Genomic DNA, 144179 nt, shown 5'->3' on the forward strand with positions numbered 1-144179 from the left:
TACGCCCGGGAATGGTATAATGTGGCCAAAGAGTTTGGTGATATGTTAAGTTTGTCCGAAGATTTCCACATAAAAGGCTTGCTAAATAATCTCGATAACCTCGTCAAACAAGAACAAACAATAGCCAGCGTGGTTAGCTATTTATTTGCAATACTGACAACACTTTGTCTGCCACTCGGGTGTGAAGCTACCAAGGAATTCGAGTTGAACGATAAAGAATTTGAGACGCCCAATAAAAGTTCAACAAACGATGAAATTGACGGTTTGAAAATTGAAAAGAGTGCTGTGCGGATTGAATCCCAAAGTTTGAAAAACGCAAGAATGTTCTTGTACCATCTCAGTCGGATGTTCAAACGTGTCGACTTTAATCTCATTCGGTTACTTATAGAATATTTAAATGAAATAAGTCAAGAAAAGTTCAATGATAGGTGGGAACATTTTCATCATGTCCCGTTTAATTTTGATTACTTGTAGTGAAATATTTCAATTTATATGAATTCAAATTTACAATTTTATCTATTTACTATTTGTACGTCATAAATACATTTTCCTAAAATAAACGATCAATTTAAATATAATTTTTATTAATAATTGTATTTTGTTATAAACAACCCATATGGTATGTATCAAAACAATAATCACTAGTATGCGAATAAACCTTTTTCAATTACTGTTTTGATGAAATTCTGTATGTAAGGAAAACGTTTAATTTCATGTAATATTAATTTTATGTGCAAGGTATGTTATTTATAATCGTGTTATCAGTTTGTGCTGAGAAAACTGTGAATTATTAAGCTGTAATTAGGCTGTGAATTATACATTACTGGTAAGTGAGACTATGAGGTGTAACGTTACCGAACCTAAACTTGCCTAAGAAAAGTGCAAATTCCTGGATGGCGTTTGTGAGTTTGGCAACTCAAGTAAAATGGTACTATTTTGATTATACTCTAGTATAGTATAATCGAATTTAACTAATCACTAACAGGTGACTTCTTTATTAAATGTACCTATCACAAGTTTTGTGTTATATTATCCAGTGATGCCATTGAAACTACGGGACCTTCGAGTACATTAAGCGAAAGAATGGTATATTTATGTGAAACAGTTTGGTTTAATTTTTTAGGCTTGTCATCTTCTCGTGTATACCCAAACGTGAGGAACTTAAACAATTTTGGGGTCTTTATTCTTAAAGTGGGGATGCTATGCACATCCCAGTCCCTCTAAAGTTGAGTCAATGGTTATGACAAAATGTTTATCATGCCAAAAATAAATTAAAATACCATTTGTTGAATTGCCAAGCTATCGTATAAATATAGGAAAACATTATCATTATATATAAAAAAAAAATGACTAATGACGACACTGGAACAGACGGTTATAATGTATCTAAACAAATATAACGGAAAATACATTTTTTTTTTCACCAAAAAATGCCATGTATATACTAGAGTCTAGACAACATTGTCAGTCGCATTATTTCGTTACCTCAAGCAAACCAAACATATTTTTTCCAACCTACTTGAATGCACTTTTCAATAGCAATATGCTGTGCTATGAAACACTAACGATAACGGCATTGGGCTTGGTGTTGTTCGTATGCCGATCAACACATTCATTGGAAACTGGATGCAAATATCCCAGTGACGTTAGTGTTGGCAAAGATGTCCTCTATCATGATTTAAAATGCACGTACACGTTCAACGGACTAACGCACATGCTGGTAACAAAGCATTTAATTGGCCCGCCATTTTTTTGGAGTTTATCAATGGTGATCGGTAAAATAAATCGCTACAACAATTTCGCAAAAAGCCAAATCCATTCGCTGTACCGCTTAAATGTAAGCATGGACGCCTTGTGGGTACTGCATTTGTACATGGCTACGTTACAAGGTTTCTACGAAAAGTCGTCGAACAAGATGGAAGACGGTCAGAAAGTAATCGCCGCTCACGACTATGTCATCGGTCGATTGCTTAAAGACCTGACCGAGTGCCGTAAAGATAATTCGTTTAACAAGTGGAAGATTATCTCCAATGGGATTGTTTCGGAAAAAGAATTGATAGCTTTAATGGACGACAACGTTGCCGGAGTGGAAAAATTACTTACGAAAAACAAACATGAATATATCGGGAGCTCGTTACAAATCGGAAATCTTCTAGTGAACAACATGGGTTCAAAATATGATTTCATAGAAGACCTGATGAACGTGTTCAACGTACAAGTAGAATGGTCGAGAACCGGTGTACGGTTGAAGAAATCTTGGGTCGACGCACGAAATTTTTTTTGGACTACCGACAAATTTGAAAATCTAAAATTATACTATAAACTGAGCTTTAACTTCCTGAAAATCATCATGTTCCGGCTGTCGCTAAAACACCTGGGTTATTTAGAACCCTTTGTCGGTACGAACATCCTTTACGCGCAGTATGCAAAAGAATGGTACGATAAGGTCAAACAGTTCGGCGACATGTTAGGCTTGTCCGAAGATCTCCACGTAAACGGCTTGCTAGTTGCTCTCGATAACCTCGTTAAAAAAGAAGGAACAATAGCCAGCGTGGTTAGCTATTTAACTGCAATATTGAAAACGCTTTGTCTGCCTTTGGGTTGTGAGGCTACTAAAAAATTCGAGCTGAACGACAAAGAATTTGCGACACCTTATAAAAATCCAATGAGCAGAGATGATTGCAGTGTTAGACAGAGCCCTGTGCGGATTGAGTTGTATAGTTTGGAAAATACCAGAACGTTATTGTGCTATCTCAGTTGGATGTTCAGATATGTCGACTTTAAGTTAATTCGATTACTAATAGAATATATCAATAGAGTATAAACATGATTACACAATTTTAATTACATTATAATATGGTAGATTAATTAATTATACTTACTTTGACCAATTACCATTTGCACGCCATAAATACATTTTTCTAAAATAAATAATTTAAATGCAATTATTATACAAGTAAATTCTGATATTTCTCGTTCAGAGGTTTTATCAAAATAAAAACAATGATAGTCAGCGAAGAATGTCACGTGTAAGAATATTTTAATAAATGTGTTGACAAAAAAAAACTGTAATTTGGAAAAAACTTTTAGTTTCAATAAATATTCAATATAACGGTAATTTTATGTTAAGTAACGTATTTCATTTGTGCCAAGTTGAGGACTTTGTGTGAGGAACGTTAGTAATTTTGGTATAGTACTAGTTTTAAATGTGATATTACTATAAGCGCATATAATAAAACCCCTCACGAATTGTGCCTATAGTGATGAGAGTTACTTGCTAAAAACTAACTCTATTTAGTATAATAATTTAAGAGAACATTGATTTTTTAACAACATTTTAGAGAATATAGAGTTATTTATAAAAATGGGTAAATTATAATTTATACCTACATGTCGATTTTCAAAACATTCCATAAAAATAAATTTGAGAAACTATATATAAAAAATATGGTAATAAAACAAGACTAAATAACAATGGGATATTTTTAGACGAGACGAAAATTAACTTTTAATTATTTACTCAAGTGAATTAAGAAAAAAAAAATTACACACACATTTTACCTTGTATAAAAAACCGTTTTAGACAATTTTTTTTTTTACCGCACGTCGGAACGAACGTGAATTTTAAATTTAAATTTGCATTTAACACGTCTATTATTATACACAACAACTCACACATGTCGTTGAACGCATTCTTCACACCTACACAAAGGAATTGAGCGAGTTAAAATATGGGGAAAAAAAATGCCGGATAATAATTGCATTGTTGCAATAATTGCATTTTATTAATTAAATATTCGTCCGCACTATAAATATACATCCGGTACAGTTTACATAAGCACCTATACGTGCTTGCATACAATATTGCAATTATGCAATAATGCAATAATACAATAACGCATACAATAAGTGTGTACCTACAATACCATCACGAGTATCGTTTACCTATGACTTATTGTTATACTTGCATCGGGTAAACAAAACTTCCAATTTATAACTTTCTAGCTGGCGATTTCCAAAATTTTCCAAGACTTCTTTTCCTTCGAGCCCCCTCTCCTCTCTCCAGTTTAGTACAATTTAACTATAAGCTAATCAATTTTTTTTTTTTTTTTGGACGCCTATTAAAACACCCACCGGAAACGTGTGCCCTCTAGAATTTTCCGGCCAATAATTGTGTGCATATAGTAATAGGTATATCCGTGGGTATATGTGTCATTGGGGTCATCGTCGTCGTCGACGGATCGGAACGGTTTATGGAAAAAAAAAAGTTTAAATATATATATATATATATAAACCTCGGCACGTCATTGCGGGAAATTCCTTCGGAATTACTCATAGAAAAAGCATTTTGTCGTTTTTCACATTATATGTATGTAAACGCGATTCTTATCGACACGCACGCTGAACATATTATTTGGAACAAAAACTAACCAAACGATATACACACCACATCATGCTATATAGACAGTGAGATGGTCCACGACGCAGTTGTTTTCGCTGGAAATTCGCCGAGACGTGAAATGCAGAAATTGGATTTTCTTTCCTTACGGCCAGACTTTTGACAGGGACGGCCGCAATATCCGGATTGTTTACTCGCTTGTTTATCACCTGATAAGAACACAACCCCCGGGACGGTATGACGATAAAAAACAATGGCTTTTGCCGCGTGTACATAATATTATCATAATAATATTGTGTACGCGTGTATTGTGAGAAATGAAATAAAGACCGGTGCGGTGGCGTCATACGGTCACCCGGTGCGCTTCCGGTATTTTGGTTTTTCCTCAATCGCATAAAAAAAAAAAACACCACCGCCACAACTGCCACGTCCGAAATAATAATATATTTTTCCCCGACAAACGGCAAAACGACCGAACCCGGGGATTGCCTATTGTGCATTATCCGGGGATCGCCTTGAGTCGTTTAGGTAAATTAAACTTGCACCCCCCCCCCGCGCGGGCATTACCCCTTTCCCCGTATGAAATACAATATGCCTCCCCCGCACCGCTCGTTGATATCAATCTGAAATTTAATTGAATATTCGCCCTCGCTTCGGTTCCAACCGAACATTTATTGGACGTCCAACAACAGTATAATATTATATCTGGCATTGTGTTTCCAGCAGCAAACCGTGTGTACAGCAATGTATTAGTAAAAGTTATTTCCCATTGGATTAGTAGACCTAACTCGCATGGTGCCATACAATCATATTTCACCATACAAAATATGTTATCTTTTTTTTAACCACCTTCTCCAATATTTTATTTAAATATATATTTTTTAAAAAAAATCGATAGCGTATAACAGTGGCGTAGTTATGATTTTGTTCTTGGGGGGGGGTAGATGAATTTTTGAGTAAACGTAAAGTGGGGGGCAACGACCCCCACACCCCTTATTCAAGTTTACATTTTTTTTTAATATACTTCTGTACACAGTTAAATATTTTATAATATAAAATACATTGAACATTCGAAACAAATTAACTTTATTAGAGGGGTCATAATTTATTTATAAAATTAGATCTATTTTTCTAGGTTTTTTGGCTAGCTCATCTATTATTTCCTCAGTATCTAGTTCTATATTTTTATGAACTGCCAATATAGCTAATCCATTCAATCTATCCTGTTTCAAAAGAAATAATAGTTAATTATTATTAAAATGTATTGACAATTATTTAATCACAATGCATAAAATGTTAGCGTTATTTGTTCTTACTTCACACGTGGTGTTTCTCAAATATGTCTTTACTCTTTTTAGAGTGGAAAACATCCGCTCAGATGTGGTGGTTGATACTGGCAATGTGCATACAATTTTTATAATTTTAAATAAATTGGGAAACATTTGATCATCACACTCAGTTAGAGCTTGAAGAGCTGATTTCGGAACTGTATGATAGGTACTATGTGAAAACCAAGATAAGGACTTGGTAGGTTAAAGGCATTATGTTTTTATTTTACTTGTATAAGTAAAATTAACATAAATCTAACATAAAAAAAAGGCTCTGGGGGGATCTATCCCCATCATCCCCCCATAACTACGCCACTGGCGTATAACAGAGTTGAGGCGGTCGTTAGTTAAATAGCCTATCTAGTTATACTTAGAGCTGAAGTTTCAGCCAAGTTTCGATAGGTACCTTAAAATGTTTGTTTTCTTCGTATTATAAATTATTTTGAATATTTAAAAACAAATGTACTCGGGCGAGTTGGATTTTTAACGACTTCAGATAAAACCACAAAAAACCATAATGTCAGATATTTATTGTTTTTTTTTTTTTTTTAGTAACGATAGCAATTTAAATGAATCATTCGCCGCGTCGGGGGAACTATTTGCTTAAATACAAATATATTTTGTTTTTTAAAACAACACAAATGTCTACCCACGCCGACCGTCACATCCAATCAGCATTCCAAATTAACCAACTGAGTGGCCTATTGAAAACGGCGGCGGCGCTAAGTGTGTATGTCGCGTCCCTCTACAATATACTAAAACAGACCGTATTGTGCAAAATCAAATTACAACATCCACCACCGTGTGTATTGTAAGTACAATATGTGTAGGTATAGCCGAACGACCACCACGCGTTTTACCTACCGGTCATTCCAGTCCCTGAAATTTGCAAGTCAAACTAATAATAACGCACTCCTCGACCGTGTTAATATAAATTATTACACACACAAGTAAGTGCGCGCCTGTTCTTGGCGCTTAATCGACTCGGTTGATGACCAATTACCGAACAAGCGCCGCTTGCCGAGCCATGTACTACCGAATTCGATTATAAGGTGTTTGGCAGTTGGGCTAAAACCACATACACACGCCCACGTCGCAGTCGTTTAGTATGTTTATAAGGTCGCGAACCCATCGAGGTAATAATTACAGCTAACAAATTGGCATCAGTCTTGTCTTGTTTATTGTGGTTGTGTAAGTACTGTGATCAACATGTTTGCCATAAACACGACTTGGTATACTGTATACCAGCGGCCCACCGGTTCGATAACCGCGTTAATTTATGTTACAACAAAACTGTATTTGAATTGTGCGAAAACAACATTAAAAAATGTGCCCCGAAAGATGTCGTTCGATAAAACGCAAACAAGAAAAACATAATACGTTTGAATAAAACAATTAAAGACAAACTAGTGACGCGCGTCCGCCACGTGCCATCGCCGTTAGCACCTGCGAGAGTATAATATTTTAAAAAGTCATGTCTAAACTTAAGTCACACATAGCGCGGCGGCCCTGCACTTGTACGCACATTAAATGCATCCGAAAAGGACATGTTACGCCTTTTCCTGTGTACGAATTGACTCTTAAATACGTGCGGGATGCATAATGCGTGCACGGAAATTATATTGTCATTATCATATGTTATTAGAACACAGACTGTGTTGATGCTAGCCAGCCCCGGTAAACTATTGCAGGGGTCACCGGAACACCGATGACACACAAGGCAGCAGCGGCGGCGGTTTCCGATGGCGAATCGACATAGTCCTCTAGACGTACAATATGTAAACAAGCTATTAGCATTTACGGGCGAAGGGGTTGTGGTGGTGGTGGTGGTGGCGGAAGTGTACATAATAAAAAAAAACAAAAAAAACGTACGATAGTGGCTCGTGTCCTACACGGCCAGAAAGTATATTTTTTATCGTCGAATAAAAAATAAAAAAATTACTATAACGAGAGATGTCAAAGGGCGAAATGCGCGCCGTTGTTGTACAAAAATATTATTTTTAAAAAAATGATACCTACCACACAGCTGCGCTTGTTGCAGTTGACGTCATGCGAGCAAATGCACAATGCACCGCCTTTGTCGACAATGAGCTATTGTGTTTTAACTTATAACGTTGTAGTGCAATTATTGGTAGTTAACACGTTGGCCGCGTTGATAAGTGTTGGTTACAGAAAAATACCAACATAATACCTAACTAAAAAATGCATATACATTTGTAAAATTCCAGCGCGGTACCGTGTCCTGAAAATAAAATACTTAACTCTTAGCTTTTTATAATAGAATCCCACGGGTTCTAATATAATGATGTTAGAACAACACATGTTTAAGTACGGATGGAGCAAACCGAGGACTTTGGCCAGACCCACAGAGCAATTATGTATTATTATCGAATTACTTTAATATTATTAAACAGATCAATTTTAATATTTTATAACAATTACTGCAGCAACTTTGGAGTATCAATATTTTCTTAAGATTTTTCCAACTAAATCATGTATAATTTTTTAATTTTAAATATTCAAGAAATAGTATTTGGATATGCTTCATCATTTGATTTAAGAATTGACGACATTATTAAATATGATAAATATATAAATAAATTATTATAACTGCTGTGTGAGTTATTGTCAAAATGATAGTATTTTAAAAAGAAAATTATTATATTTGGGGTTTAACAGGAAATCAAAAATATTACAACGGCACAAATGTTTTTAAAAATATTTCCTCAACATTATTAAAGATTAGAAAATGTATAATATATTTACAATTTTACATGTTATCGTTAAAATTATTATTATAACAACTATTGTAAAACTATAATTTTTTAAATATATTTTTTTTGTCTGAGTAACACAATTAATGTTTTAATAATTTTCGCAGAACATTTTAAATTTATTAATTACTTCCAAAACATCAAACAAATATGCAGTATTTTAAAGTACTGAAATTGTCAGTGTTGTATTTATCGCAAATGTTATGGAAATATTTCCAACTTTATGATGCACTAAGAATGTGTATTATTGGTATCTATCACGACTGTATGAAATTAAATAGCCATTAACGACACCCTTGTCTTGACATTTGTGCGAATAACCGAGGTGGGTACAATCGAACAAAATTGCTATATTTTCTTGAAAAGGTCTTGCTGATGGTTCGCACAAATCGGAGTAACGGTTGTAGGCACGTGTTCGGTCCATTAGGTTTTTATCCGGAATTCTTTACAATATAATACACCAAAAAAACAATACAAACCGTTAATATCGTGGTCGTCCATTGCTATCGGTTGGGGATTGTCATTAGGCTGTTATTGCAATAATCGATTGATAAATCCGACCGATTGGACGTTTATTATTTTTGGCTTTCCCTGTGTAATTTACCTTTTTTTTAATTTCTCTCTTTGTCGAAACAAAAACTAAAGACACGCGCCGTTACCAAAAAGTATAAGAAAGTCTCGAAAACTCTCGGCCGACAATTATTAGCCGGATATTCAGCCGGGTAAAATTATGAGCGTGCGGCCAAAAACGGCTTTTAATCTGGCCTGGCGCGCAAACTGTCGTTATGGTGCAGTTGGTGCAGTTATTGTGTGAAGGGTATCATCATAAATAGCAATTAAAAACCATAGGCGTCCCGCACAAACGGACGGGCATAAAGGGGACTACTACTACTCTTATCCCTCGGGCAACAAAAAAAAAAACCGTGGCCCAGATTAGACGCGCCGGTAATTAGGAGACACGGTAGGCGATTTTAATCTAAAAGCTCGGCGAATATTTTATTATCATTATTGCTATTATTATCAACGTTAATACTTTAGCCGCGGGGGCCGCAAACACACACACACACACGAAAAGGGCTCGTCTCTTTATTACAACGGATTTACGACACCTTTTTTTTTTTTTTTACTTGCCAGTTTTTCGTCACCTTCTTCTCTCCGCCGTGGATTATGTTCGTTAGTCAAACAGTCGGCGCACTTCCCTCTTACTCTAATTTACAATCGCGGCCCACCCACAACGAGTAGGTATACAACAACAACAACATTACGGTCTCTTTAAGTAGTCTTTTTGGATGGACCGCCGACGAGGGGTTTTTCCAATTTTTTTTGTTCTCCGGCCAAACGGTGTAACGCGTTTACCGCTGTCAAAGGGTCACGACGGCACGGTTTTAATTTTCCGGTCCGCCGCCGCCGCCAATAATAATTGTACTTACCATTTCCTGTTGTACCTCGCTCGGTCCAACAGACTTCGTTTATATTCTTGCAAAACGCGCACATACAAAGCCATAATCGTACAATAAAGCGCAACGACAACGGTCGTCGAGGCTGAAATACAAATAGTAATCTTTGAGAGTGTACGCACTAGTTTGTGTCTTGTAATGCCCGCCAGTATTGGTGCCGTAGAGGGCGTTTTTTCTTGTAAACAAACCACGTTAAGGGTATAACGGAAGTGCTATTTACGACGGGGCGAAAATATGTAGACAATATTCGACAAAAAACACCAACAATATTGTATTAAAAGGTATGCGAACTTGTTTAATATGCCATTGCAGCTTCGACGCGTTTTATTTTGTCATTACAAAACTGTTGCATATTATGAAAAAGTATAAACTCAAACTCAATGTTCAAAAACAATTTACTGAACAATACATTTGTTTGGTTTGGTAAACGTTCCGCAAAAGTGAATTCGCGTTAAAGTCTCTGTTTCAATGTAATTTCGCCGATTCCGTTTCCCTCAAAGTCACAATGTAGCAAATCCAATAAAACGTGCTCAAAATTGACATCGTCAACTTTAAAATTCATCAGATATAAATTTGTGAAACTAATTTCAATAATCCGGTATTTAGCTTTTTACAGTATTATTAAGTACTCGAATATTCTGTAATTTTAATTTTGTTTTTTATCGAGACAAACATTTGGTTTTAAACACAATAGTGATTTTATCGATATTTTATAATATAAAGGGTGATTTTTTTTATCATGGGTCACTCAATATCTCATAGGGTTTAATAAAAAATCAACATTTTTTTTTCATATTGTTTTTATACAATGTGATCTTAATTTTTCACACTGGTTTTTTTATTTTTACCCCCCTTCCGACATTTTGAAACTCAAATGGTAATGTATACATTTTATTAACTTTTTAAATTGAGTATAATGGACTAAAAATGTTGACTGGTCGATAACCAGTTTCGGATAACTATTTTTGAAGCTATTGAAGTTTCAAGTTTAAGGCAGGAGGAAAGGTGTAGTATTATTTTTATCTGCGCGCATTTACTAACCGCACTTCCCCTCTCATCTTAACATTTTAGGGGGGTAAAAACAAACAAAAATTGTGAAAATTTGAGATCACATTGTACGAAAGCAATATGAGAAAAAAACTAAATTAAAACTCTCATTGCCGTTTGCACTTGTTCGCGCGCCGTACATAAAAGTTTTGCCCCTTCGGAATGTTACCATATTTTCTTTTATAGTCCGTTTTGTGCTTTTCGGCGGATTTTCGAAACGGCACTCGATATACCGTATGTACCACTGTCATACTCACTGTCGGTATCATTGTCTTGGGATACGACAGTCGATCGTCGCGGAACCGCTGTAATATGGTCGGTGTTGGTTTTTTTTTTTCCATTTCACTTCTATCCGGCCGATTTTTACGACCTCGGGTCCCGGAGTGCCCGCATATAATGAGAATCTATTTACTTTCTTCCCTCGTCTCTACAGCAACAGCAGCCGAGCCGTATTACCCAATAATAAAATCCACACAACTCGGCCGGAGATAAACACACACACACACACACACGGCCAAGGTTTTCGGCCAGTGATTTTAAGTGCTTCTGTCCGTTTTCAATAGTTCTCTTCTCTCCTCTTCCCGCGAGGGTGTGTAGCCATTCCATGTGTGTGTGTGTGTGTGTGTTGAGGATGCGTTTATTTCTTATCGAGCTTTGCACGGCACCGTGGCTTTTACTGTGTCCCGACGACTTGGCACACATCCGGCCGGAACGTACATAAATGTAGACTATTACTGCACCGATGGAACGATCATCGAAGCCGTATACATCGCACAATACAATCGCGTTGGACATTACACGGCGGTGTATATATAGTAAATTATATTATAGTTTGGCGATAAAACTCGGCGACGACGTCGGTCGAGTGACGAGGGCGGTGCGAGATGCCTTATTTAACGCTTGCCGGCCGATTTAATTGACTGTTTACATATAAATTCGGCATTAACGTCTTGGCTCGACGACATCCACTTATCATAATCCCACAAACACCATCGCGCTATTTGCCATTACTGTTTATTCGGGTGCCCTTTAAACCGCCCTTCACCCTCCTCCTACCCCCGGATCGTCACACATTTTATTCAACCGTAACAAAACACAAAAGCTGTTATCAAATGCCATTTTGGCCGCTTTTATCGCGCGAAACTCGACGTTGCAACACTGTAGTACAACATTGCTCGTTCAGTGTGGATATAACACTGTTATATTTTATTCAAATATTTAAGAATTCTAAGGAGAAATAAAACACATACAATAGATACGCATTGATTAATACGGATATACACTTGTTTAATAATAAACAAAAATAATATATCTAGCAAACCGACGTGAAGATGTTAGTTATTTTGTAATTCAAATGGCAAATCAAGTCTAAAATAGGTTTTCACCTGTACCTCCATAACATTGGGTAGTGTAGAACCAGTCTCGATTTGAACTATATATGACGATTGTAATAGAACATATCATGATCAAGGTCACTGTCAGTTGTTAGGTTGTTCAGGTTTGCTGGAAAGACTAGACCAGTTCCTATATCATAAATTTCCCATTGGATTTGATTAGTAATTATTAGTTTTTGCCTATAAATCTGATTCCTCGTCACTATACCGTGGTTTGGCAGTATAAATATTTTTTAGAGTACCAACGCTATTACCATATGCTATAACAACAGTACTCTAAGCTTGTACCTCTTTAACGTTCTATTGTAAAATATACTTTGAAAAATAAAAGAAACCCCTCGGCAAGAAAGACGGCTTAAAGACGTCGACTCACAACAACCATACTGGGTATTAAATATTTGTTTTATTTCTTAATTAGTAAGCTTTAAAAGAATCTTCCAACGACATAAAGTATGAGATACAATATTGTTTATTTTACTGTTCCGGACAGCGAAGGGATTCTCCTCCGGGGTGTATAATGCAAAGTTATTCGATGATGTTGTATACAACAACGAACGCAAACAAAATATATAAAAAAAAAAGGGTAAGTTTTTCGGATCCGCTACGGGGGCCGATGAAGAGTAAAAGTTTTTACTTGAAAATATTACAACCTCGGGCGGGAGACAATGATACCATTGTTGTTGCAGGTTTTAATTAGGGCTTTCTCGGCCTTAAGTAAACTCGGTGTATACGGGAAAAATTACACCCATGTTCGGCAAACCGCGTCCCGGCTATGTGTACCCCGGGGGGCCGCGGGCTAAAATGATGTTAATTACCGTTGAAAGGCCAAACGGAGTGGAAAATAACCGTCGTCTTCGTCGTCGACGAATTAAAATAACAAACACAGAGCTACTATTCATTTCTATATGTTATGAGTGTGGCCGAAACGTCTTAAGACATAATACATATTATTCTGTTATGATTTTTTAACGATTTAAAATTTTCAAAATTTACAATAAGTCGTTGCGATTGTTATTATACGAATTTTATTTCATTTTCAAAACATGTTAATATAAAAGATTTATTTCCTATCAGATAAACCAACAGATTCCACATGTTTACATACCACATACAATGTTACCGAGGCAATATATTTCAAGCACACAATCATCGTTTTATTTCAAAAAAGAAAAACCCAGCTCCTTGTGGGGTTGAGGTCTATTGGGGACGGTGAAGTCCCAAGTCTTTAAGAATATTTAAAATGAAGGAAAAAATAATATTTAAATAATCGCTTTGATGCGAAACTTTTGGGCGGTGGATTTACTATTCAGTATAAATATTAACTACTTTATGGATTATATAAATTTGCTTAATATCATCTTATTTGATTTTTTAAGTTTCCTTCGATAATAAAGGGACAATACAGGTTTTTAATTTTTATTTGAAATGGTAACGCGTGTATTTTATTAATTTTTCAAGTTGAAAATGATCTATTGAACACATTGACTGATCGATTAGGAAATGTATAACCTTCTGAAAAATATTTTCAAAAAACAGTAAAAACAGTAGGATTGGGGCATAGTGTCATTGTTCTCTTTTTTTGGTTTTTCTTTGATAAAAACAAAATTTGACAAATTTGTAAATGTATTGAGACCACAATAGATCTAAATATATATAACCTAAAAAAACCTACAGACTTATTTTTAGACTTTAAAAGAAAATATGTCCAACCCTTCAAGAGAAAAGGGTTAATGTTACTTTCTTGATTTGATAAAAGAATGTGTTCCGTCTATTGAGAATGTTCCACACAAATTTGGAAATACCTAATTAAACTATTTTCAAAAAAGTTATAGCGCGTCGCAAATACGCAAGTTTATCCGTTTTTGAAGTGAAAGGGTGAGTTTTTTTCAGTTTTTAGCCCAATTGAATACCTTTTCAAAAACTTGCTACACGAAGAAATCGGTTATTCGGTTTAGGTAATATCGTGGGGGGTGGGTAAGAGTTATATACAGAAAACGGTACACGCCATTGTAAAAACAATATTTCATCAGCTTCGCAACGAACCTGTGATCTTATTTGTTGTACGTTAACTTGTGAGGTATAATTTTTGGAAAATCAAACAAAGTTCCTTCCTTGGCAGTTGAGATTTTGACGTGACTAAAAACAAACCAACGATGGGAAATGTGTTGGACGGATTGTCTCGTCGGTGTGTTTGCATTTTGCACGGTGGCTTTATTTATTATAATTATTATTATTCATTGACAATCGGTATAATAATTTAAGTGTTTTATGCGCGCCATTGTAACGATATTTATATATTTGATTTTTTTTTCCACGACCAATCCGTCGATCCCATCGGCGTTCGAACTGCTAACGATATGAATAATTTTCATCATATGTATATATCAATTTTTTTCTCACTCCGGCCTTTCAGATGTCACTCAAAACCCCCAAAACGACCCCGCAAGTCTTTTGTGCGCTCCAAACAAACACCGAAGAGCAGTAGGTACACTATCTTTTTATGTGCGGCAAGAAAAAAACAAATCTCCGCCCATCGACAGCTGGGACGGGGTTGGCAAACGCATCGATATTATAATTTGTCTTTGAAAATGATTAGGAAAAAAAACAAAATTAAAAAACACCTCCGACTCGCTAATTCCAAACAAGCGTTTTTTTTTTTTTTGTCACCTATAAACCGTCCGCAACAAAAGCGCAGCACATCGGTGGAAATATTATTATGTAAATCCATCCGTGTGTACCTTATACTATATGCAAATGCACAGTTCTCCTCGCGCGGATGCTCGCCGCGGGATAAAAGATATATGCGCGCGTAGATCATTAAACGCGTCCGTCGGTGATCGATTATTGTTGTTATATGTATTATGAGTACGATTATTGTCGCCGTACTATGGTATTATCTCATTTATATTAATCCGCGGTGCTTAAATATACATATATTACTATATGAATCGGCTGTATAGGCCCGCAACCATAATAAATCAATTGTGTACGGTTTATTAGTGGAGTACTATATGTGATGTGATGTGATGTGTCGAAACCGCCCGGGGGAGAAGGTGAAAAAACTGATTTCAATAAAATACGTTTCTAATGCCTCCGCAGACGGATCGACGTCTGCTTGAACCGTTCGAAACCCAAAAACAATATAGGTATATCTCACCATTTTTTTTTTTTTGTTTATCGTTTGTTTTCATAACCGTTTTCGATAACACCGACAATGCTATATACGCTATCTACCTATTGATTAATGTCAATGCGAAAGCTTTTACTTGAAAACAAATCCTCAATATTTTAATATAACGTTTAAATCTCTTTTGCCATCCCATTAATATAGAGTATTGTACTGTCTGAAGATGACACACCAGTACAAATATGAAATACATAATCACCACTACTTAAAATAACAATCCGTTATATAGAGGAGTTTCTTCTGTCTAGAAGGATATTGGTTGTACATTTTCATTTAACGTTTAAACTAAATCTTATAAATTAATGTGTTCATTAATAGCAATCACTCGACATTTTTTACAGATTTTTTCAAAAATTTGTTAAGTACATTGCCTCCATTTCAGATTAAAACTGTGAATATTTGTTTTTATTGTTAAGGTTTGTTGAGCAGTTTGGTCTGTTTAGCCTGACCTGCATATTGAGCTTTAAGTGTCATTCGCTCTCCTGATACATTTAGTATATTATAATATGCAAAATGTAATAATATACTAATAAATAGAATAACATAATATTTTGTCTCGCCTCAACGTTTAAAAATTAGACTGATTATTTATTTGTTAAAGCATTAACCTTACAACTGACCTAGTCTCCACCACTTTTGTTTCAATTGATTTGTTTAATATTTTGATAGGTTTAGGTTAGAGTCTGAACTTGGTGTAAATAAAAAATCGTGTTTTTATGTCGTTTTTAATTAATTGTTTTATTAATTTTCAGTTTAACGTCTTCGATTAAGTGTCATTGTTTGTGCGCTTATACTTATTTTGTCATTTTTTTTTAAGGTTGTGTTTTTGCCCCGTTGAACGGTACTAATAAATAAATAAATATAATTTCGAATGAGGTCGAGCTCTTTTTTTTAAGGGAAGATAATATTTTGGAAATTTCTACCAAATTGGCCACCAGATGCGGTGGTGCGAGGTCACTGTACGTGACAATAGCTGGGATCCGACAGATATATTTTCTTGAACCGATATTCGTGATTTTGTTGGCGACTTATGACAGAGATGATGAGGGTCAAAACCTAAACACCTGTTGTTCGGCAGACTAAATCACCAGTCAATGCGCATAGTAATCCGTTTTTGGCGCAATACCGCGGGGAGAGAAAAACATTACAATATTATAAACGGTACACAACGGCACAACAATGATATGATAATGCGCACCCAGCGTTTATGGTCGACATTTTCACCTTCCCCTCGACAGAAGGACTTCAAGTGTCACGTTGATGTAAGCCAAACCCGCAAGACGGATTCCAGTTTCTATACAGGTTTCGATGGGGATTTTTCGGTCAATTGTCAAATTACCGTTTTCCATCTAACACAAATACCGCGCACAGGTTGTTTTGTAGATACAGTATTAAAAAATAATAATGGCGCTTGCAGTTCCCAGTATGGATCGAGTTGTGCTCGATTATTCAATCTAATTATTCTTCAAAAATAAGAGTGTTTTCTTTTTTTATTATTGATCAACAAACCCACAATTGTAGAAACTAGACAGAAATTTGTCAGTTGTCATCAGACTTTAATAATATTTATCTATTGTTAATTTTTAGAAATGACCAATCTTAACACCACCCTCTCCTGAAACGAAACTATTTTCACTACTCCTCCTGGTTTTTTGTTTTCTATAAGCAAATGTCTTAAAATTACAGAGATGAACTGCGATGGCTGCGTAAATAGTGTAATGTTTTTATTATAATGCTACTTATGTATGAGCACCGCTCTTTGAACGAACTGTTATAAATAGCGTTTAAGCCCATGGAAATGTGATATTTCTGAACTATATAATACATTATATTATTATTACTTGATATGCTTTGAAGACACCTCATTACACACACACACACATAATAACATAATATAAGACATTTTTCTAACCCCCGTGAAGTGTTTTAGAAAACGATACGAGGGCGTTTTCCACCTCTTTTAACTGTATTGTCTTGGTCTTATTCTTAATATAATATATATATATATATATATATAATATTGTGCGACGCGCAGGTGATGCGTCCGGCGAATGGGAAGGTTTAATCATAATATAGTAGTATTATTATTGTTGTGCTACATCTTGATAAACTGCGTTTATGTAAATCGATGTCATGAGTGTGTGTGTTTGTATGTACACTTTACACACTTGTCATGGTGGCAACCGGTGATCAGATAACGGGCGCAAATTCGAGCATGTGCTCGCTAAAAAAACAAACAGAACAAATAAAAAAAAAAACCTAGAAAATTATAATATAGAACTTAATGAATTAAAAAAAAATCGCTAGACAAGGCGCACGGTTCATTGTATCGTGGAATTAATTTGTATAATTTATAATCGTAGGTACTATAACATTATGATTATTATATTTTGACAACGATGAAAATCGAGTCAATGGGAATATCCAACTCGGTGGAAATTAATTCCCGCCTTATCTGAATGTCCATCGCCGAACAACAAACTAATACAGGTGTAGAGTTCTTTGCTAGCATATTTTTAGCCACCCTCGCCGCACGTTAATTAATATTTAATTATTCGAACTTGCTTTGTGTCCATTGGACTAGTGTGAAAACAAATAAAAAACGTCGCTTTCAAATCTTCGAGATCACGAGATCTTTATCGGCTCTGTAGTTAAATTACCATCTAGTTAATTATAATCCACTCATTATTTTAACCGTTTATAATTTTCAAGCGCTGAAATTTATCTACCTTTTATTTATGTATAACTTCATTTTTAAATGGATACTTTTTTAGGAATCAAGTCGAAAGTCACAGACAAGCCGTCAGGCACTCTTTTCCAAAATGTACCTACTTTTCAATATGTCCACAACAAAAATGATATTCAAGTTATTATAGTGAAGTCACGATCCAATTATCAAATACTCCAGATCAGGCTGTCACTGTTAAAACACTAGTACGACCCAGACCATTATTTTAAAAATAGGTACTGGCCAAACATGAAAATAGATAATTCAATGGACAAGTTAAAATAATCATAATGCCAACAGAATTCGTATTTCGATTTACGTGCATAGGAAACAGCGAAATTGCAATATAAAATATAAAGACTTGAACGCAGTCACTTTTCAGAAAATCTGCTGAACAGATATTATCAGACATTAAATCATCTAATTATAAAATGACTAATTGTTTTTTTTTTTTAAACGTGTGGTTAATTATTATAATAAACATATATATTTTGATATTATCCGATACCCCGGTACCTAAAAAAAATTGTATTTATACGATTGTATTCGATCGGTATCTACAAAAACGTCTTCTGTTCGACGTTTACCGAATTTTTGCAACGTTGTAGGATTAATTTGTACACGTGAGAGGTATCGTTAAACGTACGACGTTATATATATATATATATATATTGTACGAAGCGTGACAGGGAAACTGATGATTCGACAGAGATAACTCTCATCTTTATCTAATAACAATATAACGCTTTTATCCTCGGGTTTGTAGGTTTATATTATTCTTTGACCGTCGTTGGGTGTACACTGTATACACACACACACACATACAGTGTGATTATCACATCGACGGAAGACCGAAAAACAGGTGTTCGAAAATCACACTAGCACAATCTCATGCGGTAATCCGCTCAGGAAACGTACTGGTCACGCGCCACGACAGCGAGAGACGTCTCCCGCCGGCAGGAAACACAGTGTTTTTCAAAATTATATTGCCCCGGATCAGTATTGTAATTATTATCCGTACTGGACGCCCAAAAAAATAAAAAGGGTTTCTTGTTTGCCAGAAGACTTTACCCCTCGATTATTGCGTTGCTGCTGTCACTTAAGAGGGCGGTCCGTCGAAGGCGAACACGTCATAATATAGTATTCTTTCATACCGATGCAATTAATTAAATATTGAGTAACTTTCTTTGAGGTGAATAAATAATCGACAAAAGATATTACAGAATGTCTTATGTTATACTTTTCGTTATAATCATATTAATATATTAATTGTTGCAAGAAAACCGCGTTGAACACGGTTCAAAAGTTGAGCATTGTACATCGTTTTGTTAATTATAATATGTACACCTTTTAATTATAACTCCCAATCTAAATAAGAGTTATGACTCTTGAAATAAATAAGTGCTAATGAACATTAGTCATAATTGCTGCTCATTGGTAGTTTAATACTACTATGTCGATCAGTGTATAGTGTGTACTATAATATATATTATAACAACATAGCAAATTCGTTTTTTTTTATCAAATTGGCTGTACAATTGATGGTTCAAACTCTCTACTATTTTACGGTAAGACATTAAAATATATTTTGTAAAGCCTATATTTGTATTTGCCACAGTGATAGTATGTTGATAGTGTATAAATAATGAAAACGATTGGATAGAATGGAAAACGTTATGGAGAAATTAGCTCGACCCAGACATGATTAGCAGCGGTTCGTCTTGTAATTATTATTCCAGACGACTGGGCCGTCAAACAAGTATATTATATTATACATTATACATAAGGAACCGCGTTGGACGACAGCCGATTATGCGGGATAGTGTACTCGGACCGTGCAGACCGGCGCCAAAAAGAGCGGACACGCGATTTACGGGTTTTCAAACGAAGACGGGGCCACGTATGCCTATAATACTTGTAAAGTTAGTGGCACAGGTCACACCGAGGACCCGGCCTGAAGAACGGTCCACGATGCTAGGTCTACAGTGTGAATAATAATCGACCTAATCGTATGAAAATTATTTGAAATTATAATGTTTGTTTGGGGGAAAAAAACCTGTTATTCGGCCGTTTGTTAGTAAAGTATAAGCAACCAAAAAAAAAACTAGCTGCCCGGACCGATAAACATCATAATATAAACGCCCAATGTAATTTGTTTCACGTTTCACAGTAGCTGGCACTTTAATCGATATTTCCCATTTGTTCATATTTTGTTTTGCGCCTATTATGACTTCTACAATTATTATTATTATTGGAAGCAAAAGCGTTTGAACAAACAAAATAATAATAAATGAAGCTATCGCGTGCCGAGTTAAACTACTAGACGTCATGTTCGCCGTCGAGAACCAAAAGTTATGTACATATATTTACAAATATAATCGACTTATTATCAGCTGTAAATCGCGGTGGATTTTTCATCTTGAAATAATTTAACGAAAAAATAGCCTATCCGTTATACGAAGACAGTGGTGCCAACACTTAAAACAAATAGTTCCAATTGATTAATATAGAAAAACAACATCATTAGAGGATAATAATGACTTTAAAAAAAAAAAAACTACCAACAAATCAAAAGTGTTTGCATATTGCGGCGCCACCACCATACATAATGATCACGAGTCGCTGCTGAAGTATTATAATTAAATTGTATACACTAAACCATTAGTCATTTTTAGGTACCTATTTACTTACCGAAAAAATATATAGAAAGCACGCGATCCGGTTGATTTTGCTATTGTCGAATCAATAACGGAAAATTTGTGTAATAATATATTGTACTATTGTTGTGCGATGGCCGCTATATATGTATAACACGGTTCGGCATTGACCTTCGAAGGCGTAGGTATAAACTAATGAACTCGACTACTGTTTTGTCGACGACGATCCAGTGCAACGCAATTGTGTAACAGAATAATATATAACTGCGAGTCGTTAGTAAATTTACAATGTATACACGCTACCGGTAATCTATCATTCTCAAAAGCAATGCGCTATAATGTTTTCTTAACGTTAAAAATACACCAAACAGACTCATCCGACGGCGTTACGGTGAGGAGTCTGTGTCTATGATAACGATCCGTTAAATTCTGTAATCAAAATGAATACCAACATATTGTTTACTCTGCAGGCTTATAATAATATCGGTATGGAAATGGAATCGTCAAGAGGGTAACTGTTGTAATAGAATGCTTTTATTAATGAGATGTGATATTGCACCGAATTAAATTGTTAACCGTTGTTGGATTTGTTCCTAAACACCGAAAAAGTCTACTATGCTCTACGTTTGAACCAAAGCCTCAAAACCACCAAGTCACGGTTTTGACTTTTGTGGCCGACAATATTATTGTTGTTATTATTACTATTAACAAACATAATTATTATTGTGATGATGACGACGTCGGAGAGTTAATCGCATTACACCCTAAAACACAATAAACACGAAAAAATAATAATATAATACATGTATAACGAGCGGTCATATAAATACTGCATATAGGTGGAATAATAATATAATGGTGGAGAAAACTAGTAGAGCGTGAGGTGTCAGCCCGGGGGCTGTGATGTGTCGGTGGAAACTATCTGACGTGCAGAGCTATCACCGTATAATAATATATACCTATATATATTTTTAAAATTTAATTTAGTATAACACATAACATGAGCTGTACACAGAGCTGCTCTCTGTGGATAGTGACGGGAGTGATTTTCTTTACTTGTGGTTTATTTTACTTTTGTGTAACTGTATTGTATATGTGTGTGTATATATACAGGTATACAATACAATATGTACATAAATAATAACCGTATTGTCCATAACTCGTTTAGGCTTTCATTGTCGATTATTTGGTTTTCAGTTGTTTTCCACCTTTTAACCCAAGCGAAAGAATAATAATATGTATAGGTACAAATATTGTACCTTCTTAACGAAAACGGCGTTCTTCTATAACGTTAAATAATTAGAATGTTTTTTTTCCCATATAAATTAGACCAAAACAATTTCCCCAGTAAATGTTCAAGGTTACATTTACATTTTCCCAAAAGTAGCGAATTTAGACTTTTCATGGTGTTTTTACATTTCTCAAATGCTCACAACTTTTTATTTTGTTTTTATATTAAATACTTGTTAATGTATGACCGTTCTGTGGGTTAACGACATATTTCCACGTTGTAGCTTTTGATTCAATACTGTCCCACTGTAAATGCGATTGCTGCGTGAAAACCTATACGTTATCTTTACAAAACGATTATGTCTCACACACGGGAATCATCGCACCGAGAGGCCGCATGAGTCGTATGTGTCTTGTCCGGTAATTACATCATTACAACATGACCGGCCGCTACTTAATTGACCGTTGCACGCTACAAAACGATTGTGAGCACACACGAAACCCGCATATCACATGTATGATATTATTATTATTATTACACTCCTCTATATTGTGTATAAAAAAAAAAAAAAAAGGACTCCGCAGCCGAGTCTTAAGCCCGGCCCGGTCCGTCTTCAATACGGCACAGACCTTCGCCGGTCTGGTGGTGCATATTATATGATATACCAGCGTTTTTTAATCATGTTTTTCAACCCGGAGCGCGGTGGTATGATCCACTCGAATATCACTATATATAATATTATTATCTGCTGTTGCACGCGTGTACTTACTTGTCGGCTGATGTACACATTAACACGTGCGTTGTGGACCCGTTAGCGCAAGACGCCTAGGTAAATCTTTCAATAGCGTACGCTTACACAGAGCAGTGCGTGCGCACACACACACACACACGGATCTATCAAAATGAAAACGCCTTCGGGTAATGTTGTTTTTTTAGTATATAATACAGTCAGTACCTAGTGCTATAGTATAATATACCTACCCGCGTGAACTCCACTATACTTACATATTAGTTTCCATATATATATATATATATATATATATATATATAGACACGATACGGTTTGCTGACCTCGTTAAAAATCTTTCTCGCCGATCGCCCCGTAACACGGTAATCCGATAATTCGATTGGATATACACACAGTACAATAATACTATATTATAATATTGTTAACTGGATAAAACAAAATGTTTGTCCTAAGCGCTGTATATATATATATATTTTATATAGATCGCTTCGATTGTATACTAAACGCACGGACGGGGAGTGCCTACGGACGGAATACAATAGTATACAGTGGACGTATGGGGACCTTAAGTATGTATGGTTTAATCCGCAATTTCGGTATTAGGGTAAACTATACTGTTAGATTTCAAATATAGTGTAGATGCATCGGCATTCGATTAATTAACCCGTCTGGATGTATTTAGACACGACGCTAGTTATATAGTAGCCAAGTACAAACATTTCAAAATGGAGTGACTATAGAGGTTCAAGTGGTTCGAGCGGGTTATGATTGGAGTGCGTGGAAAAGATAATTAGAGTGTTAATGGCAAAAAACCTAAAGAGCCAAACTAGTGTTGTTTGTACTATGACGGTTTCCGTGTTAATGAATTAAGAGCAATACATCAGCAGTCCCATTTTTGATGATACCATGACCTCTTCGCGGTCTGCGTGCGTCCAAGTGCGAGTGGTGACGTCGTGCCGGGGGCGATAATTTTTTTTAATATTTCATTTTTATTTTTTATTTTTCGGGCTCGTGTCGGTTGTCACGATCGTGTGTCCGAGTTTTGGTCATTTACCCGATTCATAAGCGTAAAAATACACAGCCCGCACAATGCACAGGTAATTGGTTGCACGTGACGTGCGGCCATTGTGCGTCCTATTATTTTCACCATCTCTTCTTTCGGGATACAGTATACATGTATACATTTTTTTTTTCGGTCCTATTAATAATATACAATAATATATATTATTATTATTATTATTCTACTCGGTAATAATATATTATAGCGTCTCCTCCCGCGACAGGTAGGTATACCGTCGTCGCGTGTCCTCCCCGTGGTCGGACGGACTTAAAAAATCAGCATCATGTCGTATATTGTCCGGCGTACAAGCGTAGCGAAACACACATAATAATAATAATAATATATTATGGTCACGAGAGAAATATATATAATATTATTATAATCGGTCTACCGGCCGGTGTATGGATAGAGATTGAATCTACGGTAGTTGTATGATATTATAACCGGTTATACAATATCGTGTCCAAGTCCAAGTCCAAGTATATATATACTAGTCGCTTTCGGTGAGTGCCATTTCGTTTCGGGCCCGTTATTATTATACTCCTTACTTGCCGGATAAGTCACAGTGCCCGTCAAAATATCGTCTCTCAAACACACACACACACCGACCCCGAGTCTTCTTCTTGTCACTCTCTGCGCGCGCGACTCTTATTCGTTCGGGTCCGGTTGTAATGATAATAATAATAATAATAATAATGCTATGATGATGATGACGATGATGATGATGATATATCGGTGTGTGACGGGGGCACCGTGAAATTTTGATTTCCTCCGACCGAATAACACGGTTTTGACAAAGCGTTCTCGTGTATAATGATCATTATTATTATATACGTGGGCCGTGTGCCGTTTGAATAATAATATAATAGAATTTATAAGCTGGCAACACACGCCGCTGACCGATGCGCGCACTAAACACAATTTATTGTAATCGTCGAAGAAGAGCGAAATCAAATTTTTTTTTTAAAAAAACACAATAATAATAAAAAAAAAATAAAGATCCGGTGTGGTATAGGTAGGTATTGTATTATTTTATTATGTATCACATTGTCTAGCCCGGTAACCGATTGGATCCGCAGTATAATGTAGGTACTGTCCTCCGGATGTGTGTTAGGTGTTTGGTGGTGATCGACGGCACTATAATATGATTGCTTCCAATCAAACTGTCCCGGGGCTCCATTATTATTGATTTCGTTTTCTTTCATATATTATCATCATTATTATTATTATATACTTGTACAAATCAAATTCGTCAAACATGACGAATGATTTTCATCACGGTCCATATCGTATTATTATCAGACAACCCATTATTGTTTGCGTCGCTTATTTTGAATACATATAACATATATTATATGTATACAGGTATGTAATGTTATTGCAGACGGCGTACAAAAACGACCGTTGCACCGGACCGAGTCTAAATGGACATTATATTATTCGAGACGACACACGTCCGATTCGATGGGCACCACGCGTCATCTGTGTACTTATCGGTCGACATTAAACAGCGTTCTATTTTTATTTTTTTTTTTTGCACAGAAAAAAAAACACCAATCGAAACGAAACAATTACACTTGGACGGACCGTCTAACAGGTATACCACGCACGAATCGACAGATAATATTATATGTAGCTATCGCTGCTAATAATCGGTCTGTTGGATCTAACTGGTCTTCGCAGTCGATGACGGCACAAGGTACTCGAGAAATCTATATGTACACCCACATCAATCTATACCCGATTGAATGAGGCGAAAAGAGACAACACAGAGATGTCGTGGAAAGCACGTGCCGTACAAATAGTAGGTATAATATCCGAAATGAAATTGTTGATACTGATGATAAGGATTATGATTAGTATAAAATGTAGTTATCAGAGTATCGCTTATGTAATAGGAAACAATTGGAGAAAATAAATTGAGACCAGTTGAAAGAAGGAGGGCAAATGAAATAGTGGCGGGTAACTGAGATTAGTAGTGCGAGATTTAGAGGTGGAAATAGACAAAAAGAAAAGTAAGTGGGGATGTCCTAAGGGGACGCAGAGAGAAAATAACATATCTTTAGTAAGTTAAGTCTGGTCAAGTGTTTTTTTAAAACGCCTATTTACTTTTTAAGTAATTAGCTAAAAGTGTCAAAGAGATTTTGTGATCCAAAAAAAGATAGACATTTATAGTGTTATCAAAAGAATGTGTTTACCATTAAAACCAAAAAAGAAAAATAATAAATTAATCTATGGTAAACCTGTTAATTGGTTGGTACACATGAAATATTGTGAGTTCTTAAAAATTAACTTGTCTTTAGCAGAGCTTGAAACAGGGTTACCTATTATTTAAAAGAGTAAAAGTTATACTTTTAACTTTGATTTGACAAAACAAAAATTTCTGGGAAAAACGTATTTGTCATGGAATTTTAATTTTAAAACAGTTTCATGTAGGTAACTTTTATAGTTAAAGTATTACTAAAAAAAGTGATTGTTAATATCCGTTTAAAAATAAATGGGCAGAAAAAAAGTTGTTTTTTATAAATTATAATTTATCAATTATGCTCCCGTAGAGCAGGGGTTTGGCTTATTTTTACTTAAAGGGTTTAAGGTGTCTTTCAAATATGATTTGTGCTCGAATAAAAACTTTTTTTTAGAACATTTCCCATATAAAAATTGACAACATTTATTTTTAAAAAACTGCACATATTAAAGGGTTTTCAAAACTTTTATTGTAAAAATTGATATCAACTTTTTTTTTTCTTTTATACAGTTAGAACATTCTACAATGAAATGTCCAATAACTGTTAATGTGGACTATTTTCGAAACCGTTTCATGTCCTGGTACATCATTCTGGTTTACCTAATAGGTACCTAATACCTATACACATCTTCAATGGTGGATCCATAGAAGGCAAATACGCGTCGACCTACCGACTAAGCGTGTCTTGTCGACAACGTTAATTTAATACTATTATGATTATTATAGAAGATGACTTCGAGAGCGATCCTTTGGGGTATTACATGTTATGGTTTAATACATCCGCGCGTTTACAGTAGGTAATATAATATGGAAATCCTCTTTGGCCAGATACCGGGTATAGACAATATAATATGCTGTAGTGTTTGATTCGCACGAGCTCTTGACTTCGGACTTGACATGTGCTACTATATATATATATATATTGTATACCCAAGGTACCGGAATGTGACCGGTACAATTATTACCATGTAGACGATAATATAAGAGACCCTTTTGGGCGGTCTATGCCGACGGCACACGCGGTATATCCTGCAAGCATCCTCGCCGCGGTTCAATCGTTGTTAAATCCAAAAGCCCGGAAACAAAGACCCGGGGCGCGGCCGTTCCGGTTTATTTAATTAACTCGGGATTATTATTCGGCGTAATTGGCGGAAAAACAAGAGCCCACGAGGCCGCTGCTAATACTGCCGGCTTGTGTGTGTGTCTACGGTCCGTCAAAGCCCCGTCGGCCGATCCAATAATAATTGCGAAATTCCTCGTGCGAGCCTTTGATGTCACCGTATAGGTAGTAGGACTACTACTGCTGCTGCTGATGCCGGGGATTTCGGGGTCATAATCGAAAATCCCTCGGCCGTTTTGTGGACCCTGTCGATGATAACGCACGGGGAAGAGGAGCTTTCGTATAGATCATTAGAGTGTGAATAACATCGGACACCGCGTGACGAGTGAAAGGGCGGATTATAATTTCGTCGGTATCGGTTGCCGCCGGTTTTTTTTTTATATATATTTTTTTTAACAGTCCACCTACCCCATCCCCCCGCCGCAATATTACCGAAAATAATATCGCACTTGTAGCGCACATAAATGGTATTTGACAGATTCGTCGGTCGCCCTTATTTGCGGGTTTAGCGCGCCTTTATTACGGTTTTTTTCCCTTCTAATTTAATACACCAACACAATCCGCATAAAGGTCATTAGCGCGCGACACCGATGAAATTCTAACGACAGAACGAGCACACGGTGAATAGTGATGGGGGGGGGGGGAGGCCGCCAAGAAGGACAAAAGCCGTTCAAAAGCTAAAAAAATGTATGCGAAAGAAATAAAACCGCTCACTTTCGTGGATCAAAATAAGTCGCAGGATGGAACTATAATCCGGTTAGGTTAGGTTAGGTAAAATTGAAAAATGAAATAGATGGATGGATGGATGTCCCAATAGGGACGGACAATTTTAAACAAATCAAATGGGGGTGACTATAAACAGCTATACACTAAACCATTCCGATGACTGGGCTTAGGAGATTGGAGTTAAATTACACGGCCATGTGGGTGTATTATGATAATATAGTAAAATGGCACGGTAGAGGCACAGTGAGGTGGTGTGTAGCAAAAACGCAATAAAATTCGCTGGTCGACTCGAATTTGTCTTGGGCAGACGAGACGAACGCCTAAACATATTAATCACGGTCGTGTACGGGAAAATAAATCTCCGATAATATAACGTGTACCTACCTACCTACCTATACCTATACCCGGACGGTGTGCATACAATGGTCCGTTGTGCGGGGTACACACGGTGAAGACCTCAACCGGCAATAAAACAAATGGTTTATTACTTACTATGCACACGCGCGTGTGCGGGAGGGTTGAGGGGAGAGAGACACACACACACAAGCAGAGGTGGATCGTTCGGTTCGTCATGGTCGACCCCTGGCCCAAGATATATATATAGGTATATTATGTTATTATAATATGTAGCTTCACGTTTGTGCGGAGCACAGTAGCTACAGCAGCCCCGGCTACCTGAATACGTGACTTGGGAGACGGTGTGTTATTCAAACTAAGTATAAAAAAAAAAAAAACACCTATACACGGTGGAATAAATTGAACTGGAAAAAAATAAAATAATGATAAAAAAACGTCTACCATGAAAATCCGTCGTCGTCGTCGTTAGGTTTATCGTCCGTGTGCAAGACAAACGTTAATTTTCAAATTGCCTCCGCCGTGCTTTTATGGTAATTAGTCATTCGGTAACAACAGCAACTCGTATTATTATTATTATCATTATCGTTATTTTTTTACTATCTAAAACGCTTGTCTATGCGCGGTCACCGACGGTGTATCGAATGCGCCATATAGAAAATAATAATGTATTAATACAAATTTATACTTTACTATCGTCACTAATTCTTTCCTATAATAATATAAGTAATGGGCATTTCATTATTTTCGATGAACATCAGAAAATCACTATCCTACCGCGGTAGCCATGCCCAATAATAATTTGAGGGTCTTGTTATAAGTATATTCGTTTTTTTTTATATGTATTTATTACTCTGAGCTAAAAAAAAAATACTCGAGACCGATCATTATCAATATAACACACGAGTGAGACAAAATAATAATATCTTGTTACGCACGTTTCGAATAATGTATCATAATCATATGATATAGGTTTTCTAGCACTAGCATAAGCTGAATATTGCTCAGTTGTGTGGCTTAATAGTCAACATGTTTGGACATTTTATACTCAAGAACGCCGACTTAGCCAGTGATCCTACTCAACCTTTGGCGGGGTTTACATTGCCTCGCCAAGAGTGGGTATCTTTGAACCGGCTCAGAACAGGTCATGGAAGATTTGGAAACTCGGAGATAATCTTGAATGTGCGATTGTGGTAATGCAAATCAAATAGTGGAACACGTTGAGTCAGACTGCCGAAGAAGACAATATTTTAAGAAGCCGACCAGAGAAGCTCCAGTCTGGATAGCTACCTGATCTCTTGGAAACAAAGTGTTGCCAGTTGGGTTATAGGGTTCCTATTAGGGACGTACAATCGTTAAGTTTTGCACAATATTCTAATTAAATTTCCATTGGCACAGAATTTATATAAATCACAAATAACAATTGTTCTGTTTCAATAATTTAACTTTGTCAAGAAAATTTTTAATGTTGAGTAAGGGTCTTGAGTGGTAAGAAGACAAAACAGACCGTTTTCTCTTCTTACCACTCAAGTCAAAATGAAATTAATCAAAATTAAATTTTAATCACCATTTCCAATTTTATGAGATTTAATACATTTATGAGTAATTCATACTAAATATATATTTTAAAACAATCTTAGATGTAAAAATTTGAACGACACAATATAATATTATACAATAAACGAGCTACACTTATCAGTTAAGATTTTCGATTTATTATTACAGTAAAATAACAAAATATACAAAATAGATATTCATAAAAAAAAATCCCGTGTTCTCAAAAATGGTAATTTTGACTTACGGTTAGGTCAGGTCCTCTTTCCGAAGCAATTTTATGGGTAATTTTATGATGGGCAATAATATAGTACATTTTCGTGATCTAATATCCAAACGAGCGTTTGTTGTTATCTTGGAATAGGTAATATAGTAGTATTATTATGTTGTAACACACATAAAACACATTTATAATTTTGGCTTTTTTTTTTTTTAACCGTGGTTAACGTGACAAATTTTGTAGCCGGCAGTAAAACCAGACGACTGACCCAACCGAAGACGACGTTGACAGGTCCCGGGGAGAGAGATAAGACCATTTATAAAGTATTATATTATTATTATTATCGTTTTGGGTCCGCTGTGCCCGTATTATAGATCAATAACAAACATCGGTGACAACACCGATTGCCAACCGAGTCCCACATGATATACGCATATGTGTGCGCATGTGATAATATTATACACAACAATAATAAGTATTACTACTACTGTTGGGTGTTTGCATATTATTTTTCTGACCCGTCATCTCATTTGGGCGTAGATTAGTATAAAGAGTGTAAGGGGTCTGTGGTAATCGTAATAGATCGAATTCGGGTGCTCGAACCGTATACTCGGATTGATAACAATAGGTGTGTCTCTCTCTCCCTTGCGGGTTGGCTTCGTGTACCATATAATATTATCTGTATATATATATATGTACATATTATAATACTCGTACAGGCACTGTGTATAATATAAGCGCTATTATTAATATTATTATTTATTACGGGCCACCTGTTTTCTGGTGCTCTCCTCCGACGGCTACCGTGTTACAAACGACGGTTGTATAGGACACACTATGTCTCTCTGTCTCTCTCTTTACGGTTTCTTCGCGTGTAATAATCCTTAGTAAAAAAAAAAAAAAACCAATTTCAATAGACGATAACGCGCGTGTAACAATGACGACGACGACGACGAAGAGGATTCATATTTCCAAAGTGTGAGGAAAACACAAAAAAAAAAACATACATGCAACAACATTGACAGACGAGTAAATTAGATGCAAGACGTCTTGTCTGGTGGTAAACGACCTGAAAGAAAAACAAAAAGAGAATGGGGGGGGGGGAACTACAAAAACTATATTACCCTCGAACTAGCGTTTGTTACTTGTTATTTTTTATGTATATTATCATACTTTGTTTTTAAAAGGCGTTTTTTTTCCCAGCGTTTCTGACGGTAAATCGAAACCGCCTACTATATTAGATATAATATCACTATTCAACTTGTTACTGAACCAACACAATAGTAGCTACAGCGGCTCTTGTGTTTGCATAGTTCGGTACGTTAAATTCGGGTTGCAGTTCAAGTTATTAAAATTGCAAGTAAAATTTTTAAAATTTCAAAAAGGAGACACTTACACTTTTGTTTGTTATTGTGACAAGCCGTTTATTGTGTGACGGCGAAAATCAATTCATAATACTTTTCCTTTTGTCGGTTGTACCAGAAGCGGTCCATGTCAAACACACAAATTATAATATAGTTCACACATGTCTCGTATGCGAAGTGAGCCGTGTTAACCGGGTTAGGCAACTGTACGGGCTATTTTTTTGAAAGACTTTAAATGCTAATGTGAGTAGATAATAGATTTATGTTAAAATTATCTTTAAAAAAATTTAACTAAGATTAATGTTTGGTTTTAAATATAAAAATAAGCGTATAATATAATATTGGTAAACAATTTAATAATAATAACGTAAATGCTTCAATAATATAACCAAAATATTTTTTTATTAAATTGATTGGATTATTTTAATACATTTTTTAAAAACAAATCTAATTTGTATTTATTTTTTAACCTTATAGGCCCAGCAGAAATATAGATGGGTGTATTTTTTAAATTTACACACAAATATATTATTAAACTAAACAAAGTAAAAATCTAACCGAATTAGCTGAAAATTTTACTTACCTAATCATTTCAATTGACTTTTATTAAACAATAAAAAAAAAATCATGTAGGTACGATTAATTTAACTTTTTATTGATATTTTGTTTTAAACAATTATTTATTTTTAGGCTTTCCAAACACGGTAGCATAATATTATTCAAGTTTTAACCGATGAAAATGAAAAAGATTCAATAATAATCTGTTAAACTGTGCGTTTTTCTTTTTTTCTTTCCGGACTATTATGCACAACACTTGTCGAGCAATTATTATATTCGAAAACGCCTTATGTTACACAGCTATCCGAGGGCTGTTTTGCTACCGCTTGCTTGTCCTTTGCCTTTTTGTATTATTATCATCATCATTTTGTAATGTGGGCATAACACTGTGTGTGTGTGTGTATTCGACATGGTAACACGTGATGTTCGCGACGGGCGTTCCGGGTGGACAAAATAAAAAAAAACGTGTGCGTAAAACGAGTAGACCTTTACACGAGGGTGACGTCGAAAATCCGAAAAATACGGTTTTTTTTTTTTTTTTACTGGTTCGGTTTGTCAATTAATAGTAACGCGGATAACGATTTTCGAAACCCTAATTATGCCACGACACGTCTACGCTGTCAAGGTTCATTAAAATCGTACCTATTTAACGCGTCGGTTGTATCTGTTCAAACACACTGTCTTACCGCAGTAGGCAGTTTAAATCAGTATCGCTCTGCACCAGCCACTGGGCAACCATATTATACAATAAACATCATATGTACCTACCAAAATTGTCAATATTCACAGACAGGATTGGTGGGAAACATTATAAAAATAATGTTATTAATTGTGTTGTCTGATGTTCAGAAAACAAGTCAACAACAAGAAAAAAAGTGTATTAAATAATAATAACGTATGGACTATACTTATTAATATATATTTTAGAAATTACTGTTGGAACATTAGTAGCATTAATTCACACTTGTAACGTATGGATTACTATAGTTTTTCAAATTAATTTTTTGTAATATTAAAATTATGCTGTGTTGTTGTTTTAGTAATAAGTATATTAAAAATTTGTCAACAGTTATAACTTATAATTTATTTATCTGTAGTTTGATATCAATTTAAAGAAGAAAAAAATAGTATAAGAGATGGAGTTGGCTGCGTTTCGCAATTAAAAATATTTATGCCTTATCCATAATATTAAATTTGTGGACATTTCGTTAATTCCAAAAGATTTGTACGCGTTCAAATCTCTTGGACTTATCTTAAGTCGTATATTTTTGAAAACCGTTATCGTTTAATGGTGTTTACCAAAGCCAATTTTATTACTCGTTTGTCTATTCTTTATACATTACCCAAACTAAATATATACACTTAATGGGTTTATTATATTGCCATTCTTACGGGTCAACAGTAGTAGGTGTGTACACACGGTTCACGCGTATAGGTACTTTATTTAGCCAACAGTATAATATACATCACTAAAAGGCACTGTACAATGTGATGTGTGCACCGTGTGATTTATTGAGCAACCCTTTCGTAACTTAAGGGAAAAAACGTACCTCGATACATCAATTACCTGCTAGTGTTGTAAATATTTACATATTTTTATCACACAACTAGACCGTTATGTTTTTTAAGAAACAAAAATAATCTACCGTGACCGTAATGAGTTTACAATTTGTTCAGGTGTATTGGCTTTTTAATAAAACTGGTGAAAACGAATGGGACAAGTGCAATATCATTACTCGCAGTAACCCGTTTTTTTATGTCGTCGAAAAAGGGATGACGTGCACCAGATGTTCGACCCTTGGGTCTGACCTGTTTACCAGTGTTCGGGGCCACTAAAAGAGTGTATATATTGTAGATAATTGCTGTGTTGGGGCGGCTGACATACGAGACGGATTTTCACGGGTTGATGGCTGCAAATAATAAAACGACTCTTAAGGGTGTGTGTGTGTGTGTGTGTGTATAGCTGTGGCTGTATAGGTATATTTTTAAAAGACATAGCGTAATATGCGCACTTTGTTTGGTGTACAAAATCTGTCGATCCCTTTTCTTTACAACCGAAAAACGTGTGAAATATATTATAATATCGTTATCGCACCCGCGAACTCGGTGTTTATAGCAATTAGAAATGTGCTATGTAAATATTCAGAGTCAGGCAAACAATTATTCGAACCAAATCGTAACCGAATATAATGTCCAACTCTGGTGTTTGGGCCATAGTGTTTATGATCTTACACAAACAGCAAACATATAACTGAGAAAATATAAATTTAAAAAAATATATCCCACATTAAAATGTGCACTTTAGTACGCTTCTGGTACAATATTTGATCTAATTATTGACCAATTATAAATATTTGACCAATTAAAATTTGATTCCAAATAAATGTTCTTTAAGTAGGTATTCCGACTGTCTTAGCTAAAGTGTGCCACTTGAATGCGACAAAATCAAGCGAGTCACGGCTAACTAATTTTATTAGATGGAATGTATAGTGTTTGTGCCTCGATAAAAATTATATAAATAAATAAAATTATACCTGCATTAATATGTTGTTTTTTTCCAATAAACTAATACAAAATAAAATGCAATTATATCTGTACACGTAAGCGTTCATTCATTCCTAGAAGGTCCATTTATATATTTTAAGCGTTTCTCCGAATCAACGTAGCGCAGTTTTAATGATGTTTAAGCCGATGAGAAAATTATCATTTATCGAGAACCATTAACTAATTAGGTAGCGCGATTGTTGAGAATTCTTTCGGACATCATCAAATCAGTTTAAGAAGATATATTTCTCGAGTTATTTTTAAAAAAAAGTAATAAAAAACTTGCATGTCACAAAGAAGGTAAAATGCGTTTTGACCAATAAAAAAAAAAAATATTTTTATTAATTATACACCACCTGACTTTTATACAGCGTATATATTTTATGGAAATCCGTAGGATTTCCGTAGGATATAATATATGTTTTCCAGGAAAACGTGTAAAAACTTAATCCGTTACTTTTGTAGTCTCTGGATAATAACAATAATATGCGTTTGTATTAAGACCTTCCGCAATGAGAGCACACGTTTAGAATATTATGTTGTATGTGTTTCTATTGTGTTTCGGAGACTGTTTTTATAGTATATGTGAATAGATTTGTACAAGTTCAATAATATAATATAATATTATATTCGAACATCTTCAAACGTTTGCAGGTGATATTATTATATATTATTATAACAGCTATTATTGTTGCAAACGGCGACGTTAGACAAACAAGTCTACATATATACTTGTGCTTTATTGTTTTTTTTTTTATGCAAAACCGATTGTCAACATACGGGACTCAAGTCTTGTGACAAATACAAAAAACGTACAACACTATTTTTTAATTTTTTTTATTGATAATATAAAAGACTTGAGAGTTTCGTTGTCGTTTCACGCGAATATAACCCATTAGTTGTACGATTATTGTATACAATATTATACTTTACAACTTTTTATCACTATTATTCTCATCGTGACGATGATCGTTTTTTTTTTTTTTTTTGTTATGGCACCTCTCGGCAGCGCGCACATCCACCGCACGTCCAATACAAAATGCATCTCGGAGTTACATCTAATTTTCGACCTATTGTGTGATTTTGAATAATCCACCGAGGTCGAACAATGGCTATAATGATTTATAGCATACGCACAGCCGTATATTTTCTCCGAGTACGATTTATATATATATATTATTATATTTTGTATTTATTTATTTGTGTTGCCCCAGGCTCCTTCCGCCGCGGCCACGGAGCCCGGTCTCGTTCTTCTATAATCGCCACAAGATTACAATATTATCATGCTTGTACAGGTATATTTTGTCGAAACGGAGAATCACGTTAGTAAACAAACGGACGCGGACACACACGTCCCGACTGCATTGAAAATATATAATATAATATATAAAAAAAACACACATAAGTATACACACGCATACAATAGCCGACGACGAGTGCACTGCCGGGCTTTGGTCAGCGGCTAAGTGTAATTTATCTTAATTAAACGATAGCGCAAACACTCCGGCAAAACCAACTGCGAAACGACGTTTTTTTATTCCCCCCCCCCCCACTACCATTTTGGGTTTTTTTTCTCACTATTTGCACATTGTTTTGAGCGCTAAAATCCACCCACACGACCTTGACGCCACATAAATCATTGGGCCGCGTCACTGTGTTTTGTGCAAACATACATAAACCGACTTCAACGGGATAATCCGGACACAAATTGGGCTACATGGAAAGTACTACACTAAAAAAATAAAGGTGTTAACTGACATACTTATTTTGTAAAATAGTTTTTAGTTTGAATAGCAATAAAAAAGTGTTAGGATATATTCACACAATTCAGCAAGCATTTACCAAGCATTTCAATATTATATACCCATTTACTAAAATGTTGTCTCCTGTTTTGAAATTGTCAGTCAACACCTTTATCCACTCTCCCCTTCTTTATTATAACATAACTGCGTACAAAATATATCAAATAAAAAATTAGTATCTGTAGCATTGTACTCAGTCCGAAAAGGCTGTACGCAAATGTAACTAAAGGTATTGCTTACAATAACATAATAAAAATATGGCAGGCGAAGGTTTATAATAAACTGTAACTCCTAGTTATAACTTGTAGTCTGTGTATAGTACTTACTTTTATAACGAATTAATAGCTAAATTTATTTTGTGATGTTATAATGGTACAAATTTTATTTACGGAATAAATCCAATTTACAAGTAGCTGTTATAAATTTAATTATAGACAGAGTAATACTAGACAGAGAGAATAATTATTTATTATTATTTTATGTTTGAATTAATAAAAAATAAACATGTTTACCATGTTTTTACCAGTTATCAACAAGTGGTGATAAAACTAGTATGGTTTATTAGGTACTATAATTTCGCTACTATTCAAATACCTACGGACAAGGTCGTTATTATAATATTTGGCGCGAAAAAAAAAATACTCGTATACATACCATAAAGCTGACCGCAGACACGTTTAAAACCGTTTGTCTTAAAAGCAGCGTACACTGTAATTTCAGAGTAATATATATATATATATATATATATATATATATATATATATATATATATATTATATAGTAATAAAAAGAAACTAATCACGTGAAGTCAATAACGTCAATTGATTTTTAATGTAAAAAACATTTTTTATTATCAAATCAAGAGTCATTACTCATTACTGTGTGTATCAATTAAGGTGTTTCGGCAAGTCCCTATGTGGGGAAACTTTTTAGAGACTTTGGAAACTTTTCCACCGGTTCGGCTGTATTTTATTGTTGTTATAATAATATCGGTCGTATACAAGACCGTCGCATAGGTCAACGCGGCCCGGCCGAGTCGAGTCCCGAGAGCGAGAGACCGCTGCTCTCGGGGTGGCGGCGGTGGCGGCGAGGGGAGGGTCAAACAGGTTCAAGTGTGGCGCCTCCTGATGACCCGCGCCGGTGCAGCACAAGCCGGGCCCCGGCGACGCGGTTTTCTCGGAGGGGGTCTCTCTCGGCGGGTACGACGACGACGACGACGGTAATAATAATATGTAATATTGTACGTATAGTAAGTATATTATATACCTCTATACACTCTCCACACACCTAAGTAGTATTTTGTTATATATATATAAAAAACGGCAATAGTAATACTACTACGTCGGTCGCGCGCGCGCAGTCATTGCCCCCTTCGACGGTAAGGCCCCCGAGGAGACGAACACGAGTAGCAGTCCACAAACACACGTGCGTTTATCAGCACCAGCAGCAGCAGCACCAGCGGCAAAAAGCGGTTCTCGTTGCCCGTATTCATGCACCGGTTGTATAGTTGTTGTCGTTTTTTGATTTTTTGGCGGGAGTAAAAAACAAAAAATAATAATAATAATAAATAAAGAAGCCATTATACGCGCTACACTGGGAACGGCCAATAAAATAATATATTAAACGTACCTATATCGTTGTAAGAGTATATTATGATCGTGTATGGAGTTAAAAAAACGTTAAGGAGGTTTATATATTTTTTTTTTCAACACAACCACTACAACAACAATAATAATAAAAAAATAAATACGAAGAGCACGCGTGATTTGCGAGCCGTGTGTATATATATATATAACTGCGTATATTACACTATTACTATACTATGTACATTGTGTGGCACACGCCTTAAGGTTTAGGAGATTGGCCCGATTGGTATATAGTATACCTATGCACCGAGGTCCGGCCGTGGTGACCTCGCAGCGATTCGCTTAACAGTGATTTACATATTATAATAAACGGTTTCTCGGGTGTTGAAAATTACACGCCTGTAGACTACTTTTGTTGCCGTTAAGGAGTTGGTTCAATTAGACAACCTTAGTGTTGAACGATTTGGTCCATCGGTTGGTAGTTCAGTGCCAAAGGCACTTTTCGTTTTCACGCTGTTCCGTTCAGCGGGGCGTTACTGTTGAAGCGTTTTTGAAATAACTTTATGGCCTTTAAAACGTTCATTTTTAGAAAAAGGATCCTGTCCCAGAATATAAGTGGGTACGTTTTGAATAAGTTAAGTCGACCATTACAGCTGTATGGGAACAAGAAGGATAATAAGGACGTTTTGCTTAGTATGTTATGACAATTTTATAGAAGGTACGATTAATGTGGCAATATTATTATTCTAAATCCTTACTCGAGTGATCCTACTTAAGCAAATCCGGGTTCTGTTGGGGCTGTATTAACCGTGTGTGTGTGTAATTGGATCGTGAAAAAAAATTTCATACGATTGTCGAAAATGCGAGGCGTTTGACCGGAACACGAAATAGGTACTTAAAATAATAATAATATAGTCTTCTGCCTATTGAACGAGCGGGTCTTGAGGACGCGATTCGGTATAGGTATGTATGTATATATGTACCTACTCGATGGACAGTGATTGATGCTGTGGTCAATACCGACCGTGTCGCGTGCTCTGACCAACATAATGAAAATATACACTGTACATATTATTATTATAATAGCCGCTGCTGCTGCTGCTGCTGTAGTGTAATATATTATGTACTGTGTATAATGTAATATGCGTACAGACCGGTGTATACGTTTTGACCGGCACAACAAGAGGAGCGTGCGTGAAATTTCCTATTGAAAGCACTTCTGGAAGAGTGAAAAAAACATACTTTTTTCCTCCTCCCCCTCCCATTAATTATTCCCACTTCAATGGAACACGCGTAATCGGACTTGTTACCAATTATTATTATTAACCATTATGGTATAATATAGTATTATATATTGTATACAAATGCTTATAAAGATAAAAGATTATTTAAACAATTTTTTTTTTTTGCGTATAAGAGTATTTTTAAAGCGTTTGTTTGCAATGAATAATCGAGAGAAATCATATTATATATTATAATAAACGAACAATTATGAATAGTCTATTATCTCTCTCTCTCCGATTGTGGTTGAAGCACGAGTCCCCTTACCGCTCGACTGTTATGGTTTTTATATTTATCAAAAACACCGTCTTAAGCAGTTCCCCGTTATTAATAATATTGTTACCACTTTTTCGTTTTTTTTTTTCGTGACCAGTTTAATAACCTCGCTCCGGATTTACACGGTTTTGTATATAATATATATATTTTTTTTATACTGTAACAGTCAAAAAACAACCGCCTTTGGTGGTTGTGATGGTGGTGGTGGTAATTACTTGGGCCAGTTTCTTACCTCACAGCTACCGAATTACACACCGGTTGGCGGCGGCGGCGGCGGCGAAAACGCTTCTTTTCAGAGACCGGATCATCGAATTAGGTTCGTTTCGATTAATCATACAAATAATGATAATAATAATATAATGTAGAACCCGCGTGTAGGCGAGGAGAGGAGAGGTGACCAGGTAAAACCAGTTGTGTCTCGAAGATTAGGCTGCCAGTGTGTACCTATACTACTGCATTGGGGGAGGGAGGGTCATTGGTCATTGCTCTTCCGTATCTATATAATATTATTGTGATGCTCTTTTTTTTACCTTTCTATTCTTCCGCCCAAACCTCTGTGGGTATAGCTGCTGTACGCTCGTCTCGTGTATCGGTTGTATTATTATTAGATATACTTGTTGGTACATTAGTGTGCGCCGGCATAGGTTTTTTGATTTGGCTTCACAATAAGTGGTAATTTATTATTATTATCGTTATATTAGTAGGAATAACTTTTGATAATACTTGTGCCGATTCACCCGGTTAAAGTGGCGGTGCCTAGGTGGTAGAATATAGATAATAACGACTAAAAAAATATGGGCCATAATACTACTATATACCGACCAAACAACAATCACTTTACAGCGCTATTACCTATTTATAAATAATTGATTTAATATCAAACGCAACATAGGTGGGTACGAATAATTGATAAAACTCCGTTTCGTCGAGGATGACATGGCCATTGCCCACTTGAACTTGAAGTTCTTAAAATGCATTATAAAAATGAATCCTTACAGTTTGTACAGGCCTACTAAGCGTACTTCCTAGAATGCTCATCTGGATCCTCGTTCCTCGAACAAGTACGATTACAATGACTGGTTCGGTGTACCTTGTGGTTACGCGTTTCGATTCGTCCCAATTATTACTATCTATGGAGATAGGATTTTCCCCGAAAATGCGCAGGATGTGTCAGTTGAACAATCAAAATACATTACTCACATCAAAATATCGAAAAATATTACTGTTATAATAATAGTAAACCGAACATGAATCATCTAATAATTAGGTACAAACAGTATATTAATATTGTTGTTTGATCACATGTAGTCGAGTTGCGTAATTCGATTGTTGTGTAGCAGGAACTCATCATACTCACCAAACTTAAAATATTATGATTAGAAATAAACCAAAAATAAGGAGGTATCTAAACAGTAATAAAGTTAAATTTTGATAAAATTCAATTATAAATCGTACTTACTCCGCAGAACAATAAAAAATTGTATTAAAAAATTGTTGTTGAAAAATATTATAGATAAAATTTAATAACAATTTTAATTTAATAAATTCGACTTACAACGTGGATTCATTAAAAAAAAAAGTCAACCAAAAAAGTACAAGTAGATGACTATTTTTTAGAAAATTAGTTCTTAATAATTATAAACTGTTAATAATTGTAAGTGAAACATTTTTTTACAATCTATATTTATTTTGCAATACAACACAATGATTTAAATGATTTTGAAAAACATAATTAAAAAACGAATCAACATTGTCTGCCGGCCTGCATGAGAACACATTAAACATAATAAATAATAAACTTTGGTCAACACATAACATTGACTCTGTCGACAATAGATTATTGACCATTTTCAAAAAACAAAATTAGAAAATATAATATATATAAATATAAAATATAATATAGGTTATGAATCAGCTTGATAATATCATATTTGCTTAAATGTTACTGTACACCACCTCAGCGGCATGGCCCGGCTAGCTCAGTCGGTAGAGCACGAGACTCTTAATCTCGGGGTCGTGGGTTCGAGCCCCACGTTGGGCGAATTACTTTTTGCACTTTTTTTATAGTTTTTTTCAAGAATATTGTATGCTAGTTTGAATTTTTTTACACATTTGAAGGGTCAAACTTCAATGTAAAGTTAATTGATTTGCAGTAATTCAGTATACAACTTCTGATTACTACGAAGGAAGATTTAATCTCCAGAAATGTACAATTCTTTTGAATATATTTAATTGCTCATTATATTTCTAAACATTAATACATTGGTTTTTTTTACATGCAACTGATACAACTCATTTAGGTACGAATAAGTACGACAGCGTTCTGTATAGCACAAGCGATATGTACCTAATTAAATGTTAATCGGGATGTATTGAAATTTTTTTTCTGCAATCTACTTGATTTATCAATTATCATTAAGCTACCTATACTAATAATTTTATTAAAATATATAAGTTCCTTAAAAAATTGCCATTCTGCGAATTTGTTTGTATTCAAAGAAATTTAAATCTGTCAAAAATAAGAGGGAAATTTAATTTTAAAAATATGTTTTAACAGGTCGTGGTCAAACAGTTAGCTTCAAAGCATTGATTTTTTGGTTGACTTAGAGAGACTGACTTCATCACTTCCCAATAACCATTTTACTTCCTCACTGCCGTGTTCATTGCTTAATAATTGTTCCGTTGCGATTCCACTCCATATTTAAATTTGTATATAATTGGTATTAATTAAATAATTAAATAACAAAGAAAAAAAATTTCCAATGATTACTTTAACTAAAATTTTTGATTTTACATCATTTCCATCGTTGTACATTTTGATGTCAAAAAATATATTGAATACCATTTTTCAGAATTATTGTTTACACTATTTTAAGATGAAACGAATAGGAATGGGTAGTTGGACATATTTTGTGTTCTATTAACCTCATACGATTTCAGACCAATATCTGATGAACTTTTATGTTTATGTAGGTAAAGGAACGTGTAACATGTTTTATATTCAATTCAAAGGACAACATAGTATATTAATTATTATGTATTATGGCACCAAAAAGGTATAGAATAATTGTATCGTTATTCGCATTAAGGTTTAAAGTATTAAATAAATTAATAATAAATTTAATTTATTATTTTTCTTGGTAAGTTTAACTCGATAGTGAAAAAAGTAAAAATATAAACATTTAATCGCCCAACGTGGGGCTCGAACCCACGACCCCGAGATTAAGAGTCTCGTGCTCTACCGACTGAGCTAGCCGGGCGGATGTGTAAAATTGCAGATTATTAACATTTCTAGATCACTACTTTTGTAAACAAAAATGATAAATTTCTTAAACCGTAGCATTTGAGTAAAACCCATTTGGCACAACAACAAAGTGTTAATAAGTTTTGACATACATTTAAAAAATACTGTTATATAAAGAAAGAAAATTTCCTTAGGGTACCTAATTGAGTGTCAACTTATTGACAAGCTAAAAATATTACACTTTGTAAAAATAAAAAAAGAGTACAGTAGGTAAGTACTAAGTAGGTATAGCGTTTATTATAACAATCGATTTTATGTTTCCAGTTTTTGGTTTAACAGTTTTTTATTACTGAATTATAAATAATAGTAATTAATATTTAAAAAAAAAAAAAAAGAGCAGCATATTCATTGAAATATATTATAATACAAAATAATATGGGTGGATTTTTTTTTTTATATGTAAAATTTTAGAATATTTTAAAACGTCGACCGTAATAAATTTTTAACGACATTTATAATGTAATGGTGTGTTTTGAATAATTTGCTGTATTTTCCGATAAAACCAATCATTTTAACTGCTTAAAACGGGCTTTTTGACTAATTTTATGCTCCTTTTATTACTCATACAAGCATAGTATTATCAAAACACAAAGTAGGTACCTATTTACATGATTTTTAAGTTTTATTATTTTTTTTTTGAGAATTCTATACAAAGTATACATTTTTTTATTACTAATTTGAAATTAAAAATAACCTATAACTACCATTGTTGTGGGGGGTGGGGGGAATATACAGGTTTTACTGTTATTCTATTGGATAGGTACATTGCATTACAGTACTGGGCAATATGTATCTAAACTCTGTCAGAATTACATTTTTTTTTTAAACTGACAATAATTGTAAACTGTGACAAATAAATAATAATCAAAGCTATTAACACTTTTAAATATGTATATTATTAAACAATAATTGGTAAAATACATGAAAAATTGCATGATAATGTTAAAAGTATTAAAAAAAGTAGAATTATACAATTTTTATATTATTTTGATTTTTCATAATAGTAAACTACTTTTAAAAATGCAATGAAAACACTCACATGCATTGTTTGTCAACGTTTCTTGAAAATTGTGTTACTTCATTATTAAATATCATAAAAAACAATAAGTCCTCTTTAACTTCATGGTCTATAAATGGAAAACCAATTATAAATTAAACTAAATTAATTAAACCAATATTAAACTATGAAAAAGTATTGATCATTATATAAGTGTAAACGTCAATTTCTCATGTTTAGTTTGGTTTTCTATTTTCCAACACATATTTTATTGTGGATACACCGCAACGTTTTGTTTCCGTTTTTTATTCGGTAATGCTGTCTTAACTTATAATTAATCTAAAAAAATTAATATTTAAATCCATATTGGGTAAAGTGTTAATGTTTATGCTGCAAAGTACACCAACTCTTCGGTATAGGTACCCATAGGTATACCCATTGTGGACCCCAAGATGGGGCACGGTCAAGTGCTTCGACGCAAACTAGACACGAATTGTATAATGGCGCGTGACATTTAAAAAAACGTTACACAGTGTTATTACTATAGTATTATACTTCAGGTGACTGTATATTTGCATAGAATTACCGATAAACGCAGTAGGTTTATGTGCACAATAATTATGTCAAGTTGACGGCCGAGATGTCGGATGCATTATTTGCGTTAAAGGTTTAGCACTATAAAGGAGGAAAAAACTAGTTTAAAAAGATTAAAAAAAAAAAAAAGCATTAAGAAACTTTAACCTTATTGCAATATAATAATAAATTATTGTGATATTAATAAAATAATATTTGTGCGCATTTCTGTCCTATTTTCATCAATAATAATATTATCGGAAAGTTTGATGTCGCAAAAAAAGAAAAAAACTAGTTTTTACATTTATTATTATTTAAAAAATATATAGCATGTTCGTTTGTACATTAACCGATTAACGAGTTCTGGTTTATAAAATATGACATTGTCCGTAATAACGCGCGTGCAGACGGTTTGTGTAACTACTTATTCGTATGTATGCAGATTGCACCAAGACGGTTTATAAAATAAAATGCATTATCATAATATTATAACGGATAAAAATGGAAACGCATTGGTCCGCTTCAAAACGAGTTTCCAAAACGCATTATATATATATTATATACACCTATATTTGTATTTTATTCATATGCACATAGGTAGGTACTTATACTTAAGTGATTTGTGACTTAAATATCATTGGATCCACCGACCGGTTGGGCGTTAAATTGCATTTCTCTGCTGACCTGTCCACCTCCACCGAAACAAAAATCGTATTCCATTCTTGCAAAATATAAATATATATATATATATATATATATAATAATTGCAAATATACACACATTACATTGGTCGAGGCTGTATAGGGCCCTGTTGTTTGTCGGTCTTACATAATTTTTGGGGCCAAGTGCGCAGGTGTGCGCGTTCCACGCTTGTGTGAAAAACCCTCGAATTCGGGGCGGAATAATAATATTTAAAAAAAAACATTTGTTCCCGTTTTGTATTAAACAATAATTGAAGCAACCGACAGTGTTACAGTATAATACGTATTAAATTATAATAAGATAATTGTTTCCTATGGGAAAAAGTATGACCAACCCCAATTGTACACTTGGAAGTAATTTATAATTGTTACACGACATCCGAATGCAAAATATATATATTTCGTGAAAGCATTTCTATGTTTGCTCACTGGCCAGATAGAAAAAGCGTACACACTGTACAAATCAATTTTCGTCATAGGTACTTTTTGTGTTTTATCATAATTATATACGGTGTAATGCAGATAATAATTATAGGCGTGGGTTTACCAAAGTATACATATAGTGCGTAGGCTGTTCCTTTGCACCACCTGTTAAAAGTGGACTTAATTATCCGTCCGAGAGCCCTAACTATATGTATAACCTGTTAAATTTTACTATAGTTTTGTTTTTCGAGACCTTTGTGTAACATAAAATACATAATTCGGTATAAAAGAGTTACCTATGTACCTATATGCAAAAATGATTTTTATCGACACGAATCGGTTGTGTACTTAGATCCGGTTTTGATATCGACGATAATTAGCAGTATGTAAACTGAGAAAAAAAAATCAGTATGCATAAGGGTTTTGTTTTTTTTTGTTGAAAATAGTCCTATAAATAATAATATAATTATACCGAGATGGAAAGAGAGAGAAAAAAAAACGAAAGACAGTTAAAAAAAAAAAAAGCCTCGCAGGTTAATATACACGACGTGGCGCAGTAGATGTATATAATAATAATAATAATAATATAATGGTTTTGATAGACTGGTTTAATGATTTGGGTCTTCTGGCAAGTGTCGACTGCTTACTCTGCATGAAACCGGTTTATACGTGGCCGCTAGTCGAGGGGAACGGTCTCCTCGAGTCAGTGTCGTCCGCGGTGCACCGTCGAGATGATATAGGCGGCGGAGGGGAGGTGTATGAGTATGGGGAAGGGGAGAGGGAGGGGACAGAGTAGGCTGTGTACGTTTACTCTATAGTGATTATAGTTCTGCGTAATAGTATATATGGAAAAAAAATAAATAAAAGGGTCCTCCTCTAGTGTAGTGAACCGTGAAGAAAAGTGTAGACAGACGAGGTGCTCGTGTGTGTGTGTGTGCATATCCGTAGTAAATATACTATACATTAATACATATAGTGTTTATATATATATATATATATATATATATATATATATATATATATATGTATGGTAGTGTTGCCAGAGGGCATCTCCTCCGTACACCACGTGCATGATATATATATATATACAATAATATCATCTACTAAACATCAGCATCACGCGACCGGTTACATACTTACGCCCATATAATATATATATGTATATATTATTGTACACACACTTAGTATACACAGCTGATCTGGCGTTACTCGTGAACGTTCGGACGGAGAGCACGCGCAAAATATATAAAACAAAATACAAAAAAAATCTAAAAAAAATAATAATGACCGTTCTTGTAATATTATAGTGTGTGTCCGTTAAAGAAAACGTTGCGGTGGCTATAATGGCTTATTCTGCGCGTCTTGAGATCATACTGTCGTCCTTCTCTCTGTCTCTGCGGTTGTTGCTTTCGGGACATGTGTCGACCATCATCCCGACTAATCGACCGCAGATTTTGTATACAATATGTCAGCACACCCTCCGCAAGAACACTGTATAATAGGTACTGTAGGTGACTTAACCCTCGACATTGGCCGCATACGCCTAATAATTGTTGTATACCGTCTTGGTGCGCCCATCGGTTAATATCCATAAAATTGAAAAATTATTCAAAAAATTGCGTTGTTAATATAACATTATAATCGCAAATCCCCTTTGCAGGATTAAAATAAAAAGGAAAAACAAGAGCCTGATAATGAGTGCGAGAGTCGCCTTAAGTACCTAACTACCCGACAAAATGGTGCCCGGGGCCGATTTGAATTATTTATTACTATACTTGTATCGCACGTGGTTTTCTAGTTCAAACGTGATTAATGGTGTAGTTAATTATTATTGGCGGGTGCATAAATTACCTGTAGATGCACACGGTGCACCCGAGGATTAATGCGAAAAAAATATATACTTATATACTACACAAGTTTCATGTAATGATAATTAACGGCTGTGTATAGCTGTGTCGTGTAGTGTACATAGGTACATATAATATGTATTACAGTGTCCGTGAACATGGCTTTGACTTGGTGTACTAGTAGAGTTTTTTTGAGTGAAATTGGCCTCACTCATTGTATCTGTAAGGTAGGCGAGGTTATCATATTTGGTTCTGCAGTTGCCGCATCTTTGACCAGACTTGAGATAGTAAAAACCTTAAATACCACCCGGTGAATGGAGAATTATAATTGTAAAGCTCATTTGCCAGAAGTTACCTACTAAAAGTGAGATTGACATTTTATATGTTTAAAAATATTCGATATTGTGAGTAGTTTAATATGTAATTTTTAAAAATGTCTCTTTAGTTTTTACTTAAATCATCATCATCAGCTTAACGGGCCTTTAAGACCCAACGCTGCCATAATGAGATGATGAATTAATTTAAATTAGATATTGGTATAAATTGATAATTAAATGTTTATAACTGAATAAAAGTAAAACTCGAGAATTTAGACATTGTATTTTTACATAGGTACAATATTTTGACTTGGCAATCTTGAGTTTATAATATTCACATATTATCGCAAACTTTTGCCAATTGCGGCTCGCCGAACAGGGTAGACCATATTATTGCGTTAGTTCTTTTTATTTTTTTATTTTTTCCATTATAATATAGTCAGTCCAGACAAGTGGCAACGGTCTTACAAATTATTGTAAATCATAATTTTTATCATGGATAAAATGATTAGAGTATGTAAGTAATGTGTTGTATATATTTTTAACTGTAATTAGCTTGTTGTTGGTTCTTATATCGTGTTATATACGATATAAATGTAAAGGTAGTTCCAAAAATTAAAGTAACCCAGCAAAATGCACAAACGAGGTCGTTGTAACCGCGACTGTATAATAATAATATTACGTTTGGTTCGATTTATCACCGTGTCGTGTCCGTATAGGTAGGTACAACGCAGTCACTGTACGGTTTTGGAACGGGTTCAGAAAATGAAAAGAGCAGCGTTTCGAGAGCAACACACGGGTCTCTTAGAGGTGTACACGTAAGTATAGTATAACATAAGTGTAGTATTTATTATTATAGGTATATGAGGTACCCCGGGTGTGTGTTGTGCGGACGCCCTGTGTTCGTCTCCTCGTCTCGTCTCGTTCTGGTCGGTGTTGTGTGTGTGTGTGTGCACGCCGTATATCATCATCGATACACTGTGTATTATATTATATTATTATATATTATGGCGACCGTGATTTTATGCTACGGCGTAACACCGGTAGCACCGAGCAAAGTCGCCGGCTGACAGAGAAAGGTATACACACCACACGGCCACGCGGTGCTAGAGAAAGACCGAGCGGTGGTAGAGAACTATACATGATGCAGCAGCAGTGTGTGTATGTAATGGGGAACAAAAAAAAAAAAATGATAAAAAAATACACATATATTGTTATGTGTGTACTGTAATACATCTCTGACCGGGAGACGACTCCGCTAATGTATTCAACTGCGTTACAAAAAAAAAAATTAAATTAAAAAAACGCGAGGGGAACCAGTCGTCTCAAGACATTTGTTGAATTCATTAGAGCTTGAACGCGCGCGGTTTGTACAGTTTGTTTTTTATTTATTTATTATTTAGTATTATTATTTTTTTTTTAGTGTGTTCACTCTCTGGCCAATACGGATTTTCTCTATACACTGCTGTTCACCGCTGTTTGTTATTATTATTATTACTACTCTACTATACGGGCCGCGATCTGGTCGTCTTGGCTCGGTTCCAGGTCAGGTTCAAGAGACGGACGGTTTGAGTTTTTTTTTTTTATTGTTTCTACTACAACAATATCATAGACACATAGGTTCGCGTCAAAAACAACAAATCTGATTGACTAAAACGCATTATGTTTTCCCGTTTTCGCTTTCCTCCTGTGTAAAATGGTGCAAATGTGCGGTATTACAAAATTATGATGTATTACATATAATATTACTCGTTTATAGTGTTGAACCGTTGCCAGATTTGTGCCGGTTGTGTATTTATTTTTAATTATGTCGCAATACTAATATGTATATATATATTTATATTTTGTCCTGCGGCTTCGGATTAGTGCATCGGCGGTGCCAATATATTGTCGTCTTGTATAAGTTGTAATAACGGTGTTAATAATAATAATTACCTACCTACTGCGACTTGGCCGAATGTGTTGACCCGTACCGTGTGTGTATGTAATCCGGAGAACCTAACGAGCCGTAAGAACTGCACTTGCACTTGCCGTGATATTGTTTTTTAAGTACATAATATTATGCAAAAGACAACAACCGTTGACACAATATATAATTGACATTGGACTGGGCAATCGCACTCAACTCTTAAGATTTGTTTCTAATAATGATATAATAAATTATACTATGCCGTGTTTACGGTTGATTCGCTTTAAGTACACTCTTAACGTACCACCTACCTGTAATAAAAAATAAATTGTTTTTCTAGGTATAAAAGTTTCACGTTGAGAAATTAACCGCTGCAATATATAATTGCCCACTGTTTAATCGAATTGGTAACAATAAACTATTAAGTATACGCAGACAACTAGTTGAAAAAAAAAAATCATTATTAATCATTTGTGAATCGAGTTTATTAGGACGTCGACTTAAAAATATCAGGTTTGTCAATAATGGACAAGTTGTTGATTTTTAAAAATGGTTTTATGAAAAATATAAACTGCAATCGTGTGACTACAACAGAAGAAAAAAATCACTGACTTTTTTATCGAGTCGCACTTACGTTCGATGCGGATTATAATAATCGTATAATCATATGTACACTGAACGATACAAATTAAAATGTACAGTACTGACCCTTCTTATTTTTTTCCCCCGTACAAGAACAGGTTTTATTATTTTTTCACCGCAGCTTATGTGTATATATATATATATATATATATAATATAAATAATATGCTACGTCGAATACAAAACAAAACGAAACGAAAAAAAGGGATCGTTTTATACCCGCCCAGATGATCCTTAAACGTCTTATATTGTGTGTGAATACTTACATACATCATATACAGAGCACACACACACACTGTACACGGTCTGGGTCGTTCTGACAAAATCCGCGCGGTGTTCCGTACACACACACACAATGGGGAAAAAAGCGAGGGAGTCGAAAAATCATACGGTTCGGGGTTTTTCGACCCTTTTTTTTTTTTTTCATTCTTTTATGTTATTTTTACTAGGGCCAGCAGGTGTGCAACCCCTACGCACAGGTGTGAACCCGTCGTCTATCGTGCTAAACCCTCGACGTTAGATTATTATTATAGTCTTGCAAATTATTACTATACCGTCCTGTGTATATAATATATGTAGAGTAGATAGTATACGCAACCGGCACCGACAGGTCAAAACCGAGTGTACACCTACCTGTGGTTTGGGTCAACAATAATACATAATAATGTCCAAGGCCATACACATATTGTGTATGTATGACACTGTTTGGCAAAAACTAGTTGGAGATTAAAAAAACAACCCTTTTGATGGTATAAAAAAATATCTTGCTTGGAAAAGTCGAAAAAGTCATACAGAGCTTAAAATAGAAAATAACGACTTTAATGCGCTTACGAATTATACCTACTGTCACATCAATAGTAGAACAGTATGTATTGTATAAAACGAAACCCAGAGAGGTGTGGAGGACAAAAACCTCAAAATTAAATATAAATTATTGTAGGTACAAGTTCGATACAGCTACTACTGGATTGCGCTCTCTCCGGGCTGTTTAAAATATCAGCTATTATTATCATCTTGTATTACACTGCTGTTATTAATGAATAATAATTAATACTGTACCGAACGCTAATCACCGTAGTAATCTATTGCGATGTCAGTGCGCGTACCTATTATATTATATACAATAGTAAAATAATAATAATAACAATAACAATATACTTACATGGGATTTGTTTACTAATGTATATGGTTAAAGAACCTACTATACCCTCAGTCGTTAAATCATAATTAAAAAAAAACCTCAACACGAGACCAATGACAACGAAGAAATCGTTAGAGGACTTCATCGCGGTAGTCGTTCATTGGGTTGCACTTGTTTTTCCGAGTTGCTTTTGCTTGCTTTATGGCAAAGGTACAATCATAATATTATTGGTTCGGCCATTTTTTAGTTGTTTACTTAAATCAATTGTGATGAACTACAGGCACAAATAGATACATACATTTGTTAAGCTAGATTGCCAACTAGTGATAAGAATATTAAAGTCGACGTGATTCTGTGCTATCAACTTAACTTGTAATTGTTATAACCATATTGTGATTGTGATTATCGGCGGCATGTACCTACACTTGGCAATCTAGTTTATTATATACATATATATATATATATATATCATGTGTACATCACCTGTATGTACCAACGACAAGCGACTATGCATAATAAGAATGGCTACAATTTTTTTTTTTTTTGCAAACGGTTACATTTTCTCGTCTACAATTAAAACCGTCGAGGAATGGTTTGTGCGTTAGTTGGTTTTTTTTATTTACATTTGTTATCTTTTTAATTTATACAGGTATAAGACGTTTTACACGAAACTGGGCAATCGTGCGCGGTTTATCGTGCGAGATCTATACGTTTTATTATTCGAGACATAATAACAGCACATTTTATTATTATAAGCGCCCAGTGATCTTGATTGCGACACAATTGTTGTTGCCTGTAACAGATATATTATTATTATAACGCTGTATTTTGATTGTGCCTATATGCATTCAGATGTGTATGTAATAAAGTACAAGCGACCGTGTGTGTTAAGTACACACGATGTGACACCGGCGTAAATGTGATCTCGGCAACGGGATTATGAAATCAAATCGAACCTGATAGATTTATCATTTTTTATTTTTATTTTTCATTTACCACTCCTCAAAATCTCCCGCTGCTGTCGGCACACCGTTGGGTTGGCTCGGAACTAATTTGTTATTTGCGATACAACACGTTTTCATTTTTGAACTCTGCAATATCACACACACACACACACACATGCACGCACAAAATAGGGTCAAGTCTTGAAATGACCCTAATTTGCTATAACAGCTATAGACGTTATCGCTTTGCATAATTTGAAGAAAAAAATTGTTTGTAAATAATATAAAAAAAATTAGATACCAGCATATTATAATATTTTAAATAACAGACAACACAGTAGGATGTAAATATATATATAGATATTTTGCTGTTTCAACGCGCTGTGTGTGATTATATAAAAATTATTAGAAATAAAAAATATTTTTTAAAACTCAAAACTGCTTTATTATTATTTGGAATTGTTGCGTGAATACTAATATCAAATATAAAAAATCATAGCTATACAATATATTTATATTTGTACATCATCATAATAAGCTGGAAATTGAACAACACATATAGGTACAATGACATTAATTATAATACCAAAAATATAGATTTGTAAGTAGATAATAGTTTGTAGAAGAGTTTGTTTAATTATAATTTTTAAATGATTGAAAAATCAACTTAATTTTTCTGTGCTTACTTATTAAATGCATACCCTATAACTTGTTTTATTTAATAAAAAACAACTAATGAAATTTTGACAGTTAATTTACTCCAATTATAATTTATATAATATATAAATATTTAGAATAATATAGAAATATTTATTTACTTACATTTATTTATCCATATGCTTATTTCAATTGATATTTTATGAAATCAAAACTGTTTTATTTGTTTTTCAATTTAGGATTTTTCAATTTTAACAATTATAGTTTTATTTTGTTTTTTCATTTCTCAAAACTGAGAATTCATTTCAATTCACCCTATTTAAAAAAAGTACAATTCTTTAAAAATAACTTCTCGGCTCTTCTCCTAATTGTGTAAAACATAAAAAAATCCGTTTGAGGTTTTTGGTTACACTTGTGAAGAGATTAAAATCACGTTACAATTAAAACAGAACACGTTGATTCTTTTTTTTTGTCTCGACTTCCCAAAAATAGTTTTTATAAGGACAAAAGTATTAAACAGCAGCTGCGTTAAACATGTGTCATAATTGATTAATGAAAGCATCGTTGAATATTGTTGTACAGTTCAGTGGATAATAATAATTAATATGTAGGCGCAATCAAATATGATGAGTAAAAAGTATTGCGACCTTGACAATGTAGGAGCAATTTCTTGTATTGTTTTTTTTTTTAGAAGCACAAACATTAGTTATTGAACACGTTATAAAATTCAGGCACGCGTTTTTAATGAAAAAAAAATTGTCTACCGTTCTTATTGATGTCCACCGCACATGTATAGTGTGCGATAATTGTAAATTCGGAAATAACCCCAAGAACAGGAAAACGTGTGCAGAATATCGTTTTCTACCGCAGTTGTACAATATTATTATTAACAATGGCAATTTGAAACTAGTAGCTGTTCATTGTGTTTCTGAACCATCATACTTAATATTCTTTATTTACTATCACGACCGTCGCCGTGTGTGTGTAGTCGAGTTGGGTTTTAAATATCATACATAAAGCGCGCTCTAGTGGTTAAAAAACCGTACATAGTGTGTTCCGCTTTGATATTGTCATTGACAATCGCACTTCCTATTACTTTTTACTTGCTGTTGACCGTTGACTAGGTATAAGCAGTAATAATATTGTGTAGCAAAAACCTTTGACATATAAAAGCCTAATGTGTTATGGAAAAAACCAAACAAACACATGTAAACAGCAAATACATGACGTATAAAAAAACACTAATAGTTTTGTAAGTGTTTAAGCACACTTCATTTTTTTTCTCATTATAACAATACTGTTATTCTTATTGATAATCTTAAAATAATAATGCACAGTATAGAGAGCAGAGAGTTCACAAAAATGGGAATTATTATAAAATCACTTTCATATAATAAACGTTTCCACACGAAACTGTGGATGGTAAAAATTATCTATTTAAAATAAATAAATATTTTTGTTTGGAAAATAAATAGCAGCCTTAAAGTAATAGCACGTCTTAACTTGTTAAGAATAATCTATCGATCAGTTTGGCCGATCGTATGGGAATTATAAGATAATATTCTAAAAAAAAATATAATGAAAAACCAACAAAATATTTTTTTTAAATAGTAAAACTACAAAAATACTATTATTTTACATACTTATACATGCTTTATTTATATATTTTATAATAATAATATATTTTTATACTTTTAATTAGGTAATGCTAACGATAATGTTCCATTTTGTATGAGACACCATATTGTTACATAAAGTTGTCTAGACTCTTATATAGTTTGAGCAACCGACCATGTACTATATCAGGCATTTACTGTCTTAAGTTTTTTACGTTTTACATGTATAACGCGTTAAAAAAAAATTTCTATAGTTAGTCACTTCTTTTTGTTTCGATCTGATAAAACAATAATACCTTATTAAGGGATTTGTCGTTGTTTACCGCGTCGGATTTGGACATTTGCCAAACGAATAAACACTTGCCGGGGGTCTCAAATCGAGTGTTGTATTTTTATTTCGGTGTAATGAACACGCACGTCGATAACTGTAGGTTTTAAAAACGTCCAAAAATAACAAAAAAAAAAAACGCTTAAGTACCAAAGAAATTCGTGGAGACGTCGCAAGAGCGTTTGTATAGTGAACGATTTGAGAAATGCGATCATTGTCGGAAAGAAAACTGTACCTACTATTTGGGGCTTGATGAGTTAATTAATAAAAAATGTCGATTTGACGGGGAAAATAATTGCAAGTTATTTAGAACATAATATTTCTAAAAATAAAGTTTAAAAAAATACATATATCATAACTGAAAGTGTCAAAATAACTTTTAAATAAACACATCATTGTAAATACATACAATAAGTAACAAAGTTGGGTTGAGGCAAATGTTTAATCTAAAAGTGTCTGAATCTAAGGGTAAAAAGAAACCAGGACAGTTATAAGAAATTACCAAAGGAGAGGTTCTCGTTTGATACTTCTGTTAGCATCGAAGCTTATTCGTCTGTTCTAGGTTACTCTGCTTAGCTAGATTTACAAATCACAATGTGGAGGTTGGTACTTAGTTTGATAATATAAAAAAAAGTTTTATACATGATTTACACTAAATCGCATGTCTTCATACGCAAAAGTAAAGTTTTAGCAGTACATATAGCAACAGTATACTAACAGATATTTAAAACGGTTCTAATATCTGAGCAATAAATTTAATCCTCAACATTGCACAGATAAGATCAAATCACCTATATACTATATCCCTATATACGAATTAAGCATTTTTTCGACACATTTATTGAATTATAAATATCCACTTTCAGTTATAAAAATGCAGGACGAAAAGATCTTCAAAGTGTACTGTCTTTCAATGTGTTGATTTTGATGAAACCTCTAAATGAAAATTCTCAGAATTTATTTATACAACAATTATATTTCAATAATACATATAACATATGAATCATTACAAAATACAAGATTAACAGAAAATATGTTTGCAGTTTACAATATAACATTTTAGGAAAATGTACTCAAGGAGGGTACTACAATGGTGTACGATGGTTTCTAGATAATACATTAAAATAAGTATATAATATATCTAATATAAATTAAAATTTTTTACTGTATTATGTAATAGAAATCAAATGTATGGCGATGACGAATTTCCAGTCTATCAATACACTATTACATTTTCATTTCATTGATATATTCCACGAGTAACCGAACAAGGTCAAAGTTGTTATATTTGAACATCTCTCTGAGGTAGCACAAGAATGCTCTAGTATTTTCCAAACTATAACGCTCAATCTTCACAGGACTTTTTTTAAGATTTAAATCGTAGTTAGCTATCCAACTTTTATAAGGTGTCTGGAATTCGTTACCGTATAGCTCGAATTTTTTAGTAGCTTCACACTCGAAAGGTTCACAGAGTTTTCCCAATATTGGAATTAAATATTTAACTACACTGGCTATTGTTTCTTCTCGTCTGACAAGCTTATCGAGATAAATTAGCAAATTTTTAACGTGTAAATCTTCGGACAAGCTTAACATATCAGCAAACTCTTTGACTTTATCATACCATCCTTGCGCGTATTCCACGTAAAAGATTGAAGTAATAAAGTGTTCTAAATAGTCAAGGTGTTTTAACGACAGCCGGAAAATCATGATTTTCAGGAAATCAAAGGCCAGCTTATAATATAATTTCAGGCTTTCAAAAGTGCTAGGCCAATTCAGTATATTGTGCGAATCTTCCCAAGATTTTCGCAATTGTTTACCCGTGCTGGACCATTCCACTTCAACGTTGAATGCGTTCATTAAATCGTCTACGTTCTCGTCTTTCGCGCCTATGTTGTTCAATAAAAGATTTCCCACTTGTAACGCGGTCCCGACATATTTGTGTTTATTTCTTTTAAGTAAATATTTGGTAGCGTCAACGTTCATGTCTATAAAATGTATCAAGTATTTTTCTGTAGGGTTGCTAAACGAGTCGATCACACTCTCTTTGTTAAACGAATTATCTTCACGGCAACGGGTTAAGTCTTCACGGAGTTTACCGATGATATAGCCGTGAGTGGCGATAATTTTCCGGCCGTCTTCCTCCTTGTTCGACGAATTTTCGTAAACGCCGAGCACCATACCCATGTACAAATTTAGAATCCACAACGCATCCATACGCGTTACATTCAAGCGGTACAGTGAATATATTTGGGTTTTTAAAACAGCGTTGTACCGGATTACTTTGCCGATCACCGAAGATGTACGCAAAGATATAGGTGGGTCGGCTAAACGCTTTGTTACCAGCATATGTGTCAATGCGCTGTACATGTATGTGCATTTTAAATCATGATGGAGTAAATCTTTGTCAACACTGACGTTACCGAGATAATCGCATCCAGTTTCCAACGAATGTGCTGTTTGACACAAGGACAACACCAAGCCGAAAATCGTTTTTGTAAGTACATCGGAGCGCATCATAATTATTCTGTTCAAAATTGGATTCAGGTCGGTAGAAAAAAAAACACTTGTTTGCTTGCTAGCTTGCTTCTCGTGGCATAGAAATGTCGCGACTGTAAAAATTATCAACTTTATGATTTTGATGTATTTTACTAAAGCGTATATACTATAATAGGTACGTGGCATTTATCGGTGGAAAAAAAAGTTAATTTTCCGTTCTATTTGTTCAGACCGTAGTTACATTATAACCGTATGTTATGTGATAGCTTAGCAAACGAACCGTTTACATTTAACGCCTTGTGATTTTTTTTTTTTTTTGTAAACGTTTCGAAATGAATAATTTAATTTTTGCGAAACTTATTTGTTAGGGACTTTTATATGATTTTTAATAAAAATAATATGTTCCCCATTATACTACTGTTTGTAACCTATTATGTATAGATTGAATTCGGAAAATTTTTAGCATGATAAATTTACTCTTATAACCTTTGGCCCGATTTGCGGGGGGGGGAGCTGAGATGTACATTAGCATCCCCAGTTAGAAAATGAGACCAGAAAATTGTTAAAGTTCCTTACGTTAAGTTGTACACAAGAACAGGGCTAATAGAGAGAAAGTGATAGTACCCATCATTTCAAATGAACCCTTCGATGCGAAAATGTGTGTAATATTTATTATTGAATACTAAGTTTTCCTAGATAAATGTACAGCAACTGTAATTAATAAAAATGTCCAGCTGAAGAACAGCTAACGCGTCGAAGCTAAAATATGAAGAATTTATTGTAAACTTTAGCTTTAAAATAATTTTATGTTTTTTTAATACCACTTTTTTACCTAATACATAACAACTTAATAATTTACATAGGTAAATAAGTAAATTATACAAATTTGTATTATTTTAGTAAATTGATAAATAATCAAAACACAATTTTTACACATGTTATAGGTGTGTGTAAGACCTTTCTTCAGACCGATTTCCAGCTCTTAAATCCTAAAATTGCGCCTTAAAAATAAAAATAAAAAATGTTACGCCTTTTGGTTATATTTTTATAGTAGTATACATTCGTTATATGTCTACTTGATTTTTTAGATTTTTAGATTTTGGTCGTTTTTGGAGGAATTTTAGAAATCCTGACTGGTTCATCTGAAAGTCTGAAGTAAATAAAAAAATGTAAATTGTATTATTCGGGGCTCTCGTCAGGCCGGGGGACCTGGGCTCGTGCCCATAGGGTAATGATGGAACTGGTCAAGTGTTAATTTAATTATTTTTTAATTGTTTTATTTCTCTACCACGAGCGTCGCTCGAGTATTTTCTAGGTCCATTTTTATACGTCTCGTGTCAGGCATATAAGTACACTCATATCGAGAGTATCGATGACGATATAATCTTATGTCGGCAAACACCAGTAGTGGCCGACGACGGTTACACGTATATACGGGACTGTTATAATAGAATAATGTGTAACGTTGTATTATTATTATTATTATACAGCGATGACACGGTCGGTCAAGACGGCAGTGCGTGCGCATTTATATTTTATTACTCTCGTATTTTATTATATTTTCTATTCGGTGGTACACGATAAAAATGATGATAATATATTAATATTAGCTGTGTTATTGTATAGTACGGTGGCAGCGCACAATCTGGCGAGACCACGTGTTCATCTTCTTGTTCTTCTTTGGGTCGAACCGGAGGCGGCGGGGCACAAATCACCGTAGCCGTAGTAAGTATAATATTGTATATAGCAAACGACAGCTACGTCGAACGAGACAGAGATAGAGAGATGAGAGAGAGAGAGAGAGACAGACACGAGGACGGGGAATAATAATATTATAATGTGTGTGCGACGAGTGCAGTTGTGTGTTGTGTTGTGCTTCGGTTGTACACGTTGGGATCAAGGCCACTTTTACAACCCGGCCACAACTCTATCCTAATTATACAGCACACACACACACACACAGTTACTACTTACTATTTTACTCCTCCTATCGCGCAGAGTGCTGTTGTCGAGGAGTTTATCGTTTTTTTTTTTTTTTGTATTACTTTTTATTTTTTTCATTTTCGTTCGTCTCTAATGACCCGCGTGGACACAAAAGAAGAAGAAAAAAACGTTACATATATTATTACATCCGAGAAGAGGGAGAGAGAGAGAGTAGTTAAGCGAGAGGAAGAGATGGTGCATAGAACAGCGTTTTAATAATATAGAGTGACACGTCCAGCGTTGCACCGTAACACAATATTATTAAAGATGGTTTGTACACGATTTTATTGAGCACAGTCGCCAAATTCGGGGTCAACAACAGCGCCTATCTATACCCACAATACTACTTGTAGACGATATAACATATTGATATTATTATTATTGTTGTTCGTGACAGTAGCACTGCCGGTGTCGTCGAATAGCTGGTCTAAATTGATAAGGTCGTTAATAATCTGAATATACACAGGTCACAGCAGCGCAGATGCTTGGTGTTTCGGTTGTAAGTGGTGGACTGGAAAAAACAATTTGGCGCGATTGACTTAATAAACGGCTTACGGGCCGTAGAAAATTATGTATTATTATTTTTTTTATTACACCTTTGCGGATTGTCAGTCATTGTTGATTTTTTATAACAGCACCGAACGATGACCGCGTAACCTAACCTTTTGCATATGGATTTTTCCATATCAATTAACGTTATGTTCGGTCGTATCTTTTTATTATATACTGTACTCTGGACCTTTAGCGGTTTTATAACCGGCGCAATTTTTAAATAATTTTCAAATTTTACTAATTAAATGTTGGATAACACATTATTGCTCTAGTATGTCATTGAGATATTGTACCGCCAATGCCCAGTAAAATACTAAACAATAATATCCAGTTCACAACGAACTAACCGTGTTGCAATAGATCAAATAGCTTCAACTTCAGTTCAAAATTTATTCGGCACCTTACCGCCACAGCTGAGTGTTGAACTCGTTTAGTTAAGTCTAACGTTTTAATGCATTGCGTTGTACATCCGTTACTAATTACCAATCTCAGTACGGTCTATAGCCTTTTAAAATACATTATATTCAACGCATCACATAATACAGTGTATACAATATATTGTATGGAAGTAAAATTCTCAATTTTGGCAGTGCTAAATAATATTCTGTACAATATAATCGGTATAAAATCCTTCCAAAAATGTATTTATATATTTTTTTTTTTAAATGTACCTATTGGTTTTTCTTGTTTGATAATTTTTAAGTGTTACTTAAATTGCATGTAACTATAACTCACAACTAAGATTTTAGGGTAACAGCTAAATGACCGGCACCGTGTATGCGTCATGCCCATGCGCGATGATCTAGAGACGTTTTAACGGCGATAATATAATTAATTTGGATCCAAAAGAGAAAGTATACATTAGTCACCGTCCAAATTTAGAAAGATTGGTTTACAAAAAAAAAAATCAAATTACACTAGACATATTTAGGTGTCTCGGGTGATCCAAAAAGTCAGCATGATTTAGTTTTAACATATTGTCATATATTATTAGTATTGTTATTTAAATGTATCTGAATAAAATCTATATTATAGAAGACATTTTTTTTAATACTCACGGAACACCGTGAAACGACTCACGGTTGACCATTAGCGTCGACGATGGTGCACGGACCTTCGGTGTATAATCGTCCAGCACGTTTTACAGGTCGATTATTAATTGTATTTAAAAAAAAAAAATCAAATAATGATAATAATATTATCCTTCGACGACGGCGTTGTATAAACAATTATTACACATTTTTATTGTTTCCCATGTTGTAGTGACCCATAAAATTTGCAATAACTATCCTTTTTAATGCGCTACGGGTAATAACATAATATTATACACAGTAAATGTGTATATAATATGTACCTATATATTATATAAATATACATAAGGTTGTGCAGCACATAAGTATTGTTTTTATCCGTATTTTGTAAGTCCAGGGCGTGTGTTCGTCGGACGGCAACCGGTGGCGATAATATTATTACCAACAGCGCGCGCACCTGTTGATGACGGCCGTGTACTCCTAAAAAGTCCATCGGAAGACGTTATGGTTGTTTCGAAGGAGCGATTTAAGTACAATATAATAAACGCTTTTGTCTTTTATGCGTTTCGGACTGTGGCAACGAGGAAGCGACGGTGATGACGGTACACACACCAGGCGATAATAATAATATTATGTCATATTGTTGGGCAAATTAAACGCAGAAATAATATTTCAACGATTTTATTTTACTTCAGATAAATTAAAATCGTTCGAATATTGCCCAACTCCGTGTACAATAATACTGTAGTATGTTTTGATGATTTATAGTAATGCCAAAAAACGAATTGGTTGTAACCGCATTCTAATGATTAATATAAGTAACGTTACAATAATATATTATTTATACTTGTCGAATTGCTGAAATCAAAAATACTTAGCTCCTTTAAGTGCTATTAAAAGACTATCAAATGATGGTTTTAGTTAAAAATGTTTTGTGGAAAAAATATTCTATTAATTATTTTAGTACTATTGTACAACAAAATTATGTCTCCAATAATTAAAATTCCAATAGTTCTTTTTAGTTCATGTTAAATTAATTGTCTAACTTTAGTTCCAAATTGATTAAACAGCGTTAAATCTGCATTTTATATATTTTGTCGTTCAACGATCATCCAAAGGTCTGTTGGATATGTTAAACAACAGCTGTTGGCATAGATGATTGTCTCAACACTCCTATAATTATTTCACTGTCCGTTTTATTATTAAATGTTTATTATTAAAAAACCTCTTATCCTCAAAAATATCTAGTCTTAGTAACATGACTTATTAATAGTATAGAAGTTTGTGATTCAAAATATTTTTGTAATTAATATTGGATTTCTTGTAAAAAAAATGTTTTGTCAACTATTAATATTTTTGCAATAACCGTTTAATTAAGAATTATTAAATTTGTTTAACTAATTTGCCAGTTTAACAAATATGCTTAATTTGATTTATATCTGCTAAATCTTATTGTAATATTGGTTAAAACCTAACCGAGAAGATAAAAGAGTTTTAGGTCAATTGGCATCAGCAATCTAAGACCGTGTAAGCGCTATTCCCTCGAGTGTCATCATTTTTGTTGTCTAATTTACCACTAAAGCAAACTGCACACTGCATTGTTATTTCATTTAGCAGTTATATACTATAACGAACCGTACAAGTCTGACGATAACGTACCGTCTCTATATCTAACACATGTAACACATAGCGTTAAAAGGATTTTTTTCCAAGTCAATAATATACTCTAGCTCGTTTAGTGTGTCTACACAAACGCAGAGGTCGTGCTGATTTTCACTTTTTGATTAGCAACATAAATAATATTATAGTTAAATGCATTTTTGTAATTTTTCAAAAGAAACCAAACGTTTAGGATTAATGTGCCATTGTCTCGTGTCTCCTCTCTTGGGGCCGGTTGCATTTGTCCACATGTAATGCAACATAAGATAACTAATGGTTTTTTTTTTGTTGTACGGTCATTAGAAAAATAAGAGTGGTATACTTGTCCTTGAGTTTACGAGCAGTGCACTTCACAATCGACGTTACTCTGCAATGTTTTTTTTCACTACAACCGGTCGGTCTGATAACGTTTATTTACAAACTACTACATTGTGTGTATTGTATTTATACACACAGTACTGTTATCAAGTTCATTGCGTTATGCAATTTATACCGCATGCGATTACAACGTCAGCGGCCGTGGAACAAAAACAAATAATAATAATAATAAACACTAAATCTGATAACGCACCGATACTAGATCAGTGAATAGTGTATAATAATTTGCAAACAGAATCGTTCATCTAGCCACAATTTACACATAATGTATTTTACAATTATAATATCGAATATTATCGTTCAAACTGCGTAGCAAAGCACTAAGTATACATATGTATATGGTTTTTTGATTGCCGTATTTACACCCAGAAGACTCTTTCCCGTTTTGTGGACGTTTGCCCGTAAAAATATACAATATGTTCATTTTCCAGACATTAATGATTCGTCCGACGGTTTTGGGTTAAGCTAATATTTTTATAATTTTTCCAAAGACAGTTCGCCAAACGCAGCTTTGTAATATTATGTTTTCATAATACAATTATTAGCTCTCATCGACTGGTGGTGCATTGGGTTTGTTTACTGGAACATCAACAATCTATAGCGCAATCGCGATAATAGGCCTTGAATATTATATTATTAGTAACTAACAAAAAAAAAAAAACGATTGCCAAACGGAAATAACAAAGACCCGACGAGTGATTCACCGAGCTCTCTGTTGTGCTTATGTTCGCTGTCGAAAAGGTTAATATTTGATTTGACTAGCTGTGGACTTTTCCTAGAATTGCATCGTAAATGCATATTTATTTAAACACGTGTCGCGGTTTACAATATCGCAGTACATTTCAAGGGAAATAACCGAATTTGACTTTTGTATCTAATATATGTTTTGTTAAAGACGTCAACGGTTTAACTAGGTACAAAACAAATAGCTAAGGATATTTACAATTGTAACTGATTTATATTTAAAAAAAACAAAAAAGAGTAATAGATCCATTTTTATTACCAATTAGACAAATAAAAATACCTATTGTATTCTAACTAAACATATTGTAGTATAATATTATGTTATTTCAAGCTTATTCGAAATAAAGTATCTCAAAAGTAATGTAATTATTTTTCCAACAATAATATATTTTTGATATTTTTCCTCGACGAGCAAGTGTATTTTATCGCAAGCGATGGCTATTAATTTTGTTTTAGACTCGCATAAATCACACGTGTCTTATCTATTCATTAGTGTGATTTATATTATACCGTCTACTAATAATTACCTAGGTATATACATATATACCTACAAAGAAAATACAATGGTCTAACCGTTGTGCAAGTAGGTATATAGGTATACTGTAATAGTGATGATGTAGGTATATATACTTTTAAATGTTTCTGAATGCATTACCGTGTCATAAGCCAATGTCAATAATCAATGCACAGGGTTCACGTCCACTTGTGCGTTATATTGTTATTGTTTAACCCCGTCGTCGATGATTTTTTATCCGTCCAAACAAATGGGCTTCACACAAGTAGGTATATGCATAATATTATGGGATATAGTCTTAGTGGGTACCCTATGGCCTATGCACACATTAAAAACGACATAATGTGGACACCAGACGCAGCTCTGGTGTGTGTCAAAGACTTTTCTTTGATAAATTATAACAATTTAACATTACACTGTTTATCTTACATGTATAATATACCGATTCAATATATTATACAATATATAGTATAAAATGTTCAACAACAACCACTGGGCCACTGCGGTCCTGGCTGTGTAGGACCTTTATAATAATATACACCACTGACATAAGTAATGGTTCATCATACGGGTGCCGGTCACGAGTGGATCACAAACAATACTTAAACCGGCAGTTGTGTTTTTTTAGTATAATAATTATATTAATATTGTACATTTATGATATTGCCTAAACCCCCCCCCCCCCGTGTAGGTAGGTACAGTTATGATTAGTGGCTGTTAGTATTAATAACGCATTATTTAATTTTATATATGAATACAATTTGTACCTACAGCAAGATGGATACTGTGTAATATATTAACGATAAATAACGTTTAAATTTCAATTAGTTACACAATATGAGACGATAATCGAAAATCGCCACTCAATAGCTGTCTTTCTAGTTTCTTGTACTTGTAAATAATTACACCAGCTACATCCAGTGCCCTATACATTTAATAGGTGGACGGTAATGTAATAATATAGTTTACACATTAGTTATAACTTATAAAATATAGTAAAATTATGTAGGTAGGTAATAAAATGTTTTAAGTTGTTTGTGTAGCTGTTTAAGCTTTTTTGAATAAAAATACAATAGGTACATTCTCTACTCGAGTCGCATTTTTCATAAATTGTCGAAGCACATGTTTAATGTGTAATTATAATTTGCCAGGTAATATTGTTATAAATTAAATTTAATATATTGTTGTTTTCATTTAAATTGATTTTATAGTCTGATAAGTAGGTACGTCATGAAATATAGTATTTAAATTAAAGAAAGCATTAATATTTAAGAATTAATGTTTTAATTTTGAAATTTCAATGGGGCTCGATCTAGAAATAGTTAATTATTGTCTTAGGCCAAGTCTATAAACTATAAAGAATAATGTTATGGATATTATGAATAATGAATGATGTAATTTACTCAGGTGTGTTTTGTTTAAAGCAGGTAAATAGTCAAAATTCCGTTTACAATATTTTTATCATGCATGGTAATATTTTATTGATTTAATAATAAATAATGGTGTTTTATGTGTTTAAATTCTTAACAAGTTTTAGTGTTTGAACACATTGATAATGTCAATAATTATTTTGTTTTGAATTTGTGTTGTAAATTCGGCTAGTGGTTAAATCAGCCTTATTTTCACTACGCCAACAACAGCCCGGCTAGCTCAGTCGGTAGAGCACGAGACTCTTAATCTCGGGGTCGTGGGTTCGAGCCCCACGTTGGGCGACCAACTTTTTTTGCTTTTTTCACCTTTATTCGATGATCTAAATGACAATATACTTAATCCGGTTAACGAGTACTGCCGTTTTTATTAATTTTAACGTGTAAAATTAGGTTAGGCTAGGTTAAACGACAAAAAGTAATGATAATATATTTCTTTATTTAAATAATATTGTAAGGCATCAACGTTTTTTTAAATATTTTATACAACTTTTAAAACGAAAATGTTTCTGCTAAACATTTTTAAGAAAAATAATACTTCTAATACTGTATGTAGGTCGCAGAACAATAAAGGAATTTACACCTGTCGACAACGGTTTTTCCGCAAGTCATATGCGTGAATAGGCTATACACATATGTTGTTTCGTGTAGGTTTACCAAAAGGTAAAAATATGAAAAATGGCGACCACAATTTTGTATAATTATTAAAAGAAGAATGTGTGTACCTGTCTAGTTTTTTTTAAACTATATAGCCGTTGTACCGGTTTGTTGTAAATCGGACGAGATTCGCGTTCCATACCACTTGAGTAGGGGAAAATGTCAAAATGAGTTAAATTATGTATTTTTTTTTTATAAAGAATGGGTTTCGTATATTTTACACGTTATTGCAGCCACAAACAATGTATACAAGTAAATACCTAATCTTGGCTTCCGGGCAAACTACCCAAGACTTAGTTTTCCGCTGCACTTGCAGTACACCCTCGACAATGTGGGTACCGAGTGTGGGGCACTGGCACATAACAGTAAATAAACATAATATTATGCATGTACATTGTACACACTATAATAGTATGATAATATAGGCAATGTACAATAAAGGTCAAGGTGGCCGCGATAGTCCTTCGCCGGGGTTGCAACTTGCAACGAATATCCCATCGGTGCAACGGTGGCCTTGGACGTTTTGTTTTTTTGTACTACTTACGTCGCAAATGAAATTAAAAAATAAAATAAAATAAAAAACCGAGAGAGAGAGAGAGCGATAGAAAAACGTGGTCATTAATTTTATCGACTGCATATACAACATAACCGATAGGTGCATTATCCAGCAATTGGGCAACTGACAGGCGGCACACCGCGATAGTGTGTACTGTGTGTGTATATATTATGTGCGTTTGTGTCGTGATGCAAGTGCCGGCGATGTCCTTGACAGAAGACACAAAGTGCAATTTTTTATTTATTTTTTTTTTCATTTTTATTATTACCATATAGTGCAGTTTTGCGATGCAGCTGCGCCGCGCGTTGCACTGGCCTCGGGGCTACTCGGGGCTAGAATAGATTGTAATAACAATATTACTGTGCGCTTGTAAATTGGAACCGTGTGTGCAGTTTTTTATTTTTATTCCATCAAGGTCGGTGCCAACACGTGACCGATCTTAATATTTATGACAACCTGGCAACGGTCCTGGAGGGCAAATGCAGTGTAATAATAATAATAATAATAATAATACTCGTATAATATTGTTACTATAAGGTAGGTATTATCTCTATACGCCCGTGCGGGGTAATAGTTTTGATTTAATTTGACATTTGACTACTACGCATTATATTGGACGCTACAATATTATACAGTAAATGAAATCGATGATAGTTTTTTATTTTTATTTTTTTTAATAACGTTACAATAGTATACACGGGAGTTATCGCCGAACGAATCGATTCACACACACGGCAGCGGTGGTGTACACAAGACAATGAATTAAGTCACTACACGTTAGGTACCTACCTAATAACAATTATTATTTATTGTATACAATAATAGTAACGACTGCCGGAACGTTGATCCCGTACTCGTCTAACATGTGTAATGTGTGTGTGTGTGTGTTTCTTGCACTGTAGTCAACGTTCATATTATCATCAATATTCTAGCGAGGCGATGGTCCACCCACGCGGGCCAAGCCCCATCGCGTTAACTGGATTTTATATTATGCTGAAATTAATAAGCTTGTACGGCCACTCGACTCGACGTGTCTTTGGCGCATTTATTATATAATAACATACAATACAAGTTAACGTTAGCGCATAACGATAACTCAACATGTCACCTCTTCGTCGACCCACAACGCATTAACAACCGCGTCCAGCTTGAATATTATATGCAATACAAAACAACAATATTATCGCTCGGATATTATATCCACATAAGATTGGTGATCTTTCTAGGCGTATAAGACGTAGTACTGTCTTCTCTAGCCTGCCAGTTTTCAACAATTTCAGTGAAGTCAACTAAGTGCGACGAAGGCAGTAATAAAATCTGAAAGTGATCCGTGTGTGATATGATAAGAAGTTTAGAATACAGATTTGTTTTTAATATTAGTAATGTCATTTGTGCATTTTTTCAGCCCTTACGTTCGAAAATATTGCCTCTAAACAAATGAGAAATAAAGTATAATTTTTGGTTTTTTTTCAATGATTTTATTGGGAGATTAAGAAGTTAACCGAAAGCGCCGAAACAAACAAAGACTGTGTGCGATTGTGTGGAGTGAATTAAGTATTGGTGATTGCACGGGTTAAGGTAAAGACCAAATTTGAGCCAATTTTGTGTCATCCGGAAAAAATGGACCAGTGAACGGTCAAAGTATATGAAAAAACATCCTTAAACTTGTCGGGCGTTATCGGTCGCTCGCACTTGCCCAAACCGCACTGCATAATAACAATATACACAACTCCTATACCATTGTGTGACCTTTACCATTAGATAGTTATTTTTTAGTTCATCCGTTCGAAATTACACAATACTATCATATGTGATAGTATAAGGATATGTCCTTATACTTGAACGCATGACTTACGTTATAACATGGCACTAATGTGTGAATATAATCCGTGATTTAACTACTCCGAGCGCATCGTGTATTGTAACGAGACGGGATTATCGTTTGGAAATTATAACGAACCGTAAAAACGGATTTAACAGTAATTTCCTGACCGTTTTGGAAATCCTAAAAAGATTTTGGGCGTTTTTATTGTTATTATCGTAGTCATTTTTTGGGGGGGGGGGGTACGACCACAATAATATAAGACAGGAAAGCTGTTGAGAACATTTGAACATTTGACTGCAGTCGAAATGCAAACGGGATTAGATCAACACCTTGTCATAACCATTAGGTACACCAGTTGTTGTCCACGACGCATAAGTGCCCATTAGACTGAATGGGAGGTGCGTTGGCTTATAGGACTCGGGAGAGACGGGTCTGTTCTTTTGGGTTGAAAACCAAGTCTTATGTATTGTGTTCAGGCTTACCGGTTTGACGGAATGAAAAAAAAAGGGTTGAAATAGTAGGATTTTTATTTTTTAACCAATAAAAAATGCTTTATGTGAATTTATACGGCTAGGAATCCACGCGATTCAAACGGCTTAAATATTGTACTTTATGGGAAACGGATGGAGACTTTTCATATTAAATAAGCTATAAATTTGCTTGGCCATGGTAAAACTATCACTTTTTGGTAAATCGCTTAAAAGAGACAACAAGACAATATTATCTTTTATCGAAGACAATATTTTTTTCTTGCTTTATTATTGGCAAATGTAATTGGAATAAGTTATCACAGTCAGGTCTACCTGTTATCGGTTAGTATACATAAATACATACATATATAATTGATCATCTCTGTCCCTATGTGTGTGTGTTGCTTTGGATCTTTCGGGCGCGGTATTTTTTTTTTACTTATTTTCCAAACACGTTTCCTGCAACACGGCGTTGACCTTTTGGCCGGCATTGGGCGATTTGTGGCGATGGTTGAGTCAGATAACCGACGACGACAGATGACTGAAGGGAAGGACGATATTGTTATAATAAAAAATATAATATAGAGAAGTAAAAGAGAAAAATCGAAAAAAATATATAGAATATTAAAAAGAAAAAACCGAATAAGAGAGCGCTAAGGCGTAACAATATTAATGAGAGCCGAGGTGTAGAGGTATATGTCACCGAAAACGGTCGTGACGAATTCGATATTGTGTACTAGCACTTAACCGTATATGTTAAACGCGTTGGTTTTTGGTTTTTTTAAATATAAGTTTTATTTTTTTATCTACCGCCGCACGGATCTAGTTACAAATCGAAAGGCTGTCGCGCTTAGACGAGAGGAATAAGGACACACACCCGCATTATTATATTTCTATTTTTCGTTTTCTCTATCTATCACCGCATCTTAATAATAATATTATTAAATATGTTATCGGTAGATGTAAAATTAGATATTCGGTTGTTGGATACAGTTCAAACACGGCGTCGACGGTATTGAATGTTGTGCCTACACCGAGGAGATTGCATAATAATCATTTCGGTCAAAAGATAATATTACATTGGAAAATAAAAATAAAAAAACGACAGACCACATGAAATTAGGTACCTAATTAATTACCCTCGTCTTTGGCCCGTCGACGTTACTATTTTGTTTAAGACGCCCCCACAACCATTTGATGAACCAAATTAAGGCTATTGGCTAATCCTGTTTAACAATACTATTACCAAGGCGCACGCGTCCAAGCTATTGATTATAATTATTATTTGAATATTGTTTTTTTTTTTTTTTACTCTAGGAGAAAACTTACTATGACGTTTGACGTGCACTGCGGTGTAATATATTATTATTATTATCATCATCTTGGAGTGCGTACAAAGAACCGGTTACCCGAAGTATACGACATAAATTATTAACTGTCTCCTTGGTATATATGTAAGGAGCAATAGTAATTATGATTGGACGATTAATACTAACAGTCTGAAAAAAAAATTATTTTCGGATGGCCCGATACCATCATCACCGGCCCGTTGTCGTGCCGGCCATATATTTGTAATTATAATTATTATCATTGCTATCATTACTATATTAGTGCATCATCGTCTCGTCAATCTTGTGCATCTCAATAATATATTTTTGCGCTAGCGCCTTATGCAAGTGTTGCTTTATACATATTTTTTATCTACTACATAAGTACAATAATAATTTATCGACAACGCCGATGGCGCGCGCATATTGTGTGCATCTCTAGATAAAAATCTTTGTTCCGTCGATCGTTCATGTTCGATCCAGCTACATGTATTGTAATAATGTCCAGGTCGCCTAGCATACGTCTTATGTCCTCGCTCGGTCCTGTACGCCTTGTGCGTGTATAAAGTTTAATTATTATGAACAGTACAAGACGGTTACAGTCTTTATACAGGCGATTTTGCGATAAAGACTTTTACAATCGCATTTCTCATCCGAATCAATCATCAGGTAAACGGTCGAGTATCACAGCCCGGCAACAAACTACTATATTAACAGTATATAGGCTAGTCGGGTAATAATTGTTGTGAGCAAAATATGTGTTTATATTGATTTTATAAAGTAAATATTGTGCTCCCGGACTTGATCTAGCCGGAACGTGCACAATACTCTGTCGAATCCGCCGGCTATTGCGCACTTGTGTCTTAAGACCTAGGTGGTGCACATACAGCTACCGATTAGGTAGTAATTATTACCTGTATTGATAATAATATAATGGAGCGCACGTCTCCCTGTCGTTCACGACTCGGTTTCGTGCCAACCGGTGCGGACGATGATGTATAGGTAGGTATTCTCGTTTTGGCTGCACAGCGATCAAGCCAACAGGAAAATCAATAGTGAAAATTCGTTATGACCATATTATTATGATGATGATTTACTCCTTAAGTTGTGTTTTTTTTTCCGGTCCGACCGTTTTGCGTAGTTTGTAAAAATCGCACGAAGGTCCACGACGCGGACACGAGTCCCATACCTATACCTACCTACCTACTATTGTACTACAGCCTAAGTGTGAATATTATACAGGTAGGGGTAACACGTGTGATATGTTTTTTTAATAATCTATTCGGTCGAGACCCGTTTCCCGAACGATTCAATCGAGGCGCGACCCTGAAATCGGATGCGGCACGCGCCCGTTTAAAAAACGCACACGGTCGGGTTCACCGGATCTAGGTACAGGTCGTACACATAGGACAATGTAAAATGCACGCATAACTATTATAATTTATCCAAACACTTTCTCGGTGCGCCAAGACAATTTTGTTTTCCTCAACATGATATGCTAATCCTCGGTGAACGCGGTGCATTTAACGCTTCGCCGCGCATCTGCGTGTTGGCTATTTGATACAGGAAGTACAAAGCCAAACCGATAACGTCACTGACAATACTATACACAGGGTGTGTGAAACGGGCAATTAAACAGGGGCCACATTTTGATTTTCGGACGTTGCTAGGTTTGGACTTACGCACACGTCTCGATCTGGCATGACGATCGTGGGCAAAAGTCTTGACATATATTATTATCTCAATATTATAATCGAACCGGAGAAATTGGAATTCAATTCAAATGACGCGGCTGGGCTCGACGACCGAAACAATAAGATAACATTGGAGAAAAACATAATAATATAATACTAATAAAATACATACAATTGTAAAGAAGTGGCGTTGAAATATAACCCACCGTATCGTACTGTGTAATTAAAAAAAAAAAAAAAAGCAATAATAATAATAATCCGCTGCTGTGTGCACAATGACGACAAAATATTATTGTTTGACATAATGTAAATCAAATATTGACCATTGTTAATGTAGAATTTATTATTATTATTATTATTCGAAGATAACACCAACGCAACGCGAAGATAAAGAATTAGGCCGGGATTTCTTTTTTACTCACCAACGCGCGTTAGATTAATAACCTTGATTTTTTTTTTTATTATTAACATGCATTTAACTCTATTCCGATCGACACCCAAAACTTACTGATCATGCAATCTTTAAAAAATTAATTTATAATAATTACTATTATCACTTTGTTTCGATGCAACGAACAACGCGTCGTCGTCCTTTCATTATAATATAGTTTTTATCTCCGGTTGTAGTAATATACAAACAACAAAAACTTAACTGATTAAATTCAGAATTGTTATTATTCTTAGCATCTGTAGGTATTGTGCGCAGTGCATATTTTTATAATAACTCCACCCTCGACAGTCCCTATTATTATTATTTTTTTTTTAAATTCATCCTTTCTTTTAAGAGCCAGCGAGCCTCTAGTAATCGTGCCTCATTATCTGTTCAATTGGTCTGCGATTCTTTTGTTTCTAGGCTTTTATATAGCTTCGTCTGCTCTTGGGGGGCTATCTTCAACGTCTCCGTTGTTGTTTTCAGTGTTCTACCTCGTCCACCTGAATGATTTTTTAGCATAATATTTTACACTAAGATATTCGATTCTTTTCATTTCAGCATAATATCTTATGGAAGCACACCAAATGATTTCACAACAAAAGCCTTAAATTATTGTTTTATTTCCAAGTGTCGATGTAAAAACATGGGCTGTGTTTATTGTTATCCTAGTTGTAAAGAAGGTTGTACAATATTTTGGAGTCTTGGATAAAGAAATCTGTCGATTTCACAGTAAATTGATACACCTACCTACACCTGTATGGATATAAAACTATAAAACGACTAGGTTTTTATAGTTTAATCTTGTGCGTCACCACGATGGTGTTCAATTTCATTAGAACTACCAAAACACACACACACACACACACGCGCGTTTAGTAAAAATTAAATAAAAAATGTACACATATTTTAGACGACTGTGAGTTTATCATATGATATTATCATCGGCACGTGTTTTGATGTAAAAAAATCACCGTGACGTTTAATTTTTTAATTTTTTTGTTTTTCAGACCAACCACGCGGGCCAGGCACATGCAATAATATTTTGTCGCACACCTGTATACGGTCGTCCTGTGTGGGGTTTTCGCGGGGTGCATTATTGATGAGCGTGTGTAGAAAAATACATATATCTAATATCACTATATGCGTTCAAACCGGACACACGAACCGTGGTATAGGCCACCCGGACTACCGGCGTGCCCGATGTGTTGCACGTGAGGTTACAATGATCTTTTGGGTACTTCGCGTGTTGACCCCCGGGGGTCATCTGAAAACGGGAAGAATCCGTCGTGCCCCCTCCCCTATTTTGTGTTATTTAAACAAACACACACACACACACGAGTCAAAAGGTCAAAGCTACCGGCCATTGTTGCAAGTCGATCGAGCGGTAAACACGAAGACTTTAGGACAAAATAATTACCATAATAATAATAATAATAGTAATGTTATATTATAATAATGATAATAATACACTCACAAACACACAGTAGTATGAAAAGCCATGAAAGTTATCAAGGACATCGTATAGATTATTTTTGTTGTAAAAAAAAAAAAAAAATACTATAATATTATATTATTGTAAATAATAATAATTTCATTTTTTTCCTGGTTCCGAGCACGACCGTTATTGTTTGTGTTGTTTTTAATATATATTTTTTAAATATATTAATTAACGTTCGAGCATAAAAATAGAATCCTATAGTTGTTGACTAATGACTTTGTTTCGCGTTAACGACACCTTTTGTTATAAAAATAGCAATAATAGTAATAAAATTGTGTATTTTTTTTTTTAAATATTCCAGTTTAACGGGCTCGTAAAAATTACATTGTATAATGCGTAGTTTATAATATAAATATATGTTTTACTTATACTAAATTTACAAATCTGTACATCCTAGTCTGAATCTTATACATATGTTGCCGTCCAGTTTGGCAACAATACATATGTTAAGCGGTCTCGTCTCATGTCCGGGGTTTGTGGCAACTTTATTCCTTTCACATGTTCTACAATATAATATTTCACCCCTATGGCAAACGCCAACACCAGTCCCGTCGAATGTGTATTGTTAGGAAAACATTTTTGTACTGAAAATACCGTTCAATAGAGTGAAATATACTCTTGTTTGACTTTGAAAGAAAAACGTGTAAACAATTAAGATTATTTGGCCTTTTGCATGGCGGTAGTTACATTGTATCTACACTGACCACCCCAAGTTGAATTCGAACGCTTTCTCGCACCGCGCACGACCTTGGAAGGTACAAAATCAATTTTTCACACCGGGTTTTTTGTTCCAGAGTAAAAAAAAAATCCCAAGAAATTCGAAAATTTCTCTTTCAAATGCGGCGAACGATCCCCCCGCTGAGTCTTGGATCGGAACCTCCCTCAAAGGAAAAGGGCGGACGTCGCCGCGTCCAGACGGGCCAATATTGACCGGTAAACAGTTTACCTGAACCGGTGGCGAGAAAAAAAAATATTAAAAAAATACTACGACAAACGGACCGCCTCTTTGTTTGGAAATATTTATATCGGCCGCCGAGGAAACAAGCCGCCCATGATGTCCTATGATGATAAAAATATAATGATAATTGATGTGTAACGCGATTGCTGAAGATTCGGTCGTCGCACATCCCGCAGAGACAAAATTGCCGAATCTGCTGAAAGCAATATTGATGTCGACGGCGTTACATTATTATTTACCGTGGGCGGCAGTTGTAGTACAATAATAATAATAAATTTAGAGACGACCAAAGAGATGATAATAATTTTGTTCAAAATGCCGACAATTCTATGCTTTTGACGATTCAATGTGCTACGCACCACCACAAGTCGCTTTAGAACGTAACACGTGCAACATAATGATACAATATAATATATTGTTACCAAACTCGGTAAACGGTAACAAAAAAAAAAAAAAAAAATACACAAAACCCGACATTCAGCGAAAAAGCACACGTGTCTAATTAACGATTATGAGTCGCAATAATTTATCAGACGAATGGATGACTCATATTCTCCCTCTATTCCGAATTGGACAATATATAATTTCAAGGCTCCACCGAAATTCCCATACTTGTATTCTATTGTATTCCATATACCTAGTTTGTATTTTTAATAAATTCTACTAAAAAAAAAAAAAAAAACAGTAAGAATTAACATAGATGCACAATGGCAAAAACAATATTTATTTATACATATATTTATATTTATGTATATATCCTGTTGATTTTTCAGTACATTATATTTAAACTTTATGCTAGTTTGCTAGAAGTCACAATTAACGTGTACAACAGCTGTACATTATTTGATTTATATATATATGTATATATTTATTAGTTTACCTCCCAACTGTTTCAACACAATGTAATATGTATATAAAACATTATTCATTTGAAAATGGGAAGTTAAAATTTAAAAAAAGAAAACCCAGTCTGAGACGTCTTGTTGTTGACTTTGCCAAATCACATTATTAACATTACCCGAGAAATATAAATAAATCTAACTAAAAGCATGTACAATTATTACAAACGAGCAAAGTAGACAATCTTATGAAAACTGCATTTAAATAATCGGTACTCTTAGTGTACAGTAGGATATATTATTATATGTAATACTATTATTTATTATGCACATCTCGAGTCGTCTACAAACTACCAGCGGACGTTCATAATATTACTTGGATCGACTTCCCTCTATATTTGCCGACATGGGTCGCATTAAATCCGAAGAGCACTTGACCGCATAGTCGTTCGTTGCTAATGCACCAAACGTCATCGTGTCTAATATAATATGGTTTTATTATCAACGACAACGTGCCGTTCGCCGTATTTTATTGGTTTAATACAAAAAAAAAAGTGTACGCTTGTAGTAATTTTTGTACTTCCCCCCGGATTACTCATTGTTAACAAGTAATCTATTTCGTATTCACATCAATGCACTCGTGTACTTACACCGTCTTAATGTTTTTTCTATTGTTTTTGTTCAGCCATAACATCGGTATTATAATATTTTGTACGGCCGGTTAGCGTAAAAATGATTATTTATTAATATTTTTAAATTCCATACAGCGCCCTATGGATGTAAATAAAAAATAATCAATACTCAATAACGGTTATTTATGAACTGTTGGACGAATAGTTCATTACTCTGGTCGATATCATAATATTGTATGTTATATTTACACATAGCATTAGTACGCTGTGTTATGACTATTATACAACAATGATATATTATATTTATTTATCATGGCATTTTTAATTTGTTTTATACATGATTTTCGTCCAGTCGATAATACCTACTATGTTTACTATGTTACAATATTCACAAATTGAAAACGTTTTATAATTTTAGCAGAGGTAAGCGTATCAACAGTACAGTATAGTAATATTATAATATTATAATCAGTTAAACTTTTATGGACTGATCAAAATCAATATAATCCGAATGATTTATGTAATTTTCACTTGGCTCATTTATTTTATATACAACTTTTGTACATAGCTCAGCTGTTACAACATCTTATCGGTTTAATAACATGTCTTATTCTTCGGGGGGCTAGATTAACCAACAAGGGCCAGCAGAATACACAGGGCCGACGACTAACGACAGCTGTACTGAATTTATCGCCTACGCCTTAGCCAAAAAAATAAAAACCACACTCAAAAGGCATGCAATTGCGTTACTAAACAACATAAAAATGTACTTTAATCCAATTCTGTATTGACAGGCTTTTGTCAAAAATAGCTGATTTTAATATGCAATTTTTGTGTACCTAAGCGGTTAGGTAAAGTGGTATGATAGCAGACATAATATAGTACATCACTACAATTTTTATGTACATTCTACATTAACATTATACAAATTATTCTTACGACACAAGCACACGACTTTTAGATTTATAGCAGCTCAAAAAAAGAACGCCTATAGAAAATGTTTTCAAGGTTTCAAGAGTATTTCATTTGCTATGCGAGTCCGATTGAAATCGATTGAGATTCATCGATCCGACGACAGATGGACAGAACAGCAGATCTATTGAATGCAAAGTACCCTGCACGGACGATTGACGCAACACAACAAGAACACAGTGTAAAGATAAAACTATTTGCAATAATTATTATCATTACTGTCGATTTTCTTATTGCGCGTCAACGGTGGGGCAATTACACTATATCAAGTCGTCTACGTGGCCGTTTCAAAATTGGATTTATCTTCTCATTTTTATTCTTATTGAATTATCGGCGTAGATTTGTCAATCGCGGCTTGTGTTACAACAATATATATATATACATACAATAATACATTATTGTTATTACTGTTGTCCTTATTATATACCTGCAGCGGGGGTGCCTCGGCCCAACGGTGGTGGTGTGTGGTCTCAGTTAGCGGTCCGGTCGTGGCACTTAAAAGGGACACCTTGACTGCCGATCCCTTTTGCGCCTTATTTGGATGTTTATCCCGATACGTTTATTATTGAATCCCGGTACTGACACGCACAGAAGGTATTTGTTCTTTGTCGTAAAAATATTGTGCAACAGAGTCGTTATTATGGTTTTTTTGTTGGTCTCCAACTTACCGCCACCGCCTGTCCCCGACCGTCAGCAACGGTTATTATCCGCCCACATAGGTAGGTATTAATATTGTATACCCGCCGAAAGGTTTGGCGGCGATTGTGGCGTTGATACTAAAAATCGAGATGCTTATGTTTTCATCGATTAGCCACGGCAGCAGCGGCGACAGCACACAAAACGGGTCACTGTGCCAAAGGCTCGGCTAGCGTGTGTGGTCATATTATTGTTGTTGTAAAAAGTCTGCGATAACGTGATTTATATATTGTACAATAGAGAACAAAATAACTTTTTCGTATTGGAAAACCAATCGTGTTATTGATGTGTTATTATTTGTATTTGTTCTACAGGAATGTTAACACCGAGTTTAAATAACTATAAAGAATGTATAAAAAATGTTATATAAGTTTAAAAACACAGCGATATTCATGTTGTAGGTAAGGTAATAGTGATTTAATTTATAATTAAAACCCCTAAAACCAACACAATTGTATTCATTTAGATTCCTTATTTTCAACTTAATTTCAACTTTAGTCAGTCAAAGCCTTTAAAAATGTGTTAATTTTGTCTAAATTCGCCCAACACTAGGTCAGATTCATTGCTGGTAACACTTAAAGGATGAGAAGTTTAAAACTTATGTCGTTTAACATCATAACAATCATAACATCATGACCTTTTGGCTTCATAGAACAAGTATGCCCAATGTGTGGTGTTCTTGCAATCCACGGACACCGTTGTGATAATATTATAATTAACATATTCCCCGTCTAATTATTCTCAAGCCTAGTGTTTTGCTACACTATCGTGTACACTGTACACTATATCTACATGTTGTACAATTACCGTACCGCTGTAATAGTCGTTCAGGTAATAATATGCTTGATGATTTATCGACAAAACATCCAACCCTTGGTGGATTCGCTGTATGTTAGGAACCGTTCGAGTTGACCAATAAATTTGGAAAGTATTATAAGCGACTTATGGCTTGCACTCCGATGGTGCACAAGGATGACAATAGGTAATATGTATAATACGAATGTTAATGAACAGTCTTAGACAGGATCACGAGGCGTCGTAAATATTAGTTAAATTTCGAAACACCAACTGGAGCGTTGAAAATCGCACGACCTCTATAATCGCTGCACCGATAACCCTCGGTCGGCCCTATTTCCTAATTCCCGGGGTAGGTGTGTATGTGTGTGTATGATGATAATAATAATAATATGTTTCCTGTACAATATAATACACTTGGAACGTCCGGACAGCTCCACCGGGACCGCGGGCCCGACGAAAACTTCCGTGCCGGTATATTCATTACTCCATAACACCCGCAAAACCCTTTCGGTTAATTACCAGCGCACGTCCCATTCAATCAGACTAAGTGCACGATCGCGTTTAACACCTTTGCCGGTATCGACGGGGCCCCGAAAACTTGCCCCTCGCTCTAAGTATAACGATATAAGGGCTTACTGTCCACGTACGGCGGGTCAGTCAGTCGCATAGGATCTCCCGTACACACTGTATGTATTATATTGAAAAATAAACCGTAAACCCGAGGGTTTTCCCCGGAAAACTGTACTCGCGTTCCGATCGTTTTGGCCGGTCTGACAGCGAAATCCGTTAAATTTATTACACCAAAAATTATCCGACCCGACTTGATGTTATCCGGAAAATATACCAGAGTTATTATTTTGTCGTCTTGCCCGGTCCGTCGCACGAGCATCTTAAGTCGTTGTCGCTGAATCATGGCGCGCCGGGGCAGCCATTAAGTTAATTGGACTTTGCGCTTTTCATCCGCAAAGACCGTCCGGAATTCCGGCTTATAGCCGCCGTCCGTTTGACTCTGTACGACATTATTTTACAAAATATATACTTACTATATAATATTATTATAACTGTACCTCGGGTCCAAAAGAGCCATCCAGCGAATCACTCGACTTATTATATAAACGTCTTGAATGTTTTTGCACATTCAATATACGCGCATTTAGAAAAATACACAAAATTATGACATTCAAATCATGACAAGATATGTAGATGGGATAAGTGTTGTAATTGTTTTTATTTTCAAGTTCTCTTTTTCACAATGTCCAGGTGATTTCGATAACAGAACGGCACACACCTTAAGGCGTTCGGTATTGGCAATCTTAATTTAAAGTTAAAATTATATTGTATGCTTACTAAGTATAACCAGAATAGTTTTTATCGGTAGTTAATTTTTTTTACCGGACCATTTACCTGTTTGAAACGAAGGAAAAACACCAATCCAAACACTAAGAAAATGTTTCCAGTGCTTAGCTATACATAATATACTAAATGTTTGAATAATTTTTTCTATATTTAAACAAAATTTGGTTTAATGATATTTTTTAAACATTTAATCTCTTGCCAATAACATTTTTTTTTTTAAAAGTATTAACAAACTTTAATATTAAGTTTGTTGGTAACATTTTTTTTGCTCTATGGGGTGTTACTGGTTTCCATTCGGTTAAATATTTTGCGCCGGTAAAGCTCTAATACTAGATATACGGACAGGCCGTTTTCTTTGGTTTGTCACCGACGACGGATTAATTGATTGGAACGGACAGTCGGACGCTTGAATTATAATGTGCAAACACAGCTTTGTAGTCTCTCCGTTGGAACACTGTGCTTATAAGTACCCGCACTTGCCGGTAAATATTTGCAGGAGTGTAATTTGCGATAACAATAATATGTTTGCACTCGAATGGAGAACACGGAATTCCGAAGTCGTCCGACCCAGTGGTGGTCGATCAGGGCACAAACACACCGGGAAATCTTAGATTGAAATAATATAACGCGGCGTGTTCCGGACCGAGATCTCATTCATATATACGCGTGTCCAAAACTTGATTTACTTCTCTCCTCGTCTTGTCGGCGCGATGAAGAGGTTCCTATGCTATTGTCAACGGGTCGGCTTCGGTTCCCTTCGAAATCCCTTAAGCCGCCGCCGCCGTCATTGTTCGTGTATATACCCCGGAGGAAGTCCGTCTTGGTCCGCGCTCGACCATGTCTCATCGGTTGAAGTTTAACAAACTTGGCGGCCGACGGTGCGCACAAAAGCAAAACGCCTCGGGACCGATGATGATGTTTGAACGGCGTTCAAAACAATATTATACAAACAAACGCGTGCACAAACTATATAATAATACCACCAGAACGGGCCGACGTTTGGCTAATAACTAATCACTTGCAGGTTGCGGTCTAATCTAACTAATGCTCGAAGGGTAACAAAAGCGTATTTGGCACATTCAAAACGACCGACCGCTTTGCCCGAAGTACATTCTACGGTAAATCCGTATAAGTAGTAGTAGTAGTGGGTATACTCTGTGTTGCCCCCGTTATCGCCCAAAGAGTGTGTAATATTTTCTGGCCGAACGACTTGGGCACACACACACACACACACGACTTGTCTTAATAACCTTTAATGAACGCGGCGTGTCGTGTTTAATTGCCGTAAAACCAGCTGTTCGAACTCGAACACTATGTTGTAATATTAAAAGTTTTACAAACTATAATATTACACTACCGGGCACCGGCGCTGTGATATGTTTGATTTATGTGAAAACTATAAAATTGTCATTTTTCGAAACGCGCATAGCATGGCCGGCTGTAACGATTTAACAAAAAAAAAATAATATTTAACGACCCAGATGCTGTTTAGAGAAATATATAATATCCAATATGTACATAAAGTAACTAGTAAAATGTATAAAAAATAATATTATGACAACCAAACCAAACCGAACGATGACATCGCGTCCTAAGCGCTGTTGGGTGATGTACGTTAAAATATTATTTTATGCATTTTTACGGCCGAGTAACCGTACCAGGGATGTTCATAATATTGCTTGTTTTCTTCGTATTTTCACGGCCTCTCTCCATACCGGGCCGTATAGTCCGATATCATTCGTCCACGGTGATAGTTGAGCGCCAGCGTTATGACCATCCACAAAATCCAATACACTACAACAAGTGCCAAGAAAGCGTACACGATTTGTACGATGTAGCCCATAGTATGAGTTGATAATATCGAACAAGTACACAAACAACTGCGGCCATCGGTCGATCACCATGGACACATGGTGTATATTGTAATCAATTTACATAATATTATACTAGATTAGATATTGCCTCTAATAAATGCGCGGTGTGTTATCACACAGTCTAATATTATGCGCACACGCTATATTGTCTACTAGTAATTTTTATTTTTTTTAATTACAATTAACAATACGAACGTTATTGGTTTCACTGATATGTCGATTATCAATAATATAATATTCGCTCTGGGTACGCAGCCACATGACGAATCGGACCGAGGTAGCACCTGTTGGCCGGTCACGGTGCACTCGGCCCGGCATAGTGTGAATATTATGGTTAGGCACAGCCATGATTGATGGTGATTATATTATATTATTATTATTATTCCTTTTTGTTGATATCTTGGGCTGTCGTGTGCACCGTGGGAACCGTTTGCGCAACAGGAGCACGCTGTTGATCCGTGAAAGTTTCTATATACCCTCGGGTCGTTCGTCAATATCCCATTTATTGTACATATACACACATACGGTCAAACAATGAATTATAATAATTTAAGGGCCTCGGATTAGATAAAAAAAAGGATATTATTATTATTTATATTAGTAGTACAGAAACGTACTGTCGGAATCGGTGTTCCGTGAAACCGTAATGACATTTAGTCAACCATATAAGAACAATCCCTGGCAATCACTATTTTAACATGATATATTATGTCTGGTGTCACACACACACACACACACACACATACAATATATTATAATATAGTATATACAACTAAAATAGTTTGGGCTCTTGAAACGATTTTGCGGTCGTGTCCGGGAGCTTGTTGGGATGTACCTACTGGCTACTTGCTACATAATATTATTAGGTCGTGGAATTATAATATATTGTACACGATTTTCAATATAAACCTCTATACGTACCCTAGTTGTTGACCAAACACACGCCCCTCCTAAACCGCAGTCGAGTGAAGTCAATTAGGCGTACAAGGAAGGAATTATTACTTGCCACGAGTGCATTATAATATCATTTTCAATAATAATATTGTGCGGCTAGTAACAGCAAGTATGCGACGTCAAACATTAGGTTTAGATCCCTAAGATAAGTGACGAATTGCCGTCATCCATAGACCACAGAGTTCAAAACATATAGCTGTTGTATTGTTCGCATACAATTTTACCCAAGTAACATTATAGTAATCTAAACGCCATAAAAATGTCGCATGTGTTTAAAGTTAATCGTGCGAAGACATTGACTGCGCGGTGCACATAGATGCTTCGCTTTAGTATAGACGTTTTGCATATTATTACTGTCGTTGCCGGTTTTTAGGATTCCATAAATAACATCGTAATGTACATATTTAAGTATCCGAAAAACACTCATTGCAAATATCGCAAAGTACATACATATTATTATAGTACTTATTTATTAGACACAACGCGTTCATATAATATATTATTGTATTAATAATAATAACGTATAGGATTATATTTTAACTAGTATTATTTACAACAACTACTACCGACGTTTACGACGTTAAATTTTCAATCGGTAAACGATAATAATACAACATATTATTACTATTGTATTTGTTTAGGTTAAATGTACCGAAACCGGAAAACGCTGCGTTAATAGTTTCGAACCGTTTATCCCACATAAATATAATCCGTAGGGGTGGAAGGAGAGGGATAGTAGGGGGGTGGGGGTGGGGGCGGGGTAGCCATTGGCACTCGTAAATACTTTAATAATAAAAACCGCCGGATCGGAAATAACGTTGTTTAGTGGCCATTCACGTCACGTCCGGGACCGGTCAATTTCTGGCCAAAAGCGTTTCTCTGGAACATCAGCTATGTACTCGTGTCTCTCTCTCTCTCTCTCTCTCTATTTAATATAGCTGCTGCTGCTGCTGCTGTTTGTGTGACTATTGTGAACCGGCCACAATAACACGGGTGCGGGTGGAGGAAGACGGGGACAAAGGGCATAGAGAGAAGTTTAACTTTGATTGGACACGGTCGTGTCAAACGCCACTCAAACGCACGCACGGCTCTCTAATTCTTTTGCAGCAGCCGAAGGGCCACTCTGACCAGGGGACAAGTATGCACATACACACACACACACACACACTTATATTATACCGGCAGACAGGTATGGGACAGTTGCACGAGAGGGGAGACTATATGTGCAAAAGGAACTCGAAACACGTGTAACAATAGCGGCCGCGACAATGTCCATGTCTGTGTTGTGTATAGGGCGAGCACCCTGTCCGGTGCAGTTTCCATTTCTAATTATTACACTCGGCCGTCGATAATAAAATAACCTGTGCCGATGGTCAGCAAAAAGGGACGCGTGTCTCTCCCTTTGCCGGGATTCGATACGAAATAAAATACACGAATGCCACACACAAACTTGGTCATTATATACATACACGAGCCACACGGACGCAATTACAAGAACTGTGTGTATAGAACGCCCTCCGGCGACTTGTCCTTTATTACCTCAGGTACTCACGTCATATCGGTTTTATAATAATTATTGATATGCGGTTTTATTTTTACAATCAGTCTACAAGAAGAAGGAGACAATCTGTGTACAGATTGTTTACAATAAGCACAGTCGTTGGTTATTGGATGTATGACTTGTGACAGCCTTTTAACCACTGGCCCGATACAGTCTATACTCTTGTAATGGTCACATTGCTCTTGCTGAATTTTTTTACCGATGAAATCACGATTTGTGCAAATAATATTGTTATGGTAGAAATAATAGTATACGTGCAGCTTGTGCGCTTTGTTTCGGATGTGATGCCGGTGTATATATATATAGTCGTGTGAGTTAGCTGCGGCATATAGAAACCTGCGGCGGTTATATTATTATGTGCATAACCCGACTGGGGAAATAGGGGAATTGATTATTCGTAAAATAAACGAAGCTAATCGCTGCGACAGACTTGCAACGGCGTAATGACATGCACTAGATTTTGCCGTGAATAGGTATAGGCTTGCACATAACATACGGGTCGGTGTATGTAAGTATATATCTATGTATATATGTATTGGGCTTAGGTCGTAAAAGCGCCGCCGGTGACTGCATAAAGTCCGGACGGCGGTAGTACGCAAATGGGGCTTGTGCCGGACCGCCGGTCTTGGGGCTCTCTCTCACCCTCCCCTCGAAATTGACGGCAGCTGCTGTTGTCCATCGCAGCAAATCCCCGTCGTTTTATCGTCACGTCCGGTTATACAATTGTACGTTTTGCATACGGCAAACACCTCGGGTATTCCAAATTTTTATGCCTTTCCAGGTCACCCCCAGGTTTATGACGTGGATTTGCACAAAAAAAAATACATACATATATATATATATATTATTATACTTGAATGGCCAAATTGGATTCGGGGAGTTTTATGAACGCCGGCCCCGGCTCTGTGGCGCGCGGTATCATCTGTTCCCCAGACGTCATTCCTATCGCTTATATTCTATTATTATCATCAACACTATTATTATATGTATGTATATATATATATATATACAGTGAAAATATAAAGTTCCTAAACGTTTTGCAGTCTCTTCGCCACCGGTCCACGCCAAATCGCCCTCGACAAACACACACCCGTCACACCACACCCCGCGGCAGTGTATCGTTTGTGTAGGGTTTTTGTGGAAAATTGAAAACAATAGATCTATATGAGTTATGCATCGTTTTAAGTTTTTACAATATTTAAAAACCATTAATACATATTATAGTATCTAAATCATCGAAGCTAAAACTATAACCACATTTACTAGTGTTTATATATTAACATCAAACAAACATTGAATGATATGTATAATAAAAATAATAGAAATAATAGAAAAAAAAATACAATTTAAAAAACTGCAGTTACCATTAAATAAACCATTAGTAAATAATTTCTAAAAAATAAAAATGTAGCCATATTAATTATTAGTGTGTATATAAACGTAACTAACACTGATACTAGTACTTATGTATATTACAGTAGTACCTAATATTATGTACAACAAACAGTAATTTATAGATAGGTTTAAAATTAAAATAGCAAAATCATAAACCTAATTGAGACGAAAACTTAGGTTTTATTTTGATTTCTATTGAACTAATAAAAATGTAACAAAAAACAATAACAATTCAAACAACTTCTTTTAACATTTTAGTACAAATTATAAGTACAGAATATGCAAATATAATGTTACTCGTTAATTATGAATTGAACAAAAAATAACATAGAGAACAAAATATAATGCAAAAAACAAAATGTGTAACAAAAAAAATGGTAAATAATAAACTTTGTGAATTAATTAGGTATCAAAAATGAATTTATAAGTGCCCAAATTTAAACGTCGTAAATGTCTCAAGAGAGAACTGCATGGAATTCTGCTTAGGTATAATTTATCAATTGAAAACTTGAATGTCTTAACTCAGGACTCCACAGCTGTAATAAGGCTGTCCTTTTACACTATAATATTTTGTGGGGTAAGGTTTGGTATGACTTAAAATCGCAGCAAAACTGCTTGGCTATCCCAATTTAATTTTTAAAATTTCACCGACGAGGCACTAATTTTTCGAACGAACACAACGGTATAATATATTATAATATTAAGTAGGTATTGCGGAGGTTATATGTATATAATATTATAGTCTTACTCTTGTAGACGCTGTAGTACCGGTGCTGCTTGTCCGTTTTAACAACAAGTTTTAATACCGTCTTTTGTTGTTATTTACGGCCCCATTACCCGTTTGGTTTTAAAATAAGCGTCGTGTATAATATACCGAAGACACGGGGACGCCAAGGACTCTACCCAATACAAGGGGACCGTTCGAGACTCGTGTTGTATATAGAACCCTTAGATGTGTGTGTGTGTGTGTGTGCTCGCATACGGAAGAAAATTCGGCAGAAAGATTTATTTGTGGACTTATGTTCTTAGCCGGATAATTGACTGCTCCTCGGCCCCGTGCAGAGTAATCCGTCAAAGTTTTCGACCCGAGGAACACACTGTACTGCATACATGTAGTAGTGGTAGTAGTATAAGTGACAAATAACCGCCCAGGAATCGTTTATACCGTGGAAATAATATATACTTGTACGTCGGATAGGCGACGTGTGAGGCGAAAACGATAAATCTGTGAATCGGCGGCGGTGGTTTGAACGTGCCTTGATCGGGGGGAGGGTGTCGGAGACTTTATATATAATACACCGGATCGCATATTATTATCTGTATATATATAGGGGAATAAATTAATTTACGACCTGTTTTCGGAAAAATGACACGATATCGTGAATTTAAAATGTATACCAACTTACCAGCTATGTATATATAACATATTGTGATTGTGCGGATGTCTCGATAAGCTGATGATAAACGACCCGAGTAGCAATCGAGAGACAAACAATATGTTGTTTTGTTGATAAAAAAAAAATTAATTCCAACTTTCATTGTATAAATATTTTTCTGTGAAAAAACATGCTATAACATACTTCACTACGCCATGGTAATACAATCCTGTGGCGTTGAAGCAAAACGGATCGACATTTTTGTAACGAAGAGCCGATTACACTTTTTGTAACTTTTCAACAGGATTACGGTGTCCAGATAAAGTTCAAATTTTACTTAGGTCTTATTTGTAAAAAATATGATTTTTTAATTATGTTTCTGTCGAATAAAATATTGTTTTTTAGCTTCGATGCGGAGCTGAGTGTTTTTTTTTTTTTTTGAAAGCCCGAATGTTATTTACCATGTAAGCAAACATACTGTACACGCACGACTATTTGCCGCTATGTATGGTATTGTTGCACCCTTGTTGATAATGTGAAAAACTAAAGTAAAACTAAAAGGCAAACAAAAAAAAAAACACACGAAAGTCGTCGCAGTTATTGCGCTTCGGCAGTTTTTGATGGTCGTCGTTAAAAATAACGACCAAGCACATAATATTACGGCGACCGAAGATCAAACGGATACACGATATTATTATTATTATTATTATTAACGAAGAAAAAAAAAGTATATAAAAATAACGCGAGCCCGCCATATACATGGGATAAATGTGCTTTTGCCGTAAAAGGGGCAGATCAAAACAAGGGGAGGATGGGTGAGGACATCAAAACATTTGTGATTAGACCGTCGTAAACATCAGCGGTTGTCAGACATTCGGCCAAGAGAGAGAGAGAATTTCCGAAAACAGTTATCGTTACTAGTGTGTATAATATAACTCTGGTCGTAATTTCGAGTGTCAAAGGGGAAGAAGGGACAAGTCCTCGTGCATATGTGGAAGTCCGTTTTTGCCACGCCGCCCGAAAACATATCCAATAAAAGGGATTACAACGTCCGTACGGAGAGAGTATAAGTTATGCCTCTGACGGACGGAGGAGCCGGCTATTGGTTTTCCTGTAACGTTTAATTGGTTATCGTGTACCGTACAAACACAATATACACACACATATAAGGATAAGGGCGTTGGTTCCCCGCGTTTCTATTTGTGTAATCTATTCCATTTGGAGCAATAAAAACCGTACCGTTGTCGAACGGGCGGCGGTAAACTTTTCTTTTGAACGGCTATACGAAATAATACACGAGTGTTTCTATAACTGTTATAGCTGCTGTTAGAGGATCTAAACAGTTGCTGCTGCTGACACCTATGCACTTGCAGTCAATTAGCACTCGTGCATAGGACCAAAGGTTGTAGGACAAGAGGCGCTATAGACGCTACAGACGAAATTATTAGAAAACACTTTGAATTGCCGAATAATTATTATTGTCTGGAGTATTAACACCTTAACGCGGCTAATCCCTCGCGATAATACCTAATTATTACTATGTCTCTAGCTTGTAACTTAGCAGATGGCTAATCCGTTAAGTCCGTGTCGACAGCACGTTTCGAATTGCCATCGAAAAACAAAACATCGGCTTGGATAAACAACGGGATGAAGTGTTGTTTTCCGTGACGAGCATCGATAATAAGTTTTCGTACTTCTCGAGTAAGTCTTGAGTGTCTTTACAACGACAGCGATCGTATCTCGTAGAAATACACTTAAGAACGGGTAAAATACAAACAGTTTTTCATAATATATTAGGCTTGTTATATGTAAGAGCTTAAAATAGTTATAGGACTTTAATAAAAAAGTTACATTCGAAACAGTTACTTAACAATTTGTGTAAAAATATTGTTTAATAAATTATCGTGACAACATTTTCTACACAAACTATTATGTATTGTAAAATATAAGTCTAATGTATATTTTTTATACGTTTTTGGAATAAAAGTTGTCTGTTAAGTTCTATCCCTAATAGCCTGATCCATTGTACCGCATGATTTGTATACATCTGGAATCAAGTATCTTTTAGATAATTTTATAAACTTAATAGTTTTAGGTTTTTTCAGGGCATGGGTAGTACAGACTCTTAATCCGTGGCTTACTTAAACTTATAGACCGTCAAATGATATTTCGAATTACCGAGCTAGCAGACGGATAAAATGTATTCAGAAAGTTTTTTCAACTTCTTTGCTCAGATATTTAATGATCTACATAAGTATATTTTGTATGCACTGTATACTCAATGATATTACTTACAAAATTTTGTTATAATATTTAGTACTAAATATAATATAGGTTAAATATAATTCTTAAGAACCTTACATTTTTGGACAAATAAAAATTATACCCACAATATGTTTACAGTGTTAAAAAAATCTTTGACATTATGAACAAAATATTGTTTTTGTACTCTTTCGGCTCTTGACTCTAATTATTAAGTCGGTGCTTTATGTTATGCTAAAAAAGTGGTAGGCGCTTAAAAGTAAATCGGTTTCAAGTATAAAATGTGATACAAAAACGAGGAGAAAAACAGCAAAAAAATGTAATCCCAACTTGGGGATCGAACCGGTTACCATTGGCGCCATACACACTGGAAGCGTCCATTGCGCCAAAGCGCCACCGTGCCGCGTAGTGGTTATTTCTCTTTTTAAGTAGTTTCCTCGACAGTTTAATTTTTTGCAATATTATTATTGTTTTTGTTTTGGGAATTCGAATAACACGAGATAACGATTGTGCGCAAACGAGTAGTCACAAAAATAATAGTATCAAGCGGGCAGCATAACCACCTGTTTACTATATTATTAACCCTTAACCAACCTCTAACCTCTTTGGCATCGTACAGACTACCTGGAGATGTAAAATCGTTTTGTTGTGATTCGTTCACATACCTCTTTGTTTGTTGTCATTATCTGATTGCCAGTTTGATAGTAAACACGTCTTGTAACGAATTGATACTGGGTGACTACGATAATATTATTATAGTCTATACTATCTATCGTGATACTATAATCATAATATTATAGTAAAATAATAATAGTATATTATATCGTATATTTTTTTTGTTGGAATTTTAATCATTTTTAATTTAGTTCGCTTATTAATTTTGCTATGGATAGAGTGCTTGTTTTATTCGAATTTATACTGTGCAATTGACCGGCACGATGGAAAGTAAAAAATCAGGAACGGGAATGCGATGTTCGGTCAAGTTTTGCAACAATAGAGCTTGCGATAAAAAGCGAAGTTTCTTCAGGTATCCAATAAAAGAACCTGAACGTTGTAAAGTTTGGATGAAAAACTGCCAGACCGAACACCTGGCCGAGCAGCTTGTGGACAGTCACAAAGTATGTGCGGATCACTTTGAAAAAAAAATGTTCTTAAACGCTTCGGTAAAAAACAGATTAGTCTTCAACGCCGTGCCGACAGTGTTTAACGGTAAGTAATTTCATAATAGATATACCTACATTTAAAAAAAAAACTATAACTAGGCTAACATAAAAATAAATTATCAGACCAATAGACAGATAGACAGGCGAGGCGTTTCCTTTGATAATAGCTATCTTTAAATTTAATTAGGTATACTTTTTAACGTTTATAGTAACAAAAAAAATCTGTCGTCAACAATTTTATTTTATATGAAAAAATTCAAAAAATTACTCAAAACACTCTAAATGTGAATTTTGAAGGCTACTGTGGGTTGACAAACTTGAAATTCAGTATATAACACAACATAATATGTATACAAAATTAAAAACAAATTTTACTTATTTATAGAACACTTTTTTTAAAATCCCCTTCCTCCGACCACCCTTAAGTAAGGAGCAAATTTGTCACCCCTCCCCCAAAATTCGAAAACTAAATTTATAATTTTTGACTCTTAAAATTGCGCCAATTTAAAAAAAAAATCCCCCTTTGCGGAGGCGAGTTATATGTATATAAAATAATTATATTAATTATTATCTAATTATTATTTGTATATTTTGTGATAATAAATTGTAAACACCTTAAATTGTCTATAATGATCTGATACCTTAATTTGTAAAACGAGTATTTCCAAATTTTAGATGACATAATAAACCAAAGAAAACAACACAATGAATCTATTAAATTGGAACCAATAGATCCCGACGTGTCCATTGCTAGTGACGAGAGCTGTGGTCAAATGGTGAAAGAAGAACCTAAAGACGATGAATACATTTTGATTCCCATCCCAGAAACTTCGACTTCCATTGGTATAATGGCTTATGATTATCAGAGTTTACCGGCTACAACTTCTGATGCTTCAGATCAAAAAACGGAGACCTTACCAGTAAGTACTCTAGACGAAGAGGAATTGACAACAAAGATTGCCACACTAAATGAAGAAAAGAAAAATTTGGAGCAGACCATTGTGCGTTTAAATCAGCAATTGGCAAACATAGACTCTGTAGATAATTATTTGAAATTAAGTGAAAAGTATTTATCACCCGAATTATTTAATATAGTTAAGTATTATGTAATGTTTAAACATAAAAATTAATTTAAATAAATATTTGAGTTAACTCAAAATATGTCCTTAATGTAACAAATATCCTATTAATTTCAATAAAATACTTATTTTTTTGTGTGTTATAAAAATAATTATTTGTTTTGTATAAGTCAAAAATATATATACAAGTATTAAGTAAATTAATCAACATACAAATTTCTTATGGTTTGATATCGATTCAATTTATCGATAATGTTTTGTGTTTTAAACATAATAATAATTGATATTATTGTGTAAAACATATCTGGATAAAGTACATCGAACCAGAGAGCTTAGTTCGCATTTTTATTAGACGGAAATTGAAGGGAAGGAGTACTTAGGTGTGGATAACTCAAGTTGTAGTTTTATGCATAGTCAACCAGCTAGAAACTAGATATTTTTTCAGCTCACTAGTCAAATTTTAAACAAATTCCTGTAAACGGAGCTTTGATTTTGTCTTATACAAAAAAAACGTTGGACGGATCTAAGACAGTATTTAAAAAAAAAAAAAGGTTTTCAAGTGTGGTTTTGGCTAGCAGACCTGGAAAAGGAAACGACTGTATACACCTAATTTGGTTCAATATTAGGCGGAACCGATTTCTTGTCTTGATTTCTGGTAAGTGTCTATTAGGACTCTTGGCATAATGTGCGTTTTGAAGGCTCCGGACAAAACGTCCATTAAAGCCCTTTGCTATTAACATCACGTCAGTCTACCGCCGCCGCCGTTTGTTTTAAGTACAATATACACTGCACCTATAGAGCGCTTAGGCGCGCCCGAGTAATGACGTTAAGGTCCGGTAAATGAAATGCGTTTTGGTTAAATGTCTCGGCGTCCCCTTCGCAAACCCTCGGGGCACACGCCGACGGTGCAATAATCCCCTGAAAACTATCTCTAAATACACACACACACACATATACATATTATATACTCGCTATCTGGGTTTTACCCCCCCCCCCCCGTGTGTTATACATAGTGATTTCCTCTGCTGCGCGGCTACCCTTCTGTCCTATTTTCTCCTTCCGCGTGTGTACCTATGTATATATATATACATGCGAATAGCTGCTGCAACATATAATATATCCGTGTATATGTCCTCTCGCACCTCTTGTCACTCCTAGCCACACACACACACACACCCGGCCACCGGCACTATCTGCAAGGTTTTATCGACGACCGGAAACGCTATTAAAACGAAACGCTCGGATTCGCCCGTGGCGGTCGCAGTCGTTTCGCTAATGTTCCGGATCGCTTCAATAAAGTCACACGTGTAAAGCGCATAAATAGCAGTACACGGTCCTCTGACTCTCTCCGTCTCGAGAGCTTTTGGACCGCCGCCTGTATGATAATAATAATAATAATATGTCTGTTATATATAAGCTTCTTAGGTCTAACGACTCCGGTGTTGTATGCACATATACTTCCCCCTTCCCGAAAATAATAATAACCTCTCCCGACCTTCGAAACGCACTCGTATTTTTAAAGAATTGTGTTTAACACACCGTTTTGTAGCCACTTCCAAGTCCAGATAGTGTACATTTTAAAATCGTTAAGACTGTTATACGCTATTATGGTGTTTTTGGAAAAAAAAAAAATGTTCTCCTTTATTTTACATATACGATCTATACAATTTTAGTACAATAAGTATATATGATGACACAGGTAAATTATAAACATTGAAAGTATGAATAGAGAAGCCGTCCATTGACGACACTCTTATTAACTTTGTTTTTTAATTAACTGATAGTGAGAAGCGGTCTCTGCACCACTTCCTTTTAAGTCTTTTTGGTGGGTTGTTGGGCATTGAGGGTAATGTGAGATTATTTACAAGGGGGTTTGGGTGATTTTGAAGAGAATTGTGGTAACGTCTGTAGTAGTCTTTGGCAACTTGTATTATTGTTTCTATTTGTAAATCAGAGTGTAGAGTATGGTTTGATATATAAGGTGGTGCATTAGTGATGAGACGGAACAACTGGATGACAACTGGAACCAAATCTTAAATCCGAATCCGGAGACCGTTTTTAAAGCTGTAAAAACACAGCTTAAATCAGCTGACAGGGTCATCTAAGTTATTTATTAGCTACCTCTAACTTATTGTGTAAGTTTGCATCTGGTTGGTGTTTGAGGAATTATTAATGTCATCGTGTTATGTTGAAATAGGAGATTTAAGTTTTGGAAGTATTTGAAAACTGGCGAAACTTTAAGGGTGAAGGAGTGAACTTACCCCCCAAGTACTAACAGGGGTTTGAACGTTTGACAGTTTAAACATTTTTTTTTCTACTAATTTTTTGATGTAATATTTGTTGCTAAGTTTTAATATTGAGTTTCAAGCGTCGGTTAGCAAAAAGTGATCTATAAGTAGAATAACTATGATTATCATATACGACCGCACTTGAGTAGTGTAAATCTACGGTTTACGGTTATTATCACCGATCCTTAGTCGTCAAGTGGAGAGTGTATACATTATTACTATGGGCAAACATTTGGGCGGACGATACGGTTCGGCAACATATATGTGCCATGATTCTTCGAGTACACATTCAAGAGAAACAGATTTAACAGAGAATACTAATACTCCATTTATTCGCCATTGGGACGCATATTGATGCCTGCTTTTTATTTTTCACAGTTTTTTTTTTATATTTTTTATCGGACTTCTTAAACGATTTTGCATTCACCAATACCGCCTCCCCTCTGAAGCCCCTGAAATTCTACCGCCATATACAAACGAATTAGGATGCAAATCTACCGCCAAACTCGAGCGGCGTTCAGTGCAATGAATATAAACACTGCGGCTTTTCCTTTGGTCTCTCTCAACTCACCGGCAATAGGCAGGTACCGCGAATGTATACACAGGGACCGTACTGGCGACTTAGCATAATTTTCGCATCTATATTGCAGGTCTCCCCCCCGGCCGGGCGTACAGAGCCGAAACCATATTTCAGACGTGACCCCCTCGACTCCCGTGTAATATATCTGCACGCAAACGAGGTCATTCTTAAACAACAACGGCCCGGGGGCGTGTAAGGAATACCGTCGATTACACGGCGGCAAATCTAGGATCACCGGTGCCCGCGAGACCCAAGATCTGTAGGCTCTTAATAGTATGCATTTGGGTATACCCATAATTAGCTTAGTTTATTAGGACTTATTGGCCGACCCGCAGGCGACCAATATAACCGTTAACGAGTATTCATATTATATATGAATAATAATATGCGACACTTATATTAAAAAAAAAACTGTTACATTTTTTCCCCCGTTTAATTCGAATCTACTTACCAACGTTTTATGCGAGAACGAATGCCGATAAAAAAAAAAACCAAAAATAATTTACTCAAACGGTTTGGATTTACATAATATATTCATTTCGATTAAAATATTATTTCTTATATTATTAAGTCGTTATAATCCCAACTAATGAATACAATATTAGACTCGATTCGAATAAATTATTCCAAACGATTGCCCAAGTAGTTGCGTTTAAAACGTAGGCGCTTAATTAGTTCGATAATAGCATATTAATGACATCAGATGGTTTTGCGTTGATGTGTACAAGTTAAAGGATTACCGAGCCGGAAGGTGACGCAGGGCGTATAGTTTTGGTAGTTAAACTGCTATAGTTGATTTTGTATAAATTTAATAACAAAAAAAAAATGAAGAATGTGTGCAGGCCTAGACTCAGTTTTCTCAAATGTATACACTGTACAATCATCATTACCTGTTTATAACCAATAACAATTGACAAAACCTATATGCATTGGCTAGTATGACTTGAATATATTTTCGACAAGCTATATTTCACCGATAAAAAATAAGTGGAATCCCAAGTCTTGTAGTTAACAAAACAAAAAACCGTCAACAAAATATAATATAATTCCTTATTTATTCATTCGTGCATTAAGCGCGGTGAGGCGTTCAATTGTACACGCTGTTTGTATATTACATGATTCTCTAAAATAATTATATTATCTAACAAAATCGTACAACCAGAAACTTCATTTTTTGTGAATAAATTAGCATATAATATCGTAACAGCATAGGAGACGATTGAGTTTGTTCTTAGTTTTTTTTTCTTTACACATAAAAATCATTATTTTTCACATCATCATTTTCCATATTCGGTATAGCGACTCGGCGTCTCGGTTAATCCCAAATGTCATTTGTCGATGTACATTTCTCGTGGGACATAATATATGTTATTATGAACAACGTATCGTTAAGATCCACGCATAAGCTCAGCTTTACCAGCTGATGGTGTTTGCGCATCTTCTTGGGGAGATCCTATCCAGAAAACTCGGATAAGAAACGGAGAGCAGTAGCCAGGAGGAGGAGACCGTGTTAAACATTAATTAACTATAATAATATATTGCATCCTATCCTGGCGTATGGCTACTGTAACGCGAAACCCGTCTCGTATCGCCTGTACCCTCGTAAAGCGCAGTCAATTTATGATTGTTAACAACAGGCAGCTATGTGTATAATAAAATATGGTCAGAGAAATATTATTATTGGGTCAGTTTGTGCGGTGGTGCGAGCAAGAGACGATGATCACGAGCTGTCAAACGCAGTAACGCGACAAAGGCCACCGGTATTTTTTTATATTTTTTATTACTGACCTTTAAGTTTTTTTACTGCCCGCATAATATAAACGGTCTGTTGGACATCCAAGAGCGTCGGACGCCTTATTTTTTTATACTATTCGACAGCCTTTTGTTGTACTTGTGTTTAATGCGATCACAAATCCGCACGAGTTGGCTGTTGACCACCACCATCGCGTTAAGCGTTGTTTTACATATTATTATTATTACTATATTGTTATTATCGTTATTATAGCTTCTGTATGATTGTTATCGCCGTCATAACCCGTCGTCATCATACATAATATCATTATCGGTTATTATTATATACTTGCAAGGAGTTTTAATGTGTGCCGTTTAATATATTGTATTATAAACCGGGCGGTAGTAAAACGGCCGATTGTAAAATTTAACGAAAAAAATAAATAAATAATAAGCACCGAAATTAGATCACCCTCGTCCGTCAACGGCGGTGGTGGTTTATAAGGGTTGTTTGGCGTCCAGTCTTTATTATTATAGTCTGTAAACCTAATGCAGACCGGCATCACGAGTGTAAAATTAATCGCAATAAAAAGCTTAAATAAAACAATAATTGTAGTCGGTTTTTTATTGCGTATGTGTGTTTGTTATCTCGACCGAGCCGAGTACTGTCTTTGGAGTGGACTCGCTTTGGGTTGATTTAATTTCACAAAATAACCCATTATAGAGGGTCAAACGATTATTGTATTTTTGGGTATCATATTACATTATAGTGGTGCGCATTGTAAATATTAACAGCTTTCGTCTGTAATCACGATTTTGGAATTAATTATAAGTAGTCGATCAATTTGTAGAGATTTTATAATTCCTTGAGTGCAGGTGTGCCTGCACGTGAGGAACTGCAGTTACACACACACACAGCCGTGTATACCTTGAAAAGCTTTTCTTAAACCTATATGCCTTTAACAACGCGTTATTATGTGTATTTTTTTTAGGTCAAGGAAATCGTGTCCTTAGAGTGTTCAGAGTAACGACTCAAATTTGATAATCACTTGGCTTATAATGAAATCTCTATAGAGGCATTAGTCCGATACATACTCCCATTGTATTGACACATTAATGTAGGCACAATGCGCGGTTCAATACATATAATATAATATCTTATATCGTTGTCTCTGTTGTACAAACAATAACAAACGGCTTTAATTCTTGAAAGAAATATTTATCGCTGTTTTTTTTTCTAGTTTAATTAGCGTGTTGATGACCTCTTCGAGTAGTTTGTTTAAAATTATCATAAACAAATAAAGATTCGGGTAAATCAACAAGTCGATCGTTGGTGTTTCACTTGTAAATTTCTAAAGCGATATGTTCATAGCATAATATAAGTATGACGCATGGTAAGGTCAAGACTAGAGGGTAATTAAAATCATAGATTAAGTGTAGTACACACGGACAACGCCTGTAAAATGGATTGAGTGTGCTCAGGAGGCAACACTACATAGGGGCCAATTCAATAGACATTTTGAGGGCGCTTAATAGCTCTGCATTTTCCAGGTGTTTAAATTTAAATATTAATCAACGAGGTTAATGGTTTTTTTTGAGCGACAATTTAACACGGTTAATTTGTTTAACAGAGTTGTTGGGTTTTTTTACATTAAACATTTTTCCAAGCAGAGGTTTCCACACATAAACGCGAAATATATTAGACGGTGCTCATTTTAATATTGGAGATGCTAATGCAACTTAATGTGAAATCATAAGTGATTGAATATTGTGAATATTTCACATTGCACATTACAAAATATGATTATTATGTGGTTCTCGCGGACCCCTTATGGGAAGGTTTCAGGTGAAGGCGATGACAGTTTCGGCCTGATGTAGATATTTTATGTACGACACACGCACATCTATATAGCACTATACTGTTACTATAGCGTATGCGAAACCATAAATTTAACGTACCGGAAGTGGTGTTTTCGTCACCAAGCTTCCGAGGATGCGGCACACAATAGTGTAGTAACGCGCGTAAACCCATTATCGTTTATCGCGAATTTAACGATAGACCGAGGCCCAAGTCGAAATGATAATATAATTAATGCGGCCCAGTAACCGTTTTATGACCGAGCAAAGTTGCGCCGTTATATATATATATATATTATTATTATTATATTATGTGTGCAAGCTCTGCAATGCCGGATGTATGCGTCGGCCGTCAGCCAGATACGGTCCAAGACGGTGGGATTTTATGACCAGGTCCAGGACATAATAATACAAAGGCTGCGGAGCACCTTGTAATTGCTGTAAGTGCTTTTGTGTATCTCTTATCGTAAAAACTGCCCCGGGCCCGTCGGTCTATTGTAATTTGATTAAAACCCCACTGCGCGTGAACAACAAAAACACGGTTGCAATTTAAACATTATAATAATATATTTTATTATTTTTTAAAAAAAAAGTCATCAAAGGTATAAGGTAGGTAAGCGATAAAATAATTAATTAAAATCGTAATTATTATATTAGTATGTAAATAACCGGTTTGTATTAATAATAATAATTATGACCTATTGTTTCGAATTCAAGCATTAGTATACACAGAATGATCACGTGTAGTTTTTAATTCAAGAGTTGAGCTTTTATTTATAATATAAATTTATGTATACACATAAAAAACGATCCGGTAAAACTTTTGAATAGCGTTCACAGTGAAGTGTAATACCCGGCTGCCGTTTATCCGGAAGTACTTATAGGACCGGGGGTCAAATCCGATGACATAGTGTATAATGTCCCCGGGGAAATGTGCATTATATAATGCAATACGGGAAACAAGGTCGCAGGCTTTAACGCGGCAACTCAACCGGCATGTCCGTCATAGTATTTATTATTCGCGCAGTGGCCTTTGGCGTGTCCAGGTTTTTAACAGAAAAAGGAAAGTCCAAAGTCCGGCGCACTCGAAAAAGCTTTCAGACCGACTCTTGTTTTTTATATATATATTTTTTTTTTGTTTGTCAGCTGCTGCCGGCCGGACCTCATAATTAAGCGCAGTGGACGGTCGTCGTTTGTGCCGCCAACGGAAAAAGAAAGCGGCTAATGCACAGCGCTAAAATGAAAAGACCTTTTTATAAATGGTAAATTTTCACTACCCGATCACTCGACCGAACACGATACGACTTTAACTTGTCTTTGATGATCCTTTTAGTTTTTTATTCCCCGAATAATAATCATCTGGCGCACAAATATTATAATTAGCGTTAATAGCCCCCGAGCGGAATTCGCGTTCGGGTACAGGAGAAAGGCAACACAGTGCTTGTCAAAACAAAGGTCCCGGAACGAGTTGTCTGTGTACTACTGCTGCAGTAAACTTGTATAAAAAAAAAATACATATATACTGACTGCAAAGAGGGGTTCAAAAAAACAGTCGTAGCATAGAGAATTAACGTTAGAGCAGACGGTATAATATAGTCCTAAAAAAAAAAAAAAATAACCAAATAGGATAGCGGTTTCGACGACAGCAAAAACCAAACCTAACCGGAAGTCCTTTGATGTCCACCGCGTGTCATCGCCAAGAGAACAATACATTGACGGGTTTTTCCGATTTTCCATGGCCTCGGGAGCTGCTGCGTTAATGATGTATAATATAATATTGTAGTAAAATCTCAATCCCGCCGATGCAATTGAAATGAGATTATCAGGAGATTTTTTGTTTTTTTTAATTCCACCCAAAGACAAGATGTGTTTACTCTTTGCTGTAGTGCGGTATATAGGCCATAAAGCATATCGAATGACTTTACTAAAGTTTAATTCTCCTGTAATCGTGTCTAGGATAGTAAGTTTGGACAACAATATACGAACCACTCCGCGCTAGGATGTTATATTATTGTTTTTTTTTTTTTCATTATTCTCGGATTTGATTGTGAACATGTCGAAAATAATCAATTGAACGCTTAAACAATACAACTCGCCCGGAGTGCGCGATATATGACGAGTTAATAACGATACAATAAGATAAGTAATTATTGTAAGTATTTCTTTTCAACAATATATAGCCTCCTTCCTCGCTGCTATACATACGTATATTATTCGATGCACTGTATTATTATAATATGCTCGACCAGATACATCTCATAGCTAACTATAGACGTTGGTGTACATACGTTGATCGTTCAAACAAAATGTTAATATACACCTTAGCACGGGCAATGGAGTATAATAATACACAACAATGAGAACGTGTGCACTACCCATGGCGTTTTTATCCGGCCAAACAAAAATATAATTAATTTGAATGCAATTTTTATATTTTAGTCGACGACGTCATGGATATATGTATAGGTGAAAATTGCATTCGATTGTATCAGCCGTCGTCGCACTATGAGAACTCATCAGTAAGCATATGTATAATATATTATGTGTTGCACATCATAAAAGAACTGTAGGTACTTTAGTATGTAATATTGTTCTTGGCGTTGTTTCTTAGACGTTGGAAATATATTTTATTTTATAGTACCATTATACATATTGAGTAATTATTATTTACTCCGCTATACCTACTTATCCACACCGCCTATCCGATGATCTCATAAAACGGTGCGTTATTGAAAAAAAAGGCTTAAAATAGAGTATATTGCTCGAGTCGTTAAAAACCTTTGGATTTCGGATAGTCTGCTATGGACAAGTATTATTAACTACTACTGCTGGTGTTGTACATGTATTATAATGGATAACAACGGTTCCTGGCCATGTTGGTCCCTCCGGGCGAGTGTCACCGGTAAGTGGAAGCCGTTTGTTCGGGTGGTGATTTACCGGTCGTTTTGGATTTATTTTATTTTACGGTGCAGTTTATTTTCCAAACGAATAGAAAGGTTTCGTGCGTACAATATAATATGTATACATGCGGTATAATAATGCAACAAGTTAACGAACAAGTAAACCACAAGTCTATAGCATAGAAACAGTGACTCCGACGATGCTGGGTCGTTTCTCGGTAGTACAAATCGTTAAAACCGTACACAAGAGTTATATACTTAACGGGTTACCTACATGACCCAGCAAGAAGTAGTAAAGCACAAAACTTACTGGTTGTTTTTATACACGGCTAAAATACAAAAAGACGTTTACAATGTATATGAGGCGATATTACTTGGTTGTTTTTGCACATTGTTTAATAATTGTACTGTATATGTAATGATACGCAGTTAGTTTTTGAAAACGTTCAACAGCTGCGCACTGATCGTAACTTGGGTATTATTTATTTATTAATTTTTGCATGTTTATAACGGTATAATAAATACTTAATCTATACTATTATTATTTGACAGAAATCGAATAAAAAACACAGCAGTGTGTATTATAATATATTTTATGTCACTAGACAATATTATATTATGTACCGTAAGAGCGGTACAAGGTTAATACCACTATCGCGACATTAATACATTTTATGCATATCACGAAGGTCGTTATCCTGATAATAATTAATAATTGTACACGTCTAGTGCCGTACCTTCATTAACCGCCCACTTATTGTTAAAATATAAGCTATCCGTATTTAATTTAATAGGTTATAAAACGCGGTCTTAACAATGAATGTAAAATAAACAAGTCGTTTTTAGAAAAAAAATTTCACCAAGAATGTAATGATTTCGATTCAAAAACGATTCATTTGCTTGCTATTTCATTCAATTGTACGAAAACATTGTCATCACAATGTAAAACGAGTACCCGACGGTTACTCGTGACGTGTGGTCTAAACAAATACAACTGAAAATTCAACTTTTATTCTCTGACAAATGACACGTTAAAGTAACGTTAGCCACGCATAGGTAAAAAACAAATGATGAATTTGGCAGTCGCATTATAAGTTCGTGGCGTCAAGAAGCCATTGAGGAAACGTTTCTTAGGTATTCTATCGACTTGAATCCACTTTAAGACAGAGAAATAACATGATGCGCTCTGAAGTGATAACGACAACGGTTTTGAGCTTGGTGTTGTTGATTTGCCAATCGACGCGTTCGTTGAAAACTGGATACATGTATCCCAGTCAAGTCATTGTCGACGAAAGTATTCTCCGCTTTGATTTAAAATGCACGTACATGTTTAGCGGGTTGACACACATGGTGGCGACAAAGCATTTAATTGGCTCGCCTGTTTTTTTGGGTGTACCATCGGTGATCGGTAATATATATAGTTACGACCATTTCTTAAAAGATCAAATATACTCGCTGTACCTCTTAAAAGTAATGCGTATGGATGCGTTGTGGCTGCTACATTTGTACATGGGTATGCTGAACAGTTTTTACAGAGATTCATCGAATAGAGCGGAAGATTGTAAAAAAATTATCGCCACTCACGACTATGTCATCGCTCAATTGCGCAAGTCGGTTACAAATTGCCGTAAAGACAGTTCGTTTAACAGCGAGGGGCAGATTTTCTCGGATGGGATTCCCTCAGAAAACGATTTGAGAACTATAATGGAAACGAACACCGACAAAGTCAAGGAATTAACTACAAGAAATAAATATAAACATGTCGGCAACACGTTGCAAATCGGAAGTCTTTTCTTAAACAACATGTGTTCGAAAGAAGATTTCATAATTGATTTAATGGACGTATTCAACGTGCAAGTGGAATGGCGCAGCACAGGTGAACGATTGAAAACGTCTTGGGAAGACGCACATATACTGTGTTGGCCTATGAATTTGGAAAAACTAAAGTTACACTATAAGCTGGCCTTTGCTTTCCTAAAAATCATCATGTTGCGGCTGTCGTTAAAACACCTAGACTATTTAAGAGGCTTTATTTCTTCAATATTTTACGTGGAATATACGCAAGAATGGTATAATAAAGTCAAAGAGTTCGGTGATATGTTAATCTTGTCCGAAGATACACACGTAGAAAATTTGCTAATTCATCTCGATAAGCTTGTCAAAAGAGAAGAAACAATAGACGACGTGGTTAAATATTTAATTTCAATATTGGAAAAACTCTGTGAACCTTTCGGGTGTAAAGCTACTAAAAAATTCAAACTAAACGGTAAAGAATTTCAGACACCTTATAAAAGTTCGATGTTATACGATGATATTAATACAAAAAAAAGTCCTTTGCGGATTGAGCGGTATAGTTTGGAAAATACCACAGCGTTTTTGCACTATCTCAGTTGGATTTTCAAATTTGTCGACTTTACCCTTGTTCGGTTATTCGTGGAATATGTATCAATGATGTAAATCTAATATAATGCATTGATGGATTGCAATATGAAAATCGCAGTACATTTAATTTCGTTTACATATTATATGCAAAAATTTCAATTTAAATCTAATTTATATTAACTATATAATATACTAATTTTAATGTTATGTTCAGATACCATCGTGCATTGCTATTGTACGTCATTACTTTATTTTTTTATAATAAATAATCATTGTTATATGTAAACATATTTTGTTAATAATGATCATGCGGTATATTATTTAAATATAATTGTTATTTGAAAAAAATTCTGAGTATTTTCATTGAAAGGTTTCACCAAATTTAATACTTTGAAAGCAAGCACACGTTCATTGAATAAGGCAGAGAGTGCCACATATACGAGTACATTGTTTTTGTCAGTTTAAAATTTTCGTATTTCCAGTTGTACACTTTTTAAAATTAAAAATAATGTTTTCCATTTATCAAATTGGTCGACTTTACCCTTGTTCGGTCACTCATAAAATATATGAATGAAGTAAATAGTAAAGATAGAAGTAAAGTAAATTTCAATCACATAATTTAGACAAATAATTAAATTTAAATCTTTCTATTTATTAATATAATATAATATTGGTATAGCATAAATACATAACATAAAAATAAACACACATGTATTTTGTTGTTAAAACATAATTGTTATAAAATTAAATTCAGAGATTTTTCATTCAGAGCAATGATAGCCAGCGAATTTTGAAGAGATCGCTTTTGTAAAATTTTATGACTGAACGTGTAAGGATATTTTGATAAATGTTACAATTTTTTAATTAAATAATTATTACAAAAAAACTGTAAATCGTTAATAATATAAAATAATAAACAGTTTAAAAGTTAATTTGGCTATCACTGAATAAAAAACTTTGTTAAAACATGTTTAATTATGATCAAGGGTGTAAGGAACTTAAATAATTTCGTGGCCTTAATGCCAAAGTGGGGATACTACACACATCTCAGCCCATCTCAAATTACGCCAATGGTTATGAGAGTAAATTTATTATAATAGAAGTATACAGTACAGAAAATATGTTGAATTTATATCAAATAAAAGTTCCTTATTAATAAATTCTCTTTCAGTTTTGCAAAAAATATTTTTCTTATTTCAAAACGTTTAGTCAAATAATGTGGCAATGTCGATTTTAAATACGGGGATTTTGCTAAGTTATTATTAAACTAAAAAATGAGCGACACACGGTTAACGTATGTATAGTCTAAACAAATACAACGGAAAAATTATTTGATTTTTTTCTCTGAAAAAGCCACGTATATAGGCTTGAGTAAAGAAAAAAAACAAAATCATGAACTTGATAAATTTGACAGTCTCAAAATTTCGTTACCGCAAGAAGCAACCAGCTTACGCGATTTTATTCTACCGACTTTAATCAAATATAAGACAAAAAAAGTAATATGGTGCGATTTACCGTACTGTCGAGCATGGTTTTGGGTTTAATGTTGTTCGTTTGCCAACCAGCACAATCGTTGGAAACCGGATGCATGTATCCCAGTCACGTCAGTGTTGACGAAGGTATTATCCATAATGATTTAAAATGTACATACCTATATAGCGGATTGATACATATGCTGTTGGCAAAGCATTTAACTTTTCATTTGCGTCTATCAGTTTTGATCGGTCAAATGATTCGTTACGGCCATATCGTCAAATACCAAATATATTCGCTGTACCACTTAAAAGTAAAGCGTATGGATGCATTGTGGTTAATACATTTGTACTTGGCTCTGGTAAACAGTTTTTTCGGGGAGTCCAATAACAAGAAAGAAGACAGTAAAAAAATCTTGGCCACTCTCGACTATGTCATCGCTCAAGTGCGGATAGACTTAACTGATTGCCGTGAAGATAATACATTTAACGACGAGGGACAGATTTTCTCGAACGGGCATCTTTCGAAAAAAAAGTTGGAAGGCTTTATGCTGATGAACACTTCCAAAGCCGAAGCGTTGCTTACAAAAAACAACATATTATGTAATCAGACGTTAAATGAATATGCGGCGAAAACGTTACAAATCGGAGTTCTTTTATTAAACAAAATAGGTTCAAAGGATGTTTCAATGGAAGATTTAATGGGCGTATTTAACGTGCAAATAGAATGGCACAGCACGGCTGAAGTATTGGCTCAATCTTGGTGTGATGCACGTAATTATTTTTGGACTGCCAACAAGTTTGTACACCTAAAATTATACTATAAACTGACCTTTGATTTTCTAAAAATTATGATGTTCCGGCTGTCGTTAAAACACCTTGACTATTTGAGAGGCTTTATTTCTTCAATATTTTACGTGGAATATACGCAAGAATGGTATAATAAAGTCAAAGAGTTCGGTGATATGTTAATCTTGTCCGAAGATACACACGTAGAAAATTTGCTAATTCATCTCGATATGCTTGTCAAAAGAGAAGAAACAATAGACGACGTGGTTAAATATTTAAATTCAATATTGGAAAAACTCTGTGAACCTTTCGGGTGTAAAGCTACTAATACATTCGAACTAAACGGTAATGAATTCCAGACACCTTATAAAAGTTCGATAACGTACCACGATTTAATTCTTAAAAAAAGCCCTGTGCGGATTGAGCGTTATAGTTTGGAAAATACCACAGCATTTTTGCACTATCTCAGATGGATGTTCAAATTTGCCGACTTCAAACTTGTTCGGTTATTCGTGGAGTATATATCAATGAAGTAAATCTAAAATAATTTATTGATGGATTGGAAAATCAACATCGCATATTTGATTTCGATTACGTTATGTAGGCAAAAATTTCAATTTAAATCTAATTTATATTAATTTTATAATATACTCATTTTATTGTAATGTTCATATACCATCGTACATTATCATTGTACGTCATAACTACATTTTTCTATAATAACTAATCATTGTTATATTATGTAAACATATGATATGGTAATGTATTTTGTTAATAAAGATCCATGTGTTATTATATTTAAATATTATTGTTATATAAAAAAATTCTGAGTAATTTCATTGAAAGGTTTTGTCCAAATCAATACTTTGAAAGCCAGCACACTTTGAAGAGGTAATAGAAATTAAATTTTCAGTTGAAGCCTAGTGAATAAAAGGCCTAGTAAATTATAGAGAATGAATTCTAAAATATATAATATTATGTTATAACCTCTTGTTACGTTTTGTGATGTAAGTAAATGTTAATAAACAAATATTTATAGCTAAATATATTTTTTTATTATGTTTACTATTTATTTGCGAATTGTACAGTGGGCATGTAATACGCATGTACAGTGTTTTATTTCACACAATTGTTATCTTGGGCACTATGTGTTTCTATAAAAATCTAACCTACAAAATATAGTGAAGCTTTGTCTTCTTCGAGTTTGACGTCAATAACTACTTGCCATTGTTTGCAGTTAAACTCGATTTTTACGGTAAAAACACCTGCGTTGATATTGTAAAATAATCAAAGTATAGTTGGCGATGACTCAAACGCATTAATGTCAATTACGACGGTAGAGCCTTTTTAATAATTTTAACACAGATTTAATTTAAACACATACATAGTTTGAACACTTGGACGAGGCAGATACAGCCATAATGTGTTTAACCGTGTTGAAATAATTGGCGTGGGACACAATAGAAATAATAACACAAACACTTTTATAGCAATAACAATAGGTATTATTTAGAACAATATTTAACTAATAGACTAATGAAAAAATTACAATTACATTAAGACTGTATTGCACAATTCGTGTGTTGCCTATTGAATATTATAGTATCGCCGGGCAAGTACGACGGCACTCTGTACATCCGAAAATAGCGCACCGTGTTCCGGACCCGAGTCGACTAGGTCTTTTGGGGGCAGGGTGGGGGGGGGGGGCACATAAATTTTGAAAAAAGGACTGATTTTTGTGGCGGTCCGGAATAATTGGTGAGTGCTCGATCGGCACATAAATCCCCCGGTCTGCGTATACACACACACACAATATACACATATGTCGACCGTCGCCTAATCAACGGCAACCGAAGGGGGGGGGGGAGACTTACCGCTAACCGGATCTAGAGTGATTTACCGGCGGGGAATCCCCATCGGAAGAGGGCAAAGCGGGGGCATAATACGTTTTGTTCAGACGTAATTAGCGACAATACCGTCGCGGGCGGACAACTATACAGCAGCAGCAGCAGCAGCTGCGTGATTTACCGTCCATCCCCGTCTTGGTTTACGGTTCTTCTTCTTCTTCTTCTCGTGCTGCTTCTGTTGCCGCCGGGCAACTTTTCGCCGCCGGCTATATCAGACTGCGGGCATAGGGAAGAGTTGCCACCCGGCGCGGACCGAATGAGTTATTTGTCTGTACACAGGTCCGAGGTCGGCGACCACCCCGTTCACCGAAGACCCACGCCGAAATAGCTCATCGTGTCCCGTGTAATTGCGGTGTCCGGATAATTGCCGCGGCACGGCAAGTCGCCGGGGTTTAAAAGTCAAAACCGCACCGTTTCTGGAAACAAACTTACCGTGTCTCCTCCCTATAGGCCGTTCGCACCCGCCGTCTTCTCCTCGTAGCCAGTATACAATATGTCTCCAGGCAAAATATAATACATCTATCGGTTTTGACATATTACACAGCGTTATGTCTCGCCCCTTCGTCGTTTCCATTCCACTGTTATCCATACAAAAGAATAGACGAATGTGCTTCGGCGATAACAACGTATAATAATAATATAACGTTGTTAAACGAATCTGCTTTAAAGTTCCCATCGCCCATCCGAGTGTTAATCCTTTCAGTATGTTTTAACACCTTTCAATACCTTTTCATACTGTATAATAAAGTCCTAAAGGTAAGAGCCCCGCGCTCTGATAAGGATTAGCAAAACATAAACGAAAATGTCTCTCTAAAGTGTTTTCTTTCTCTTTTGCCAATATAATAATAATAATATGTTATGTGTACCTACTTACTCGACATAACGCAGTTGTGATCCGCACGATAAAGATGTATTGAAAAGATAACTAGCGCGCGTTGGTGTATATATACACAGAAAATACTGTTTAAAAAAAGTACCTTTTGTGCTTTGTATGTGTCCTTAAAAGCTAAAAGAAAATATGCTCGCACAAACACTATAATACAGAGTTATACGGACAATAGGCGGATCGAGTAAAGGCAAATAACAATTTCCCTTAAACCGTTTTTATCGATACAGATATTATAGGTAATATTCAAACAGTTATATTATCTTTATTGTTAATATGAAACGGCGGTACATTTTTTAACAATACTGAACAACCAACCGGAGAAAAAATGGTTATTAAATTAAATGTTTGGTACAACTTAAATTTTACAAAAAAATGCTAATTAAGCGTACAAGTATATAATATTCGACTAGTGCATAAAAACCTAGAAAATCCACACGAAGAGAAATGCGTATAAATCTTTTTTGAGAATATAATTTGTATGATTTATACGGTAAAGTATGGTATTTATAAGTATATATATATGTATACATATTTTTTTTTGGCATTGCACGACTCGGAAATTCGTTTTTAATAAAGTTTTTTTTTAAAACGCTCTATTGTTGCATTGTTATCCGGTCGATAAAGTTTATAAGAGTGCAAACCCGAACACTACCGTGCAGGGTAATATTTCGTATTGTTACAGCAAAAGAATGAAAACACTCAGAAAGTTGAATATATTATCATCGAACGGACAGAGTTTTTTTTCCCTCGCATATAAATAACTCAATGCCGAGCTATTCGGGCAAAACAGTGTATTACATTTTTTTTTTTTAGTTTATATATATATATGTTTTATTCCATCGAATAATAATTTGGAGCCGACCTCCGGCGGGGTAAGGCTATTTTTCGAGGGTGGGTGGGGGTAGGAAACCGTGGATTTATTGTCTGGCGATAATTCACTTGTGCACAACAACTGCAGCGCCGCCGACGCGATGCAAAACGGTCGGAAATGCACACACACACACACACACTGGGTCACTTTACCGCCGGACTATTATAGGACGACCCCGTTGGTGGAGATATGAATTATTATTATATACACGGCGAGACTTGTGCGCGAACACCCGGCGGACCCTTGGCCGCATTAAATCGCAACAAATATAAGTAGCAAGTCCGGCTGTCCGAAAGCCAGTAAATCATCGCGCACAGCGGCTCCTAAATACGCGCTGTAGATATGGAAATAATGGGCTCGGGCCGTCTTGTGATTTACGACCCCTCGCAGTGGCCAGTCGCCACGGTGCTTACCGCGTCTGTTGTTGGTTGTGAAAAAAAAACAGGAACATTGTTATACTATATTTATAAAACCCCTATGAATCGTGCGAGTGGACTTTGAGGGTCAGTCGGGCATGTGTGACTTTTCAAGGACTGCACGACCGGATTTAGAAATTAGCGGTAGGATATGATGATATCTGTTTCACACATAATTATCTTCTACTTTGGATGCGATCAACTTTGTCTAACTTGAAAAAGTTGTATTTTTTTTTTAATTTGGCAACATTCAGGACACTTTAGACCATTTTTAGGTGAAACCTTCGTCGTCGTTTCTTTTTTTACGGGCACTTGGGTCAGCTCAATTTGCGTTCGTTGAGACTTTGATAAAAAATCAGATATTATTATGCTCGTGTAATTATGCGTAGCTGCAAGTCACTGTGTTATTGAAACGCTAATGTTACAGGGGAAAATTAATTTATTGTAAGATAGCAAACTTGTACCTATACTATTATGAGTATCCATCAAAAACCACATAATATACCGTAATCGTAAATGACATAATCATTGTTTGGATTATTATGTAACGTTGTTTGCTCTCGTTTTAAAGGTTGGTAGGTACTAGTTTCGATTAAAAAAAAGTTTAAAATGTCAGCTCGTTTTCAGACGTTCATGAACATGTTTAATGGTCGACCGAAGAACATTTGGTAAATGTTAAATTTTGTATTTATTAAGTGCCTGGGGTTTCGAGAAAACGGTGGAAATAAACAGAAGAAGAATATAACAGACACAAAATATCATCAATGGTGGTTTAGAGGTACTCGCTCGACGTAATTCATATCTGTATGTATACTTGGCCATAGATATTATGTATACTTGGACTGAAAACTTCGGCGAGGGTGAAATTTTAATCCGTTGACAAAAAATGGTCCAATATAATATAGGAATGGTCGTTGGGATTACTCGAATGGATTGTGGAAGTCTGGAGAATGCGATCGGGGAGGTTGTGGCGGCCACGGCAAGTGCAATAATAATAATAATAATATCTATGTGTACCTCGGCGACGGGGACTATTGGATTTAACGACCGCGTTAAAATCTGGCTCGGTTACGACACGCCGTTACCGTAAAAACGAATATAAATATCCTTAAGATTGTTTCCCGAAACTCCTGTTTAATCGAGTTTTTCGGCGCAGAGCCTCTGCCGCGGCGTGACTCTGCCCGGCCACCAGGTGCGCGCGTACGCCACCGGAAATCCCGTCTTAATGTATTCAACAGCGGCCAAGGGAACTTTGTTCCGGCCATGAAAAAAGTCCAACGGGATAGGTAATCCCGGAGACGGTATTTCTCCCGAACGAGCAATTAATGGCGGCAACGCAGGGCCGTTTATTTTTACGGGTTGCTAATTTTTTCCCGGCGGGGTGCGAGATCGGTTTACGCGGGACGTGTACAAGTAAAACGCATACTTGTAAAAACATTTCGGTAAAAATCCTCGAGCTTAAGACAGACGTGCGTGTTTGTGAAAGCGACCAAGGACGCGAAATCGCGGTTAAAATCGAGTAAAATTACTTTACATTAGTTTTAGACCAAAAGACAAACACACATCGTATGGCGTTGATAAACGTTTGAGTATAATTTGGTTATCGCTAAACTACCCTTGAATTGACTTGAATTGGACAGCATAGACACAAAGATGTTTTCCTGTAAAATCTGCGATACTGCACTACTATGGCATTTATGTAGGTAAACTTGATCAGAATACACAAATGGGATGGCTATAATATGCAGGATCTTTGCCGGTTCTGGTTTGCTGGATAAACGAAAAAAATATACATCTCATGTAGATGGCATTATATTATAATATAATATGTGAACACACAATAACAATAATATTTGCTTTTTACATGCGTTTCACAATGAAAACGCCATGGCGAGACGCGGTTAGTTTAAAAATAAACTTTGTGAGATTTATGAACGTGTATACATACATCTTTAACGCACATATTGGAATAGATTTATGGACGAATAAATAAGGTGCTAATAATTAGTCGTTATACATAACAGAGTAAAAAAAAAAACATACTGTATGTTACATTATGTCAAGCACACGTGACTCGAGACACCGTCTCTCGGCCGAATGGTGCTTATTAGCAGTTTTTATTTATTTACTTACGGACAAAGAAGCGGTAACTTTTTTTTTTTTTACTATTATCAGCTTTAATTAACTACAGTGGAAACGAGTGATGACTATTGTCGTTTAACGTGGAAAATATACACATATAAATAATTGTTTACTGTTGATTCCATTTATTGTATTATATTATGAGTTATGCCGCTGTGTTAAATAAATTACATACTTGCGCCGTTCGTTTACGACTGGAATCGTGTCTTATACACTGTGCGTTTCCCGAGTGTGCGTTCTGACTAATTAATTGCTCTACACTTCGGACGAGAGGGAAAATATTTTGAAAGCGACCGAATCATAATTTATTATTACGCTTTTGAAATGCCGTTGTACGCACAAATGCGTGCTGTGTGTGTAGAGAGCGGTTCTAAATGCACAGCAATATTCCAGAGACTTAACATTACATACATACGTGCACGCATTGACGGTATGATAATTTTGTAATACAAACACAATAGGGTGTCATAAAAATAAAACGTCATGTGTTACACCGCACTGTTTTGTGTATATTATGAGCTCTCGGTGATTTGTTGTTACCGTACAGTTTACACAAGACGCACTTGGTATTATATAATATCGTCTGGGGGTATTAATGTGGACCGAAATCCGTTTTAAAGATATTAGTCGAAATTTATGCGTTTTTCTCCATAACGCACAATTATATTACCGTTGTGTTGTGGTTGGTTGTCTCGCTTTGGTCTCGCTATAATACCTAATATAATATTATGTACCTACCTATCCAGGTCCTGTCCGAACGCTTCAATTGAACGTCATTAACTTCCACGGCCGGTATTGTGATCCGGAATCGAACGAAACGCATGTGCAGCGGGTATAATAATAATAATAATGTGAACGTTTAAAGAAAAATAAAAACGATTTATTAATTTGTTTTTTTTTTTTCATTTCACTCGATTTGTCAGTCGTAAAACAGCATCAACAAAAGAAAATCACATAACAATATAATCCACACACTGCTTGTATTACACCTGTATATTATTGTATACAGATGTATATATATCCGATCGCCGTACATTAAGTGTGTGTGTGTGTGTTTACACAAGTATAATATACGGACGTTTATTGGACCTCACGTTTTTAGGGTCTTTTCTCAGCCCCCGGGCCGGGTACACGACGATATTACCGTGTGTACAAGTTACCTACAGCGGTTTTATATACACATCTTATCGTCTCCCCATATCTAAGGGGCGCATTTAAAATATAATTTACGATTACCCGAATATTAGGGTATAATACCTATACTTAATAGCGCATAAAGGTGCGTCGTAGATATTATCATCGACGCTTCTCCGCGTCTAGCTGGCGCAGGACACGCCGTACAATAATATTATAGTCTATTCTTCACCCAGCCGACACGGGGAGACAACGCTGATGTTTTGCAATAATATAGATCCTCTATAATGACAATAATAGCCCGTTGACCATGCGCCCTAACGTGTAATTAGAATAACCGTTTGAGAAAATGTGCTGACCGGAACTGTTTGGACATTTTCTTGGGCCCTTTAAAAGTAGTGCACGCCGTTGTAAATTCGGAAACTTCACCACAACTGGGAGGTATTAAAGCTAAAAAATAAACATTGACAATATTACAGGTAGTAATATCCCCCCCCCCCGTTTGGTTTGCTGTATTTCTACGGGGGTTGGTGGTCCGAGAAAATAATATTATGTAGGTCAACGCAACCTGGACGCGAGACCCCGTCTGAACCCTATATTCAATCTTTCAATTAGTTAATAAGATTTGGCTCCCAGAGATGGTATAATATCGCTGTGACGAGCGCAGGCGGGTTATAACAAATAGTGTGTATCTTAAGCAGTCTTGGAGGGGAGGGTGGGATACAAGCCGCTACTATTTAACCGTTCCACTGCAACGGGGTCGGGTATCACACAGCGACACTGCAGGCATTGTTACACGGTCGTATCACACGTATTAAACGGTGTACGGCCAAAAAGAAATGGTCCAATCCCTCTTGTATCAGCTACACTATATAATATTATATTGTATTATATTAGCGTTACGCCCTCCAAGTCTTCGTTCGACCGGTTTCCAAACAATATATTATAATAGTAATATAAAATAGACGCCCGTCAAAGGATTCGCATGGAAAAGAGGACACGACGGCGTACCTACCAAATGTAAAGAAATTATCAACAGAAGAAATGCTCGGTCGCGTCCGGTTAGGTACTTATGTGCCGTGTGTGTACCTACCGTGTTGTCTTGTGTTTTTTTAAGGGACACTATTAGGGTCCAGGGGACAATACCGATACTATATAATAGTGCGGCCCGTCCGTTCCCCGTTGGTCGGTCAGAGACACTCGAAACCGTCACTTGTCTTCTTACTAATTGCATTGTTCGCGATTCCTGGGGGCATTTCACGACGGCGGCGGCGATATTGATGCGTTTTGTGCACTATATAAATGAATGTATACTTATACACGGCTACGGCCCCACCCCCTCTCCATCAGATGCCCGGGGAAACAATTAGTGAAAGCCTCTTCTCCGAAACTTCTCTGTGTAGTGCCGTATTACTGGAGTGTCTCCTCGCGTTCGCATTGTTATAACGAAGATGTTTGTTATTCGATATAAGTGTGTACATCGCGCCAAAAGTCCTCCTCCGAGTGCTTTTCCTCATCCGCAAGGCTCAAGACGTTTGTTCTGCACGTGCATATCGAGTGAATCGACAGAGTAAATCCGACAAGATTGCGAAAGCCACAGAGTTCAGCACAGTGTTATTAAAAAAAAAAAAAAATGTGTTCAACGGACATAAGTTTTCAAACAATGTTCTATTTTTTTTTTTTTATAAAAATTTCCAAATACAAAATGTAACTTTTTTCATGGATATTATTGTCTACTTTTTTTTTGTCAATTTATATAACCCAACCTAACTGTTGTACATACTCTTGGTGTACACTCACAAACTATTAGTAGGTACATTTCAAAAATTGAATAATATTCTTTAATACTACCTGCGATTTTTTTAACGTTAACAAAATATTACAAAATCATATTTTGATAACAAACCGACTAATAACAACACGTGTGCTTGCTTTCAAAGTATTAAATTTGACGGAACCTTTACTCTGTTAACAATTGGCGTAATTTGGGAGGGACTAGTGATGTGTATAGTATCCCTACTTTGGAATTAAGACCACGAAAATATTTAACTTCTGTACGCTGGGTTAGAGAAATAAACGAATTGTAATAATATTACACTAACATTTATAAGCTCATTAACTGCTATAAATTTGTATTATATATTTTATAAATGGCCACCACCAACTGTTATACCCACTGTTTTATTTTTTAAAGTTACCAAAATTATTTCACAATGTTCAAGGTAAAAAAAAAATTTTTAGGAGTCGATAGAATTGAAGTATAAAACGTGTTAGTCTTTGTTAGGAAAATAAAATAGCCTTAATTATATTTACATTGCCATCTGTTTGGCGTAAATTTTATAAACGAGATTTTTCTTTTTCTTTTATTTAATGCATATGACTGTTCAGTTTAAATGGAAAACATTATTTTTAATTTTACAAAGGGTACAAATGAAATTGCGAAAATGCTTAACTGACAATAACAATGTATTCGTATAAATGACACTCTCTACCTAATTCAATGAACGTTTGTTGCTTTCAAAGTATTAAATTTGACGATAGTATTCAATGAAAATACTCGGATTTATTTCAAGTAACAATGATATTTAAATAATATACCGCATTGATTATTATTAACAAAATATGTTTTCATATAACAATGTTTATTTATTATAGAAAAATGTAGTAATGACGAACAATAGTAATGTACGATGGTATTTGAACATTACAATAAAATGAGTATATTATATATTTAATACAAATTAGATTTGAATTGAAAAATTTGCATTTGATATGTAAACGATATCAAATGTAATGCGATTTTTATATTCCAATCCATCAATACATTTTATTAGATTTACATCATTGATATATATTCCACGAATAACCGAACAAGTTTAAAGTCGGTAAATTTGAACATCCATCTAAGATAGTGCAAAAATGCTGTGGTATTTTCCAAACTATAACGCTCAATCCGCACAGGGCTTTTTTTAAGAATTAAATCGTGGTACGTTATCGAACTTTTATAAGGTGTCTGGAATTCATTACCGTTTAGTTCGAATTTATTAGTAGCTTTACACCCGAAAGGTTCACAGAGTTTTTCCAATATTGAATTTAAATATTTAACCACGTCGTCTATTGTTTCTTCTCTTTTGACAAGCATATCGAGATGAATTAGCAAATTTTCTACGTGTGTATCTTCGGACAAGATTAACATATCACCGAACTCTTTGACTTTATTATTCCATTCTTGCGTATATTCCACGTAAAATATTGAAGAAATAAAGCCTTTTAAATAAGCAAGGTGTTTTAACGACAGCCGGAACATCATAATTTTTAGAAAATCAAAGGTCAGTTTATAGTATAATTTTAGGTTTACAAATTTGTTGGCAGTCCAAAAATAATTACGTGCGTCACACCAAGATTGAGCCAATACTTCAGTAGTGCTGTGCCATTCTATTTGCACGTTAAATACGCCCATTAAATCTTCCATTGAAACATCTTTTGAACATATTTTGTTTAATAAAAGAATTCCGATTTGTAACGTTTTCGCCGCATATTCATTTAACGTCTGATCACATAATATGTTGTTTTTTTTAAGCAACTCATTGGCTTTGATTTTGTTCATATGCATAAAATATCCCAAATCTATTTCCGAAAGATTCCCGTTTGAGAAAATCTGCTCCTCGTCGTTAAATGTATTATCTTTACGGCAATCCGTTAAGTCTATACGCAATTGAGTAATGACATATTCGAGAGTGGCCAAGATTTTCTTACTGACTTCTTTCTTGTCTTCGGACTCTCCGTAAAAACTGTTTACCAGAGCCAAGTACAAATGAATTAACCACAAGGCATCCATACGATTTACTTTTAAGTGGTACAACGAATATATTTGGCATTTGACGATATGGCTGTAAGTAATTATTTTACCGATTAAAACTGATGGATACAAAAAATAAGTTAAATGCTGTGTCAGCAGCATGTGTATCAATCCGCTGTATAGGTACGTACATTTTAAATCGTTATGGATAATACCTTCGTCAACAATGACTTGACTGGGATACATGCATCCGGTTTCCAACGATTGTGCTGGTTGGCAAACGAACAACATTAACCCCAAAATCGTGCTCGTCAGTACGTCAAGGCGCACCATATTATTTTGTGTTTAATATTTGATTGAAGTCGGTAGAAAAAAATCGCGTAAGCTAGCTTGCTTCTTGCGGCAACGAAATTTTGAGACTGGCAAATTTGTCAAGCTTACGATTTCGATTTTTTGTTTTGTTTATTTAAGTCTATATACGTTTCTTTTTCGGAGAGATAATTCAAATAAATTTTTCGTTGTATTTGTTTAGACCACACATATGTTAACCGCGTGCAGCTCATTTTTTCATAATGCTTTTCTTTAGTTTTATAACAACTTAACAAAAACCCCGTATTTAAAACGACATCACCACATTATTTAACAAAACGTTTGAAAATGAGAAAAATATTTTTGGAAAAACTGAAAGAAAATGTATTTATTAAGAATTTTAATTTAATATACATTAAACATATTTTCTGTACTGTATACTACTATTGTAATCTATTAAATTCGCATGACTCTTAGCATGATAACTTTTCTCTGTTAATAATTGGCGTAATTTGGGAGGGACTAGTGATGTGTATAGTATCCCTACTTTGGAATTAAGACAACGAAATTATTTAACTTCTGTACGTTAGGTTAGAGAAATAAACGAATTGTATAATATTACACTAACTTTTTAAGCTCATTCTCTTTTTTTGCGAAATTACACCCTTTATTTATTTTATATTTTACGATATGGTCGTAATTATATATAATATTACAGATCATCAATTGTAAACCAAAAAAAAAACGGGTGGGCTAATTAAATGCTTTGTCGCTAGCATGCGTGTCAACCCGCTAATCAAGTGTGTGCATTTTAAAGTATAAAGGTTATTAGCTTCGTTAACATTGACATGACTGGGATACATGTATCCAGTTTCGAATGAATGTGTTGATTGGCAAACGAACAACACCAAGCCCAAAACCGTTTATGCTATAAACTGCTATAAAATTGTATTATATATTTTATAAATAGGCACCACCAACTGTTTCACCTACTGCTTTTTTATATAAAATTATGAAATTTATTTCACAATGTTCAAGTTAAAAATGTTATTTTAAGGAGTCGATAGAATTGAATTGCTGCAAAACGCGTTTGTCTTCGTTAGGAAAACAAAATAGCGTTTAAATTTGCATTGACACCGGCGTTTGCCATAGAAATATTTTTTAAACGAGATTTTTTATTATTTTTTTAACGCTTATTTTCTGACTGTTCAGTTGTAAAATGGAAAATATTATATTATTTGATTTTACAAAGTGTACAAATGGAATTGCGAACGTTTTAAACTGACAATAACATAATGTATTCGCATGATACACTGCGACTGCCGCCGTAGCACGACATCTGCTTTGAATAGAGCTATCTATAAGGCTCTGTCTCTCTACACTTAATTCGATATTTTCGTTTGTTTGAAAATTGCATTTTTTTACCCCCATTTTTTTGTGGGGGGTTTCACGCGCAAGCATCACGCTGGGTTTTCTGTGCACCGTGGCACGCTCTTTACCATTGAAGATTTGCATATAATATATATTTTATTGTTATGTCTCGGTGTACGTATATCGTTAACGGGATCGTCGAGCCGTGCAAATGGCAACATATAACCCTAAATCAGTATCGTGTCGACCGACATCGTCGCCGTATGTGCATATTATGTATGTGTGTGTGTGTGTGTGTTTCTTTATACATACTCCCTTAAGTCACGGGCGCCTAACCCTTTTTGCCGGCGTGTATAAGGGCCGCGATTACCGTTGGTTCGGAAACGGTTTGTTTTCGCACAAAAGGATCCGCGTAACAAGCCTTTTGTCGGCGGCAAACGCTGCCAAAGAAAAGTGTCGCTTTGCCGCGTGTGAAAACCGAAAACTTCCCTTTTTTTTTTTGGCCGACTGTCTGTAATAGCGCCCCCCCTCCCCCTTCGAAGCCGCTTTCTATTCAATATTGTGTGTTTGGTGAAAATTCGCACGACCCATCATCATCATTATACCGTCGTTATGTTCAGCCAATAAAGCTAGTACAAACGAGAGTGGCGCTTGTATTATGCATTTTTTTCCCCAAAAGAACAACTCGTTTAATACTACACTGTACATATTGTACACACACACATACACAGATATAGAAACAACAAGCGGGATGCATTGTCACGCTATATACCTGTAATATTGTTTATATGATTATTTTTTCGCTTGAATACCTATACCTACACTAAAAACTTTAGCACCGTTACAAGACGGATGATAATATTATTATTATACTGGTACTTGATTAACCGTTTGCTGTGAATCATCCAAGAGTCGGGACTTGGCCTGGGATGACAAGAAGATCCGTTAGAATTGTGTATTGCAAAAACGAACAATAGACCTATAATAGTAATTAGTATTTTAAATACACTCTTTCGATACCACCCGTGACAGTGCCTTGTGTAATGACTAATATAGCAGCTTCTCGATAAAAAGACAATGCGGCGTCTGTTGATCGAGGGTTAATCGAGTAGTCAATGGGCTGGAAGTCGTAAACGCCACCTCTGCCGATCACTTGCCAAACAATATGCTAATGTTCATAAAACATAAAACTAACTGAAAAGTGACGTGCATGTTTATACGTTATTGTACAATGTATAGTATGGAATGAAAGTGAAAGAAGTGTAAAACGACCACACGCGATCCGCGGACGAAAAGACAACAGAGGGGTTAAAAAAAACCAAAAAAACAATTTTTTTTTTTTGTTGGTTTTTTGCAACGGTTGTGCGTTTGACAAGCGCGACAAACGCGCACCGTTTTTTAACTACTCTGCCAGGTACTCTGGTATATATTACATTACGTTATATTGTATAGACAACAGCGGTGTAGAGCAGCTGACGGCGCTATTTCGGCCATTGGATTAATCCGGCACCCGTCGACGCTTTTCGATTGTGTTTACAGGGTGCATCTGTACATGTATAATATAACATAGGCGGTGAGTGTTTTGCGGATTTTTACGACGAAAAACCACATAAAACTAGCAGATTTTACGAGCTAATAGTCAAAAGTCTCTTTTTTTTTGGACACAAGCCGGAACGTCTTCATCCCCGTGAGCGCGCGCGTTCACCGTATTATTACTACACTTTCCCTATCATCATATTATATGTATACAATAAAAATGCCACCGTCTAATATTATATTATATTATATATTTTTTAACCCCGCCGAGGCGCTAGCGGATTCGGTCGTAAAACGCTGATTTGTTTTTCCCCGTTGCGCGGTTTAGCATATAATGGAAATTTTCATCGCCGCCGCCGTCTTTTATTATCCGAAAATGAACAGCGGCAGCCGAGCACATTAAAAAAAAAAAATAAAATTTAATAAAAAAATACCTATGTGATTGACGGCCGCCCGATATTTGTGTGTATAAACTTAAATTTGCTTTGATAAACTTTGAACGCACCGCAAGTATAAGTATTGCCAGTGTACGGCTCGTTTAGGTCCCTCGCGGATTTCACCGTAATGTCTATGAAATAAATAAAAAAATAAAGCCACCCATATAAACGCATAATGATGTCGAGGATCACCGCGCGAAAAACGGTTCAGCGATAATACCCTGAATTATATTTACGGCGGTTTCGTCCAATTTGAAATCATTACCGGTATATAGTAGACATGCCCCAAGTTTGCCAATGTGTTCAGTGTATAATAATATTACACTATGAGTTTCGCCATAATATTATAGTGCGTTTGTATTCGAAGCTGTAGTAAGATTTATTGAAACAATATACATACATATTTGTATTACATCTTCCTACTTTAAGTCCGCAAGCTAAATGGGACTGTACAAACACCGGTACTATATCATATATTACTCGGTCAATAGAGAGCTAAAAACCGCATACATTTGTTGCTGCAATCTGTTGCATTTCTAGCACTTATCGCGTGAACCTAGTCCGATTCGTTGTAAAAACCCAGTGATGTACGTTTTGTTAATTATTACAGCAACAAACGGTTTATAATCCAGAAGAATCCGTGGCAACGGCCACAGAAAGGGTTACTAATAATATTTTAGGAGAGGAAAAAAAATAGTAGTACCTCGTTTTATGAGGTCGGTTTTTTTATGCTTTACCTTTGGCGGTGGTCTAAGCGTCGGTTTTTATTGTCACCAGACAGATAAACTTAAAAGGCTGTAATGTTTATTGCCGCATAAAATATTGTCGCGCCCTTAAGTCGAAACATGCAAATCAAGTGTTACCGTAAAAAGGGTTGAATTAGATCACCGATCGACGACGGATAGCGTGCACCGGCTTATTTATCGCCTACTCACGCGGCGTGTGCACTTATGTACGTGTACATGTAATAATTTACATTGTCAACGACGTAGGGGGTGCAAAGAGAGTTTTCTAAACCCTGCTTTTTCGGATTTCAATAGGGTTGTTCCTAACAACAAAAATAAGTATCCGAAACACGGTGTAAACGTCAAGTTGATTAAAAATAACGTACATACCTACTCTGAGACGGACGAATATGCGTACGACACCATAAATTAACATAAACACATCAGCCATGGTGCGTTAGTTTCATTGATTTTTTATGATTATTTATACAAATTGTCGTTAATAACGCAATTAAAAATTGTACAATAAATAAAACACGAATTTTTTATGTACACACATTCAGTGACCGTTATGTGGCTGGTGTTGGCAGATTGAATAGCATTTTTTGTGCATAGAAAACTGTGAAATTTTCATGGGCCACTACAATGTTAATGCTACAATGTTTGATTCCGGCAGCATGTTATAATACAGTATTATTGGGTTAACTATACCAAAAAAAAAAGGGAAATTGAACTAAACAGTGCTCAGTTGTCAAGTTGTCAAAAAAGTTTTTAAGTTTTAAAAAAATCATTTTTAGTTAAAGATTAAACTCGCAAAGCAAATTTTTCACACAATTTGGTGAAGTTTTAATGGAAATATCAAAAATATAATATTTGTTTAGTGTTTGGGAATGAGTATATATTATACTATACTACAACAATATTACATTTATAAAATACATCTAGATTGAAACGTTAATTGTATTATGAACATTTGATTAGTTTAAAGTACTTAAACATAATATTTAAAAATATTGTGACAACTATTATAATTTTGTAATGAAATAACTATTTTTAAAAGTTACTGTGGCAATCTGTGCGTGCTATTAAATATAATATAGTGTTTACGTTACTCGCGTCTCGGTTGTATCAATATGGCTGCCGAAAAACGACACCTATGCCAGATAATTATATATTAAACATACTGTATATATTATAACACTGTAGATATCCACCCCGAGAGCAGCACATATGTGCCATATTATTATTATTGTAAGGGCTACACGTGTGATTACATATGATATACATTTTTTTTTTTGTCTCGTTTCTGTTTTACCACCGTTTCAGATGGTTTTAATTTCCAGCCCATGTATATTTATATATAAATATTTTTTTTTTACCCAAAAAAATGATGTTTTTGACCAAATACGTATAACAACTGGACGACAAGGTCCCGCCCGTCGGTCGTTATCGGATTACAAAAGTGTGCACCTCGACCTTGTAGAGTGGATTTCGCACTATAACTATTATTGTTCTGAGACTTGTTTTCTACGCGTACTTAACACACACTGACATTACCATAACGCATTCGGTGCATTTGTCGGAACTGCATAGGACCCGCATTGTGTGCGAATATTGCAATATAGCGGCGCAAAAATAATCATGCCCAATAATAATAACAGAATTATTTATACAATACAGGTATATCGGGTAGTAGGTAACGTATCTGGTGCCAAGGACAAATCGTATTTTCTATTATAACGTTTTTAATCGACTTAGGCACTGCGCACGTGTACGCGTAGAAATAATAGTGGTGCGAAACGGAATTCAATGTCAAAATTAGGTACAATAACAGCTATATCGTACACATAACACGAGTATGCACTCAGCTAGTATGAATGCACTGCATTGTACTATATTCAGTGTTCAAAATATATATGTTTAAGAAATTGTCAAACAGCGATTTCGACAGCGCCACCGTCATCATATCCTTATTGCGTTCGATGGTCGCCGTGAGCTATAAGAAGCTAGTAGTTGCTGGCAAGTTTTAATTATTGAAAAACAAAGAACAAGACTACTCGAATCTTAGGTCTGGAAACATTTCATAACGACCCACCAGAATGAACGAAACAAAGCTGCTTTTTTTTTTTTGTTCAGAGCGGTTAAATAAATATAAAAAAACAACAAATTGTTAGAGTTTTGTGTAATTAATCTTTCGCGCGACTTTCTTGATTTCGTTGGACGTAAATGTTAAGAAAATAATATCTTGATGTTGTAAGACCGACTGAATGTAATCATCGTGTACACTTAACGCAGTCATATGTTGTTGCTGTAATGACCTTATTTCAAGCGCGGCGCTTAATTATTGTTTTTTTTTTATTATTTCAACGGGCGTTAAAATTGTTTAGCGGCCTAATAATGTTGTCATCGCAAATAGGATCGCAGGTGTTTTTCTTTGTTTTTAAAGTATCTAATAAGGCGCCGGACGTATGCAATTTCGGTCCACGCGTGCGTTGGAGGACAAGTCAAAAGATATAGGTAGTGACCGCGTTGACCATAGTAATAATAATTATAATCAACCGTTGCCACCAGAGATTCGGGACCGTTTCTCTATTGCACAACACTGTGCGAGCGTAATATATGTATAACGACACCGCGTGCTCGGTGTTGTGTTATTATGATTTTATTAGGAATTCATATCGTCATCAACGACAACACTGTGGGTCGTCGCCCTGGGAATATCTTTTTTGCACGACACAAAATAGCATCGGAAACACATATTATTCTGTATTTTACGGGCCTAGGAGATTACGGTAAAAGCGAGAGAGTGAGATGGAGAGAGAGAGACCCTTCGGGGGCGAATGCAGACAAAGGGCTACACGATAATTCAGTGGACGTTTGGGAATTGATCAAATCAACAAGCCACCGGTGTATACATGTATACCGTACTCGAGTGTTGACAGCTCACACCGCACGGCCGCTGCCGGTCGGTCAGTTTTCTAATTAACCGGATTTACACGGACGCGCCTTTGATTTACAGCCGGATCTCGTCCAATTTGATAAATTGCACCGGCGCCGTTTTGCACAGCAAAGTCACTGTCAAGTCTGCCGCCACTCCAGAAAGCGTAAAACGATTATAGCTGTGTGATCAATGCAAACGCCCAAACTCCTGGCCGTACAACGAACAAGTATTATTGTTGGCAAAAAAAATTCGGTGTAATATTTAACAATATTATCTTACAACCGTATTGACATTTATAAGAAATTCGATTTGGAAATAGTCGACAAAAAATCTATATGATATCGTGTCTTATGCGGATTTCTGAAAAAATTGTATTTTTTCTTTGTCTACCTATAAATTAAATTCACCTGCCTAATGAATAATGCATTTAATTATGTCACGATTTGTTCAATTTTATGAATATTTATTAAACCCTCTGTGCTCGTGTGTAGTATATATTAGTATATGTATATATTAGTCGGTTTTGCACCAAAGGAATAACTAATGAAAACATAAACAGTTTAATCAAACGTTTTCTACCGTCTGAACTCCGGCGGATATATAGGTATAAGGCGAATGATAATTTTTAGGGTACCTTTGTTGGCCGGCGTCCGCTGCTGCTTCCGCGGGGTTTCTCAGTTGAAAATTAGTCCAAAGGGTCGGGTTTAATGGCTGTGGTCAACCCGTTTCCTTCCCCGGGGACGTTGACTTTACATTTTCCAATTTCATACTTTTGATTTAGGGATTCGGCCGAGCGATCCTTACCCCTGCCGGAAGACAGGAATTACAGCGGTCAGTCGGTTTCCGAAGTTGCCAGTACACACTGTATATTATACAGGGGCTGTTCCGGGACAAAATATTAAAATTATTATTACCAGCTAAACCGACGGCGACGGCACGTCCAAATAAATTAAACGTTATATATATTTTTTTTAAGTCTAAATTGACTCTATATAATATATGTAATAGTCTCTAGTTCAAAACCGAAACTTATCTTGGTAGGAAAAAAAAAAAAAATAAAGAGACCGGATTAATTTCAATAGATCTTCGCCGGGCCGTTGCGGTTTGATTTATGTGTTTTCATTAGGCGCTAGCTGAACGTTGTCCGAATGAGGTTTTCCGAGGGAGTTGTACGCATTGTGTGTGTGCACAATTGACACAGTACACACACACACACAAGTCTCAAGTCAAAATGAGAAACCGCCGCCAAGACGGCGAAGGTGGGGAGGGGGGGGGTGCACATTTAAAAGGACAAAAGTAGGGTTTTGTACTCCCCACCGACATTGGCAATACCAGACAATACTGTCGGATTGGACTGCTTAAAGAAGAGCCCTTTCCCTCGGCGCGTTGACTTAACTGTCGACATTTGAATATTCACATTTTGTCGCACGTACGTGCCCGCCGACTCATCTAATTGAAAACTTTCTCGAGAGACTTTTCTTCGAGACGGAATATTATTATTATTATTATTATTTCTGGCTTCTGCACACTATACCGAAACCATTAGGCGAGGACGATTAAAACGTCGCCGAGCGCAGGCCATGAGTATACTTACATAATATATATATACTGTATTAGCACTTCGACTTAAGGTTTTCCTTCCTCGGCACAGTTGGCATTTTACTACACCGGAAAACCTTTTTCGTGACGAAATTGCGTTTCCGCATCCGTTTACCGCGTGTTAACCGACCAGTACATCAAACTTATATCCATGCAGTTGGTAAATGAAGAAAACCCACAACTCGGGTCGCACTGTTGCTATAAATTCTGTGTAAAATTCTGTGCACAAAACCAACCGGCACCACTACCGTGTTGACTTTGCCTAATTTAAATAAAATAATGATTCATACTTTTACACGCATACCTTTCATACTTTCTGATTACTTGCTATTCGCACAAACCGAGTTAATTTCCATTTTATAAGCGAATAATTGTTAATTACATTGTAAACATATAGGTAATATTATTTAGTACACAATAAAAATATTTATTTTAAACAATTGATTAAAATAAATGATAACATTTTTAATCTAATTTAAATAGTTTTCATATCGATTATTTAACAGGAAGACAATTAATATCGTAATATAATAACACAAAAGTTTAAATAATTTTACATACATTATCGACAAACTTTTTAAATAAAAGTTAATAATTAAAAATGTTTTTAACTATAGTCAACAACATTATTATTTTTTTAACTTAATATTCTACAATGTAAAGTAAAGGTATGTGGTATATTTTTTTCAAACCCTTAACAATTTAAAAAGTAATTAAGTAATACCTACTGTAATACTAAAGTAAATACTTTAAAAAAAATTGTTGAGTGATATCTTAATTACTTTTAGATAAAAATAATAAAAAAACACTTTAATAAACACCACAAAATATTATTATGTTTTATAACACCGTGTAAAAATTAATCATAACACACTTGGTTGTTACAGGAAACAAAGTGCTAATAATTATTATATAAATATATATGTTGTCTTAATTTAATAGTGTATTGTTATAAGTTTTATCAGTTTTATTTGGTAATGATTCACCGGAATCAATAACATAACAAGATTGTGAGTTCATAAAAAGGTTATAAAAAGTAGTAACTTTTGTGGGGCGTTTTCTCGTATCGATTTTACTAGTAGTTTAGTATTAATAATATGAGTCACGGTAAAAGGTCAATGTAGTTTATCTACACGCCATGCAAAAAAAAAAACCGCACTCACTGCAAAACTATTTCCACTTTATTTGTTTTGAACGCTGCCGTAGTTTAACCACAACAAACGGGGCGTGTTGCAAAATTACAATCTGATAAGTGTTTGTGAAGAAAACTGCCTATAACAAACAAAGTACATACAAAGCATAACATCATTTTTTTCTTTTTTTTTTTACAATAGCACGACATTTACATTTTAAGCGACGCTCATATGCCTATGAACTTATCTGGGGCTTTTTATGCGATTACGGTTTTCAGTAACATAACTTAAGACTTTATCGCGGATTTGTTTGTGATTTCTGCGCGTAAGGCGTTTTGCCGATTTCCAAGTTTGTTTACAACTAGTTCTCCGGTGTGTACGATACACGGTTGTTGTGCATTGCGGCTGTGCAAGAAATTTAAGTACATCACCAAATGCGGTATAAGTTGCGCAATTATTTTCGCCGTTGCCGTTTTGAAACTACCGGAACGGCCTTCTGGGACTGCAATCCTCGAGTCAATCGAAAAACCATTCAGTGACCGTAAAGGACGTGCGTTTGACGGCAGCCAGGAAGATTAAAATATCGGCCACGACCCCTTGTATTACGGCCAAGTCCTGCAATTGACCCGCGAACGACGCCACGCATTCATTAAACTTCTTATAGCCCGTAGGACGGAGGCAGGGAGAGGGGTGTCGACGACCCGATTACTTCTTTTCTCCGGGACACACGCACGTGTGTTGTGACAAGTGGTCCAAGATGAATAGCCCATTATTGTCGTTGTTATTTAAACGTTAGGTTTGCTGATAATCTTCACAGTTTCTATTAGGAAAAAAAAAAAAAAACAACACCATACAAACATTACAACGTATGTATCAGAAAGCGAAACCAAAATGCTAGCACGCACAAAATTAAAGTAACGCAATTTTTTTAAATGCCAAGTAAAATATTTATTTGTTTTTTTTTTTGCAATAAATTCAAGTATAGCCCGTTGACCAATTTCAGAATAAATGATTGAACAATTTTTGTGAATAATATTTAATTTCCTACCAAAAACACGAACCAGTTTTAACAGTGTTAATTATTATATTGTAACAGTTTGTAGTAATACTATTTTTAAATAAAATATTTGTAAAAATATATTGTTGCTATGCCAGTTAATCATAATATTATTATTATATAAAACTATTTTCATTTTAAACCTAAAACACTGTGTAACTTACAAAGTAAACAACTTATATCAATAATTACATTTTTGTTTATCAGTATAAGGTAAATAAACAATCGAAATCAATGGTATACCTATTATTATTAACGCTATAAGAGTGTACTTTTTTCTATAAAGATTATAATATAAATAATAAACATCTGTATTGACAATAGCACAATTTATAAAAAAGTAAACCTAACACATGTGCGCCGCTTAACCATCAATATTATTATTATTATAAAGTAAATGGGTGGGAAATATCAAATAAATTATAGCCAAAAAAAGAGACCACATCTAATATGATTTAATAGGGCCCCAGATGCTTAAAAGACCGACCGGTTATTGCAAATTACCATAATTTGAATAAGCCAATTATATGCATAATCCTTAATGGTAGGTAGTAAGTATACTGAAATGATAAAATATGTATCTTTTTCTTCTACATTCGGAGCTCGACACGAACATTAAAAAAAAAAAAAAAAATGTACATTAAAAACAAAACAATTTATCAAGATACAAAATATAGCATTAAGAAGAATATCCTTTATGGTTTTTCGTTGTCTGCTGACATTTTAAAACCGTACTTTTGTATTACAATGTACATCTTTGGACCAATGTTTTTTTTTCTTCAAAAATATGAAGTAAAAAATAACAAAGACTGACTAATTGTCTATTTATTATCTATAACATTTCACTCGTGTATGTTAATTGTCAGTTTCGGCGTCCCACCAGGTTTTGGCACCTATCCACAACAGCCGCGGACTGACGTTTTTGAAAACGCCATAAGCGCCACCGTTAACAATAATTATTGTTGTAAGATAAAAAAAAAAAATAGTTGGCACACGTTCTTAGGCCGCAGTGGTGGTCTGGGTGAGTTTGATCACTGTGTTCAACACGTGATGACCCACATAATTCTGTTGACATAACGACACCAGCCAGGGGGGTCTCTCCGACGTAAGACGCTGCTTCTACGCACTTCACATTATCAAGTGTTAAGAGAAATTACCATTTGAACCGTATATGCCGTAGGTACTGTATAATTTTTTAGTGATCTCGAAAAAAAAGTAGTAAAGTTAAACAAAAAAAAAAAATAATAGAAATAGGCTATCTACATAAGGATCAAAAAGGCATTAATGTGACCCTGTGTGACTAAAATGTTCACAAAAAATAATAATATTCGTCAGAATAATATAGGGTAATCATATAGCAGAACATAGCCAAACTGAGCAAGTTCAGTTCAGTCATAAACAAAACTAACCGAGTGAATGTTACCAATAAATCGATTAAGGCCAAATATTAAAAAAACTTTTGGCCAACAAAAAAAAACTGTTAAAAATCAGAAAATTAAAAATGTAGGTTTACTTGAATTGTCATTTACTCGGTCATAAGACATATGTACACGTGCCTATGTATCCGCTTGTAGTGTGGATACTTTTTTTTTTCTAATAATATATTCAATAGTATAAATTTAAATAATTAATATATAAATTATATAAGTCTAAAAGTAATGGCGTACCTTTCCTTATAAGTTTCGGTCGTATTATTTTTCAGATATCTAGTAATTATTTTAGGTGTTTCGTTGTTACTAAGTCAGCTAATGTTATTATTATCTATTCTAATAATCAAAATAAATCGATGAATTTATATTTAAGACCTAAGGTACATAATTTTATTATTTAATAATACTGCATTAGCTACTGCCGAACAGTTTATAACGATGCGTTATATTTTTTAAAAAAATATGATAACAAAAATCCAAGTAATCATTTGGTTGTGAAATTAAAATTGTGTGTTGAAATAACAAATGAAACGGTATATTATAGTATGTATATTGTAATCAAGAGAAATATTTAATGTCAGTTATCTCATGATGATCGGTACAAAGTATCTACCTGATATTTAATAATAAATTATAATTATTCTAATGTTGATGTAAGCAATAAACACCATCATCGACATGCATCAGTACTATACACAACCTTATTATAATCACACCTAGTTCATTTTCTAAAACGTAAATTTTGATTTTATATTAAGTCACTATGAATTGTAAATGTTTACTTATTGCATTTGGACTATTTTTTACAAAAACACTTGCTGACAGCCTTTCGTCTGAATTAAAACCACACGAGCTAGGTGAGTTAATATAATATAATATACTGCATAGAAGCGTTTTACTGAAGGTTAAACTCTTTCAAATGTACGATATGATAATGTTGTTCAATTTTAAATTTTATACATACAATATTTTGTTTACAGATGACTATGACGTGACAACAATTTATAAACTACGAGTCAACGGTTCCGTTAAATGTACAATATTAATCTGTTTAAGTTCTATTTCATAACACGCAATTATAGTTATATTTTTACAATTGTTTTCAAAAAGGTTCGAGGCCGGATAAATTGTTGGATGGTGTCGTTCTACCCTCGGATTGTTATTATGTCGTAATAAATTCAAGAACAAATAGTATTGGTATGCCAATACACTATAACGGAAGAGTGTTAAGTTTAAAAAAAAATGATCTTGAATACATAGTAGACGAGTATTATTCTAACGATTTTTTGACAAAAAATTACGTGGAATACGATAGTAAAAATGTAGATTTACGCCGAATGGACAGAGGATTTAGACCGATTAAAGAATATCTTAATGGCGGTGAGTATCTATATGGAACAGAAAATTCGGAGTATATTATTTTTGTTATTTAATATCATTATTATTATCACTATATTTTAACATTGTATCATACTGAGTACAATAGTTGATAAATGCACATATAATTAAGCACATTAAATTAAATATAAAAAAACAGGGTAGTTAGTTAGCATAGTAGGGTCAGCTATCGTTGGTAAGGATCATATTTGGACCGGGAGAAGTATAACCCTTTAGGAATTATTATAAGCGCTGCGATGCGAATATTCTTTAAAACTGATTTGAATGTGTTAAGACTTTTATGAGTATAAAAATCAACTTGACAATAAAACAAAAAATTGTAAGATCAATAACTTCTCGGCTCTGCATCGAAGATTAAATAAACTTGCTTAAACATGAAGCACCTCCTCCTAAAAAAAAACAAAAAACTGGTACTGTAAAAGCTATGATTTAAACTTTAAAACATAGCTGATTTTCTATGGGAAAGGGGACAAGATAATAACATTATAAAATGTTTATTTATTTCCATAAGTTTTTTTGTTGCAAATGATTACTATAATTTAAAATATTGAAATTATGTAGTTATAAATATAACTTCTTTAACATGTGCACTGTTGACTGTTGTATAATTGTAAATAATTGAAAAATTAATTGTGACCAATTATCAAATAGGTGAACAAAGAATACATCCTGCAGGCGGTATAATCATGAATTCATACTATGATACATTATTTTATTTAAAAATCAGTTGGACACCTTCTAAAACAATTAAAGGATGTATAGCACTGACATATTATATAGATGGCAATGACCAAGATGCAAACGTGAAAATATTTAAAAAAGACAATAATATTCCAATGGTGTCATATAAAATCAATACATCGGTAACTAGTATAATGTGCTTATTTTATTTAGTAATTTAGTTAAATCTAAATAAATTGTTTCTAAAAATTGTTTCCATTGATAAATTAATCCCAGTTGTTTGTTGGACCGTATGGATAGCTGTTTGTGGAAATATTTTACTAATTTATAAATGTGTTACAGAGTGGTTTGAATACAGTAGTACTACGTACAAATGATGTTTTTGTAAAAAATAAAACGTATATTTTAAATATTACTAGTTCACCTACTCTTGTTTATAAAATATTTGGAATTAAAAGAATAGCTCAATGCAGTAGTAAGTAAATGATAAACCTACTTAATAAATTTGTACAAAATTAATAGATACATCGACGACGGGAAGACAAACTATGGCAAATTTTAGGAGATGCTAAAATTGTATTTTTTCTTTAATTAGACGTACATTTTTTAAAAATCCTTTTTCAGATTTCGAAAATAGATTTTCTACAGATTTTTCGGGTATCTTAAAATAATTGGATATTTGAATGTGGAAATCATTTACTTCATATATCGTTATATTTTTAAACATAAATACTTAATAAGTTGTCAGTGAAAACACTTAAACTATGAAACATAAAACGACGCCTAGTAAGTTCAGTGGGTTCGGTATAACTGGAAAGACAAAATTGTATATATTTATTTTTTCATCTACGAATTCTCAGTTATGTAATTAAACTCAGACCTTGATTTGCTAATAAACTACCGTGAACACATTAATAACAAATTGTGCTCTGCATATTTGAGAATTTTGTGACGAAAGTTAGATTTAAAATTACTTTTTATTTTTTTCCATAACAATTGAATATTCTGTCCACGAGGTACTTAAGCAAACAATTGTGCAATGCTAACTGTAATTCATCACTTTCATGCGATTACACGGGCACTTGTCTAGGTGGATGCAAAAAAAATTATATTTCGCCAAAATGCACTGAAAGTATGCTTTTAGCTTAATGTATTATTTTGATGACGTTATGAAAACTTATTTATACTACTCTTCTTGCTTATAGAATATCCTGGTGATTACTCCTCCTCAGTTTATGTCATCTGATTATTTTTCTATTAAATTAAACTTAAATTTTTTAAAAACAAATATCGATGGAGCAACAGGAACCTGCTTTATACTATCAAGTTATTTACAAGGTAAGCCCTAAATTTATACCAACTGACTTTTATATCACACTAAGACAGACTTTAAGAATTGAATATTTGTTTTTTTTTTTTTTTTAATAAGCAAGCGTCAAGCGAGTTAGATTTTCAATATTTGGATATTAAAGAAATAGGAAATTCTGAATATATAGTAGAAACAATTTATAATTTATTGCCTGATACTCCTTACTTGTTTGGTGTAAGAATAATTACCGAAGACGGAAATTACAACGATGAGAATATAAATATAGCAACTTACAAGACTTCGTGTTTAGGTAAGCAATTTAAAATACTATATCAAAGCTTCTACGTATCAAGATATTAAATACACGGACCGTGCTTGGAAGGCAGGGACAAGTGTAACAATTACCTTAGTGCGACAAAAATATCATAACATTGTTGTTATTTTTTAGAACTCAAAAGTTGTAGGAAATTTTCAGAATTAAGCTAACGCCGACTATTTGTTGTGGTACGAATAGCAAGACTGAACAATTTAATTAAGTTTGTTTTTAATTTTATAATCATTATTACCGTTTTTTTTGTACTCATATAATATAATTACTAACTGACTAAACATTCCAAAAAAAAAAAAAAATTAATTGTAAGCACACAAATTATAATATGTTACAGTCCCTAAGAACATCGACTATGGAGTAAAACTGTTGTACGGTACCAAATATATAAATGTCACTTGGAAAAAGGTAATATCATTATGGAAAAAATACACCAAAAATTATTTTTTCGTAACAACTCTTTACACTACTTGGACACCAAAAGAAAATTATAAATATGGAGATATTTATGCTAATCTACCGTCTATTAATTTACAGTACAACAGTGAACACGACTCGCGTGAATGCAAAATCAACCATTACATGTTGAAATTGACGTTCGACGAAGAAAACGACTTGTATGACGAAGCTAATACTACGACCACTGAATATGTTTTCGAAAACCTAATACCAGCCCATGTTTATACTGTCCAAGTCACAGCGATGACAGATTTAGGGCCCGTCGAACCCTCAGTAGTACTCAATGTGACTACACATTATGAGCTTGGTTGGTATTATAGGCGAAAATTCATAATTTACACGGTAAAGGCGCTAACATGAGTTTGTTGTGCTTTTTTAGGTGATATCGTTATAGAAAACTTAAAAGCTAAACTACAATATTCAAACACAGGTGTTCATTTAACTTGGGAGTTGAGAGACACATACATAGATGCTGCCATAAATTACATGATTAAGTATAAGGTAAACGTATTTTCAACATACAAAACATGATATCTGTACAATTCTTGATTAAAATTTCTGTATCGATTGAAACGATAATGTTTTTTTTTTTTTTTTTAGATCAATCGATTTGATAGTTGTTCTTTAAACCCCGTTAATAGTGACTGGACCGAAATCATTGTAAACAATGAAAGGGAATACGATTTGTTGGACTTGATTCCAAATTCCCAGTATATTGTAAATGTCCAACCGATCGCCGATGGTTACACGGCAGACAACAATACCGATAAAACAATCTTTGTAAAAACTGCGCCTTCAAGTGATACAACTAAGATTTTTATTGTGAAATTTAATATTTATCATTTGTATTCGTTTCGAAATATAGCACCGAAGTTTGCGCCTGTTATTGATCCAAGTCAACCGTTGTACGTTAATAATGAAACTGCTTTAGTAAAGTGGATCGTTGATGATAAGCAATCTTGTACGCAGCTCAATGGACTTTTGAGGGGTTTCCATTTAATTTTGAAAGTAAATTAACTAAAGCCATGCACCAAATATTCGCACTAAACCTCTGAGTATCTCGAATATGTCCTAATACTAGTGACTGATTTGCATTGTATTTAAGTATATTATTCTCTATTAAAAAAAAAATGTTTATTACAGAACTTAAAAGATGGAACACAAGAAGTCCTAGAAACGGAAGAAACCGCTATAGAATACACTGGTCTAACTCCTAACACTGAGTACGAACTAGAAGTTTATATAAAAACAACCAAAGGATTCGACATGGCTTATAAGCTTTCGGTCCCGTTTAAAACCAAAACGGAATGTAAGTTTATTATCATTCAACAAAAACGTTGTTTTGACGTTGAAGTCGGTAGACTTGAATAACATCAAGCATATATTTTATACGTCGATCGAAAAATGATTTATTTTATTTCAGTTTTAGCGCCGGTAGAAGAACTAACGGTCTACAAGAAGAACTTTAAATTGAAAACCGTCAGTCTTAGATGGAAATATTCAAACGATTCCGATGCCAATGGTTTTATAATTCAAGTGTACAATGACAATGAAAAACTTAAAGCGAGACAAATGACAATAGAACCATCACCGTGTAAAGCGTGGCCAATGTACTATTGTACAACTGTTGATAATTTAACATCCAGTGCTGAATACACAATTAAAGTATTTTCAATTTTTTTTCTCCTATTATTATCAAATCGTCGACAGCACCTAAACAATATTTGTATGAACATTTTTCGCATAGGTGAAAGCCAAATCAATTGATTATCCAACTGGAGGATTCTTGTCATCAGTTAATTTTAACACAATTGATGGATGTATGTATATCTTTGATTCATAACGCGATATAGTATAGTAGTTTTTTGGCTTGCAAGAAAATCCGTATGATTTTACCTTCTGTTTAAATGAATTTTTAACAGCTCCAAATGAACCGGGAAATCTTAGGAGTTCCTATGTTGGGCCCACTAACGTAACGCTGGAATGGGATATCCCGTGGATGTTAAATGGTGTATTAAAGGCATTCATTATAAACATTGAGGAAATATCCGCCATGGACGCAGACAAGTGTTGCACCAGTTTGCCAACGATGGAGTTGCAAGTCACCGAAGAAACGCCATTTTATAATTATACGGTAACTAATTATTATAAAAAAAAAACATATAAAGGTAGAACTTAAATAATAATAATAATAACTAAATTGGTGGGAGAAGTGATAAATTGATTTTTTTTTCAATAACAAGTTATACTACATTTACATTTTTTATTAATAAAATGTTTTTTTATTTGTATTTTACTTGTAAATGTTTCTCAATTCACAAAATAAATAGTCAATGGACATTTTTAAAACAGCCAATAAGAAAAAATCACTCATCACTTGTATTAACATCACTGCTATATATATATTTTTTTTTTTATAAACGAGAGTGACAAATTTGATTTTTAGATTGCCAACCTAAGACCCGGTTCGACTTATTCCATAGAAGTGATGTCAAAGACGTCGTGGTACGGTCAAGCTAAGAAAATACAAGTGACAACTTTGTTAGATTTTCCCTCAGAATTTCTCAGATCAAATATTTCTGAGTCAGATACCACGGAAATTCCAGATGAAGACAATTTCACCGCACCATATTATTAAAACTACAAGTTTTAATATTACAACAATTATCAAATCTTTTAAACATAAAAAAACTTTTCAAATTTGTATCTATATTATTTAGATAAAATATATAAATATGTTACTATGACACTAATACTAATAATACAATTTTAAGAACATTATTGCTTATAATATGATTTTTTCCAATTCACTATTACCTAGCCCTTTGGTTGGGAAAGGGGGTTGCTCCATTTTAAGAGGTTAACCTTAAGGGATTTTTGATCTCCCAAATTCCCATCTGCAATGTAGAACGTCTAATGGATAGACGAGGAGATTCAAGGATATCGTTTGAACAAAAAAAAAAAGAAAAGAAATCATTTTTCAAACATTAATACCTCATCTCAAGTAGCTATACAATCGCATCGAAGTTAAAATCGAAATAAAGCGCGTTTTCTTATAATGGTATTATGTACATTTTTAAAAGCCAAAACGATTATATATTTTCTTTGGAAAAAATTACACAAAAAGAATAATAAATTACATAATATTATTATTATTTCTGTATTTCACGATACCTCGTTGCACGGGCATTCAAACAGACTACTGCACGGTATACTCGCTCGGTTTGCGGATTAGTCATTAGCAAAGCATTAAACGGAGGGGATTATACCGTTATGAAAATATGTTTGATATATATATATATATATGTGTGTATGCATTATAATGTCCCTCGTTATGTTGGGATTTTTTTTTGTTCAAGTGCGTATTTTCATCTGAAGTTTTTTTTGTAAGAAGATTTATTGGGGGCATAGGGTCCGGCGATATGTCTTATTTTTCCTCATATATATATATATAATATATATATATATATATATATATATTATTTTTTACTTGCCAATATAATACAAAAGACTGCGTTAGTCTTTACGGACATTGTAGTCATTTGTGAAAAAACCGCATTCGATATTGAATTGTTTAACAGAGAAAAAACTCGAGTTTTCCGAAATTTATCTGCGTCAGGTGCCGACGTTCCCGCACATTCTATGTTTTATGAGCATTTGTCGACACAAGACAAACGGCTAAATCATAAAATGTCCGTCCGCCCTCAATGATATCTCTTCTGTGTGTGTGTGTGTGAGATAAATATTTTTTCCACCCCGTTATTGTATCGTAGAGACGTGAGCCCATATGTTATGTAGTATATTGTACAATATATATGTATAAAAACACGCCGGAAAAACTGTTATATCTGCCCCGGCGAAATCGCCTTGGGTCTTTGGCGTTAACCCCGAGGACCGATCGTTTACACCTATCGCATTTCCTCGGTTTTCGCTGACCGAAATTGCTAAAGATTTTTTTTTTTACCATCCGCCATCACAGTATGAATAGCGAACGTGAAGAAATAAAAATATGTTATGTTTCGCTTGTTATAAAATATATGCTTGTCCACAAAATGTTGTGTTGTAGCTGTTCTAGTAAAGTAAAAAAAAAAATATTTTTTAATTTGCTACAAATCACACATTATTATTTTTTTTTTTTTGAAAGCATAAAATCCAAAGTATATAAGTTCAAATTATATGTTTTGATATTTTACAATACGGTTTTCGACCAACATTAAAGATAAATTATTGGTATCCACCGTACAGTATATATAATGTACATAGGTACAACGCCAATTGCGTATAGCGATAAATAACTTTGAATAATTAAATAATAGTGTATAGGTAGGTAGGTATCCTGTTTCGTCACTTGTGAGAATATAAATTGCGCAAGTCAAATGTATTAAATAAGGCATTGTTGCACAAAACAATCCTAAATGATTTGCGAGAAAGCCTAAGTTATAATAGTAATAATAACGGTAGCACTATGAAAATACCGTAAATTGATCGCAAACTATATCCAACAAAATGCATTAAACTGAACGATTATTGCGCTTAATGAATCCACACAATAGCAACGAAAACCTGTTCTCGTACAGCACACTACAATAATCCAACGGTATACAATCTGCACAAACGCTACATTACACCCTTCTATTCACAGACGGCTTGTGTTTTACATAAATATTAATGGCCTTTCGGTTTTTATTACCCACTGGCTGTTTCGAAACAGTATTATAATAAACAACAGTATGTATGCCTACAAAAGGCGATAATAATAATATGTAAACATTAAATACATAAAAATGATTATAACCCTAAGCGCATTAGTAACAGATTAAAGTTTTACAAAACTCGTAAAACGAAAATTAATGAAAAAATGTTAAAATCTAATATCTAATAAAAATATCTTAAAAAAAAAAAAATAATAATAAAGACTGTTCTCTTCTAATATCGAAATAGTCACACTTAATCTTAGATTAAAATATATATTGTTTTTTGATATATACTATAAAATTAATTTATAAAACTGTTTAAAAAGTTGTTATAATATATTATATATTATTATAAAGGTATAAATTATATTTTTTTGTATTTATATCCGCTATGAGTTTAAAAACTAAACGAGAAAGATCTACAAATTTTATCGATTCGGAACTGGAACTTCTTGTTGCCCTGGTGGTTAAGCAAAAAAAATTTTAGAAAATAAAAAAAACCGATGCTAGAAATGTATCGCAGCGAGAAATGTCTCAGATTAAAATATGAAAATTTAAAAAAGACAGTAAAAATCAAGTTACGGGATGTTAAAGCAAAACCATGTCATTAATTTATATCAAACGAGTATTTAAATAGTTACAAGTTAAATATTTGTTTTAAATTAATTTAGTACTTACACTGAATTGAAATAACTACTTTAAAAAAATAAAAAAATACAAAATATCTAGTAGATATTTGAGTAAAATGTAATATTACCTGATAATATTGATATTAATCTTAGTTTAAAATCTTTAACTGATCATAATATGCAAGTTAACTTAAACTGTGATTAAGATCCAGTTAAAATTTAACCGAGAGATCATAAAACCAAAATTTTTGGTTAACTAAAGATTAACATTAACCAGAATTTAAATTCGTTTAACTGACGATTGATAAAATGGGCCTTAGACAACGCTCGTGTGGTTTCGACACTCGATATTGTATCGTTTATGTTTGATAACGTTTTTTGTACCGATCCAAAACCGAAAAGCCTCGACGGGTGATTGAATGCTAATTTCTGTCGTCTGTTGACCGGAAAATAAATAATAAACATATTATAATATTGTTCACTATTTATTTTGTCCGTTTTTCCGCATTAATTATTTGTTTATTGTTCTAACGACGACCGCTGTAATCCGTTTAATGGAAAAGTTGTCTGTCTGCGTTACATCGAGTGTGTTCGATCCCATCGTTACAGTAAACCGTCTTTGACCAAAACTGTACCTGCCCCGGTGTCCCCGGGGTCCCAAACGTCCAATTATTTATATTCGATCCACTCTGCAGTGTAATAATAATATACAGGCTAACGTCCCTAAAATGTAATATAAAATATAATACATTAGTTGTATGTAATATATTTTTTTTATACCGACCAAAACCGTCTAATTGCCGGCCGATTATATTTTGTCGGGGCACCGTGTCCGAGGGAATTGTATTGAATCTCCCGCTGAGCTCTAGTGTAGTCGTAAGATGGTCATTAAATAGCGTTCAGAGGGGAGCAAAAAAAAAAAAAACGTATCGCGGTGTATATAATATCGGTTCGCAAACACCTTATGTATCGGGTTTCAATTATATTATATTTTTTGTGGTAAAACGAAAGATTTGCCCTCCTCCGGACATGATGACCAAATAATAACAATAATAATATCTGTCGGTGCGATTTATAATGATGTGAGAACCGTAGTAGTATTATATTTTTTTCCTATATATATATTTGGGCAGATCAATGAAGAGGAAGTGTGCAAAACGGACGCGAGGAAGTGAACGCGCGTGTCGGAATACAACGCTAGACGTTTTTAGCCTAACGAGAAGGGTCGTTTCCGCATTTGGGGGGGGGGGGGATATCTATAGAAAACCGTCAATCTAAGGTCCGCGTGTGATTCAGTTTCAAAAAAAAAAAAAAGTAACCATAATACCAGTAAAAAAGTTACAATAATACTAATAATTGTCAACACGCTCGTTTGTCAGGGAAACAAATATAGTTACAACCCAATTAATGGTTGAACAAACTTTCTTAAATCTTATTTTGAATGTATCATGTATGAACAAAAAATTGTACATAGTTTTGTAAGTCAAAATTGCATTTACTTACCACAAATAATACATACCTACATTAATATTTATGGACGAGTTAAAGCTTTCATAGATTGAAACAAACTTGATAATCTTCGGGCGGAATATGTTTTGAATGGAAATATTTGTGTTTCTTAATGATAAAAAAAAAAAAAAAAATGCTTTGCCTCACCTAAAATAATAAAACGCCAGAACTTTAATGGAAACGGTATAGGACAATGCACCAACATTGGACAGCGTACAAACACAATAGCTTATTTAGTAGAAAACCAGAAAAAAGGCAAACGTTTCAAGATCGTCGATGGCCGGGGGTTGATTAAAAATGTAAAAACTTGACTTTTTAAAATGGATAGAAAACAATTTTTCTAAAAAAAAAAGTACACCGGGTTGCTTTTCGGATTAACCGTCTTTTTCTATTTTTTTTCTTTGTTTTTTTTTGTTACCCTCGCTGCGTATGTTGTAAGAGTCTTACTCGCAGACTTCAACCGGGGATCACGTGTATAACACATGTGTAATATATAAGTGCGTTGGGTAGAACTTAACGTGCGATTCCATTAACATGTCATTCGGACGGCGAATTATAAAAGCGACGGCCATAAATCAATTGACCCCACCCGGATAATCTTGACGGAATTTTTTCGCAACCCTTCCCCCCACCCCAAACCACTCACTCCCTACTCTCTCACTCCGGGTTTTCCCCGTCTGATACACACACAAAACAAACACACTGACCATTGTCCCGCGCCGACAGATAAACGACGACGACGACCGTTTAAAGCCAAATCATTAATAAAGCTTAGGTACAAGATAGCGCCCCGACTGCGGAAGGGTTGCGATACAATATAATATATTTCCTATGCAAATGTCCCGGTCATAGCCGGCAGGTATGTGTATGTATATAATTATAATAATGGCCGATTAAAACAGGACGTTGCTGTGTGTGTGTACACATAAAATTACTACAGTGCACGCATAGTGTATACGTGTGACAATAACAAACGCCGGCCGTGATTATGGTAATATACAAAGCGCCCCCGTCGCTCATTCGTCGAGTTTGGAAATTCTTTGATGAAAATTAAATTGCCCCTTACCCTCCCCACCGGCGCCCTGTCCACTGTGTAAGCGCCAAAACTTTGGAACGCGACAAAAACGACACCTTAAGTTCGTCGTCCGAAGACGCTGTGATCGTCGCACCGCAGCCGGACCGTATAATTAATGACGCGGTGTCAGGCCAAAAGTCATTGTTTAAAGGTTCCTATTGTGTATTATTGTAAGCTGCTGTTAATGTGTGTAGAGTGTTGTTGGGTTTTTTTTTAAATTATTTTTTTTGCACCGGCTTCTTGTTTGCAAAGCTAACGGAATTTCACAGCCAGGTGGTAATTAAACGGTTCTCGTAATATGGAAAAGGGGGCGATAATATTGTGTTTTTGGCAGCCGTAAGAAATTCCACTGACGTTCATCTAAGTACGTCGTCGTGTGAGTAAAAAAAAAATTATATATAATAATATCCTGTATTATAATGTAACATAGTTGATAGTAATAATTTTTATCGGTTTTTAATCCATTCGCATTGTACCATATTATAGTATTCCTTGTAAATATGTACAACCAACTTGGTTCAAAAAAAAAAATAATAAAACTATAAAACTATAATTTTTTTTGTTGTCGTTATGTGTCGTATGCATGTTTTTTACTATCCAGACTTTTTTTTTTGCCAATAAAAAAAAGTCCAGCTGTTTTTTTGGATTTTAACTTGCCGTGACAGAGTGGGTGAGAGTATATTATTATTATTATTATGGTCATAGGCCATAGCTGTGTATAAAGACCCTCGGCTAAAACTACATTATACGTGTCGTGATTTTACAACGCGTTAAAATACCAAACCGGTTAGGTAGAAAAGCCGATGAAAAAAAATATAGAGAATTGTCTCACATGTATACACTTCAAGTAAGTGACTTTAGTAAAACAAAAATCCTTGCTTTTACGAATTAGTGTTATTATTAATTGATTGTATAGATTTATAAAAATATATAAACTATAAAATGATTAAGAGGTAAAATATCTTAAGTATGATTTTTGGTTGAATAGATTTTGTAAACAATTCCTTTAAATCATATTCAATTAATACTGTTTAAGTCAAATTTTAAGTAAATTACCAAATTCCGTGCCGAAACATTAATAATTATTATAAAACAAATTAAAAATATTTAAAACACGTTTGATAACATTTTGAATGAATTAAAATGTGTTTGCTGTTTGGGCGGGAATTATTATTAGTTGAAATATTTGTGTTACTAATTTCCTACTAAGAACTTAATGTGAACACGTTAAATATATTGTTACGATTATTATTTATTGAAAACGGCCCATAAACAGCTGGTTAGTTTAGGTTATTATTGTTAGTAATTTTTTAAATAATAAACGTATGCCTATTGTATATATTCTTATTCTTACTAATTATTATATTCATTTAATCGTTTATCTTATATTAATTGCGTATAGAAAAAAATGCTAGTTTTATTAGACTTTCTATCTCTTTTGTGTGCAGCTATAGAATATCTGTTATCCGCATTGTAAATCGGACTAACTGTCGGTTATTTAAAAAAAAAACTACACTACATAAATTGTTTTCGAAGCATAATTCAATTTCTAATGACTGGTTTTTGAAAATATTTGTTTCTCTTAATTGAACCGTTTTTGACCCGGACGTGCCCGGGGATTTATCCCCATATTATTATTATGTATACATAAGAGGGTTATGAATGTGAATCGAACAGACAACCGGCACGATCCCGGCGGTATTATTGGCAGTGTAAAGAGAAATGTCTGTGAAGTTTGACGGATTGCAAATTCAAAAGGACCATGTTCCGAGGGAGCCGGAAACGCAGCGGTCGAACCGAGTAGTACACCTATACAGATATATAATATACCATTGTGGAGGCGCCGGGTCCGAATGTGTACGGCTATACTTGTTTGCACGCAAAACGGACGGAACATAACTACGCACTTAAATCCGTCGCGGTCGCAGATTATAAATTAATTAGTCCGGCCGAGAACGATCGCGCGGGGCCTTTTGGGAAAAGGTCTTTTGTACAAACACTGCGGTCCGTCCTTACGGATGAAAAGGAAGGACACACACACACCGTGGCAGTGTATTAATGTATATAATAATATAATATATTGTATATAACGCCCGCGATAATGACGGACGGCGACTAAACTTAAAACGCCGGAAGCTCTACACACACACACCACGTGTAAAGGTTTTAATGCAAATACCTTGCGGGGGTGACGTCTCCTCTTC

At 34.8% G+C, this 144179-nt stretch overlaps 4 protein-coding genes and 3 non-coding genes across 7 annotated transcripts; 5 read left to right on the top strand and 2 right to left on the bottom strand.

Annotated features, from left to right (window-relative positions):
* Positions 1 to 41608: 41608 nt before the first annotated feature.
* On the top strand, positions 41609 to 41681 carry Trnak-cuu (transfer RNA lysine (anticodon CUU)). The gene has a single exon. It is a non-coding gene; the product is annotated as a tRNA-Lys (tRNA).
* A 1146-nt stretch (positions 41682 to 42827) lies between these two features.
* Positions 42828 to 42900, bottom strand: Trnak-cuu (transfer RNA lysine (anticodon CUU)). Its single transcript has one exon. It is a non-coding gene; the product is annotated as a tRNA-Lys (tRNA).
* A 13175-nt stretch (positions 42901 to 56075) lies between these two features.
* Positions 56076 to 117780, bottom strand: LOC126842838 (uncharacterized). Its single transcript, XM_050580023.1, has 2 exons — positions 116623 to 117780; positions 56076 to 56501 (listed from the first exon to the last, which is right to left on the bottom strand). The coding sequence occupies exons 1-2, from the start codon at positions 117686 to 117688 to the stop codon at positions 56266 to 56268; spliced, it is 1302 nt and encodes a 433-aa protein (XP_050435980.1). The 5' UTR covers positions 117689 to 117780; the 3' UTR covers positions 56076 to 56265.
* Trnak-cuu (transfer RNA lysine (anticodon CUU)) lies at positions 66035 to 66107 on the top strand. Its single transcript has one exon. It is a non-coding gene; the product is annotated as a tRNA-Lys (tRNA).
* LOC126842845 (THAP domain-containing protein 1-like) lies at positions 90667 to 92298 on the top strand. Its single transcript, XM_050580036.1, has 2 exons — positions 90667 to 91165; positions 91795 to 92298. The coding sequence occupies exons 1-2, from the start codon at positions 90895 to 90897 to the stop codon at positions 92247 to 92249; spliced, it is 726 nt and encodes a 241-aa protein (XP_050435993.1). The 5' UTR covers positions 90667 to 90894; the 3' UTR covers positions 92250 to 92298.
* A 12786-nt stretch (positions 117781 to 130566) lies between the features above and the next one.
* On the top strand, positions 130567 to 132492 carry LOC126843291 (uncharacterized). The gene is made up of 5 exons (XM_050580710.1): positions 130567 to 130750; positions 130874 to 130927; positions 131004 to 131273; positions 131943 to 132154; positions 132315 to 132492. Exons 1-5 carry the CDS (start codon positions 130657 to 130659, stop codon positions 132453 to 132455), a joined length of 771 nt encoding a protein of 256 aa, XP_050436667.1. The 5' UTR covers positions 130567 to 130656; the 3' UTR covers positions 132456 to 132492.
* A 701-nt stretch (positions 132493 to 133193) lies between these two features.
* Positions 133194 to 136819, top strand: LOC126843040 (uncharacterized). The gene is made up of 12 exons (XM_050580340.1): positions 133194 to 133310; positions 133402 to 133591; positions 133947 to 134017; positions 134147 to 134375; positions 134448 to 134569; positions 134669 to 134867; positions 134934 to 135076; positions 135212 to 135377; positions 135492 to 135733; positions 135816 to 135888; positions 135991 to 136202; positions 136515 to 136819. Exons 1-12 carry the CDS (start codon positions 133266 to 133268, stop codon positions 136704 to 136706), a joined length of 1884 nt encoding a protein of 627 aa, XP_050436297.1. The 5' UTR covers positions 133194 to 133265; the 3' UTR covers positions 136707 to 136819.
* The last annotated feature ends 7360 nt before the right edge of the window (positions 136820 to 144179 follow it).

The sequence above is a fragment of the Adelges cooleyi genome, unplaced genomic scaffold (genome assembly GCF_023614345.1).
Source record: "Adelges cooleyi isolate 19-005CV unplaced genomic scaffold, UGA_ACOO_1.1 ACOO_flye_CR_arks_rails_tigmint_CR_PRNA_574, whole genome shotgun sequence".
Classification (NCBI taxonomy): Eukaryota; Metazoa; Arthropoda; class Insecta; order Hemiptera; family Adelgidae; genus Adelges; species Adelges cooleyi.

Coding starts and splice junctions, on each gene's coding strand:
- LOC126842845 (XM_050580036.1), top strand. CDS start 90,895: ATGGAAAGTAAAAAATCAGGAACGGGAATGCGATGTTCGGTCAAGTTT. Junction 91,166..91,794: donor CGTGCCGACAGTGTTTAACG/GTAAGTAATTTC, acceptor TCCAAATTTTAG/ATGACATAATAAACCAAAGA.
- LOC126842838 (XM_050580023.1), bottom strand. CDS start 117,688: ATGGTGCGCCTTGACGTACTGACGAGCACGATTTTGGGGTTAATGTTG. Junction 56,502..116,622: donor ATTGGAAAAACTCTGTGAAC/CTTTCGGGTGTA, acceptor AACTCTGTGAAC/CTTTCGAGTGTGAAGCTACT.
- LOC126843291 (XM_050580710.1), top strand. CDS start 130,657: ATGAATTGTAAATGTTTACTTATTGCATTTGGACTATTTTTTACAAAA. Junction 130,751..130,873: donor ATTAAAACCACACGAGCTAG/GTGAGTTAATAT, acceptor TTTTGTTTACAG/ATGACTATGACGTGACAACA. Junction 132,155..132,314: donor CATATAAAATCAATACATCG/GTAACTAGTATA, acceptor AATGTGTTACAG/AGTGGTTTGAATACAGTAGT.
- LOC126843040 (XM_050580340.1), top strand. CDS start 133,266: ATGGAGCAACAGGAACCTGCTTTATACTATCAAGTTATTTACAAG. Junction 134,018..134,146: donor TAAATGTCACTTGGAAAAAG/GTAATATCATTA, acceptor ATTAATTTACAG/TACAACAGTGAACACGACTC. Junction 136,203..136,514: donor CGCCATTTTATAATTATACG/GTAACTAATTAT, acceptor TTTGATTTTTAG/ATTGCCAACCTAAGACCCGG.